Source organism: Nannobrachium achirus (assembly GCF_963921795.1).
Source record: "Nannobrachium achirus genome assembly, chromosome: 7".
Classification (NCBI taxonomy): domain Eukaryota; kingdom Metazoa; phylum Chordata; class Actinopteri; order Myctophiformes; family Myctophidae; genus Nannobrachium; species Nannobrachium achirus.
Window position 1 is genome coordinate 23,068,110 of NC_137816.1, and position 144,179 is coordinate 23,212,288.

The 144,179-nt window shown below is 42.8% G+C and overlaps 4 protein-coding genes across 4 annotated transcripts; 1 reads left to right on the plus strand and 3 right to left on the minus strand.

The window, feature by feature from the left end:
• The first annotated feature begins 37,920 nt into the window (after positions 1-37,920).
• Positions 37,921-81,355, plus strand: slc12a4 (solute carrier family 12 member 4). The gene is made up of 24 exons (XM_080729662.1): positions 37,921-38,135; positions 57,765-57,859; positions 58,324-58,455; positions 60,483-60,629; positions 61,803-61,857; positions 62,334-62,464; positions 63,534-63,772; positions 65,118-65,332; positions 65,993-66,157; positions 67,004-67,102; positions 67,203-67,260; positions 69,555-69,729; positions 70,664-70,782; positions 71,316-71,414; positions 71,831-71,950; positions 72,139-72,243; positions 74,483-74,651; positions 75,393-75,588; positions 76,130-76,299; positions 76,705-76,836; positions 77,785-77,892; positions 78,377-78,564; positions 79,591-79,724; positions 80,583-81,355. The coding sequence occupies exons 1-24, from the start codon at positions 37,997-37,999 to the stop codon at positions 80,672-80,674; spliced, it is 3,282 nt and encodes a 1,093-aa protein (XP_080585788.1). The 5' UTR covers positions 37,921-37,996; the 3' UTR covers positions 80,675-81,355.
• Positions 81,356-84,036: 2,681 nt separating this feature from the next.
• dpep2 (dipeptidase 2) lies at positions 84,037-92,922 on the minus strand (the record flags this gene model as incomplete). Its single annotated transcript, XM_080730119.1, has 10 exons — positions 84,037-84,252; positions 85,149-85,284; positions 85,849-85,924; positions 86,050-86,134; positions 86,943-87,119; positions 87,999-88,074; positions 89,585-89,735; positions 91,388-91,517; positions 92,308-92,434; positions 92,792-92,922. The coding sequence occupies 10 exons, from the start codon at positions 92,920-92,922 to the stop codon at positions 84,037-84,039; spliced, it is 1,305 nt and encodes a 434-aa protein (XP_080586245.1).
• Positions 92,923-102,951: 10,029 nt separating this feature from the next.
• On the minus strand, positions 102,952-106,167 carry LOC308288649 (exportin-1-like; the record flags this gene model as incomplete). The annotated part of the gene is made up of 1 exon (XM_080730120.1): positions 102,952-106,167. One exon carries the CDS (start codon positions 106,165-106,167, stop codon positions 102,952-102,954), a length of 3,216 nt encoding a protein of 1,071 aa, XP_080586246.1.
• A 17,071-nt stretch (positions 106,168-123,238) lies between these two features.
• On the minus strand, positions 123,239-124,126 carry rpp25a (ribonuclease P/MRP subunit p25, a; the record flags this gene model as incomplete). Its single annotated transcript, XM_080730121.1, has 1 exon — positions 123,239-124,126. One exon carries the CDS (start codon positions 124,124-124,126, stop codon positions 123,239-123,241), a length of 888 nt encoding a protein of 295 aa, XP_080586247.1.
• Positions 124,127-144,179: the final 20,053 nt, after the last annotated feature.

Genomic DNA, 144,179 nt, shown 5'->3' on the forward strand with positions numbered 1-144,179 from the left:
ACTAAGAAGTCTAACAATATCCCTCCGGTGACCATTTCTCCTACGGGCGCGGTGACTAAAGAGTAGCGTTGTGATGTGACCGTCGGGGACGTCCCCTTCGACGTGAACTTTAACAAAACAGTCCGATCCTTCAGGCGCGAATCGGACCTGAGCTCCAGTCAGAGCTAGGGTTCGTACTCAGGATACTCTGAGGACGAGAAGGAGGAGGACATGGCGGAGGAGGATGGCTCTCGCCCTGTCTTTACAGTGAAAGGTAAGGCCCCTGCGGCGCCAGCACTTCAACTGCCCCTCCACCCGCCAGTCAAGCGGGTGGAGCGGGTGGAGCGATGGCAGAGGACTTTGGTTTTCTGCAACGGAGATGTTGGATTCACTAAAGCGCTACAATCCTCATGGAAGTTACACAAGCACAATCTTTTCTGGGTTCTGTCAGACCCCAGTATAGAGTGGTGGGCACGACGTTTATTTTCTGTACCCCGCGTCGGGGAAATGAAAATGAGAATGTCGATGTATATGCCTCCTGTGTCCCAGATAGATCTGTTGAAAGAACAAAGTCTGTTTCTGTCCAACTCTATTGCACTAGCACAGATGACTCCATCTTGCATGACTCCTGTAAGAGTGTTGAAAGTCCTGTCAGGACTTTTTAATCAATCAGGGGTTTTATCAGCAACCAGTATTGTTAATGTCAAACATTTATATGGTTCCTCTTACACGCGAGGGGAATATCCCTCGCGTGAACAATGCAATGAATTTAACGATGAGTCACTAATTCTGTCGGCCTACTATGAGCCCTCGTCACGGGACAAGCATGAAGGCCATAGCGCAGGTATTAAACGTAAAAGTTCCTCCCCTGTCAGGGGAGAATGCTTTAGTTGCGGACATTGTAGAGGGGGATTGTGTTGGGGCAGGGGTCCGTGGTGTCACCCGGTTCCCCTCCCCCCAAACGAGGACATTTATTTTCCCCGCGTCGGGGAAATAAAAATGAGAATGTCAATGAATATGCCTCTTGTGTCCCAGATAAATCTGTTGAAAGAACAAAGTCTGTTTCTGTCCAACTCTATTGCGCAGACGGCTCCATCTTGCATGCCTCCTGTAAAATTGATGTAGTCCTGTCAGGACTCCTTTGTCAATCACAGGTTGTGTCAGCAACCAGTAATGTTATGTCAAACATTTAGATGGTTCCCCTTACACGCGAGGAGAATATCCCTCGCGTGGTCAATGCAATGAATTAACAATGAGTCACAAAATTCTGCCGGCCTACTAATGAGCCCTCGTCAAGGGTCAAACATAAAGGCCTTCCCCGCGTCGGGGAAATGAAGATGAGAATGAACCAGTAATGTTAATGTCAAACAATTATGTGGTTCCTCAAGCGCGCGAGTGGAATATCCCTCGCGTCGACAATATGACTCCTTTATGCATGCCTCCTGTAAGAATGATGGAGTCCCGTCAGGACTCCTTAATCAATCACAGGGTTTATCAGCAACCAGTAATGTTAACGTCAAACAATTATGTGGTTCCTCATGCGCGCGAGTGGGCTTTCCCTCGCGTGAGCGATGCTATGAATTTAACTTTGAGTCAGAAATTCTGTCGGCCTACTATGAGCCCGGGTCAAGGGACAAGCATAAAGGCCTTAGAGCAGGTATTAAACGTAAAAGTTCCTCTCCTGTCAGGGGAGAATGCTTTAGTTGTGGGCGAGTCTGTTTATCAGTCGAATCGCTTTGTTCTTCCTGTCTCTCTATCGAGCGAAGTGCGAACGCTTCCGGTGACACCGGATACGGATTCGCTCGCTCCCCGCTTCCGGTCCCGCCGCAAAATAGCTCCGCTAGTCAAGCGGTACAACCAGAAGGTGTTTTCCGCCATGCGGCCTATTGAACCCTTGCGCTCCGCATCCGGTCGTTCCGGATACGGATACGCAGGTCTCCCGCTTCCGGTCCAGTCGCCAAATAGCTCCGCCGTCACGGAAGCACAGTGGTGGGGTTTCTCTCTCTCAAAACACGCTAGCACGCTGCGCGTGCCAGTGGAAGTTATGAGTAAAAGTTCCTCTCCTGTCAGGGGAGAATGCTTTAGTTGTGGGCGAGTCTGTTTATCAGTCGAATCGCTTTGCTCCTCCTGTTGCTCTATCGAGCGAAAACCGAACGCTTCCGGTTTCACCGGATACGGATTCGCTAGCTCCCCGCTTCCGGTCCGGCCGCAAAAAAGCTCCGCTAGTCAAGCGGTACAATCAGAAGGTGTTCCCGCCTTGCGGCCTATTGAACCCCTGCGCTCCGCATCCGGGTGTTCCGGATACGGATACGCAGGTTCCCCACTTCCGGTCCGGCCGCCAAAAAGCTCCGCCGTCACGGAAGCACAGTGGTGGGGTTTCTCTCGCTCAAAACACGCTAGCACGCTGCGCGCGCCAGTGGAAGTTATGCAACCCGAGCCATTGGGTATTTCGAACGATAACCAGGGGTTACAGGTTACAGTTCGCAGACATACCCCCGCTTTCGAGCAGGGTTATTCATACCAGGGCGCGTGGTTTAAAAGCAAATCTTTTGAGAGAAGAGATCAGCTCCTTGCTAAGCAAGGGTGCTATAGTGGAGCTGGACAGGACCCAATCCCGCATGGGATTTTGGAGCCGTTATTTCCTGGTGCCCAAAAGGGGGGGGGGCTACGTCCCATCCTGGACCTAAAGGCACTAAACGTGTACCTGAAGAAATACGTTTTCAGGATGCTAACTGTACCCACCATGTTACGGTCGGTCAGGCAAGGGGATTTCCACTGTTCAGTGGTTCTGAAGGATGCTTATCAGCACGTCCAGTTTTATCCCCCACACAGGAAATTCCTACGGTTCGCCTTCGAGGGTCGCCTGTACGAGTATACAGTACTCCCTTTCGGTCTGTCACTGAGCCCGAGGGTTTTCGTGAAAGTGACCGAAGCAGCCATCGCCCCGCTGAGACAGCAGGGCGTCAGGTTGGCGACGTTCATCGACGATTGGATGATTTCAGCGAGCTCCGCCCACGAAGTGGAGCGTCACACACAAGTGGTTTTGGCTCACCTGAAGGCCTTAGGTTTCATAGTCAACCACGGCAAGAGCATGCTGACTCCAGCAAGTCGTCTTACATTCATTGGGGTCCTTCTGGACTCATCCGACATGTCGGCCCGTCTCTCAGAGGAGAGGGTGGACAGGTTTCGGGAATGTCTCGACTCCTTTTCAAGTGGGCCAGGAGGTCACTTACAGGAGTTGCATGGTACTGACGGGAATGATGGCTTCCGCAGTACATCTGTTGCGTTTGGGCAGGTTTCATATGAGACCTTTTCAAAGATGGATGTTATCCCTCGGGATCCCGCCCTCCTTGAAGTACAAGAAGGTTACGGTTTCCCCTTCCTGCGCGATCGCCCTGTCTCCGTGGCTGGTGGAGGGGTTCCTCACCAGCGGAGTCTCGATTGGCGAGGTGGTTTCCCGCAAGTCGATCACGACAGACGCCAGTCTCAGTGGATGGGGAGCCACTTTCGAGGGGCGCACAGCGCAGGGGCTTTGGCCTCTGGAGATGAGGGGTCGTCACATCAACTATTTGGAGTTGATGGCTATACTCCTGGCGCTCAAGCATTTCGAGCCTTGGATTTTGCATTGTCACGTCCTGGTCAGGACAGACAATACGACGGCCATGTTTTATGTCAACAAACAGGGGGGCCTGTCGTCGTTGCCACTGGACCGTCTGGCTCGAGAATTGACGGTTTGGTGCTTGTCGCGCCTCAAGTCGATCAGGGCCTTACACGTCCCAGGTCTCCTCAACAGCGGAGCAGATCTCCTGTCCAGGGGAGGTTCTCGCTACGAGGATTGGTCTCTCCACCCCAGGGTGGCGAGCCAGATTTTTCGCAAGTTCGGTCAGCCAGTGGCGGACCTGTTTGCGTCAGCGGAGAATACGAAGTGTCCGTTGTTCTTCGCGGTGAAGGGCAGTCCTCCCTTGGGGTTGGACGCCTTAGCGCACACGTGGCCGAGAGGTCTACTGTACGCGTTTCCCCCCTTCGACTTAATCCGACCCACTCTGGAGAGAGTCAGGAGGTTCGGTCTGGAGATGCTCCTGGTGGCTCCCTACAAGGGCACGTGGAGGTCGGCGATTGCCCCTCTCCTTTGCGAACCGGGTTGGCAGCTGCCTCAGTGCAGGGATCTGTTGAGTCAGGCCAGGGGGGAGATCTTCCACCAAGACCTGCAGGTCCTAGACCTGTGGGTTTGGCACGTGAAAGGTTAAACCTGCTGGCGGCTGGTTTTCTTCTGAAGTGGTTGCTACCATTCAGAGTGCTAAGGCGCCTTCTACGAGGGCGTCTTATGATGGAAGGTGGAATGCCTTTGAGGACTGGTGTGAGTCGCGTGTTCCACCGGTGGTGGCCCATGTGGCGTTAGCCCAGGAAATTCTGGAATTTGTGCAGGACCGCTTGAGAAGTGGTCTTGCATTTTCTACCCTTAGGGGGTATTTGGCGGCTATTAATGCCTGTCACCTGGGGGTGGCGGGCAAGGCACCTTCTAAAGTCCCGGAGGTCATCAAGTTCATGCAAGGAGTTGAACGTTTGAGGCCGGTGACTAGGTCTTTGTTCCCAGTTTGGGATCTGCAGGTGGTTCTAGGGGGCCTATGTCGGGCTCCCTTTGAGCCGCTTGTAGGGATGCCTTTGAAACTTTTGAGTTTCAAGACGGCTCTTTTGCTGGCTTTGGCCACGGCTAAAAGAGTTGGTGACCTGCAAGCTCTCTCGGTGTCTGCGGAGTGCATGCAGTTTATGAACAATGATCTCAAGGTGTTGCTCAAGCCTCATCTTAAGTTTGTTCCTAAGAACATGGTGGTTCCTAAGGAGCCTGTTGTTCTTCTGGCTTTTCATCCTCCTCCGTTTGTCTCGGTGGAGGATGAACGGCTGAATTGCCTTTGTCCTGTCAGGGCATTGAAGGCCTACTGTGACAGGACTGCTGGTTCTAGAGCTTCTTCTCAGCTCTTCGTGGAAATGGGCAATGTTCTTGTCAGAAAGCCGGTGTCTAGACCCACTCTTTCGAGGTGGATTGTGGATGCTATTAGGCTGGCTTACTCTAGTGCGGGTGTGGAAGTGCCGGCGGCACTTAAAGCCCATAGCACTAGAGGTGTGGCTACTTCGTGGGCACTGGCAAAGGGAGTCTCCGTTCAGGAGATTGGTGTTTCGGCGAATTGGTCTTCGCCTTCTACCTTTGCAGCCTACTATCACCTGGATATCGAATCCTCTTCGCTAGCGCATTCGGTTCTGGGTGCAGTTGCCTCCTCTACGTCATAGAGGAGTCGGATCTTCCCCTCCCACAGGTGGGCATGTAGCCACCTGGGGTATTTTGGGGGGGACCCTGTGTTTTCCTTATATAGTGTGTCTTACTTATAAGGCGGACTTGTCCTTTTCATTTAGTTGAATGAGGCGGACTTCGGTCTTTCAGGGTCTCTCCTTATTTTCTCATGCCTTCACACCCAGGTCCGGTGGGCCTGGGACCTTCTGGGTGATGGGTCACGCCCGTTTGGGCTGTGCTCACCCGTATGAGGGGTGTGTGGGGGTATGAGAGTAGGTTGTGGCTTAGAGGGGAGTTTAAGAATCCCAAGTGGGAGGTCATCCTGGAATATTGACAGTAAACGGTAGGTTCCGTACGGAACCATTGTTTACTTAGATATGGAAGGATGACCTCCCACGTAATGCCCCTCTGTTTCACTGAATGTGGCAGAGAGTGGTATTAAGAGGATGTTACTTCCGCCTCCGGGGGCTTATATAGCCTGGAGGCGGGTCACTCCGGTTTGAGTGACAGGCCCTTCCTACCTACGTTAGTACGGGAGCTGAAGTAGTTTCTCTGAATGATCGCCAGGGGGCGTCATTACCCAAGTGGGAGGTCATCCTTCCATATCTAAGTAAACAATGGTTCCGTACGGAACCTACCGATTTTACCCACCCCACGCCTGTTTGTGTCACATGCTGGCAACAGTGTTAACAGTGTTATGTCCTGCATACGAACCAGCCAAATTGTTGGTTAAAAGATTTGTACCCATTAAAGCAGTAGTTCTCATTTTTGTGTGAAGGACACACACACATTGATCATATGTACCGGTATTTGGCCGTGGACCCCCATCTGAAAATGTTGTGTGCCAGGGACCCCGAGAAGAGAGGATTTGAGTTAATAAATAAATCTAAAATAATCTTCCAAACATTTTCCAGAATTTTCAAAATAAATAAATAAATAGCAGATGTACAGTACAAGCTCACTGCGAAGTGACGCGCGTTAAGCTTGTACATCTGGAACCCCCACAAGGACCCCTGGCGGTCCTTGGACCCCACTTAAAGAACCACAGCATTAAAGGCTTATACTGTACATAACATTTGTCACCCCATTAAAGGTTGTCAGGTTGTATACAGATGCACGTGTGGTGCCCCAAAGGCAGGTCTTTACTACAGGAAAACATGTCTTGATATTCTTCTGTGGGCTTAGCTAAGTAAACAAAGTTTAATGTGATATGTTACAATGGAAGGAGGTAAAAGAAAAAGAAATACCCAACCCTAGATAAAAATCATTTGTTCCAGTCCCATTAAGTTGTTAAGGTATTTCATTGCAGCCATGTTTAAACATAATTGCTATTATTACAAATACTGTAGCTGGGCCAAAAGTCGTTTTTCTGTTATCACCGTATTTGCACGTGGGTGTTTTACATTTTCAACTCATAAAGTTTGAAGTGTGCATGGTCGTGAATGGGTATACTGGATGAACAGTTTACAAGTAAAGAACCAGATATTGGTTTGACCAAGTGTTATTTTCGTAGGATTTACATCTAAACAATACTGCCTCAACACAAAATGAAGAAGGCAGTGTTAACGTAGCACCATCTTCTAACCCTTATAGTGCAGAACAAAAAAACGTTTTGATTCTGAACCCTATTTTAAAGTAGGCCTATACCTGGCAGAATGTAACACAAAAACTATAATAATAATAACAACAACAACAACAACAATTATCATCATCATCAGAATAATTATAATCAGAATAATCATTTACATATTGTAATCTCAAAGCAAACTTCACTCATGGTATTCACGTAAGGGAACAGAATTCTGCTGGAAAAAACTGTGTGGGATGTGGGACTGATAGTACAATATGTTATTGTTGTTTAACATGGTATAGATATCATTCTCAGTGTTAAAAGTCAATGCCATGATGTTTTGATCTGATAACTAATGCACGAGACGAGAATCTGCCCCACTCCAGGGACAGAAAGATTGACCGGCGAAATGTCAAAGTGTCCCGGACACTGGATAATGAGAAACCAAAACATTCTACATCCTTGCTTCTGAGTTCACGAGACTCAGTCACAACACCATCTCATGATCCATTGTTATGCTTAATTGTCCAATCATAATGTGACTAATGTATTTTATGCTGTACACATTCAACTATATATGTGGAATCATTATGCTTTGTACTCAGAGAAACTATGGGTGAGAAAATGCTCTATACTGTACTTGTACAGTACTTTGAACTCTGACTAAACTTCAACACAAAAACGCATATTCTCCGGTGTGGTCTCATTCATTGTGTGGAGTATTTTATTATGATTGGGGAAAACTGTTTATCCATATGGAATATGATCCAAAATTCCATCAAATGGTCCATTCGATTGCCGGATTAGCTCCGAGGAGATATTGGTCTCTTCCGCTGCTAGAACCAGTTAACAACCAGCCGGGGATATTATCAGACGTTTCCCCTGACTCCCACGGAAAGGACTATCTCCCACACGTTTTTTCCTCCTGCGCGAGGAGAAATTACCTTGGGACGCCCCGAGCACAGGGAGGCAGAAAACACCTGCCGAAATCTAAACAACCTTTTTACAAACGGAACAATTGCACCATTTTTGAGCTTGAAGCCTCTCTCCAAAGCTTGGAGAATGAACTGATAACAGCCGTAACGGCTAAGATAGACGATGAGGAAATGAAACAGTTGTTTCTAGGTGCCCCACAATTGCACCATTTTTGCCCATATGGAGAAAGGAATTCGGATATGATGACTCTCTCCCACATGTTTTTTTTTCTCCTGCGCGCGGAGAAATTACCATGGGACTTGAGAAGTGTGTATAAAGCACACAGTGTAAGTTTTGATTTTATTCATGCCTTTTTGGACTGAAAATCACAGATGGGTCAAGTACTTAAAGATTTGTACCGGCTAAGTTAGAGAATTGCTACCTCTAGCCCAAGCTGCGTTTTTATTGTTTAATGTTTTGTAGTCTATTGTTTTTGTCGCTTTTTGTTACATGTTTTGAGGACATAGCAGCCGTTTGGCCACGGAGATTGCTTGTCTAAGGTTGGGTTTGTATCAGTACGAGACTTCAATATAGATTTCATTTTATGCTCTAGAACGGCTGTTTCAAGAAGTTCTGAGAAGAAATCTTTTTATTTGGGGCCAGAACATATTTTGTTCTGAAGGAATGTCTCTTCGGCCAGTACGATAACCCAATACGGCTGATTAGAGCCACTTAATCACATAAGAAATAGCGTGGTTATTTTAATTAGGAGATTTCACTTTATGCTCTAGAACCGAACGTTCTGACGGAAATCTTCATGCTTTACGCTTACACGTCTTTGTTTTCGTCTCAGTCTTATCTTATTTTATTTTATTTTATTTCCGTCTCAGGCGACTCTGAGATGTTGAATACAGGAGCTTTTTTATCTCAGCGCTCCTAAGAACATTTTTAAGAAACATGACCATTCAAGCTAAAAAAGCCCCCTGCTCCGAGAAGCAGTGTTTTTATCGTGTAAAACCTGGACCCACACGGATGAAAGGTTACAATCTGAACCCAGAACCTCTTTTTAACCCCGACCTCAAGTCATTCTGGAAGATCATCGGGGACTCCCAGTTATCAACACTGCCTAAAACTTTTCCTGGAACATGTCAATGGATATGTGCGGAGCTGTGGAGAAATCGGACATTATTTGCCACTGGATGTTCGAACCTCATCAGGAAGGAACAGAGGACGCAAGCAATGTTTTCAAGATGCTGAAGGGCTTGACAGAGCCCCCCCCCCCCCCCAGCCGAACCTGGCTGGCCTTTCACTCACAACGCGATGGGGCGCGTTGTGAGCTTGTCGATCTGCTACGTGACTTTCATGGATTACAATGTCCTGAAAAGAACAAACACTCTTGACCCTTGGGACGCCCCGAGATAATGGTACTATATATTTTGTTTACTTTTGACTAAGAACGACTTCTGGAAAGAAAAAAAAAAGAAAAATCAAGTTCTGACTGACAAACCTGTGTGTTAAATGTTTTTGATAATCTATCTCTGTCTAATCATCTCTAATCCAATTTTCCTCCCCTGGTTACATTTCGGTTTGTCTATTATGAAAGCAAGAAAATCAAACCAAGTATAAAGTGAGCGGTGCTACTTCTGTGTACAATATGGTACAATATGTGCTTGGCTTATGCTGCTTGCTTGCTGCTTGCCCGCGCTCGCTTGACCGATGCTTACATTTTGGTTTATTATTGTTTTATTTTGGAAAAAAACTATGAGGGGATTGCTGGAATTGTTTTTTATTTCATTTTTCTTATTTTTACCTTGAGAGGCCACGAGCCGATTCAGTTTCTGTGTGACCTTGCTCTCTCTTTCTCTCTCAAAAATGGGTTTCATTCGCTCTTGTTCTGTATAATCTACTGTTTACATTCTAATACAGGGCTTGATAACAATGTGCTGGGGTTATATTTGAATCTGTCTTATTTGAATCTGTCTTGGGTTTTTCTCCCTCTGTTGGTGTTCTAACTCACTTGCCTGGTTTGCAAAACTAGGAATTATTTACACATATGACTGTCTCTCTCTCTCTCTCTAAAAAGGGATCTCATTCACTCTTGTTATGACTACACTCGTACTGATAACAACCAACGCTTGGGTTTAGTTGAATGTTGCTATGTGATGCCCCTAACGTCTTAATAATTTTTTTTCCCATCAATGACAGGTGGGCTTTATTTTATTTTAGGGGACAGGACGGACTAATGACATGGCAGAACAGGTATAGTGGAACTAACTCCACTAACTCGCTACCAACTTAACTGACTGATTATCAGTGACTGACTGACTGACTGACTGTTTTATTTCAATTTTATTTTAACCAGTTTTCTCCTGTCCTCCTGTTTTGTCGTGAAAAACACTATTTCCTGTGTAACAACTGAACCTTGTTCTTTCAAACCACACCTTATGGACATGAACCAAAAACATTTACTTTTACCATTCTTAACACATAAACTGCAGTATGGGTTAAGGATGGAAGAGGCCTAGCCCTGCTTTACTCAACCTTTAATTTCTCATGTTGGTTTATTTTTGGTAATACTTTATCCTCTTTACTTGAGTAAAAGCAGGCTGAGACGGTTCCAAAAACAATTTAGATGGCTGGGCTCCATTCAAACCCGTTCAGTCAAATTCCACAATTATTACAACCCTACTGGGCTTATACGGGATTACACATTATGAAAAAAAAAAAATGACATTATGATTATGTTATGTATTTTTATTATTATTATTTTACTTCTTTAAAGTCTCTCTCTCTGGGACACTTTCAGTAGAGAGCCTTTCAGCAGGCCTCGCTAACTATTGTTTTGGGAAAACCTTATCTTGTTATGATACACTTCCCCCCTCACAGGCCTGGAAGCTCACTAACTCTGACAGTGAGCAGAATCACTGTCCATCCACAAGGTTTACTGTACCTCTGGACCATCTGTTTCTCATTTAACCATATTGCCTCCAAACATCAACAAAACAATTTTTGTCACACCCAATATTTTTGGCTGTGGCAAACGGGAGGGAATGTGTTTGGAGAATTAATATTTAGAATTAATATTTTTTCATTTAATTTTATTTCTTTCATATTTTCATTTTCTGAATTCATATTTCATTTTCTGATTTCATATTTTCATATTTCATTTTGTTTTCATTTCATCCCATTTAAATATATTTCACCTTATTGAAGTTGATTCCAATCCTCAACAGGGTTAATCTGTTTCCCCTAACAGAACAAACTGACACAACTTGTGTCCTCTTTTGGTGATGTATCTAAACATTTCAATTTAATTTCTATATATAAATACCTTATTGCCTTACATTATGGATTGATTTGTCCCTGTCTTTTCCCTTGTCTTACAGATAAAGATATTTTGAGATGATAATTGAGAATGAGTTGACAGACACATACTTCACTGCATGTCTGTCCAAAGTGGAAATGTCAAAAAGGATGATTGAAAAATCCATATGTATTTCGTGAGTATGAAACTGCATCACACACGTTTTCCCGCTGTAAAGTTTTCTTTAAGACCTTGACTCGGACAAAAGCCAGTAAGGAGGAATAGACAGTTGGCTTTAAGGCGGCTCCGGTTTGACACCTCACTATAAATGTCCCCAACCTGCAGGGACAATTAAGACCACTGATTACCTAAAGGTAACCTCGGAGGTGTACGAATTATGACCGCCAAACGGCTGATTTTCGGATGCTGTCTAAATACATTTTGAATGTTTTTGTCTTTAACCTAAATTATGGTAAAGAGTCAAGTTCGTCTTGTTTTGACTAAAATCGGCCCCAAATTGTAATAACCACCCGGGAGCGTGATGCTGATGTGTTTTTATCTTGCTTGACATGGATAATTTCCAATCAATCTTCGACACATTGAACCTTTGTAAAATACATATATATAATAATTAATAATTAAGACAATAAAAATCTTTTACCTCTACTTAAAAAACAAAAACAAAGTTCAATTATGATATTCTGATTTAAATACCTTTGGAAATATACAGTTCTTTTGACTCTACTCTTCAAAAACTATCGAAATGTTTTTGACTTAAATTGTTCAATTATTATGTTCTGTTTCTAATACCTTAAAAAAAAAGTTTAACCCATGTTTTCTTCCCTTGTTGTTTATGCTGCCTTGACATTTAACACTTCAAATGCTATCTCAGGAGGGAATTGATAGTACAATATGTTATTGTTGTTTAACATGGTATAGATATCATTCTCAGTGTTAAAAGTCAATGCCATGATGTTTTGATCTGATAACTAATGCACGAGACGAGAATCTGCCCCACTCCAGGGACAGAAAGATTGACCGGCGAAATGTCAAAGTGTCCCGGACACTGGATAATGAGAAACCAAAACATTCTACATCCTTGCTTCTGAGTTCACGAGACTCAGTCACAACACCATCTCATGATCCATTGTTATGCTTAATTGTCCAATCATAATGTGACTAATGTATTTTATGCTGTACACATTCAACTATATATGTGGAATCATTATGCTTTGTACTCAGAGAAACTATGGGTGAGAAAATGCTCTATACTGTACTTGTACAGTACTTTGAACTCTGACTAAACTTCAACACAAAAACGCATATTCTCCGGTGTGGTCTCATTCATTGTGTGGAGTATTTTATTATGATTGGGGAAAACTGTTTATCCATATGGAATATGATCCAAAATTCCATCAGGGACATTTCCTGTTGTTGGTGATGTTGTGATGGTGAGGCTGGATGAAGATAAGAGCCACGGAAACCCTTGTCTCCTTCCAGCTTTGATTCCATTCAATGTTCAAGTTAGTTGAACATATCTAGAACAGTGGGTTGCTCAATTCCAACGCATGATAAAGTTAAACAGGCTAGAATTAATTTGAATGAGTTAGTGATCATTCATGATCTCTCTAAATAGCATCTCTTAAAATGTCAAAACCCTGCACTCACTGCACTTCTAACATGACTTCTCACAACATCAGCACTTGACCTCTGAATATATCAGCAGCAACCATCCCAGCAGACAAAACAAGAGGGAGTAGAACAAACAAACTAAACGGCTGCATCGGAAACACGTGCTGTGTGCTACTACACAAACTTCCGAAGTGATTCAGCATTATGCCCAATAGGCCTATACAGATGTAGCCTTTGCAAAAGTTCCAGTTTGGATACTAGTGCAATGTGCATTATGGATGTACTTGTGTTTGTACAGCAATTGTTCATAACCTAGGTTTACAAAGTTAAACCTGGGTGAGCATTCTGATAACTTGCTAAAAGGGCATGAAGTGGCACATTGTACACTGGTGATGAATGAATGAATGAATCAATCAATCAATCAATCAATCAATCAATCAATCAATCAATCTTAAGCCCAGTCCACACCTATGCAGCTAGTGCAACTTGCAAGAAATTGCAGCGGTCTGGACTGACCAGAACACAGACCGGTGTGATTACGGTTGCAGTTGCGTAGGTGTGGACTGTGCTTAATATTGCCATCAACATGTTACATGTGCTCCCTTCGAACATTCAAACAATTACTTTGATCCATGTGTAGATTGAAAACACTTTACTTTAAAATGACTTGGAAAACCATACAATTACGGCCCAACTCTGGAGCCCTCTCACATACAGCATCACAGGGTTTCAACATTGGCATGATTTATTGCTGCACAATGATCTCTCTGTTTATATATACTGTAATCGAAACCGCAAGACTGACCCCTTGTTAATCAATTATGGACCATTAGTTTAATCATATTTTGCCATCAGACTTCCCCAGAGTCTGCCCTAGCCCCAACCCCAACCCCAACCTCGTTGTTTCTAAACTCACTAATACTCTGCCCATCATTGTGGTTAGCTGTAGTCTGGTAGGAAGGTAGGCCTCCCGCGCACCCGAGAGATATATTTTTCTAACCTACCTTTTTAGAATCCTTAAGGTGTCAAGTTAATGAATTTTGATGTTCCCAGATCCAATTATTGTCCCATATATGTTTTTTTTAACCATATGTTGTGTCCGTCCTGGATTTTTGGCTGTGAAAACGAATAACTTTAAATCAACATAGCTCCTGAACCATACATCCGACAGAAACCATTCACCCCATTTTATGTTCGTCTTTGCAAGATGAATTGATTGATATGAAGATTTGCCATGGTTCCATCATGTTTAGTGCATTAAAACCCAAATAAACACAAAAAAAGTTAAAATTCGCCTAAACTGGATCACAACAACTCCTCCCCCATGCACCCTATTGATATTTTTTTCTAACATTTGCATTTTTACAATCTTCAAGATGTGTAGTAAACAAATGTTGATGTTCCCCACTTGAAATATTGACACATGTATGTTTATTCTGGCATAGTGTTTGCTATAGTGAATCTTTGCAAATGCAAAAAAGAGAATGTAAAATCTACATAAGGTCATAACTATACATTATTCTGAGACAAATGTCCAATTTGTCTGTTTCATTTTGGCATGAGGCATTAAGGGAGATGGCTAGTGACATAATATGTACATTTATGGATCATCAATACTCAAATAAATGCTAAAATGCAGACAATTCAATTGGCGGATTTACATAAGGTCTTAACTATACATTTTTTCTGAGACAAATGTCCAATTTGTCTGTTTCATTTTTGCATGAGGCATTGAGGGAGATGGATAGTGACATAATATGTACATTTATGGATCATCAATACTCAAATAAATGCTAAAATGCAGACAATTCAATAGGCGGATTTACATAAGGTCTTAACTATACATTTTTTTCTGAGACAAATGTCCAATTTGTCTGTTTCGTTTTTGCATGAGGCATTGAGGGAGATGGATAGTGACATAATATGTACATTTATGGATCATCAATACTCAAATAAATCCTAAAATGCAGACAATTCAATAGGCGGAATTGGGACAGAGGACATTTACCAATACAAATGAAGGAGTTTTTTTTTTTTATTGTTAATATGAATGCTTTAGGTGCTTGCTACACACATCCCATCCACAATTCAAAATATAGTGCTAGGTTTTAATTTTGCCTACAGTCTTGGATATCTGCAAACATTTCAAATATACATGAAGTCTTAATTAATGATATGCATAGACAAATTACCCCATTTTGTTTTATTTTGGCATGACATGTCATGCCAAAATACCATGTCATGCCAAGATTTGATTCTAGACAACCTCAGGTTTCCAATGGAACCAACCTTGTCATGCTACATTGTCTGGCAGGGGGGGTAAATGCCTAATGATTCAAAGATAGACAACATTTTGGCAAGGGATAAACGGCCATCACCAATTTTCAAAAGGACCCTTGAGCTTTCGCCTCGATTCATGAGAATGGAAACACGTGAAAGCCTCCCCTGTACAGACATGCCACATTTAGGACAATCTCATGCAGTGTTGGGTAAGAACCATGCAGTTTTTTGTATTCAGTACAAATATGTAATTTACGCCTATTGTAAATCTGTTTATGAACACATACATTAACTACTGTACTTTCTTTATAGGGGCGGAATAGCTGAATGGTTGGGGAGCCTGCCTGGTTGTCCCAGGTTCGATTCCAGGCAAGGGTAGCAATGTTGATCTGTGTGGAGGAAAATAGGTATCTATCTATCTATCTATCTATATAGACCACTGCACTGCATCTCAACTCAATTAAAAGCACATTTAACATGACCACATTGACCAGGTCATCCATTTGCTGTACAGTAAAAAGAAAAACATAACAATGCAGTATAAATAGACATTAGCCTAGCATAAAATACCAATGAATCCCAAAATAAACTAAATCAAAACATTAGCATGTAAAGGAAAATCATAGACTGCCAGGGAGGTCTTTAATAAAGATAAAATATCAGTCGACTGGGCAGCTCTGTTGTGTAGGGGGAAGCTGTTACAGAGCCTTGGGGCCCCAGGCTGTCCTGCATAGATCACAGTAGTGCATCTGTTGACCACTGTACATCTATAGACATACATTGGTCTACAGATGCATTCAAGTGGTTTACAGATGCACTTGAGTAGTCTACAGATGCACTAATGTGATCAACAGATCACAACAGTGGCCCACAGTTTCACTAGAATGGTCTACAGATCACAACAGTGGTCTACAGATGCACTACAGTGGTCTATAGATGTAGTACAGTGGTCTATAGATGTAGTACAGTGGTCTATAGATGTAGTACAGTGGTCTATAGATGTAGTACAGTGGTCTATAGATGTAGTACAGTGGTCAAAAGATACACTACTGTGGTCTATGCAGGACAGCCTGGGGCCCCTCAGGCTCTGTAATAGCTTGCCCCTACACATCAGAGCTGCCCAGTAATCAGTCTTTATCTGTCTGATCTTTAGCTGAGACTGGCAGTCCATGATCTTCCTTTACTGATGCTAATGTTTTGCTTTTGTTTATTTTGATATTCTATGCTATTTATATTGCATTGTTATGTCTTTTCTATTATTGTTTTTAATTGCACAGCACTTTGGGTGACCTGGTCATGTTAAATGTGCTTTAGAAATGTGCTTTTAATTGTGTTGAGGTGAGATGCAGTGCAGTGGTCTATATAGATAGATAGATAGATAGATAGATAGATAGATAGATAGATAGATAGATAGATAGATACATATTTTCCTCCACACGCATCGACATTGCTACCCTTGCCTGGAATCGAACCCTCTAAAGACACTACAGTAGTTAATGTATGTGGTCTAAAACAGATATACATTTTTACATATTTTACTGGATTAAAAAACGTCATGGTTCTTACCCAACACTGCATGGAATTGTCCTAAATTTGGCATGTCAGTACAGGGAATGGTATTTTGGCATGACATGTCATAAAACCAGATAGAGTAATTTGTCTATGTGTAACAGAGGTGAATCGGACCTCCCCACCCTGGGTTCGAACCCGGGCCTCCCACGCGAAGTCCAATATCTTAACCATCGCTCCAAAGGGATATCCCTATGGAACAAGGGAGATACTAGATTTTTGAGGCTTCAAGGCTGGGGCTGTGACTCTCTCCGCCACACTCACCCCCCTTTAGACCTCCTCCTATGGGGAAGCCCGATCCGGGTCACGGCACCATTGTAACGGAGGTGAATCAGACCTCCCCACCCAGGCTTCGAACCCGGGCCTCCAACGCGAAAGTCCAATATCTTAACCATCGCTCCAAAGGGGTATCTCTATGGAACAAGGGAGATACTAGACCTTTGAGGCTTCAAGGCTGGGGCTGCGACTCTCTCCGCCATGTATGCATAATCATTTAATTAAGATGTCACGTATATTTGATATTGTTTGCAGATATCGATAAGACTGTAGGCAAACTTAAAACCTGGCACTATTTTGAATTGAGGATGGGATGTGTGTATCAAGCACCTAAAGCATTCATATTAACAATTTGAAGAAAGAAAATGCCTATGTCCTCTGGCCCAATTCCGCCTATTGAATTGTCTGCATTTTAGTTTGACTATTGATGATCCATCACTTGCCATCTCCCTCAATGCCTCATGCAAAAATGAAACGGAGAAATTGGACATTTGTCTCAGAAACAAATGTATAGTTAAGACCTTATGTAAATCCGCCTATTGAATTGTCTGCATTATAGCATTTATTTGAGTATTGATGATCCATAAATGTACATATTATGTCACTAGCCATCTCCCTTAATGCCGCATGCCAAAATGAAACAGACAAATTGGACATTTGTCTCAGAATAATGTATAGTTAAGACCTTATGTAGATTTTACATTCTCTTTTTTGCATTTGCAAAGATTCACTATAGCAAACACTATGCCAGAATAAACATACATGTGTCAATATTTCAAGTGGGGAACATCAACATTTGTTTACTACACATCTTGAAGATTGTAAAAATGCAAATGTTAGAAAAATATATCAATAGGGTGCATGGGGGAGGAGTTGTTGTGATCCAGTTTAGGCGAATTTTAACTTTTTTTGTGTTTATTTGGGTTTTAATGCACTAAACATGATGGAACCATGGCAAATCTTCATATCAATCAATTCATCTTGCAAAGACGAACATAAAATGTGGTGAATGGTTTCTGTCGGATGTATGGTTCAGGAGCTATGTTGATTTAAAGTTATTCGTTTTCACAGCCAAAAATCCAGGACGGACACAACATATGGTTAAAAAAAACATATATGGGACAATAATTGGATCTGGGAACATCAAAATTCATTAACTAGACACCTTAAGGATTCTAAAAAGGTAGGTTAGAAAAATATATCTCTCGGGTGCGCGGGAGTCATACCTTCCTACCAGACTACTGTAGGACCTGCCAATATTGTGGCTACCTGTTTTTCAGTTATTATAATTTGCCAACTCATGGGATAAACAAAATCGTTTTCAGGTCCCTGCTGTACAATACCAAGTTTTTTTTTTAAACCGAACTTGACTTAACCCTCCCACAAGGAATTATATCAGACAATTGCAATCTTTAGTGTAATGGTGTGAGGATGTGTGTCTGTGAATGCATGGATGTGTGTGTGTGTGTGTGTGTGTGTGTGTGTGTGTGTGTGTGTGTGTGTGTGTGTGTGTGTGTGTGTGTGTGCGTGCGTGCGTGCGTGCGTGCGTGTGTGTGCATGCGTGTGCATGCGGCCGTGCATGCGTGTGCGAGTGTGTTTGTGTGTTCATGCACGTGTCATCAGGAGGAGGGGGAAGGGGGGAGCTACGGGGACTGGTGTAGAAAAGAGTGGCAAGCGCCCATACCCTAGGTGGGGTAATCCTGGTATCTATACTGCCTCCCCCTGGCCAGCCGGGCCACCTGATGGAGGGGAAAGGAACTGCTATACGTCCTACCGGGGAAACTCCCCCCTGCCAGGTGATAAGAAGCAGCGTGATCACTCCTCATGTATTGAAGGAAGCATGAGCTCAGTTCGGGAATCTCCCCAGGTTGGCAGAGGGAGAGTAGTGCCCAGGATTACAGTTTAGGCAATTGGCACTGGGTGAAAAATGGTTTACAAAATCATGGGATACAAAAATTATAAAATAATGTATTGTATTCCATTACACTACATTTCAAAGACAAATATTGTATTTTTGACTCCACCAGATTCTACTCCTATCCATTGATCAATGCAAAGGGTTTGAATTGATTATTTCTTTAGGTATCTAATTCAAAACATTAAATGAACATTCAATAGTTCGACATTAAACAAAAGTTCACATAAAGGTATTTTGATTAACAGCCCCGGTTAAATGCCATTGACTATGAATGAATGAATGAACTTTATTTATATAGCACATCTTCACAGCACGAATGCACAGAGTGCTTTACAGATACACAATACTCAATAAAAGTAAGCTCTACAGTTGCAGAGATACAAAAATAAAATAAAAATAAGCTCTACAGTTGCAGAGAAGACACCAATAAATTAAAACACCCACAGTAACACGGAATACAAAAGAACAGTAAAAAAAACAGGGATGCCTATTAGTGACCAAAGGCCTGTCTGAACATTTTTTATTATTAATAATAAAAAATGCTCAATGGATATCACTGGTCATCATCTTGAATCCTTAAGAGGTGACCCCAAGCTACAAGAATCAGTTGAGAAAAAAACTTTTACAGGCGAATCCACGTTCAGCCAAAAATCACCATTTGGCTCCCGGACTATTAAGACGCTATGGATGAATCAACATGCTGCCCTGACACACTGCCAACAAGCTTCCTTAATGTTTGCCAACTGACGCACTACAAATAGTAAACAGCTCCGTCCTATGAGGTATTTTTACAATGGCCTTATAATTGCAGTTAATAAAGTACCCACTGAAAAAGGTAGCCTGGACACTTCTGTAATTAGCAACAAAAGACTTGTATCAATCAACTCTTTATAGGTAGAATAGCCTAATCAAAAATAATTGCTTATCAACAACTTAACTGTTTTTCAAATGCACCTAAACTGCTCTAATTAAGGATGTAAATGACATTTGCATGATCACTGATTCTGCCAAAATTGTGTTAGTGTTATTGGATCTCAGTACTGAGACACTGTTGACAATTCAATTCAACTGGACAGACTCTCTGGTATGGTCTTAGATTGGTTCAGGTCATCTGCAAGACAAGAATCAAGAAAGTGTATTTGTCACTATTTATACACGTACAAGCAGAAATAGCAACAACAGCATATGTGCAATGAGGCAAACCCTGTACACAGATACCTTATGGATATACAATATCAGTAATAGCACCATCGACAATAAATATTAGAGACAGTTTGGAGTAGGATAGAAGAGGCACTCCGCCCTCCTGGCGGGAGATCCTCTACTATTGCAGTGGCGAAACAGAAATGTTTATTGGCATCACAATGTCTAAATTGTGAGGAGAAATGACAAATGGGGAGGTGGGGTAAGAATAATGTGCTGCAGTAAATAATTATAATGAATCCCTCTCCTATGGATTAATGATGAATGGAAAGTTTGAGCCATTCTATTGTTAAAGCTATACTGTGTAAGTTGCTCAACTAGTGGTCTGTAGCAGTATAGCAAACTGCTACTGTAGCAGTATAGCAAACTTCTACCCCGAAATTCTACCCCCCTCAAGGCTCATAGAAAACATATAAAGAGAAGGCTTCAGAAGCTGAAAATAACTGAGTGGGTTCTAAAACTTTAGCGATTTAACGGTTAGGACAATTTTAAGATTTATTTTATAAAAAAAGTTACATGGTATAACTTTAAGGAAAGGTTTGGGATTCCATCTGGGTTCTTCTCTCTGGTGGTCCCGGTGGTTGAGGCAGCTCAGGAAGTAAACAGGAAATGCATCATCTTTAGTGTGTGCATTGGAGGAGAATAATGTGCCGGCTGTGAGGAAGTGTTTTCTGTCAACTGTGATGCCCACAGAAGCTTTATGGCTGCTGTGGGTCCAACTATGTGATGTGGTCACAGAATAGATCTGGCTTTAGGCCACTGGTACCCTGGCCCCTCGTCTGGATCAAAATAGAATGTGACCTCTTGATTACCCCTTTCATTCACAACAGTCAGATTTTTTTTTTATACGCAGCACGGTGCACAAGTTAATGGAGCCAGGTTATCAGCTCCAATCTCGTTTCCCATTCCACGCTATGGATGAAGCTTTGTAGATTAATCTGAGAGAGAACCAAACAACCTCTCGCAATCAAAGTTCAACTGTTTCCATTTTCCTCAACATTAATAACATTATACCACAATAACATATTTTGGGGCGCTAATATGTGTGACACAGCATATTTGGCACACAGATGTGGAAAAAACTAATGGGACATGTCTTATATCAAAGCTTAAAAACAATAGCTCGCCCAATGAATGAATGTACCAACAAACATTTTATGCATGTGACCCGCCTGCATGCAAGCCTCCTTTCAAGGGTGTCTTGCCTGGGAGAGTGCTGTGGAAAAGCTCATCCTTCTACGGCTCCCTCCCACTTCCAACAAAAACAAGAGAATATTTACTGTACCAAAGAAGGAGCATTGATGCCTGACTTCCTCTGTCCCACCCTCTCAGCTTGGGATGAAGAACTGCAGAGCAACCCTCTCCCCAATACTATATGCGTCGACTGTATTCCCTTTTCGACATACACCTATGAGCGGAATGCTCACATCATGCAAGACAATTCCCAGAGGCCCTTTACTTCAGGAAACATGTGCATACAGCGCCTACCCCTCCACACCAGCTAGTGTATTCCTCTACATAAAACATGTTATAGGCAAGGGTTTACTGCATTTTATTTACATTTATGGAGTAGATAATCCCTACAACGAAAGAATACAAATTTCTCATTTTGGAGGATGATAGATGCCAGTTTAATACAATATATGCTGATTTTGTTTTAATCTGTCACTATCGTCTCCAGATGTTCTAGAGTTGGGAATTAAACTCAGCAGGATGACTTCACTATTACTTCACTCAAGGCAAAATAGAAAAACAAGCAAGCGTGATGCAGCACTACAGGGGGTAGCTAGCTGGCTCAATAATATTCAAATAGACAGTGAAATAGGCCTGGTCATACTACGGCACAGTTGCCTCATCCTACTATTAGGCAATATGGGTTAGATACACAGCTAGTTTGCATTGCCCAGACAGGTTCAAAACAATACAATTATTTGAACCATTATTGTTTAGACTGATGCTAGGTTCTTGGTTTACCTGTGATCCTAGATTACTAGATTACATTGCCTCTCATTTCATGTCTACACAAAGGGCCTAAATTGTAAATTGTCTGTGTAAATTGTAACCACATTAACTGACCGTGTCCCTATTTTCAACAAATTTTCCAAAATGATTGTAAAATATGCAACAACTTCCAAGTGCTTTTCATACATATTTTTGCATTTTAAAAAGACTTACAGTTCACAATCATCACAACTGTCTATTTTTGTTAACTGTCGTATGACAAAATGTATAGAACTTATTGCATGCCAGGCCCGATAGTCCCGAGATTATTTTAATGTCTTTCCCTGCCAGGCCCGATAGTCCCGAGAATTTCCGCCATTTTGAAAAAAAATATATCTTTTTTTCAAAAAAAAAAAAAATTCAAAATTTTTTTTGGACCCCAAAAAATGTAGTAGGCATGATAGAAATCGCGAAATTGCATGTTTAACCCCCATAGCAACCCCATCTATCAAACATGGCAGCCATCTTTGTTTACATTTTAGGAAAACATAATGGCTTGTATCTCATGAATGCCTGAACGGATTTCCATTCGGATTTTTTTGTTTGAAAGCTGTGAGCAATGTGGACACAATGTGGTGCATTATCTAGGCATGGGTGTGCATGATCCGTGCACTATGAATTACATGGAAGTCTATGGAGACCAGAGGCACCATAGAGTACGAAGGTATTGTTAAATGGCGGGGAATGTGTTAAGTGGTTCACTCTCCAGCAAACAACAATGTATTTAATGTAAAGTTTTGCTTACACTGAAAGGGGTGTAAAAGTATGAATAAATCCGAAATGATAGTCATCACATCACTGCAAATCGTTGCTGTCTGGCAGAAACCTCTAGCCTCCATGTTTTAACCATGTAAATTAACACCCTACTTGATCATACTACATGCAGCGTCAAAAAATATCAAAAGTATACGGTAGATCTGCAAGCTCAAAATGCAGTGCAAAGCACACGTTTTGAGCACGTCCTAAAAAGTAACAGTTTTGGAGATATGTAGTTCCCACCCAAGAGAGATGAAATATTTGTCATATTACTTGTTCTGAACCCAAGGCATGTCTACACCGAATTCTTTCTAAAAGAGTTGTGAGAAGCCAAGTGGCAACATTGACTTACTGCTATCTCCCGAGAAGTAAGACCATCAGACAATTAAGTTAGGCTACAGGAGTGTAATAATCTAATAAGCATAATTAAAACCGTGGGTCTGGTATTTTCTCTATCAAAGAAACCAAACACGGATTAAAACCTAAACCTTTTACTGGAGTTAAGATTAAGTTCTTGCCAATACCAGGCATAATCCACAGGAGAATTCCTCGAAACCCGGTGATTAAAACCTGATTTATACATCGTACGACAATGTCACACACTAGAAATAGCAGACGTATAAGCTCACAACGCATTGCAGGCCAACATGTTGTGAACTTGAAGGACTGCCATTTTCATCACGCCTTATGTACAACACTGTTGCACATATGACAGAGCAAAAACATTACTTTTCCTCAGCAGCAACACTTCCATTATGATCCTCTTGTCAGGATTCATGTCTACAAATGGATTTTATGGCTTGGTCACATGTATTATTATTATCTGTCAATTTGATTCAGTATAGAACAAGCCCTCGCTCTGAAGACTCATCTTTAAAAAAAAAAGGTCCTCCTTTGCCCCAATCACATTATTGCTGCACAGAGCTGCCCATTAACGGACAGTCTATGCTGGGCTGGCTCTATTTTTATTGGCTAAATACATTTGATGAAAGTTTGTGTTTGACCTTTTTGCTGCTTTAAGGCACAACTGAGGCCCAGGGAGGCAGCCATAGAGAGAGCAGACACAGATAAGATGGGAAAGGTAGATGAAAACAGGCCCTTTCTTTATCGTGACAGATCATCCAGAGAAACAGAGAAAGACAGACAGCGACAGAAAGAGAAACAGGACAGATTGAAGTCAGAGTGGTAGATAGGAAATCACAGAGAGAAATAATTTTGCACTTTGCTGCCCTTCTTCAGTGACATATTTTTCCTAGTCTTCTATGGAATCTCCTCTATCTTCTTCAGACTACTTTGTTGAAGAAGCCAAAGTTTGGCAGCACGGTGGGCTCCACCCATGTAAATGTTGAATTATTCATTGAGTTGAGTTTATTGAGTTTGTTAGGATCCCCATTAGCTGATGCATAACATCAGTTAATATTCTATAATAACAGCATGTTGATATGAAAAATGAATAACGATCATGGTCAGTGATTTTTTTTTATATCTACAGTAGTCTCCAATCCCATGTGTCCTTGATAATGTGACAACCACGACATCAGATTTGACAAGAACACCAGGATACTGTACAGTACCAGTAAGACGCCCTGTAAGTGTCAGTCTCTGTTGTTTCAGCGCGACCTCGCCTTTACTGAAACAACAGAGACTGACACAATGTCCATATATGGGCATTCCCATATATATGACAACAGGGATCTCCATAATATGGGCATAAAAGGGACAAGAATTGAATTCATTTGCAAGTGTGACTTGTGTTGCGACAACCACACTGGTTATCATGAGACTGACACAATACTGTATGTCCATATATGGGCATTCCCAAATATGGGCTTAATATGGATGAGATCAGGGATCTTGGCCATATATGGAGCGTGACATGAGGCGTGGAGCGTGACATGAGGCGTGACACACGGACGGATGGACATGATCTGCAGGTTTTCATACTAAATGTGACCTACGGTCGCAACAAGTCACACTTTTAATCAGGCCAGATTGCAATTAAACAGAGAGTGCATTCACGTATGGTATTGGTACTGTAAGGTTAGGTTTAGGGTAAGGGTCTGGGGAGTGTGTGTTCTGTCAGGATCTAATGACAACCATAGCAGAGCAATAATGTGGACATCCTCTCGATGTCTGTGCCAGTCCAGGGTTGAGTTAAGATATTGCAGAAGAGGAGAGGCAGTAGCAGTAGCACTGATGCCTGGGGATCTTCTCCTCCATTTGGGAGTCCTAGTGGGAAGAGTCAACTCTGCCCTCCAAAGCAAACACAGGCGGTTTTACCAAAGGGGCAGAATGCCTGCCAGGCATACTGCATCCCACGCATATTGTATGCCTAGTAGCATACTGTATGCCAGGCATAACTGCTTCCCACACCCTGAATGTAATAAATCAGTGAGTTATTGGTCTTTTGTTATGAGGAGAAGGGCTCTTTTATTGATATCAATGTGAATGAAGCTTCTCGCTTGCTGCTTTTGCGTTGTAGTGCACTGTGTGTTTTTGAGCAGAACTCCTGGAAGGAGCTAAACTCCAACATCTGGCTTTGTCAAGGTACCCCCAAAATGTCCAGACTCTGAAGCGTCGCCTACATCTGACCGAGATATGGCCTACATAGTTTGTTGTACGCCCATTGGCCAAGCTTTGCCAAGTGATTGGACGCTTAATGAAATTAACTGATAGCACCGTTCACCGTTTTTTAGCTCAATGTACAATGGTCTGGTGTTTTCATGCCAGGTGTGTGTGTGTGTGTGTGTGTGTGTGTGTGTGTGTGTGTGTGTGTGTGTGTGTGTGTGTGTGTGTGTGTGTGTGTGTGTGTGTGTGTGTGTGTGTGTGTGTGTGCATGCATGCATGCGTGGAGGTCGGCTATTTTTGGTACTTGATAACACTAAACTAAGCATAATCAAGTGAATCCTGGAGATGTGGCGTATGGCATGGATTTCTACACAGAGAGAGCAATTATTTCAACATAAGATGCTGCATTCCAGTTCAGGAGAGTTTGGACAAGGCAATTAATTCTCTTGAATGCTGCCTTCAGGTATGGCATGGAAAGGGGGCATTTGCATTTCTTTCACCATAGTGACAACTGCATTCATGGTCTGGACTTTGGAGAAGGCACTTTTTACAGACGGGTAAAAGGACAGGGGCTCAAGCCCCCTTTGATGTCTATATATTCTCAAAGATTTGCACAAAAAATAGCAGATCTACAAGGCAATAGCGTGGCAAGAAGTGATGTGATATGAACTTGTATAGCTGCTATTGAAACTAGGGCTGCAAATCGATTAATCGTAATCAAATCGATTATTCAATTAGTTGCCAACTAATGAAAATAATTATGAAAATAATCGTTAGTTGCAGCCCTAATTGAAACTATACACACTATAAGATGCCAGGTCTACAATTGACCTGGCATCTGTCCACATAACAGCTATCTAAGTTACATAGCCTTTGCATAAGCCTGAAAGGTTGTCAAGGCTAGGGCTAAGTGCCCAAGTGCTACAGACTAATGGAGTCTGAAGAGGTGAGTCTTCAGACTACGGTGGAAGATTGGGAGTATGTCTGTAGTTCTAGCTGCAATGTCGAGTTCATTCCACAGTTTGAGAGCCAGAAGAGAGAAGAGTGTGGGTCAGGGATGTGTGCGTCCTGGATGATTTAGGTAAGGTTCTGCCAGCTTCCCTGTGTTCGCTGAGCTGAGCTGAGCTGAGGGAGTGAGTGAGTGGGAGGGAGGTAGGGGTTGTAGGGTTGGATCAGGCTTTGAAGATATAGGGGTGCCATACCTTTGGTTGCTTTGTAGGTCAAGTCAGTGTTTTGCAGTGTTTTTGAAGACCAAGCATGCTGTGGCATTCTGGATCGTTTGGAGGGGCTTAAGTGGACATGATAGTGGTAAGCCATTTCAGAGCTCCTACACTCTGGAATGGCTTACCACTGTCAGTAAAAAATGCAGAGTCGGTAGATGCTTTTAAAAGACTGTTAAAAACCCATTTATTTAGGAATCACTTTGTTGTGTAATATTGTTTATTTACATGTACTTATTGTTTATTCATATGCATTGTTTTATTTTTCTGTGATGTTTTTGTTTTATTTCATTGTGTCTACTCTACAGCACCTTGTAACTTTGTTTTGAAAGGCGCTTTACAAATAAAATTACCTTACCTCACCTTACATGCCGGGAGGCCAGCAAGGAGAGAGTAACTAGTCAAGTTTTGATATGACTAATGTCTGGATAAGGAGCTGGGCTGACTCCTGGGTGAGGAAGGTCCTTCGAATGATATAGAGTGTAAATCTATTCAGGATAGAGTGAACGCTGCAATGTATGCCTTGAATGAGTGCTGACTGTCCAGGACAACACCAAGGTTCTTGGCTGTTGGAATTAAAGGACAACTTTGTTTTTTTACAACAAAAGTTCATATTTTAGATAGTCATTAGAGAAAAGAAAAGATGAGTGTTAAAATGTTTTCATTTACTTCTTTCTATCGTTTTAGTGATTTTAACGATTTTGATTTGCATGCATGCAAGTGGCTAAATATGTATTTTAAGCCCATTCCCAAGTTGCACCCCAATCTTTCATGGGCAGATGTGACTTACGGGGGCTGGTGTAAATAGTAACAAAGACATTGTCAGCTTATTGTGTCTAAAAAGACATATTTAGCCACTTGTACGCATGCCCCCAACCACTGAAATCAAAATACTAAACTGGCTAAAACAATAGAAAGCAGTAAATGAAAACATTTTAACACTCATATTCTCTTTTCTCTAATTACAATCTAAAATATATACCCTTGTTGTAAAAAACTAAAGTTGTCCTTTAAGGACCCAAAGTTACCAGGGTGTTGTCTATAGAAATAGATTGTCTGAGTACATGGTTCACAGAAGCATGGAGGATTTTGGTGACCCCATGCCCTTTCCTCTGGTGCCACCCTGAGGCCACAATTTCAATTTGGAACAGGGAGGCATGATGGACTAAATTGAGAACACACCTATTGGCACATCTGGGCTCTCTTTCTCTCAACAGTCACACAACTTATACTTTACGTCCACATTTATGGATGTTACATGAATTTCACATGGTGTGGTGAGGTGTTTGGGACGCTGCCGCCGCCCCACAAGAGTCCAATTGTCCAATCCACCCCGTCACGATAGTCTACCTCATTGCATTTAACATTTAACTAATAAAATGGAAAGGGAGGGAAATATACAATTTATTTTCTATTCATTTTTAGAACTTCTGTAGACACAGTTAGTGTCTGAAAAATGTGGGAGTCAAAACATCTGTCCTGGAGACTACATTTAAAGTAACGGGTGTTACTGTAATATACCAAGTGTGAGAATACTTGAGGTGAAATCCAAGCACATCCTCCATGTGCGGAGATAGCTCAATAGCTCATTCAATAGCATAAGAAATGTCTTCTTTACACCTGTAAACCTGTGATGTGACAACAATACTTTAAAATGATCCTGGTTCTATTTTTGGACTACCTTATTCTCTTAGGCCCTTCACATCAAGACAACTCCCCCTACCACCCCCATCATCAGCATCCATATTAGAGGACATATAAAATTATTTCTTAGATTAGAAAAGATTCCATTTTCTATTAGAGGATTAGACCAGAAATTATATTCTACCTGGTAATCTCAACTATGCTTGTTTTTTGTTTAGTCATTATGCCAATTGATTCCTCCCCACACAGATTTCTGTTGTATTGTACAATGCTGTTGTATCCTACTGAATCACCTGACAGTGAGGAGCCCCCATCGGGAGGATGTAGAGCCTTCGTCCTACTCCTCCTGCCAACACTTCCTGCTGACAGGTGCTGCCCCAGCCTTATGTGCAGGGGTCATCGCCTTGCTGGTTTGTGGTGGACATTTCTGTAAAAAAAGAATTACAATTACACTTGACTTTATTGTGTTATTTTTAGTTGTTAGTTTTTTAAATTAAGTACAATGACTATCTACAGTATATGCACACTGCTAAATATGTGCTTTGTTTAGATGATAATCTATCTATAAATGCGAGAAGTCTCTGCGTGTCTGCGTGTGTGTCTGTAATCCACGTATCTCGAGAACCGTTCGTCCCACCGGCTTCAGATTCGGCACGCACGTTCTCCGCCGTGGCGTGGAGTGCAGTGCCGGGCCTCGACCCGACCCGACGCACGTTTTTTCCGAAACGGCGCAAAACGTTCGGAATCTCCTTATGCGGAGCTGATTGTTGACATCAGGCTGTTCCGGAGGAAATCATGTCATTGTGACATCACTTCATAAAAGGCTCTGACATCACGTACACCACATGACCCCACACTCCTATGACAACACGGGCATATTTACATTGTTCCCGAGTTGGCCAGGGCGCCGACTAGACGCTCGGCCGCCCATCTCCATATATGGGCATTCAAAAAAAGTTTTTGCCGTTCTCAGCTTAATCTGGCAGTGACAGAGCTTGACAAAGAAGCCCTAACTGCAGCCATAGTGTGGACATCTAAAGCCGCTTTTACATCAATTTACCAAAGCTGATCATTCAGTCACTAGAAAAGCCTGGCTGCATGGCATTCATTGTAGCCAGTCCAGACCTTCAGTGCCTTAGACAATCTGAAAGGACCCCAGGGCCACGTCAAGCTAATGATGCAGCCAAAGGTAATTGGATCGACTCAAGCCCCTCAGGCTGAGTATTAGAAAGTCCTCCTAATCAATGTCAGTGGCAGAGAGACAGAGGGTGCTTGGCTTTCACAACCAATTAGATTTAGCAAAGGCAGCTTTAAGGACCATTCATTCATTGAAAAAGAGAGACTCAAATCCCTTCTGTGGGCTGGTCACATTCTTTAAAGTTGTTCTTTTCTTATCAAATGTCAGATGGTAGACGGGACAGTGGTGGGAAAGGAAGGAATGCAATGTATTCTGAAAACAAGATAAGTATCAGTGTTCGACTTAACATATTACATCAGTGGCCATTAGAGGGACATACACACGCACGCACGCACGCACGCACGCACGCACGCACGCACGCACACACACACACACACACACACACACACACACACACACACACACACACACACACACACACACACACACACACACACACACACACACACACACACACACACACACACACAAAGAGAAGAGTAATGTTTATCATATAGCACAGTGATGTTTAAGTGATCATCAGACAATTGATGACAGTCTGATTGTAACTCGAATAAAACATGGACTTAAAATCAGCTCTGATAATTTAATTTCCTCACTTATTTCAGTTCTCTTCACTTGGCTCTATCTCCTATTCTTTACTGTGCTATGAAAAAGAAAGGCACGAGGAAAGGAAAACATAAGGAAATATAAGGAGTGGTAATCTGGACTACTGAATTAGAATTTGGCTTGTGGGTGGCTCACATGCTAGCCTACAGTAGGACACATCACACACCAAATAATCTGAATATTGGTAAAATAAAGAAAAACATATTATTTTACTTTCATTACTAATACTATTTGTTTATACTATACTATTTGTAACTAGAAAAATATTGTTCCTTCGAAACAATTGTGGGCTCGCTTCAAGCCAGAAAACAATGGCTATAAAAGTACAAAATGTCAAGATCGCAGGCAGTGCTCTCTTTGACGTTACTGACGTCAAAGATTGGTCCATTTTGTTCCAAAAATGTGTTGTGCAAAAGTTGACCCGCTGGTGGCGCTATAACAGGCCAATGTAAGAAGGGTGGTATCTGTTCCTTGATCTATTGGGAATGTGCTTGCAAGATTTCACGCACATTGCAGGCTGTGTTCATGATTTGAGGTGTTTTTGGCTTTGGCCACTTTATCGCTGCTTGCAGCTATATTCATTATTATTTTATTTGTTTTGTGTGTGTGCACTTCATAGGCATATTGATAAAGGTCCTTAGATTGTGTGTAGAATGTTTCATGCAAATTGCAAAACAAAATCCTAACGGGTTTAAGCGTTTCACAAACTGCTCAAAATGATATAGCGCCCCCCTTTGGCCAATTGGGGTAAGATTGGTTTTAGTGATATTTGGACTAACACTCTACATCTTTGCCAAATGCCATGAACATGTTACTTTGCATGTATGATTTAGACTTAGAGGCAGAAGAATAATTTGCATAAAACGGCAATATTCATTGAATTTATTTAAAAAAGCATGTTTCAATTTTAAAGAAATCCGATCTGACAGATCTTTAGATATCGGTCCAAAGTTCATGTAAGAAAAGTTTTGTGCACGTGGAGCGAAAATTCCAGAATAAAAGCGGGTTTACGCGTTTTACAAACTGCTAAAAATGGCGGAAAATCAAAGGGCGGAGCTTACTTAACAACGACACAGATGTCTTCCGCTCGAGTCAAAGCACGCGTGTAACAAGTTGCATGTCTTCAAATGAAACGAGTCATGACTTATGCCCGTTTGAAGTTTGAATTTTCAAACGCTTCGTATAGCGCCCCCCTTTGGCCGATTGGAATAAAATTGGTTTCAGTGATACTTTGACTAACCCTCCACATCTTTGCAAAATGCCATGAACGTGTAACTTTGCATGTATGATTTAGAGGCCGAAGAATAATTTGCATAAAACCGCAATATTGATTGAATTATTAAAAAAATATATTTCACTTTAAAAGAAATCCGACCAGACAGTCTGACCGTATTGGTCCAAAGTTCATGTGAAAAAAAATTTGTGCACTTGACGCGAAAATCCCAGGAGGAGATAGATTTTTACTGTTTTTCATATAATTCCGAATTGTGGGAGACCTAAAGGTCAGAGGTCAAAAGTTAGAGGGTAAAAGTTGTTCGGCATGAGGAGACGCATACGTCTATACAGGTTTCATGGCTGTATGTATAACACAGCATGAGCTATACCTGTTCAAAGATCGCACTTTCGAAGGCTTCCTACAGTGCCACCATTTGGCCGATTGCTTTAAAAAATAATAGCACACTTCGCCACTGTAACCCGAACACATTGATGTTTTTATTTTCATTTTCTCACTAAGTATGTAGGAGTAGAAAGGAACCGAAATCCCGTCTACTGTCTGATAGATAAATAAATAAATAATGACAATATCTAAAGTGTGCTCGCCTTATAGGCGAGCCCACAATTAGGAAATAAATGCCCCCTACTAAAGATGATGGCTTATTCATTCATTGGCTTATTATTTCTGAGTCTGACTGATGGCATGGTATCTCCTATGGCACTGAATGGATCATGTCATTAACAGCAAACAGTGAAAAGAAAGCTTCTAAAGACATGATAGACAAAGAACATTCTGTGAGTAATCTATATTTATGGTTATTGATTGTGAAATTTAGTTTTTCCAGGTTAAGACTAATATCTTCCTTGATGGACTTCCTTGAAGAGTTTATCTGCCTTTTTTTCTCCTTCCAAAGCTATGAAGAATTCCTCAATTTTCTTTACTGTTCAAAGGCTGCCACCTAGTGGGTATTCATGTTTAATACAAGTTTGAGAGGCATACAAAATGCAACTAGTAAAAATATTGGAAATTGGAAATACTCAAGTAAAGTACGAATACCTCGAAATGTTGGAGTACAGTAGCCTACTTATACAGAACAGTAGTCCTACATTATAGACCTACACCACTATGAGGCGTGATTAGGCACCTGTCAGTTGTGTGCTCCATTTCAGTGCTAGCCCTGAAACATGACGGTCGCTAATAACATGACGTACGACCACAGAGTTTGGGTCATGGGTCAGGATTTACCTGCGTTGAGGGAGGCGACTTCAAAAGCCCATACAAACTACACAAAGATTTAGATTTCACAAACAAAGTGCTTTATAAAGTCACAACCCTTTCTAAATCTTGGCCGGAAATTGTATAATTACCTGGAACCTCCGTGTTGTTTAATAAGAAGCCTTTTTATCCGATATTTTTTCTGTTTTCCCATGCATTTCCTGGTGTTGCGCATGTGGGCGTGGCCTTGCAAAAAAATGGGTCCGGAAATACATTGGCAAAATAGGAAATAAGCAGGTAGGCCTACAAACTACAAATACCTCAAAATTGTTCTTACTTATACAGTAAGTAGTGCTTTTACATCAATGCTTACAAGTGTGAATATGAAACTAGATGACAAGCTTACACCAACAGGCAACAGCAGCAGCAAAATGTATTATTGGGCGAGTTGGCAGAGTAGCCTACCAGAGAGATGGATGGAGAGGAGACAGCAATTCATGCCCATGGACATAAAATGAAGTTGTAGTGGGACGCACAGGTAAAAAACGTTTTCTGTACTCATAACAAAGTGCTAATAACATGCTGCTCAGACTCAGAGATGCACTGAGAAAGGTTTAGAAAGAAGTAAAGATTGTCCAGGCAGTTAGCCTGTGCAGTGGTTCTCAAATCTCAACCTGTGGGTCAGGACTGAGTCAGGACAGTGAACACCCATGATTGTTGAGGGGCCCATATGACAGTAAAATGTCAATTTAAGGACATTTAACACCTTTTAATACTAAAAAAGGTAATTTATAAAACATAGGCCTACTATAAAAACTGGTGAAACATTGACCAAATTGGCAAATAATATGAGAAAGTGGCAAACATTTTGAAAATATCCTATCTACAAGGTTGTAGATCTGCTATTTAATTTTTCTCACAATATCTATCTGTGGAACCGGGTCAAACAAAATGTAATGCCTCTATTCCAAGTGCTTGTCAGGGTGGGGGGTCCCCAGTTAAAATATGATTATATTTTGGGGGTCACAGCTTGAAAAGATTGAGAACCACTTGCCTATGGGACAATCTATATTTTGGGCTCATAATTTTGGTGTACTGAAATACATTTCTTGCAGTTTCACGTCTTGGTGGGAAAAAAAATAAGTAAATGAATGAAGTATTTTGTCAGGTAAAATCAATTTAACTGTAGTGTACAAAAAACAAATACATTCTCTCTTTGCAGCTATGTTATCACCTGTCACTACTTGTATTTAAAGCTCAGGCAATAAATATCAGTGAACAAAATAGTCAAGCCCATAAATCACAATGTAAACAAAGTCAGTTCAGACTGGGCTTTGAACTGACTTCCTACCGTCTGTTGCTTTCCTTGCAGGGATGTTTTGATTCATAGCTCTTCCCTTGCGGGACTCCCTCTTCCATTTCCCAGGTGTTTTGCTCCGGTGGGCAAGGTTTTGAGGTTAGGTTTAGGCATCATTCTATTAGGGTTAAATAGGTGGTGCCATAGTTTTGTACTTTTTCTGCTTCATATGTGTCTATGGAGTTAACATTACTCTAACAGACCCCCAGGTGTGGTTATAATATGCAAATATGTCTTCCCTTTGTATTTTTGGTTACTTCCTGAAAGCTGAAAGCCTCAGAGTCAAAAGGCCCAACTGAAATACACTGAAATAATGATGATAGATATAATAATCATAATATCATCCCCTCCCCTTTTTACCACACAACAACACTGTGGGTGTGGCTAACTTGAGCTGGGTCATCACCACCAGAGCAGTTTAATCAGAGAGTGGTGTCACCAAGGGGTCGGAAAATGAACTGGTCACGTGACCCATGTTTTTCAGCTCTAAAGTGACAAGCGGGCGATTTAAATAATATTGGTTTCAATAGAAGCGTCGCGAATATCGTAATTTTTAGGTAAATATACAACATGAGAACTGTTTTAAAGTATTTTACAGTAACAACTAAAGTCTCTGTAATATTTACTTTGTACTATTGCCAAAAAACGATGTAAAATAACATGGTTTAAGATTATTAAAGTCGGGCTGTTGCCCTGTCACTGGCTAATCAGTGTGTCTCATAATGTTGTTAACATGCACAATAGCACCTCCAAGTGGCAGGTTAAAGTAAGGCAACGAAAGGCTTTGAATTGAATTGAATTGAAAGGCATGTACTCTGTTATTGTGAGACGTCAATATAATTATATCTTTTGCAAATCAGAAAATAAGGTATCAGGAAATAACCTGTGATATGTTTTCTTTCATTTGTCTGAATCGATTATTTTTATAAAGGTCAAAGTCGTTAGAAAATGATGTTTTGAGCAGCTGCTCTCATTCATTTAGTAGACTTCCGCTTCTGAGATTTGTCACTATAGAGCTCCTCCTGAGCCGCCATTGGACTCGCCCCATGAAGTGAACGTAGGTGGCCTAACTCTCCATTCTACGGCTCTGATCACCACCTGACAACCTGAACAGGTGGGTGTGGCCACATAAAAACATAATTTGAACACCTATCTGTACACTTTTTTGAAAAAGATATTCCACCAAGTATAATCATAATTCCTGATGATTATGTTGTAGGGGGGAAAATATCTCGGCACCCCATCTTTAAGGTTAGGTTTAGGCATAGTGTTTGTGGGTGCGTGGCGTTGTTCCGACGGCTCATTACTCTGACGTTGCATTCGTCCGACATCCTAACCCTAACCGCACGCCAGATCAATGAGATGTCAGAGTGATCGGACTTTCGTAATGCTCCAAGTATTTGTGAGGTTAGGGTTAGGGTTAAGGTTAGGTTTATGCATAGTTTTACTGAGGTTAGGTTAGGGTTAGGGTTAAGTTTGGCATATAACCACGCCCACCTGGGCGAAACACCTGGGAAAGAGGGAGTCCCCTCCCCTTCCCTTTCCACCACAGAGTGCCACTATATCTACACAAAGTAGGGATGTCCTGGTCGGATCGGGAGATCGGAAATCAGGGAGATCGGGGCAGATTTCAAAAGATCGGAATCGGGAGAAAAAGATTGGGAAACATCTTGTCTTTATATATTTTAAAAATATATAAACTGATGAGCTTTATTTTTTATATGTTTTGATACAATTCTGCACTAAGTGAAAAAAGAAGCTTGGATAGAATGAATACTGTTATTTAAATTAAAAAAACAACCTTAAGGGACAACATAAAAGCATTTTTTTCTTTTCTTTTTCCTTAATGCATTGCCGAAAGATCGGATCAGGAAGGATCGGGATCGAATCGGGAGCAAAAATATGTGATCGGGATCGGGATCGGGAGCAAAAAAACGTTATCGGGAGATCCCTAACACAAAGGTGAATGAAACGCGCGCGCGTACACACACACGCACGCACGCACGCACGCACGCACACACACACACACACACACACACACACACACACACACAATCTTCCTATTGTCTGTATGGCAAATGTCTGTAAACAAGCTGAACCCTTGTGGGCCTCAGTTTCCAGGAAATGGCCCCTGCACTGTGGTTGACTTTTCCTCATGAGTGAATCACAGGGAGTGGGAGAGCTGAGTGCGTCAGGCCCTAGCTGCCCCACTGCTCACTGACCCCTGCCTACCATCCTCAGCACTGCATGGGGGCAGACAGCTGGGGAAAGGCCTTATATGGTCCATGGAATTGCTGTGTCAGATGCACTTCCAGGCCTGCACCGTAAACGCATTGAAGTTGAGGAAAGAATGGTATGAATGCATATTGTACCTCTGAATCTTTGTCTGTGGGCAGAAGGCGAGACAGTTTGATTTGTAACACAGGGCTATGGCCACAGAACAGCTCTTTGGCTTTGATTACTGCATTTTTCAAAAGGCGACTCCTAGAAAAAGGTTTTTATTCCCGTCATTTGTGGTTTGGCTGTGTGATGGTAGCCTGGTAAACCATCTCGATCATTGAAATTACACTTTCATCTGTCTTCTGCAGGGATGGTTTACCAGGCTATTGTGATAACATTTGTGATGACTGAGGTGAGAAGAGGCAGTGCTGTACTCGTGCATCTCAGTATGACGGCTCACTCAGTCTGTGACATGTGTAAACATACAATCAAAACTGTAACACAACATCTGCAAATCTGGTGCTTTTGATGCTTTTGTGTGACACTGTTGTATGATCAAGAAGGGCGTTAATTTACGAGGTTTCTGCCCGACAGCAAGCCTCTCCAGAAACGGCTGATGATCTCAGACGGCTCAAAATAAGACCTCTTTAATCACAGGCTAGCCGCTATACTAGAGGCTATCCTTTGATGTGTCCCTTTTAGGGTTTGTGAGTTACTGTTCTCCAGGAAAAGTAAACTTAGGTTACGCAAGGCCACTGTCAGACTTTTTTCCACATGGTTTTACCAGCTGCAGCTCCAGCTGAAGATTCTGTGTCCTTTATTTCGAGAAATGAACTGTTTCTTTTGTGCACAAAACTAGGTTACAGCTGGCTGGGGTCAGATGATATTTAAAATGCAAAATGGATTTGCCCATTGCAGTGTGGCGAGGCATGTTGTTCTAATATTAGATAGTTTAATTAGGTCAGGGCGGTAGTTTAGCGTCTGGAAAGAAACTGGTTATGCTGAGGAAAATGTGCCAAGACAAGCATGGACGCGACACGTTCGTTCTGGCTAAAGTCTATCAATGATTCTATGTAAGGTAGACTTCAAATACAGGGCTGTAATAATAAACAAGACAGGGTCTAAGAACGGCGTGGTTTCCATGTGGATTTCTGACACCATGTGGTCAGTCATGACTCATGTATGACATCACTACCAGTACTATGATGTCATATCATTCATCTTTGTGCAAAGTTTCATCTCTATCCAACCTACATGACTTCTGCAACCTGAGAATGTTTATTATATGAATACACCATAGTGATCATGCCAAGGTTTCCAATGCTGAGTTCCCCTAAGGTCAGCTGGAATTACATGAAACTGTGCTGCTGTTTGAAGGGGAGGTGGGCTGGCCTATATATACTGTTTCCACTCATTTTTCACCATCTCTCTCTTCTTTCTATTTATATGTCTGTCTGAGTGACTGTCTGTTTCTCTCTTTCCATCCTGTCTCTCTGTTAGTCTCTCTCTCTCTCTTTACCCCTTGATTATTTTCCAAACTGCCACGTCGCTGCAGTGTGCACGCGTGTGTGTGTGTTTTGTTAAAGGAGCCCGTTGACACACAGAGAACTGTCTGTCTGAACCTTGAACAGACAGGGTTCAGTGTATGAGCTGTCATTAGTCAACATGACACCATGAACACAAACACGCACAAACACAACACAAACACAAAAGATAATGGACTTCCCCATCCACACTGCACCATGTCTGCTTCCACATCAGGGAGGATGACACCAGCAGCTCCAGGGTCCGGCTGGGTAGGGGTGTCTTCTTACCCCCCACCACACACCCTTTTATTCACACAACAACAAACCCAGGAGGGCCGGGCCTGGTGGTACAGGGGCGGGTCGTATGGTAATATTCTCCAGAGGAAGTGAGCGCAGTGTGGTGGAATGTTAGATGCCATTAGTGGGGAACTGGAGGCTGAGGGAGGCTTGGCTAACGGTTAGCCCCGCTACGCATGAGCCCTGGACGGGGAGAACGGAGGGGAGGCTCAGCCTGGGACGGATGAAAAGTAAACATGCCTCACTTCACAGTGGTGCCGGTGGAGGACTGCGCTCAGACCAACTATGACAGCCTGGAGGGGATTAACTGGGTGGATTACAGAGACACAGGACAGGGAGGCTTCCCAGGACATCAAGACACTGTCAGCTCTGATGGTGAGTTTCACAACTTTCTGGCTTGTTTGTTAGTTTTTATACTCTCATCTCTGACTGCTCCACTTAATGAGAAGTGTTTGGAAGTTGCTCAGACGTTAGTGACCCGCGCACGACAGCGCAGGAGTTTGAACCCTCAGGCGAGGCAAAGCGTGGGAATGTTTTACATTGTCCTGAGATCTCCCCTGAACAGCTGGCTTTACGGTTACCATGGCAATTCTCCAGGGCCCGCGAGCAGTTCTTTCCCCACCCACAGCAGCCAGCCAGCCAGCCAGCCGGGTCGTATTTTTGACAGCTCACTCACAGGGAATGTTTCAGGAGCACCAACCTTTAATGCTGTTTTATCCAGACAATCGTTTTGATAAAACTACAGGAACGAAAACATTTTTGGTTTTCCCGTTTCATGCCACAGATGCCTGTGGTGGTGATAAAAAGAGACAACAATGTGCCATGCGGGGGGGCCCGGGTGATGGGGGGAAGCGGGTTGGGCGTTGGACCAACCCTGTTATAACAAGAAAAGGCCTCAAGTGTTCTTTCACACAAAAGATGGAGCAGCCTTTGTGCCAGCAGAGGATTTCCTTTCAAGACACGGTGGCTGAGCGGGCTGTCCCACCTCTTCTTTGTGCCTTGGCTTGTCTCTCTCTCTCTCTCTCTCTCTCTCTCTCTCTCTCTCTCTCTCTCTCTCTCTCTCTCTCTCTTGGGTCTGATACAATTTGCCTCAATAGGGCACAGACATTTTGAATTTTTCCTTATGAATTTGAAGATTATGAAACTGTAGATTGTAAACTTTCAAAATGGTGTGCCATACATTGAAATCTGAAAGAAGTTGAAGAAACTATACTTTATTTGAAACCTCAAATTAACAATCTGAGAAAAACCCTGGTTTTATCTCACAACTCTTACAGCAGTTACTAGTTTTAGATTTTTTTTAATTTATCCATATCGATAGCATGATCATGTACTGTAGTGTACATACAGTAGGCCTACTAGTCTCATATTCACTGTTGTCGATAGTCTGTACATACAGTATGTATATCCATTTATATATCCATCCAGTCTGAATGTCATCATGCAGACTTCTCCTGACAGAAGGAAGGGAGGACAGAGAGGGAAGGTGGAGAAGGGAGAAGCTGGTAGCCGCTGGGCAGGATTATGTGAGAGAGAGTGGCTCCAATTTGTGTGGGCTGAGGCGGGACCAGAACACGAGGGATTGTGTTCGTTAGAGAGTAACCTTTAATAAAATGAAGCACCCACGCTCCAGAACCGTTCCAGCAGGGTGCCCAGACCCTGGCTGGTCATCTATGTAGGACTGTCTGTCTGTCAGAGAGTTCAGTGAGTCTATCCACAGCGTTGTGGCATTATAATCTGCTTATAATAACAATGTATAGTTATATGCACTCGTAAACACTCAAAATGCTTAAATGCTCATAATGCTTTAACAACCATAACACATTATAAAGCATGAAATAATGATAATCCTTATCGAGCCATGTGGTACATAGGGGCAGGAGCCTATCTCTTGTTTCTGTAGCGTGATGCGGCTTGATGTACAAGTACACCCCTGGATATGATGTATCCAACCCCTTGATTGTTGAGTGTCAAGTAGGGAGGCATTGGCTCCATTTTTATAGTCTTTCTTTGGTATGACCTCTCCAATCTCAAGCTCAAGCTGGTCAAGGATCTATAGGATCAAGTATAAATGCATTATAATATGCTTTCAACTCATCGACTGTATTTGCAGTTCTGAGCACTCATAATGCTTTCTACTATAATCATAACACATACGTAAGTTTTGTAAAATGATTTATAAGGTCAGGTATCATAATACTTCATAACTGCTGGTCAGTCAGACTTTTGGCCAGGATTATAAGCAAGCAAGTAGCCGTGGGAACCAATGATTCCCGGGTCATGTGGCCGATAGGTCAGGATCCTATCTGCTGTTCCCTAGTGTGAGACAACTTGATCCCCTGGACATGACGCTATTATGTCACAGGAATATACTATCCAACCCTTTATTACTGAGGGCCAAGCAGGGGGACATTGTTGTACCAGTATACTGGACTCAGCCCTGGATTGAACACCGACTTCCTAGTCTTAGGACGGACACTCTAACCACAAGGCCACTGAGCCGGTTGGCCAGGGTCATACTGTATTATAATTCTGTTATAATACATTATAATAATTTCATAATGCATTAGAGTGTGGTTATAAGTCACTATGTAAGTCACTATAAGTGGATGATTATATCTATGTTATAAGAAGATTATAATGTTTTAAAAGATTGTTTAATATAAGGCATCATAGACATGCTGGACTTCATACTGTAGAACAGTGGTTCTCAAAGTGGGGTCTGGGGACCCCAAGGGGTCCTCAGCAAAATGTGTTAATACAGCATCACACTCATTTTAACCACTTTATATGTTGGCTATTCATAGCAGGTATACAGGCGCATAGCATGGCACAAAAAATATATAATAATAATAATAATCTTAACACAAATCTCTTCTGGGGGTCCTTGGCTACAACATTTTCAGATGGTGGTCCGTGGCCAATTACATATCAATTCGGGGGTCCTTGACATGAGAGGGTTTGAGAACCACTGTTGGAGAAAGTGTTTGTGAGAAGTGCACTGTAGAGGAGATGGGCCATGCTTCAGTGAGCTCAACAACACCAGCATTCCAGCCTCGGAGGAGGCCGGAATCTCGGGACACGGCGACCTAGTTGTCTCCTTGGATTTGTGGAATGCACGGAAGGCATCGCCTTAAAGAGGGGAGGAATTCTTAACCACTTAAACCCCAGCATCCTTATTGTGGGAAATATTTTCAGGAAAAGCTTTCCCCACAATAACAGAAAACGGAAAGGACCCTAGTACTGTATAGAGCCCTGAGGGACTCCGATCAACCATATGGGGTTCAAGTGGTTAAGTATAACAAACCACCAAGTAATGCTGTACCCCAATATAGTTCAGGATTGTGATGGTGTTTCAGTGGTATCTTAAATATAGTGTCACTGTTAGTCAAATAGAGCTGGTTTAGATCTGGGTTTATTGGCAGTGATGCTGCAAACACCATATGGCCTTAATTGACCTGGAAGGTTTCTTAAATCTGTTGTGTCTCTCTCTCTCTCTCTCTCTCTCTCTCTCTCTCTCTCTCTCTTTGTCTCGTTCTCAATCTCACTCTCTCTTTTCCTCTACCTCCTGCTGATCTTACTCTTTCTTTCCATCACGACTGGACTACACCAAGGCTTTTCACGCGAGGCTGTGCGTAGAATTTACTGCAAGCGCACAGCGCGCTTGGAAAGATCCAATATATATTGGCTACACCAGGCTCACGGATAGTGCGAGGGTCTCCCGCACAAATACTCCCTCCTTGGTGTGGCCAGGGGCTTTTCGCACACACACAGACAGCGTGCACGTGCATTTTCTGGTGTAGTCTCTCTCTATTTACTTCCCCCTCACTATTGCAATAGTTCATCCCCCCATCATTCTTGACTGGACAGATCTGTCACATCCCATTCATCACTCTTCACCTCTCTCACTCTCACAGAGAGAGAGAGAGAGAGAGAGAGAGAGAGACAGAGAGGATTATTTTTTTAATTTTGAAAATGCCTTTATTAACTCACTACAGGATACAACAATTCAGCAAAAATGCATGACTGTGCCTGACATTAATCAAAACATATCAATATTACACAAGCAACAAACCATTTAGAAGAGAGAGGACTCCATGCTCCCCACCACACACAAAACCCCTCCCCACAGCCCATGTTTAGTTGAACACCTCACTGTTCTGTAATAGGTGTGCTCAACCCTAAGGGCCGATTCATACTCCTCTTTTAGAGCCAAATCTATTTTAGTTCAGCTCAAGACCTGTACAATTTACAATTCTGCCATTTAGCCGACACTCTTATCCAGAATGACTTACAATAAGCAAGATAAACAAACACATACTGTGTAGTGTCTCAGTACTTTTTATGCATTTAGTCCTACTTTTACTGGAAGTTTTCATTTGGGCATAGTAATGTGAGATTGTATTGTATAATAAGTAATATAATAGTAACGTGTGTTCCTACTCTGACCTGAAATGTAGCTAGTATATTACAGTATATACAGTGTTCATTTATCCAATTTCAGAAAGCGATTTACGTGTTTTATGTGTGAAATCAAAGTAAATGGCACAAACCCTATTGTCAACAAATGACAGGGTAAATTGCAACATAAGTGGAGTGCAAAAAGAAAATATAGGATAACAGTATTTGCATACTTTTTAAACTCAGAGTACAAATGTAACCAAATGTGTACACTCACTGAGTGGACAAGCAGATACAAGTTGATGATTATACTGTGCCATAAACATCTCAGGACCTTTTCCAACATTTGGTTTGGAGTTACTGTATATTGGGTGGTGACACGTGGAGGGAAAGGGTGGGAATGCAGACACGCAAAGGAGAGAGTGTGTAATGGATGAGTTCATAGTGTGGGTGGTGGGTCTGGGTGTACTTTCTATGAAAGCATGTCTAAATGGAGTCTTTCCCAAGCAATGGGTTGTGAACTGATTTTTAATGGGCCACGAGCCCACGGCCACGACTCACAAGTTTACTGGGCCCAACATTTAATTTTTAATTATTTCAAAAGATTAAAGAAAGAAGGAAGAAACATGTCAAAAATAAGCAATTATCTAGATTTTTTTTTTAATTGCTTTCATGTTGTCAAAAAAATATCTTTTGTCCCCATAAATCAATTAAAACTAGGACCTTGCCTGGGGGTGTGCAGTCACACTATGAGGGATTGAATGTAAGAGTCTGATGGAGAACCCAGACGTATCAGTGATTTCAGTCATCTCCAAATTTGGGCATTGTTTCAGCTTGCGGATGTTACCATGGCAGAGACACATGCACAGTACAGGAGGCAGTAACAGTTATGTCAGAAATGTGGGCACTGTTTCAACTGTTTATGCCCATATATGCTGTTCCGTGTCCTATGCCCAAATATGGTGTTCCGTGTCCAGGCCAGTATGTCAGGGGTTTTCAAAGTCGGTGACGGGGCACCCTGGGGTGCCGCGACGGCAGTCCAGGGGTGCCGCGAGATCATTTGATAACATTTTAAATGTATTTAAAATAGGGCTGGGACTTTAACTGATTAATTGCGATTATTTAATTACAGAAAATTAAAAAATTTACGCATTTTAATCGCACTTAGTTTTTGCACCACAGAACCAGCGAGAGAGTGCCGTAATGTGAAACGACACAAATCTGTGAAAACGGCTCCCCCTATGGTAACAGTTTCTATAGGTCACAATTGTGTCAGTAGTACTCATCATTGTCTCCACCAGCCGAAGGCTGAGGGAGAGTATGTTTTCCCCTCCGTCCGTCCGTCCGTCCGTCCGTCCGTCCGTGCGCCCGTCCGTCCGTCCGTCCGTGCGTCCGTCCGTCCGTCCGTGCGTGCGTCCGTGCGTCCTCGTAGTTTGTGAGCAGCTAATCTCAGTCACCGTTGGCCCGATCGCTGCCAAACTGAGCACACACACTCCCTGGATGCCAATCTAGAACCTCTGCCCCACATTTTTCAAATCAGCCTCATGGTGGCGCTATAACAGGCCGATTTGTGTGGCCTGGTTGTTACCAGCTAATCTCCGGCGCCGTTGGCCCGATCGCTGCCAAACTGAGCACACACACTCCCTGGATGCTAATTCAGAACCTCTGCCCCACATTTTTTAAATCAGCCTCATGGTGGCGCTATAACAGGCCGATTTGTGTGGCCTGGTGGAGACCTGTGCTCGGAAGAGCACTGCTTCTAGTTAAAGGGATATTACACTTTCAAAGTAATTTTATCGTCTAATCAGGCTTTTATGAACACCCTGAACAGTTTTTAATTTGCTTGATTCAATATTTAGATATTTGATGTAAATGTTACCAGGCCCGACACGCCCAGGCCCTCTCCACATACACACCCATTGTAACTTCAAACTCCATTTTAACCATGATAGATTCATTAAAAACACCCGTTGTTTTTTCTGTTGACTCATACTACCCTCCTAATACGTGAGCAGGCCGTGTTTTTTCGATAGCTTTTTTCATTAATTTTTAATAATTATTTGGGAAAATATTTAATACAAAAATGGATTATTAAAAATAAATGAAAAAAGTTATCGAAAAAACACGGCCTGCTCACGTATTAGGAGGGTAGTTTGAGTCACCAGAAAAAATAATGGTTGTTTTTAATGAATTTATCACGGTTAAAATGGAGTTTGAAGTTACAATGGGTGTGTATGTGGAGAGGGCCTGGGCGTGTTGGGCCTGGTAACATTTACATCAAATATCTAAATATTGAATCAAGCAAATTAAAAACTGTTCAGGGTGTTCATAAAAGCCTGATTAGACGATAAAATGACTTTGAAAGTGTAATATCCCTTTAACCACTCAATTAGACCACTGCAAGGCTTCTGCAGCGTCTGCTCTCAGTGCTCGCTAGAATGTGTTTTGTTTTGTAACATGCACAGTGATTTCCGCGCTGTAGGAATATCCAATTGTCCGTCCGAATCATCTGTTACCTGCAATGAGGAGGAGCGATAAAGATGGTGTGTGTGTGTGTGGGGGGGGGGGGGGGGACCAGACTATTAGTAACCACGCTAGCTGTAGAAAGTTTAGAAACCGACTGAGTGTCACTGTCTCACTGACTTAATTTTTATTTCTATTCTACAGAGGCGCAGATAGAGAGAGAGAGAGAGAGAGAGAGAGAGAGAGAGAGAGAGAGAGAGAGAGAGATACAGTAGTACCGTATCAGTTGCATTACTAGGCCTAACAATAATTTATAATAACATAAAAACAATAACAATCGTCATAATAATAAAATAATAACAATAATAATACCTGGATTAAACACAGATCAATTATTGACAATATGTCAATTCTAGTTTTCAGTCAGTTCCAACCAAAATGGCTATTATCTTGTTTTCCTCACAACATAATCGTTAAATATGCTATAAATATAAAGGTGCTGGGAGTAAAAATTAGGAATATAATTATTGTAGGGGGGCCTCGGATGAAAAAAATATATATATTTATGGGGTGCCCCGAGCCAAAGATGTTTGGGAACCCTTGCAGTATGTGACGTCAGTACTATGACGTCAGATTACTGCACAGATGGCAGACATTCCGTAAATTAATAGTTAGATAACCTGAAATAGTGAAAATAGCAGATCTACAAGCTCACAACGTGTCGCATTTTGAGCTTGTTGCTATTTTCACTAGAATGACTTTTTCTATTGATTACTCAAGCCATGGAGACTTGAGTTTTTTGTATTTGTCGCATTCCTAAGACAAAAAAACTTGATTATAGTAAATGTATTCCCATTGATTCCGGATGGGGACCCTAATGCATGCCCCTGGATGGGGACCCAAATGCATGGCACTGGATGGGGAAACCGTCATGGTAAATTTACTATAATCAATTTTTTGTCTTAGGAATGCGACAAAAAGTCTCCATGGTGTGAGTAATAAATAGAAAAAAAGTCATTTTGGGGGTGAACTACTCCTTTAAGCGGTTAATTCAAGATGTGGGTAGGTTTAGGTCCCGAGGAGAACCCCAACGCGAGGAGAAATTTATCTTTTTTTTGGATCGGGAGCTAAAATAGTTTGTGAAGCACTGGTGTAATGGGTTCATAGTGTGGATGGGTGGGTCTGGGTGGACTCTATGACTGAGCCACAGCATTAGGTCTAATGGAAGCAGAAGGGTATGGATGGACTGTCACAGTGCTGAGTCTGTTCAGCCTGTGAACCCAGCTCTGTTCTGCACAGGGCAGCACTGGACTGAACACTGCGGCCATTGTGGACCAGAGTTGCACTCAGACTAGTTTTAGGAAGAAAAAAAAAGAAGCTTTCAGGGTACCTCAACGCCTAAACAGGGTTGTATTTGTTATCAGTCCACACGACAACACACCATAAAATACAATTCACCACCCACGTTACTTCTAAATCCATTTACAGACAGACGGCATGTCATTCTTAACGTGTGGGATTGTGTTATGCAAGCAACACAACGCAGATCTAATTTCCTCATTTGTAGAGGGCAAAGGTAACAGTGACATTACAGTGCTACCTAGCTTCAGCGATGGGTGAAAATACATAAATAGTATTTTTTTTTTGGGGGGGGGGGGGGGGGTAAGGTTACTAACAGAATGCCTCCAGGTGTGACGGGTGTTTCTAGGTTTTGCAGCAATAAATAAATACAATAAAAAATAAAAATCTTGCGGGAAGAATCTTTAGAAACTTTGCCTTTTATCTGCTAGAAAGCCACCTGTTATTGTGGAAAAGTACAAACCCGTGACACATGTGGGACTTCTGTCTGCTCAGTTTGGCCCTTAAGTTGAAACCTCTATCATTATGTCATCAACATCACCTTGTAATATAACCATTTAAATGGTTATATTACACGGTCAACATACCCCTGAGCAAGGCACTTATAGCTGGTTCCACACCAATAAAAAGCATCTGCATCTGTGTGTGAATGTCATACAGGGTTTCCCAACCAGCAGATCGGGTCGCGAGTAAATATCGGTAAAAAAAAAAGAAGAAAAGTCTAAGAAAGAAATCTGAGATCACTCATTTGGGTCCCGGGGAGCTAAAACATTTGGGGACCACTGATGCACTGAAAAGAGAATGTGGCCAGCATGCGTGCTTCACAAACATTGCCAGGTTAAGTAAACAATGGCAGCTATAATATAACCATAGCAATGTGTCTGCTGGTCTGGTATGAAAGCCTGCTGGGGTGTTGTCCTTGTATTGAATGGCAACAGCCAGGGCTCAGAGAAGAGAGAAACCATTATGAAAGGGCTGTAACTGTATATGAACGGCAGAATGCCGCTGCTTGTGTTTTCCTGGCTGATCCTGGGGAGAGCGTGGTGGCGTCCATTCCTGTCATTCTGTCTGACATGACATGACATGACACTGTGTGTGATAGAGCTCGCCCTCTGGACAGATCAGCACCGTGGCAGGGCACAAATGTGGAACTGCTGACAGAAGTTAAGACAGATTGCACAGCCGTACCGCACGCCCGACACTCACTCACGCACATGTGAGCACGCACGCACACGCACACACACACACACACACGCGCACGCGCACACGCACACGCACACGCACACGCACACGCACACACACACACACAGTGCTGATTGTGAGTGTCCTGGCCTGGGAACCGGTACATCTCTTTAGAGACAGCTGAGTGGCTAAACTGAACCCTGAGACGAGTGACAGAAAAAGACAGACGAAAAAACACAGCCCCTGAATTCACCGTTCAAAAATGTCTAAAAACTAATTATTATATAGCTTATTATTATTATATTTTCACAAATGTTCGACAACTTTCAAAAATGTTAAATGTTAATCTTAAGTGGTTAACATATTTTATTGCATGACTCACCCGTGCTCTATTTCTGTATACATATTTCTTTTATTTCGGCTTTCCATTGATTTCATTGCAGTACTGTATGACGTCTGACGGGATAATCAAGAGAACCTAAACATTTTATTGAGAGAGAAAACTACATTGCTGTGCTGTTGAAGGATTGTTGTGGCTCACAAGCAAGATAACTCTGTCTCAAGGTCAACATTTTTTGCGTAACTATTTAGTCAGTGAAAAGGCTGTTATCAAAGTGTAGTGTACTATGTTTTTAACTTTTTATATATACTAACGCTCTATAAATAATTACAGCAACTGCAGACATTCAAGTAAAGTCTAGGGTGTTTCTGCAGCCTGTGAATTTCCTGGGTGTGCTCTCAATATTGTAGTCCCACAGGGCTCTTACAGTAACCTGTTTGTGAGTGATATGATATCCAATCCTTACACCGACCAGTAGAGCTGCTGAGGAACAAACTAGCTTATAGCTTTTTGTTCACAGCTTTGTGACATAGTAACCATGTACTGTACTTCAAAGTAATAATGTGCACATGCAATATTTGGACAAAAACAGCACTATATAGTGAATTATAAGAAATGTGCAAAAATGTGCCCACTCAGCTAGACCCTGGGAGCACATCACATACAGTGACAGCAACATGCTCCCTTCAACTCTGGCTCAGTTCATTTCACATTTACATTTTAGGCTTTTGGCTTATAACCTCATGAGAGAGATACTTGCAATTATTTAGGGGGTAGGGATTCAGTGCCCTTCTATTCTATATTTTAACCACAATATATAATATGTCATCGTATATCAAATACAGAAAATAACAAATCAACACAATGCTTTGTGCAGAATGGGGATGTTAGTTAAAGTGGTTAAAGTTCTAGTATTTCAGTGCAGTATCAGGTTCTGTAGGCTGAAGCCAGTGTCTGGTTATATTACCAGGTACAGATCACTAATGTATTCTCTTTACACACATCTCTGACTTGAACGAATGCATTTAAATAGCTGTGGCTCCAACGACGATGGCAGATTGTTCAGTTCATTGTCTAATATTTGTAATGTATGGATCACATTCTGATTATTAGCAATTAATTGACAGTTGATTAATTGTTAGTTAACAACATCTGTTAACATGTATTTGTACTTTGTCTTTGTCTGTAATGTGGACTGCACCAGGGATCTTACTGTTACTGAACACTAACTGTGCCCAAGTGCACCCCTCCTCCTGTTTGCAAGCCATTGCATCATCCAGCATAAATGCCTTAAAAAGTTATCTTTAAAAGAAACGTTTATCCACTGTGTCAAAAACTGGTTCCCTTGCATCAAGGCCTTCAAAGCGGGGGCTGACTGTCCTCTTGGTATTGTTCACATTCTTCAGCATTTTGCTGACAGTGCTGCAGGGTATTAGAATTGGGTTCTGTTGAAAGACACCGGATTCTGCAAAGAAAAGGCAATTAAAGTGGGTGAAGTTTTTAGAAAATGGAGAGGAGAAATTGAACTCGTAGGAATAGGAACATGCTAATGGGAGAAGATCGAGGAGAGTAACGTTGAGATAAAATATAATAATATAATATTCTGACAAAGTTGAAACTGCCAAGACATTCATTCTTTTTTTCTAATGATTAAAAAAAGTATAATGGCCTATTATTGCTGGGCATGGCAAATTAGCACTTTCAAATAAATAGGGCATTCAGAATGATTCCAGCCACAGGCTAAATTCAGGACACAGTATGAAACTAAACATTGAAAGCCACTTTTTTCCATTGGTGAACAATACATGTAACCCCCTGAGCCGAATAATCACTCCTTAACAATACTGGTGAACTCATCAGGAGGTGCACATTTACCTACACGACCAGTATGACCGCAAAGAAACTGGTCAATAGGAGTCCTGTGTAGTTCTGCCTTGCATAATGCAGCACACAAACACATAATCCTTCTCCATTTTGTGTAATTTCCCCTGTATTAGGTGTGCTCCATTTAGCCCCCCCATTTAGTTAATTTGAGAATTTTCTCAATAGCAGCGCGCACCTCTCCGCTTCCACCATTGCCCCCTAAAGGTAGGCAGTCAATTTCAGTCGTTGTCCTTTCCCTGTCATTAGCAGACATCAAAGAAAAGCAGCATGGAGCATCCCACTGGCCACTGTTCCCCATGAGCCATGGCCATTACAGCTAATGATGGCCCAATGCTGCTTTTCACCACAGGAACAGGAAGAAGTGAGAAGATATTCTGAACCAATCTGAACAATTTGCTTCACAGACCTTTTCTCAAGTCTCAGCTACAGAGCTGCATTTTAATTCAGGAAATTAAACATTGGAAAAAAAGAAAAAACCTTTACCCTATACTAATTCAATTGTTCAACCCTTAATGAGTAAGCGTAAGTGATTATAACAGCACCAGAGCTCTATTGATCCTAAGCAGTCTGACTGATGCTGAAAAACACCCATCAAATCTATCTTTGTAAATCTGGGAAAGTGTTGAAATAACCCTAACCCTAAGTTAATACAGGTCCCTGGATAGTGCCCTCAAGTCAAGTAGTAAGTACGCTCCAAATATGTATGAGTACGAGTACATGCACTGTGAAAAAACAGTGGTGTTAAGTAACTACCGTAAGTACATTTACTCAAGTACTGTATTTAAGTACAATTGTAGGTATTTTTACTGTACTGGGGTATTTCTAACTTTACTTCTACTCGAACCACTACATCTCAGAGGCATTATTGTACTTTTACTCTAGCCAGGCTACTTTTACTCCACTACAATTATTTACAGTTACAATTATTTACAGTTACTATCAAAACCTCCACCGGCTGTCAGTCAGTCTCTCCGTCCGTCCGTCCGTCCGTCCGTCCGTCCGTCCGTCCGTCCGTCAGTCCGTCACGTCACACTTTTCCCTTACTCATATCTCTGCCACCGTTGCCCCGATCCATGCCAAACTTTGCACACACACTCCTTGGCTTCCAAACCACAACCCCCACCCCTCATTTCTCACATGGCCCTCTTCTAGCGCCACCATGAGGCCGATTCTTGCAACACACACTTTTGTACACTACTCCTACAGATTTTGCCCTAAAATCTCTACAGTCATGTCATCAACATGGATCTGTCCCATTTTGCATATTCCCTCCTCAGTCCTCATTGCCTACCATTGCCTTCCAAAGTTTGTGTATGCGACCTGACAGTCGCTTATCTCCCGATTTAGGGAGTCTTATTGGTTTGAACACTTAATTAATTACTAGTTACTAGTTAGTTTTTTGATTATGATTATTATTACAAAACATGCATTATGCACTTCAGCTCTGTATACATTTGAAAATAGCCGATCTACAGTACAAGTCACATTATGAACATGTAGATCTGCTATTTTCAAAAGATATTTATACATTTGAAAACGGGAAAATGGGACACTCTGCATAATTAGTATACTTTCTACTTTTGGTACTTTATTCAAGTACAATTTGAGTTCTGGACATTTAATTGATATTAAGTAAAAACAAATGTTACCTTTTCCACCATGGATCTAATCTAATCTTGAATCTTTGTTTTCTCCCAAAACTTCTGAATTAGAAGGCAAATCCTCCTAGGATTTTACAAGGTCAATATTGTATTGTATTCCTGACCAGTTCTTAAATGGATATTATCTATACAAAAATAAGAAAGTGACTTTGAAAACTTAATTCCATCAGAGCATCAACTCAGCAGCTGTTTAGAATCTCTAAAACACTATTGATAATTTGATCCACATTATGTAACGTGTTTTGGATTCAGTCAATAGGGTTTTGCTATTGGTGGACTTCATGTGAACATTATCTAATAACTGTAATAAGTGTCATAAGAAGGCATGTCATGGGTTTTTCCTCTGTAGCAAAGATTTTCAAATGAACCATTAAAATATCTGTGCTGTTAGCAGTGCAGTAAAATCAAGCATAATATCCAAGAGTATGTATCATACACATTATACACTATATTCCTGGCTGAAAGATTCACAGCACACATACTGTTTACTCACCTTTAGCATGGTTGCATGTGCTCCCACCACCAGTGATGAGTTGTAGAATGGACTGAATTAGTACATTGATTGGAGTTGGTACACCTTAGTCAAGAAAATAATACAGATGGTGCAAATACAGATGCACAGCAGCACTGTGTGTGTGTGTGTGTGTGTGTGTGTGTGTGTGTGTGTGTGTGTGTGTGTGTGTGTGTGTGTGTGTGTGTGTGTGTGTGTGTGTGTGTGTGTGTGTGTGTGTGTGTGTGTGTGTGTGTGTGTGTGTGTGTGTGTGTGAGAGAGATGTGTGTGTGTGTGGCCATTGATGCCAGCAAACCACACGAGGTAGAGCGAATTAAGCTGCATGATTTCTCTGCTTCTCCATGTTAATTCATAAATGTTCATTAAAGAGGAAGTTTAGTAAAGAGGTTTTAAGGAGCTAATGGAGGGAGATATTGTTTTCCATGCTTAAGCGGCTTTAGCGCATGCTGACACACTGGCGTTTGGCACCGGCGGAAGAAGTACTCACACTATTTACTTAATTAAAAATATCAATATCACAATGCATAAATACTCTGATACTAGTAAAAGTCTGATATTGAAATTTTACTTGATTAAGAGTAAAAAGTATTGGCATCAAAATATACTTACAGTACCAAAAACAAAAGTACTCATTACACAGAATATCCCATTTCAGTTTTCAAATAGGCCTAAGTGTATAAACATCCTTTGAAAATAGCAGATCTATGTACAAGCTCACAACACGTTGCAACGTTTTCAAATAATTGTTGTGGAGTAAAAGTGCCATATTTTCTTCTGAGATGTAGTGGAGTAAGTAAAAGTATAGACAATTGTGCTCAAGTAAAGCACTTTCCACCACTAGCGTTTGGCTAATGCATGTAAAATTGTGTTGTAAGGTGGAATTATCAACAACTCGACAGGCTAATGCTGTGTGCAGAATTAAAATAAATAAATATATATATTTACACACTATACTACAGTATATACTTGTGTATCTATCATACAATATACACATTATACACTATAGGCTTACATATTCATGGCTGAAAGATTCCCATATATTCCCATATTTATTTGACAAGCCATCCATGTAGTGTCTTGTAAAATGTAGACAAAGGAAGGTTCTGACAGCTGGTTATAGTGACATTATAACATTGAAAGGATGTTCCACAAAGTATTTTGTCCAGAAATAGCTGTGCTGCGTAGGTCTTTTCAAGAAGGTTAGCACCTGAGGGTAAAACCAAAACGAGGAAAAGATAATCTACCCTGGCTGATCTTAATTGCACGATTGTATCATTTACCCCGAGGGGACGTCTGACTGTGAGCAAGCTTTCCATCTATCTATCACGAACCTCAAAGACATTTAGGTGAGTTAGACGTTTTTCTTTGTGAAAAGTCTTACAAAGCAGAAGGGTTTCAGGTCATTTAATCCAAGCTAATCTACAGACATGACAAGGCAACAACAACACCTGTACTGATCTAATTGTAAACACACAACAAATTATAGTTTTTGAAGCACAGACACAAATTATCTATCCATTAGACCATTACAGTCCATGGGTTTGACATTTTTGGTGATTTCCAAGTTTTGAAATCACCAAAATACCCCACAGGATTCATTATTCTTCAGTAAAGATCTGAGAACCCAGAGAAAGCGTAGTTGTATCAATTGGGGGTCCTGTGGCCTCATGCATATCAAACTGGGGGTCCTTGAAATGATAAAGGTTGAGAAACACTGGCTTTACATCAGAGGCGTCACAAGGGGGGGAAAAGTGGGACTGAGTTACTAGAGCCCAAGGTGGAGGGGCCTTAATTATTTTATACTTTAGCTATTGAAAAATAGCAGATATACAAGTTCACAGTGCTGCACAGAGTGCCGCGTTGCGAGCTTGTAGATCTGTTATTTTTGAAAAGCCGTGAAAACGTGTGCAAATCTTTGAATATATGTATTTTTTAAGCAAACATTTGTAACTCAAATTTTGCTTCTGTGGGGTCCCTGGAACTAAATATTTTGAGATGGTCCGTGGCCAAATACATATCATTTTGGGGATCCTTCACATGAAAAAGTTTGAGCACCACTGACATAGAAACATAGGTTTTTAAAAAAAAAACCTTAGAAGGATTTGAAATATTCAAAGACTTGCACAAATTTCACGATTTTTCAAAAATAGCAGATCTACAAGCTCGCAGGGCGACACTCTGTGCCATGATGTGAGCTTGTATATCTGCTATGTTTTAATAGTTAAAGTACCCAGGGCCCAGAATTTGGCAGAAAGAGCGAATACACTTCCCGGCACCGGCATCTGCCGCGGAATTGCCGCGACAGGCACAGAACAGGACAGGACCGTCGGCACATAGTTTTACTGAGGTTAAGGTTAGGGTTAGGGTTAGGTAACGGCCGGCACCTAACACGGCAGCGTCGCGGCACCCGCCGGTGCCGGGAATTGTACTCGCTGTCCCTGGAATTTGGTGCGACACCCCTGCTTTACATTATACTATAGGTTTGTGGAAAACAAAAGCACATGAACTTGTTCTGCTCCTTGTCTCCTGACGTCACTGGATGCCTGCAGGAATGTTCAACTTCACACATAACCAACCTTGCCTCTAACATTGTTGACTGTGTCTTTGATCCAATCTGTGTGAGTTCTGGCAGAGAGTCACCGCTGGCCTGTCGGGACACGTTGTTAAAGTCCTGTTGCTGTTCTCTGCTCACACAGGGGTCTGTGTGCCCATTTAAGCTGTAATCTCTTTAATTAGATGTCCAGTGTGAGGTCACTCACACCAGCCCTCCGTCACGTTAATAAGGACCTGGCATTGAGGTGGCTTTTATTGAGTTACTGGGATGGGGATGACAAACCAGTCCGATTTTTGCTTTCTGGAAGATGAACTGTACACACACACACACACAGGCAGAAGGGGAGGGGGCTCCGCAAGAGGCTAGCCATCTATGACTGTGTGTGTGTGTGTGTGTGTGTGTGTGTGCGTGCGTGCCTGCCTGCCTGCCTGCCTGCCTGCCTGCCTGCCTGTCTGTCTGTCTGTCTGTCTGTCTGTCTGGAGCTAATGTCACAAACCACTGGACCAATCGACATTGATAATTGTGTGGCCTACACTTGCAGTGGCAGTGTAGGCAATACTTAACTTACTTGAAGTCAATGGGGCAACTGATTTCATAGATGACTGATGTGATGTCACAGGCTTCTCACATGAAGTCTGAGATCTACATTGCAGCCACGTTTTTTTATGTGGATGTGGATCCCAAGATCTTTCAATTATGCACAAACATGTTGCTAAAACATTTGTTTGGCTGGGTTAGGGTTAGGGTTAGTAGATTTTTGAAGAAGCCATTTTGGGGCTAACCCGGGAGCCTTGCCCTCTTCGGCTTTGGATTGCCCCTAAGGGGGTCAAGCTGAGCTGTGGATTCATTGGAACTGATGGCTACCGGCACACATTTCTGGCTAAGGTGTAATGTGGTATACTACTATCTGTGAGTCTGTGGCTGAACATGCTCTGCCGTCTACCCCCTCACCAGCTCATCGTAGAGGACTTTCTGTATCCAGATAGTCCAGTTCAACTCCATCTATGGAGCTGGCCTTCCTTCCTTACCAGCTTATTATATGCCAACGTTTGTACAACAACAACAACAACAACAACAACAATGAGGTCAAAGCACAGCTGGAGGTTTCAAAGTAGAATTCCCATCTAACATTGAAAGGCACTAATGGCAAACTGCCACTAGAGGGCAGTATGTGCCTTTGGTTTTGCGCTCATCTCTTCCCTGTCTAAATGCAGTGACATCACCGTTTATGCTGATATGTATTTACTGTAACACTGGCAAAGTCACCGCAACACGAACCTTGTCCTTATCTTAGCTCCATCATTTCACATTTACATGAAAGATTTGTACAAGCCTGTCTTGGATCACTAAACCTCTTAGGTTATTAATCTTTGTCTCTTTTTGCAATGCTAATGTGAGTCAATGGAGTATACTATGAAGCCATTGCTCTTAAAATAGCTTCAAGTCATTTAAAATGGTTCCATTTCGTATTTGTACTACCACTGTGTAACTGCAGGTCCTGTATGAAGTACTGTAAATGGAATGAATGAATGAATGAATAGGCCTACAGTAAATGTTTAATGTCAAGGTCATTGATTTGCTATGATACACATGTAACCGAATTGACCGAGCTATGGCCGAGTCAAACTCTGTTGTCCTTACAACCAAACATTTCTTTTTGCTCTCAAAACGTGGTCTGACCAGGTCTTACCGCTATGCGGTGAGTCTTTTTGAGTCAAGAAGCAAAATAGCAGATACCGCATTGCGCCCTTAATTAACATATGAACATCAGTGGTGGCATTATCACTTAATTAACGCATACGACCTAGGAATAAGACACTCAAAATAGGGCCCTCAGACTAAATTAACTCTGGTAATTTAACTTTGTGACTGTGTGCCAGTCTCCCTGGGTGACTGGCTGCTCTGGATGGTCATTGACTATTGCCCCGAGCCAGAGCACACTGTTACTGCCCACTGCCCCCACACACACACTTCACAGCTATGATCACACACAACAGCAGCACCAATGGCAGTGAGACCAGGGTACCAGGTGAGTGCAGTAGACTAGTGGGGAAAATGGAACCAGACGGCTCTCTAAAGACAAATGGAGAAGAGAATGGAGATTAGTACAGTATGGGTTGTTAAGTTTCATGCTCATTTAGTAGTCTCTGTCTGTTGTGGATTTAATTCAGTCTCTGAGCAGGAAAAAGCATTGTTACACTTGAAATGTGCTAATTGAAAGGAGGTCCTCTCTGGATTTCTAGGTAATGAATTGTATGCCTGTGTGTGTGTGTGTGTGTGTGTGTGTGTGTGTGTGTGTGTGTGTGTGTGTGTGTGTGTGTGTGTGTGTGTGTGTGTGTGTGTGTGTGTGTGTGTGTGTGTGTGTGTGTGTGTGTGTGTGTGTGTGTGTGTGTGTGTGTGTGTGTGTGTGTGTGTGTGTGTGTGAAGGGGGTAGAAAGAGAGAGCTAAAGGTGTTGTTTAATAAGACTGATGTCTGATTATCTCTCTCATTTGTCACCTGGGCTTTGAATTAGTTTGGTTGGCTCTGTTTTAGATATGATGACTTCCATTACAACAAATTTGTCTTTGTTGCAATAAATGGTTAAATCTAATTTGACGTGAATATTCCTGACTAAACTGCAGTTAGAGTTATGTGCTCTATCTACAGAATGAGTGTTGTGTTGTGTTGACAAATGCTATTTTGGGCTTCAGATTTTGCTGTGAACTGCTGGTCTATACAACACCTGCAAGTGTGAAGCTTAAATCATTGTTAAAGAATCTGCAGTAAAATTATTATACAGGCACCACTCAGCTGATTTGTGCATGTGAGTCAGTTACTGTATCAACCAGGTTTTAACTGCAAGTTTACTTTGCATTTTATCAATGCTTAAAAAAAATCAATGCTTAAAAAATGAAACTTACCTCAAATTTTGCAATTATAACTTTATTAATTTTCTTTTACATTTGTTATGATTTATTTCAGATAGGTCAGTGTAGAGACATTAATGGAGAAATCTGATCTAATTGGCTTTCTTACCTTGTTTTGTTGTTAATTTGTCTCCAAAAAACTCCAAATGTTATTTTATCGAAATTAGCATTATTGTGCATTTTGGCCGACCCGACCACAGCCCACAAAACTGGAGCAGTGGGCCTTATGCAAATCCACTTATTTCCATCTTTTAAAATATTCTTTTTGCTGTTTATAAACACAGTGATACACTAACATGCATAAATAACTTGAGGGGTCTGTTATTGTTGACGGTCTGCCGTAAAACGGTTCACTCTCGTTCAAAATCGCGTCTCGCAAGACTTCCGTTTCCATACGATAGAGAAATCTTTTGATAAAAAAAAAACATCTGGACCAGTTTTTTGGAGACAAAATAACAAAACTAAATGTAAAGCCTTTTAAACCTGAATTCTCCTTTAAACCAAGGGCAGAGAGAGACATGGGAGACAGGACAGGGGTCAGATTCAAACCAAGGTCCTCATGCTCACTCTGTGTACTAACTGGCTGAGCTATGCATGCACCACTGCTATTTTTATCCTTATTTATAATGTTGTTGTTCAGTTACAGAATTTATTATAAAAATGATTATTCTCTCTCTCTCTCTCTCTCTCTCTCTCTCTCTCTCTCTCTCTCTCTCTCTCTCTCTCTCTCTCTCTCTCGTAGGTCAAGGGAACCACAAGGAGGACAGTCCGTTCCTCAACAGTGCAGACTCTGCCAAGAACAATGACTTCTATGACAGGAACCTGGCTCTGTTTGAGGTCTGTTGAAGTGCAACAGTATCTCAAATTTTATAAGTAAACATTATTGTCAGTGTCAGTCTAGTTGAGAATGACAAAACAAAGAAATTGAGAATTGAATTATGAAACAGTTTCAAAACTCAACAGAGCAACAGAGAAAAGTGTAGACACCTGGATAAGCTGGGTGCACATTACACCCTTTTGATTGTTACAGAAAAGGTACTGTAATCATAACATATTGTTACTGTAAAGTAAAAGAGGTTGGTTGAGGTGGGTTTGTTGCATTTGGTCCCCAACATCCTCAGAAGGCTTTTTGATCTAACAATGATCAAACAAATAACCAAATAAAACAAACAAGCTACATTCAGGGCAAATTGCAATTAATACAACCTAAAATACAACACCATGGTAATTGACACTTGCATGAGTTTAATCAGTCGAATTAGTGGTCACTAATAGTGATTTTCGGTACCTCCTTCTCACAGGAAGAGCTGGACATCCGTCCCAAGGTGTCGTCTCTGCTCAGCCGCCTGGTCAACTACACCAACATCACCCAGGGAGCCAAAGAGCATGAGGAGGAGGACAGGGCACAGGCCTCGGGCAGGAAGGCCCCCAAGGTGAGGGGCCAGGGGTCTACTTTACATTTACATTTGAAAATAGCAGATCAGCAAGCTCACAATGTGTCACATTGCGACATATTGTGAGCTTGTATATTTGCTATTTAAAAACTATTGAAGGAAAAAAATGTTTTTGAATATTTTTGAAACATTTTAACAACATAAATGTATGGCGGTCCCTGGAACCACATATTTTCTGATGGGGGTCTGTGGACAAATATGTTAATCTGTGGTCCTTGATATGAAAAGATTTGGGAACCACTGTTTTAAACAATATATTAGAAAGTAAGCCCAATAAGCAACTATACTAATTGCTTATTATAAGCAGACATGGCAACCCAGGTACATACAGAGCCCAGAACGCCAACTACTGACACTTTAATGCAAGGACAACAGGAAACCAAAATGGTGTTTTTCAGGCCAGCTTTTTCAGCCTCCGCTTCTTTCAGGATATGAACAGGAAGCCGGTGGCGGGGCCAGAAATAACGTGAATACTCTGTTTAACTCCTTCCTGTCTCTGCACACTTACCAACTTTCTCTCTAACCTAAGGTGCTTTTATGTGGCTCTGTATAATATGTTCACACTATGTTTAATATTTTGTGAAATATTTAACTTTCATTGTATCAATTTATTATGTTTTATTGTGTCAGTAGAACATGGATTGGGCTGAAACCTTGGACAAATTAGGAATCATACATCATAGATATGATAAGATAGTCTAGATTCTGTAGATGATGATTGACATCACAGTTTGGCGGCTGGCCACATGGAGACAGAAATCCACACTGGAGCCACACCATTCCAATGTACTGTAGATTTGAAATTGAATTGAATTAATTCACAGTCTACAAAAGTGCCTCAGAAGTTATAGAATTAGTACTGTCTTTCTGATTGATTGTTTGAAGGTTTGTATGCGCCAATTAAACAACTGATTGTGCGACCGACTGACCCCAAAAAAAACATCATTAATCAATGCATATGATCAATAAGCTTGTTTCCTGAAATGTCACGTTCAATATTCACTCCATGTTCCCACCCCTCTCTTGTGCATGTGCTGGACCTACAGTACCAATGCATTGCCACTCTTTTGCACCTAACCTCATGCACATACTGTACCTTTGATTGATTGAATATTTTATTAGTCACATTGAACAACATCACATGTACAGTAGTCACAATTAAGTTGCAGCACGGCACAGGTACAGTTAGAACATCCTGCCCAACAGAAACATCCCCAATAAGGCCTTTTACAGTCTTGTTTACGTCGGAGGTCCTTGGCACTCAAATTACAAACATAGCAACAATAACACAATAACATTTGTTGCATTTACAAAATGAAAATACATTATATTGATTGATTGATTGAAGACTTTATTAGAAGTTTGCATAGGAAAAGGTACGGTTTCATGACGGTACAGTTCACTGGTACAAGGTCTACCAAAAGGAGATCCTAGAAAAGACTAAGCTTATTTCCATAGGAAACCATTGAAGTATCTCATATAACATTGAATGACAGACGGATAGAACACAGTACTATGCAGTAGATATAGTCAGGAAAAAAAGGGGACAAAAATATATAATATAAAGTGGGGGTGGGTGGTAAAAAAAAGGGGGGGGGGGTCTCACTTCTCGCCTGTCTTATGGGAGAAGTGATGACTACCTTACCTTCACCTCTGGTCACCTGAAAGTTAAATTTTCAGGGCCGCTTTGAAGGAGGCCAGCAATTTACATGTTTTAAGGGAAATCGTCAAGGAATTCCACACTTGCGTGGCAGTGTTGTAAAAGGAGAATTTTCCGGTTGTTGTGTACGCTCCCTCTAGTGTTGTAGCTGTGGGTGTCGCTGCTTATCTTGCGATATGCACAGTATAATATACTGTATATTGTAGATTATGTTTGACACTAGATTGTTCTCCTTGTTCTCCCTCTCATTGACATTTTTTCCTTTCTTTTCCTGGAAAACAACAACATGATAAAATCATGATCGTCATGATAAATTCACCCTCTCTCAATTCATTCTCTCTCCCAGTCTCCCAACATGGGCACTCTGATGGGAGTGTACTTGCCCTGCCTGCAGAATATCTTTGGCGTCATCCTCTTCCTGCGTCTGACGTGGATCGTGGGGACGGCCGGTGTTGTGCAGTCCTTCCTCATCGTGCTCATGTGCTGCTCATGTGTAAGTGCAGTCATTCTCAAATGTCATTCATTTTAACGACTCTCCCAGTTTACTACGGATCAGGACAGCAGTCCTCAAACTATGTGTCGCGGGAAGATGTGGGATTGCTCTTTAGCAGCGGAATTTGCTTATTTTTTCGATAAAGAGACCTTTAGCAGGTACCTGAAGATGACGGCCATTTAGACTGAAACGTTATAATAAAATACGTGTTTGCTGTAATTGAAGACAGTGTGCGGAATCTCCATTATTTCATTTTTTTAATAAAGAAATAGAAAATAAAACAACAGTGGGGAAAAAGCCAAATTATTTACATATCTCGTAGCAAAATGCAAGGAATCGATTGACATAATTATGACCCAATTTCGTGCCACCAAAACTGTGGGAGGAGTAGCACAGGAAAAAGAAGAGGAGCAGAAAGAAAGAAAGAAAGGTGGATGGATGGATGGAATAAAGTCAGACAAGTACTATAGTCTGGACGGAGCTGTAGGGCTGAAGGCCCAGGACCCCCCCCCCCCCCCCCCCCCACACACACACACACACCCACCCATGCATAATTTCACATAGAGTTCAAATGGTGAAGCATCACTATGAATTTGGGTCACCAGCACGTCTGCATTTACAACAAGTCGATAAATCCTGCGAACTACTGAATCAGCTGATACACGGTTACATAACAGAAAGAATATTCTGTCCCGTAAGCTTAAAGCTCGATAGTGTCACTCTTTGCAAATAAGACGTTTTCAGCAAAAGACACCATGGTAAGACAAAGTATAAAGTAAGTTTCAGGGTTTCACTATGGCAGATGTTTTGGAAAGGATATGTTTGCCATGACCACTCTGTGCTAATATGCTTAGATGATTTTTATTTATATTAGGATAAATGTGCGCATGTTAAAAATGAAATGGAAGTGTGGAGGAGGCTTCTCTTCCGCTTTAACTATGCTCATCGTTCTTCTTATGTTACCCCAGACTGTATGACGGGAGCGTTTGCAAATCGTTTGCAAGTCTGGCCACGCGAGACTACTCTGTGTGTGCTGTGACCACACTCCACCCTTTCTTTACAATCAATTTTACATCCCTTTGTGTGTGTGTGTGTGTGTGCGTGTGCGTGTGTGTGTATGTGTGCGTGCGTGCGTGCGTGCGTGCGTGCGTGCGTGCGTGTGTGTGTGTGTAGACAATGCTCACGGCCATATCTATGAGTGCCATTGCGACAAATGGTGTTGTGCCAGGTAATTATACTGACGATCCAGACAGTACGCCTATTATTCTCTCTCTCTCTCTCTCTCTCTCTCTCTCTCTCTCTCTCTCTCTCTCTCTCTCTCTCTTCTTGTGAAAAGTAAATGTGAACTGGATACATGCCAAGGTAGAGCAAAAGTGATGATTGAAAAGCACTGACCATTACTTACACTCTGCTGCAAGTAGAACAAATGTAATTGGACAAACAATTCCCCTAGGGGGCAGCAGCAATTCACCAATAAAAGTGGGAGGACCTTTAACACCATCTCCATGTGCACACCAATAATAATTGCTTTTCAGAGTTTTTTTTCCTAATGAATTTAGTGAATATTTTAGTTTTTCTCCTCTTCCCTGGCCCTCATACACATGTAAAGTGTATTTGAGTACTTATAATAATAATATATACAATTATTATATAATAATTGTAATATTATTAATAATGATAATAATACCTTGTGATTTTTTGCAGCTGGTGGAGCATATTTCATGATCTCGCGCTCCCTGGGCCCAGAGTTTGGAGGAGCTGTGGGCTTGTGTTTCTATTTGGGCACCACCTTTGCTGCTGCCATGTACATACTGGGAGCCATCGAAATCTTCCTGGTTAGTCTCTCTCCTTTTTTTTATTTTTTTAAATCAAAATATCTGTTTGTATAATGTTTTTTTCTTCTTCATGTGAACCAAATTGAGTTTACCTGGTAATAAGTGTGCTACTTAGTCAAATCTACTTATGAAACTACATGATTGATTGAGCATGATATTACACAGACTTGCGGCACGGAAATGATGTAGTCCTGCCTCAGACATGTCACTCAGCATGCATTTAAACACTATTTTTATTAAGCAGATATACAGGCATTATGAATAACATCCAGAGAGACATCCACTGATCTGAAACTACACAGGAATATGTATGACTATGAACTGAATACTGTATGTCTGAATGTCCTTGAGCTTCATGGGATTACAGCCTCATGCTGAGGAGCTGTTTGTTCAGTCTCTTCTTAAAGGCACCAATACTACTTGATGCAATGTGTCCAACAACAGCAGGGGGAAGGTTGTCCTATGTTGTTACTGCAGAGTGGAGAAAGCTCCTGTCAAGGCATTTGGTGTTAGATTCGGGGAATGTCAAGGCATAATTATGGCTTGGTGGTATCCTCTGTGTGGTTCGACCTGGGACGTGAGCTGGGGGTAGCAGTGCTTTGAGATCCTCGGGACCAGTGGTACCCAAAAGAGAAATTAGAAGTTCGTCCGGGACCCCAACTAGTGACGTTGTGGGCTTGGAGATCAGCTATTTTCATTAAATATTTGTTCTCTAATTTATGACATTTCTTTGATTTTTCTTTTATTTATTCATGAAATTAATGAAAAAAACATTTAATTTGTTTTTAATTCATGTAAAAATTAGCTTTTTTGGGAATGTCTTTTTTTTAACGTTTTTTTTTTTAAATAATAATAATAAAAAACAAAATATATGGATAAAGAGAAATGGGTCCGCAACCCACAAATGGATCCCGACCCAGTGTTTGTGAACCAGTGCTCTGGACAGCTTGGAGTGTGCATCTTGTATAAAGAACAATTGTTGTTGCTTCTGCTCTACGATGACTCCGCTTGCTGATGGCATTTTGTCGTCATTCACACATTTTGCCCTGCCCTGTCTCTTCTCTCTCAGAAATACCTAGTCCCCCAGGCGGCCATCTTCCAAGCGGACCCCCACGGAGGTGACAGTGCCATGCTGAACAACATGAGAGTGTATGGCTCCATCTGCCTCAGCCTGATGGCCGTGGTGGTGTTTGTTGGCGTCAAGTATGTCAACAAGCTGGCCTCGCTCTTCTTGGCCTGCGTCATCATCTCCATCGTCTCCATCTACGCCGGAGCCATTAAGTCAATCACTCACCCACCAGAGTTCACGTAAGTTCATTTGGTTTGAGCTATTTCTAAATGGAAGAGCCTGTGTTCCAGTAAAGTTTGAGTATTTGGCAGACCACAAATAAATGTACTAAAATACAGTACATGACTGAGAAATGGGATCTTTTAACCTTATAAATAAAAGCTCTGAGTCAGAGTTATTTTGAAAAGTAAAAGACGCGAAGCCAAATATCAGGAGAGAAAACGGAGTACAATAATACGTTGGTTTATTCAGAGAATGCATTCTGCCAGATACAGAGAAAAGCAACAGTTTTCATTCAGGAATTAGACACTCCCCTCAAAGGAGGGAGAGAGAGACATCGTACTTATCTTTCTGTACCAGGCACCTGGGTAGCACAAAGTTGCAATAATTTGATCTCATCTCAAGTTGATGAACTCAGTATGTTTAAGGTCATATTGACACAGTTTCAGGTTTACGCTATTGGAAACTCAAATAATATAATGACAATTTAATGACAAGACAAATGTAAACACTTTAAACATACAAATGATTAAAATAGAAGCACGCTATAGAAACCTCTTTATCAATGACTATTAGTACTCACGTCACTCATCCTTTTTTTTCCCTTTCCTATATTCATCCGGTACTAACTGTGTGACCTTTTATGCCACCCTTTGATTGTTTATGTGCTGTACGAAAGAGGCAGAGCATTACAGTTTCTTTTTTTTACGATGTGGCTCTGCAGGAGTCTAGCCTTCTGTAAGAGGAATGTGTGTATAATGCATATTTAATGTGTCTGTGTTTCAGAACTAAATTCGCAAAAGATCACTGGACTGATCAGTGCCAGATTTCTTGCACACACTGTCAGTATACTGTAGGTCACAGAACGTACCTCCACTAATTCCACATTGGAGACATGTTATTATTACCCTGTGGATCCCAAGATCCTCATGATATTTTGAATTTTCACTTGAGGATAATAAGCTCCTTGAGATGCAGCATCTTGTTTTCGATTACATGCACATTTTCGAAAATGCGGCTAAATGAAAAGCTATTGTACTTGTCTAAGACAAAACCCTGAACCTAACTCTTCCTTACATTACATCCAGTATTGTACCATTATTGTATGTATTTCATTGTATATTTGTATTATACTGCCCACCACCACAGAGGTTGTGGGTTCAAATCCGCCGTGGAGCATCCAGCTTGTCAAACATCTACATGAATACAAATAGCCCGTATTCATGGGAGGCAAGCCTGTCGGGGAGGGTGGAAATTGTCACTGAAATGGGGAGGAAAGCAAAAAGAAATAAGTTAGTGGCGAATAAAAGCTTTCTGGATTCTTTGAATGACAAACATTCAGATTGAACCCTTCTCCTCGTTCAGGATCTGCATGCTGGGCAACAGGACGCTGGTGAGGGATCTTTTTGACGTGTGTGCCAAGACGGTGGTGGTGGGGAACGACACGGAGCCCAGCCAGCTGTGGAGGAAGTTCTGCTCTCCGGGGAACATGAGCAGCTCTCAGTGTGACGAATACTTCATCCAGAACAACGTGACGGAGATACCGGGCATCCCCGGGCTGGCCAGTGGGATTATCAGAGGTAGATCTAACCTCCTTAAAACCCCATAGGTTGACTGCTAGTCCCTCAGGGCTCTATGCCAATGTCTTTTCTGTTTTCTGTTATTGGGAAGGCTTTCGCTGAAAATAGCCAATCGACAAGCTCTCTGCAATGCTGGGGTTTAAGTGGTTAACGTCAATGGAACGTCCATGTCAATGGAAGTTATACACCTCCGACATTTGTTGAACATTCTGTGCATTAACCACATGGCGTCCCTATTTTGGGCATGTCATTATAGGTGAAAATATTAAAAACAAATATATGTACAGTATATATATAATTTTTTTAAATGGCAAAAATAGCAGATCTATGAGTGTGTAGCCTACTGTAGATCAGTTATTTTTGCTACGGTTACAGTTAAGGCATTTAGCACGCAGTCTTATCCATAATGACTAAGGGTCGATGCATACTCCACTTTTAGAGCCAAATTTATTTCGGTTTGGTTCGGTTCAGGGAATCACAAAATCTCGGCAGCACCGAACAGCCGAATTAATGACAGCTGTCATGTGTATATTATGTGTTGCGTGTAACTTTTGCTCTTGCTCTGTCCTGTTTGTCTATTTACTGTATACAGTATGACTTATTAATGATCACCACGCTTCGTTCTAACACTATTCCATGTCATTGGGCTGCTGTGTGAAGACAACATGTGGGGAGACTACATGCAGAAGGGGGAGATCCTGGAGAAGGCTGGTCTGGCGTCAGTGGACGTCCACGGAGCCATGGAGAGCTTCGGCATGTACGTGTCGGCGGACATCGCCACCTCCTTCACCCTTCTGGTGGGCATCTTCTTCCCCTCCGCTACAGGTAGGACGCTACTTTTTTAATAATGTTCACGTAAATATGTGCATGATTTGATTTATTCATGTATTTATACTCAGATTATTTTGGTTAAATTACCCCAGTAATATATATTTCTAATTGCGACCGTAGGGAGCATTACTTAGTATGGAAACCTGCGGCAGACAATCTGTCATGCTTGATTACCCCCCACACACACACAGGTGTGTGTGACCCTGTGGCTAGTCTCTCAAAAACAGACTAACTGAGCTTGAGTTACAACTGAGTTGAAAAGGACAAAGGGACGTTTTCTCTGATGATGGCCATCCAGAGATTGCCCTGTGGCTGTGATGCTTGTCTAACCTGCAGCAGAAGAATCTGTCATCCAACAGATGGCGCCAGAACAGCACATGAAGAACTCCAGTCACTAGCTAGTGTCTGTGTACAGTGTGTGTGTGTGTGTGTGTGTGTGTGTGTGTGTGTGTGTGTGTGTGTGTGTGTGTGTGTGTGTGTGTGTGTGTGTGTGTGTGTGTGTGTGTGTGTGTGCGTGACTTGAAAAGGTAAGTCAAAATAGGAAAAATAGCTGGTACTCCCTATGGTCGCTACTCGACCTCAGGGAATGTTAACGTAGGCAAAGATCTGAGCTATCTGCGTGCGAAATTTGGAGTCTGTAGAACCAACCATGTGCTGTCAGGGCTCTTTCGTGCGATTCAGGCCAATTCAGCCTCGGCTTCAATTAGTAGTCAGGATAATTAGATGGCACTGTGTGTGTGTGTGTGTGTGTGTGTGTGTGTGTGTGTTTGTGTGTGTGCATGTGGACGCATGCTCAGTATCTGAACATCGTCTCACGCACAATCATCATGTTCTCTGCAGGCATCATGGCAGGTTCCAACAGATCGGGTGATCTCCGAGATGCTCAGAAGTCTATCCCCGTGGGGACCATCCTGGCTATCACCACAACGTCCCTTGTTTGTATCCTTCCTTTAAGGACTGTACGTTTGATACTGTACCAATAAAATGAATTCCCCCATCAAAGCAGACATGACACAGCTCCTTAACATCTGGCGTTCAGATTTCAGCTCTGTGGTTCTGTTCGGGGCCTGTATCGAAGGAGTGGTGCTGAGAGACAAGTAAGCAAATCACCTGCAAGAGGCCCCTAGTGGCAGCATAACGTTGCCGTCAGGTGGAAACCTTGTATGTCCAAAACTTTTTTTTTTAATTATTAAACGTTAAAATTAAATATTTAAAAGTAGTGAAAATACAAGCTCGATGTGACACGCTGTGAGCTTGTAGATCTGCTATATATTGTGGAAAAAACGTAAAAGGTTTAAATATGAGGTTTCTACTAAAACAGCATCGATAAGCAAGTTGACTACTCTAAACCCATTTTTTCGGCATATTTAAGAAAATCATCCAAAACAGCCAAGAATAGCTATCTACAAGCTCGCTTGTTCACTTGTAGATTGGCTATTTTTACCATGTGACATTTGTACGACAAAATATAAAATATAGGGCTAAAGGAGCACTACACCCATGTTCAACCGTATATCCTTGTACGTAATTGGTCCTCACTAATGCTCATTACAAGATGGCACAATTTCTGTCTACTCGCTTTGTGTCTGAGAGATGGTGTGGCCATAAACCTGCCTACCAATGGTTAACTACTGGCCCATTCCCTATAATCACTACGTTTTGATGCTGCCAATGCAGCATGTTTAAATTGTCGATTTCACTGGATAAAAGGACAGAAAAGTACACTTAAATATCTTTCACAATACTAACCTATTCATTCTGACATTAGCTTGATTTATTTTATTTTATTGCACATGGTCTCAATCAAATTCACTGTGTGTATTGTTATTATTATAACATTTCCACTGCCCCAAGCTAGCCACAAAAAATCTATAATTACTTGCCTGGAGTGCTGAAAGCAGGCCAGTGGGCAGTTGGCAATGTCTTAGCCCTGGGGGCTGATATGATGGAATGACACATTTCAGTCATTCAGCTGTCGCTCAGAACCCCAGCGACGCACCATGAGAGTAAAACTAAAATAAACTAGGCAGTAGGCACTCCTATATCGTTGCTGTCGGGCAGAAACCTCCATACTTTAACTTTTGGTGTTTTTTCGTAGATTAATGCCCTACTTTATCATACTACAGCGTCACACAAAAGCATCAAAAGTAGCAGATCCGCAAGCTCGAAAACACGGCGAAAAGCAACACGTGTTGAGCTTGTAGATCTGCTACTTTGGATGCTTTTATGTGACATTGTAGTATGATCTGATTCCTGAAAAGTAACAGCTTTGGACAGGTGAGGTTCCCACCCGACAGCGACGATATCATACTTTTAGAAACCAATAGTGAAAACATAAGTGCAAGGGTCAACATACTCTAAATATTTATTTGTGCTATCTCAACATACAATATGTTGAGAAGTGACAGGAAAAGAAGGAATGGCATTTTTTTCTCACCTATTTTAGGCATGTCAAATAATAATAATAAAAAGAGATGTCATATTCTCCAAATTCTCAAAACAAATATGCAAGCTCATAACGCATCGCATTAATGCATTGTGAGCTTGTAGAATTGATTTGGTCATATGACTTATTATATAAGCTTAACATGACAGATGTAGCAGCTCATACCTACAGTATGTAGCTGCTGTATAATACCTACAGTACTTGTCAATGTGATAATTTTTAGTTAGGGTTAGGTTGATATTCCCATCCCATTGCGTACAGCACTATGAGTCGCATTATGAAAAGTGCAATGCAAAATATGGTGTTATGCAAACTAAGTTTATTGTCTCCACCAGACGAAGGCTGAGGGAGAGTATGTTTTCCCCTCCGTCCGTCCGTCCGTCCGTCCGTCCGTCCGTGCGTCCGTCCGTCCGTGCGTCCGTCCGTCCGTCCGTGCGTCCTCGCAGTTTGTGAGCAGCTAATCTCAGTCACCGTTGGCCCGATCGCTGCCAAACTGAGCACACACACTCCCTGGATGCCAATCTAGAACCTCTGCCCCACATTTTTCAAATCAGCCTCATGGTGGCGCTATAACAGGCCGATTTGTGTGGCCTGGTTGTTACCAGCTAATCTCCGGCGCCGTTGGCCCGATCGCTGCCAAACTGAGCACACACACTCCCTGGATGCTAATTCAGAACCTCTGCCCCACATTTTTTAAATCAGCCTCATGGTGGCGCTATAACAGGCCGATGTGTGTGGCCTGGTGGAGACCTGTGCTCGGAAGAGCACTGCTTCTAGTTATTACATTGTAACTGGCAAAATACAATACCAACCAAGACAGGCTTTGCAGGGCTTGAGCAAAGAGACTGACTCTGTACAGTTCAGTGGATGCACTGCATACGCACAGACGGACAGATGGTCAAATGAACTGACAGTAGGACATGTTGTCTGGTGTGTGCCCTGCAGGTTCGGGGACGCGGTCAGTAAAAACCTGGTGGTGGGGACTCTTTCGTGGCCCTCCCCGTGGGTCATCGTCATTGGCTCCTTCTTCTCCACCGTGGGGGCTGGGCTACAGTCCCTGACTGGGGCCCCGCGTCTCCTACAGGCCATCGCTAAGGACAACATCATCCCCTTCCTCCGGGTAAGGACAACAGTCCAGTCCAGGCACCGAGGCACATAAGCATAGCGCAGGGCTCTTCAACAGGGTGTCCGGGACCCCTAGGGGTCCTCAGAGTTACTACAGGGGGTCCTCCAAATCTTTGAGTGATAGAATTTGTTTTTCTCCTTTTTTATATTAACCACTTGAACCATAGCATCCTGAGAACTTTAGCCAAAAATAGCAGATCTACAAGCTCACAACGCGCGAGGCGTTGTGAGCTTGTAGATCGGCTATTTTCGGCAAAGATGTTTGGTGTAGAGGGGAAAAAGAGCAGAATAAGTACAGAGTGAAAGGTCAAGTTCATTAAGTATTGACGGTTCAAGTGGTTAAATATCTGAAAACACAAATTGACACGAATCCAAAATACACTGATGATCGTGCTGTCAAACAATGAAACTATATCGAATCTATGAACAGGGTGGGGGTCCCTGCTTCATCTCTCTCTCAACTAAGGGGTCCTTGGACTGAAAACGCTGAAGACCCCTGGCATAGCGGGTTCGAGTCCCGTTCCCGAAGATCTTTACTGCATGTCTCTCCCCGTCCCCATCTCGCTCCCCTGTTTCCTTTCTATCTCCACTATCAAACTATAACTATAAAGGCATAAAAAGACCCAAAAATATATTAAAATAATAATGTTTTTCCACAAACAAAGATTAAAAAAAAAATCTTGTTGACTGGGAATTAGACGTGGTGAAGTGGCAGGAATGTCACCCTGGTCATGCTGGTTTATCAGTTCCATAACATCTACTCTAGTTTGAATATTCAAAGTCATTGTCGAATCCTAAGAACTATTTTGTTTCGTTCTCTTTGTTCTATTTATATTTTCTCACCTGCATATGACGCTAATTAAAAAGGATTTGCATCCCCTTGCAAAGCCTATCCCCTTAGTGCTGTGTTTATTCATGTACTTTTCTAGGTGTTTGGTCATGGTAAGGCCAATGGAGAGCCCACATGGGCTTTGCTGTTGACTGGGCTCATAGCCGAGCTGGGAATCCTCATAGCCTCACTGGACATGGTGGCACCCATCCTCTCTATGTAGGTTCACGCATGCACACATATACGCAGGCACGCACCTACTGTAGGCTACATTCTATACAACAGTTGTTCACAAACTGGTGACAAGTCCAGGTGTGCCTTTAGGTTTTATGACAACTACACATTATTATTGCAATACATGCAGCATACAACTCTAACAAGAAGTTATGAATGATGTTTTAATTGAATATATCAGTACTTTGTGCACTCATTTCTCAATACAGAGGCAGATTCTATACCCTAAACAATATATGTTTTACCACTTTCAACCTGGCATGCCTATTTTGGGCTTGTCATTGCAAAAAAATATTTTTTCTCCAACAAGTTTTCAAAAATAGCGGAAATAGCAGACCTAAAACTCACAACACGTTGCATAACGTCACATTGCAAGCTTGTAGATTGTAGCCATTTTCACTCTGAATACAGATTGGACTGCCCCATTGATGTGCCTAAGTTAACAAAAAAACCTACAAATGCACAAACATCATGATATCATTGACACGTTACAAATAGGTGTTGTGTGTATTCTGCAGGTTCTTCCTGATGTGTTATCTGTTTGTGAACCTGGCATGTGCTGTGCAGACTCTGCTACGCACACCCAACTGGAGGCCCAGGTTCAGATACTACCACTGGTGAGCGTGATGGAAAGAGTAGTGATATTGATGTGTTTTTAGGGTGTGCTGGACTAACCTATGTTTGAGGAATGACTAATATTTTTCAAAAGGTACTGTATAACAAAAAAATGCAAGTAAAGACATGGCTGTTGTCAGCAGTCAAACAATTAATTGTCAATGTGTTATCATGAATATACAGTGTACTACTTTGGATTGGTTCAGGACAAGCTAGATCATTGCTATGAAAGGTTTCTCACCCCTTTTCTAAAAGGTGACAGTGACTTGGCCAGCCTCAGTTCCTCAGACAGGACATTTTAAAGCCATGGGGGCTCCAGACATCTTTAGCTTCAGGCTGTGGAACTGTCTAGAAGGGTTTGCCTGAGGAGCATTATAACCTGACACTGACAGCTGTGTTTTGTCTCTCCTTCCCACAGGGCCTTGTCTTTCCTGGGCATGAGTATGTGCCTGGCTCTGATGTTCATCTCCTCCTGGTACTATGCCATAGTGGCCATGTGCATCGCTGGCATGATCTACAAGTACATTGAATACCAGGGGTACGTGTCTGGCCCTTTCTCCCATCCTGCATGGTTCAGCATTCTACCGCAGCACTTCTCACTTTCATGTGTCATTCTGCAATGTATGCTGGGAGCAAAATGGCGAGCTGGTATTTGAATATATTCACACCTCTCCACTTTCTTTCTTGTCTCACCCCCCCCCCCCCCCCCTCTCTCTCTCCATCCAGAGCAGAAAAGGAGTGGGGAGACGGGATACGAGGTTTGTCCCTGAGTGGTGCCCGTTATGCCTTGCTGAGACTTGAGGTTGGACCACCACACACTAAAAACTGGAGGTAACAGATACAGTACTTCACCAGTATAATATCATAACATCATCAGAGTCCTATATGAACCCTTTATTCTCTTGAATGAAAGAGACAATAGAATCACCTGAAGCCTGAAATAAACTACAAACTGGAGTATAGAAAACATTGTGCATGTCACTTTGTGTACCCTTTTGCTCTCACCATTTAAAGGACAACTCCGCCCTAAATCACTTCTAGGCTCATTTTCCTATTTATATTGATCCAAAAAGACTGTCCATCGGGTCTATTAGGCAGTAGCCTCGGAAACCCAGACTTCTTTAGGCGATCGGAAGAAAAAGAAGCCTGGGCGATCGCGTTATGATCACTGTTGTAGGAAGTGTAGAATTTCCCTAACCAATCAGAGTGCAGAGAGCGTCGCACCAAATGTGTTGACGTCATGACGCACCAGCGTTCTCTGCGCTGAGCAGAGGAACAGAGGGGGGTGGGGGGAGGAGAACACATGCTATTGGCTGGAGACTTGCGGAGAGACTCACCGCGCCCGCCCATCTGCCTACACTAAACTCTCCGCATTAGGTTAGAGTGATTAGGCAGAAATGCCCCTGTTGTCCAGTTTCCCCAGGAGAACCCAGCAGCTCTCATAGCATAGAGTGTAGCCTATAAGCCTATCAATTTTACGCTATTTATTGCGGTCAAAAGTGATTTACTTTTTCATGAATGTGTTACTAGTTGTCATTACAAACACATCCATGCCTTGATTGTGCCACACAAGTACCACAATCTCATAAATCATGTTTTGGGGTGAGCATTCGCCACCATTGCCAATCAAAATGACTGTACTGGCCAATCACAGAGTTTCTTTTCCGGGACTTGGAAAAACATATAGAAGCTTAACATCTGTTTAGCAGAGTGTGATGGCTTTTGTGGTACAGCGATGGCATGGATGTGTTTGTAATGACAACTAGTAACACATTCATGAAAAATAACAACACTTTTAACCACAACAAATAGTGTAAAAGCGATAGGCTTATGGTCTCCACTCTATGCTATGAGAGCTGCTGGGTTCTGCTGGGGGAACTGGACAACAGGGGCATTTCTACCTAATAGACCCCATGGACATTCTTTTTGGATCAATATAAGTAGGAAAATGAGCCTAGAAGTGATTTTGGGCGGAGTTGTCCTTTAATGCAATGTGGGACCATCCCAGGTCACACACAAAGAAACCAGTAGTAAAGTGTGTAAGGGACGGAGCCAAAGTGTTCCGTGGATCATGCAGTCCAGTGATTGCATAAGCTGCAAGTCCGCTCATATCTCTGCATTGACATCAACTGACAAACTGCTTTCTCTGCAGGACTTGCAAGCACAGATGTGCAAAGAGCAGAGCTATAAATCAGATAAGACACACTCAGGAAACCACTAATGTCAACTCTACAATCCACATCAAATCTAGCTTTCCTGTTTTTAAAGATTTGCTGGCCAACATTTTTTGCAAAAGGTCAGTGGCAGGCCTGCATGTTTCTGATGCGTCATCAGTCAACCCACCCACGGTCATAGGACAAGGATCAAATTCTTACTTGGATTTTGATAATCCTGTTGTATTTTTGTGATCTTTGGAGACAAACAGATACACAATTGTTTTTCATTCAAGTTTGTGCTCTCAGACTGGAGTGGTATACTTTTGCAGATGGAAAACAATATGTGTTTTAAATGTATTGTTTAAGGGTTAGGGTTAAGCCATCATAATCAAAATGCAGTTGTGATCCACTCTAGTGCTTACACATATTGCATTCAAAGACAAATTATTACTTGATAAAAATATATGATATGTTATCAGTCAGTGCAACATAAGAAATTAGAAAGTAGATATCACAGTGAGAATAAAACTATTAAACAGACTTGCAATAAGTAAGCAGGGAGGATTTGTGGCATTTTCAACTGACAACCCAAATCAGACTTGTTCATTAGAATGGTTATTATCTTGTCTGAACTGCAAAAAACAACAAAAACAAACAAACAAACAAAAGAAGTGGGTGGTTTGAAATTCACTTTTCAAAGCTGTGCTTCAGTCTGGACACTGTCCGATTTATAATTCTTCATACAATGTTATCACTTGCTAAAAATACAAACTCGCAACACGCTACATTGCGAGGTGTTGCAGAGTACAGTATATAGTTAAATCATCACTCACACCTGTGTCATTGTGAACCATACTGCACGTTTCCACCACTTCCACACACTAACAGGTGTTGTTTCCTCCTGTCTGTTCCAGACCTCAGCTGCTGGTGCTGCTGAAGTTGGACGAGGACCTCCATGTTAAATACCCCCGGCTGCTCACCTTCGCCTCACAGCTGAAGGCAGGGAAGGGGCTCACCATCGTGGGCTCCGTCATCCAGGGCAACTTCCTGGACAGCTATGGGGAGACACAAGCTGCCGAACAGGTCATTAGATAATAGTTTATTGTAGAACCATGCTATACACTGCAGGGACGTGCTGGCCATTGGGAAAAGCGGGACAACTCCCGAACGGCTGGTTCATTCCCGGCCGGTCCAGGCCGGCCATTAGGAGAAAAACACGAATAAAATGTCGGCCTTTGTTCCATTTTGGGGGCTGGGCGGCCAACAAAGTAAATCGTCACTGTCGGGTAGAAACCTCGTATCTCCAAGTTTCAAAGCCCTGCTTCATTATACAAGGCTGTTGCACAAAAGTAGTGAAAACAGCAGATCTACAAGCACAGGCTGTTTTCACTAGTTTAAATCATTTTTTAAATGATGAATACAAAACAAACGGTTTTGGACATACAAGCTTTCCACCCGACAATGACAAAATATAACTCGTGTAATTGGCCCACTGGCTTGTCACTTGTCATGATCTGAAATGGCAAATCTTTGAGTAGCAGCAGCGCTATAGAGAGAGATCTCTCGCGCAATGAGGGCCTCTCCAACTCTTTTTCCCGGGCTGAATCAGGGGCCCAGCACGTCCCTGATACACTGTATATTACCCAAAAGAATAAAAGCAGAACAAAGTTTAATTGTTGTGCATTATCTCTTTTTATATAATTTTTATCCCACGATTTTGTAACACATTTTCACCCAGTGCCAATTGCCTATGTAATCCTGGGCTCTGCAAATCATGATTCTATTTCTCATTTTCCCACATTTCCTGCACGGTCTGGCTGCCAGGCCATAAAGAACATGATGGAGATAGAGCGGGTCAAGGGTTTCTGCCAGGTGGTGGTGGCCTCTAAAGTACGGGAGGGCGTGACCCACCTCATCCAGTCCTGTGGCCTGGGGGGCATGAAGCACAACACCGTGGTGATGGGCTGGCCGTACGGCTGGAGGCAGAGCGAGGACCCTCGCGCATGGAAGACTTTTATCAGTAAGTCATTCATCATGCTGCTGCTCTCCATAGCATATTGTTGCTGTTTGGCAACCTTGTATCTCCATTCTTTGTTATTCTTCAGAAATTAATCTATCCTAGTATTTTATACTTTGTGAGTGTGTAGATCTGTTTTTTATTTTTTTTTACAATTTGTGACGTACTATTTTTAGATAAATTACCTATGAGTCTGACATGCCCAAAATATGGACCCCAGGTTGAAAGTGGTCAAGTCTGTCTCTGGGATTTACAAATATTTATCCAATTAAACGTAATAACAAGAGCTTGTGACTAAATAACAATGTATCCATTGGAACACAGGTTTTTCTTGTCTTTTTTCTTTTTCCTGAAAAGTAATGGTTTTGGACATACAAGGTTTCTGCCCTATGATATGAGAGTGGGGGAAGACACGGTCCACTGGTTTCATAATACTACTGCTACAGCAGATTCAAAAGCAAAGGTCAAATGTAGAGTACGTGGCTGTACAGACCAAAAATAAGTGACTGTGACTTCCTCTCTGTGTGTGTGCATCCCCTCCCAGACACGGTGCGATGCACCACAGCCGCCCACCTGGCTCTCATGGTGCCCAAGAACGTGTCCTTCTACCCCAGCAACCACGAGCGCTTCATAGACGGCAACATCGATGTGTGGTGGATCGTTCACGATGGAGGCATGCTGATGCTGCTGCCCTTCCTGCTCAAACAACACAAAGTAAGAGGAGGTGCTTAACCTGCGGGTTTATGGGAGTAAAGATTATTTAGTTGTGTTTCCTCACACATTTTCTCTGCAATGAGCATGAACAGAGAATACAAATATAAAGGAAACAAAGAAAAGAAAAGTAGAATAGCCACAATTGTATGACTATTGTGTTGGTCCTGCAGTAACACACATTGAGTATTCTACTGTCAGCCTGTATGTCAAATGTGTTCTAGGACCAACATATGAACTTCTGACATCTTTTCTTCCTTAATTTAAATGTGTGAGGGACCAAAGCAAAATAATGTTTACAGACGTACGCTTATCGAGAGCCCCAAACTGACCTTTTAGATGGGAATTATCATAATTTGTTTAACTGAAGAATATACAGTCATTGACACTTTAGGGATTGGTTTTCAGGTTTGGAGGAAATGTAAGATGCGCATCTTCACCGTGGCCCAGATGGACGACAACAGCATCCAGATGAAGAAGGATCTGGCCACCTTCCTCTACCAGCTCAGGATAGAGGCTGAGGTAGAGGTGGTGGAGATGGTGAGAATAGCCCTTTAGATTTACAACCTCAAACACTATGAGATTCACTGTAATTGTACAGTATATGCCATTACACTGTATAGGAATTTGTCTTCATTAAAAGGTGCAGAATTCACACTCAAACATCACAATTATTGCTCACTACAGCAGTGCCGTAACACTTGACACACTACTGTACAATCAATAAATATGTTGATAAATCAAAACAACATTGTAATTATTGTGCTTGACAAAGCGCAAAAGGTGTTTTGCATAACTTTAACTGGTTTGCTTGCATTAAATACACTAACAACAAGTATTTACCTTTGCATCAGTAAAAGAAAAACATGTCCATATAGCTTAGTTAAATTCTACAACACATTACAAATTCATTCAACATGGATGTTCTAAGAAATAAGTCTAAAGGCCCATTCCCACTGGGCCAGATAAAAAAAATCTCTTTCTCCAGATATTTTTCCATTCAAAGTGGATGGTAGATTCAGATAAAAAAAATATCTACCACAGATATTTGCCACAAATACTTTTATCTGTGGCAAATATTGTTTTTATCTGTATCTACCATCCACTTTGAATGGAAAAATATCTGGAGAAAGAGATTTTTTTATCTGTTATCTGGCCCAGTGGGAATGGGCCTATAGTGACACATTATTGTATCACCACCACCATAGTGGTCTCTAGCCACTTGTAAATCAGTTGTTGGTGTGTTGGGTGGAAACCTTGTATGTCCAAAACCATAACCTATTTAATTATTACTTTGAAGACCTCCTATTTTCGCAACTTCAGCATGACACTATTTTATGATGAAGTATAGGGCATTAATAACAAAGAACATAAAAAAATATTGAAATATAGACAGCAACGTTATGCTCAAAGTCCAATACCAAGTACTTTGTAGAAATAGTTACTCCTCAGACATGTAACACTTGGCTTCTTGTGGACTCTTCCCAGCATGACAGTGACATTTCGGCTTACACCTACGAGAGGACCCTGATGATGGAGCAGCGCTCCCAGATGCTCAGACAGATGAGGCTGTCCAGTGCAGAACGAGACAGAGAGGTGACTCATCAATATTGCAGTTTACTTCTGGGCTGAAAGTGACTCCCACATTGAACCAAATGGGTCTCAAACCTTTAAAACATTAACATATTCTCTTCATGTTTACATGACATTCTAAGTGTATTTATAATGGTTAAGTTGTTAAATAAACATAATGCTGTGCATAAAGATGAGTGAACATATCGATTTGGAGCAAATTGTAGAGTGTAGATAGCACACAAGGATATGGGAATATGGCGGGAAAGCAGTGAAGAAAATAGGAGCGAGTATGTAGCTACCCCAACATTCATAGCTTCCCATCCAAACCACTCTGGCCTGCCTGTCGTGATTTGTCACAGCTCACAATGTGACAGCGGCCTGGATGGTTCTCTGGGTGTATGAGATATGAGCTCATTTTCTTGTTCATGACAGCATTGCATTCAATGTCACTCTGGAGAAAAGAACACGGTTTCCAGCGTGGTCCTGTATGCTGTGTTCCCTGCAGGCCCAGCTGGTGAAGGACAGGCACTCGTTGGTGCGTATGGGCAGTCTGTACTCGGATGAAGAGGAGGAGGTGGTGGAGCCTCCTCCAGAGAAGGTCCAGATGACCTGGACCAAGGAGAAGTGTGAGGCCGAGAGGAGAAACAAGGCCCACGCGCCAGAGAACTTCAGAGAACTCATCAGCCTCAAACCGTGAGTCTGGTTTCCTCCTCTGTATTTTTTAATCACTAGGTGATTTAATTGTATGTTATATGAAGTGACTTAAATGACTGGATTGTGAAGTGTGAAGTAATCGATTTGACAATGAATCCTCTTTAGAGGGGATTGATTTCTTAGGTGTATTGATGAACAGGATTCAAACATAATTTAACTTTTGGAATGTTACTTGTTTTTACTTGTCAGAATCCATCCGTGTTTAAAAGTTTGTTGGATTGAGTGTATATACAGTAAGTCCCTTCATTATTGCAGGGTATTTTACTTAGATTTTCTGGTAAAGGTTTGTTCAGCATGACAACTCTTTATGATGAAACTGAGGTTTTCTGGTTATGTATTTATGAATTATAGTACCACACTGACACTTTGGTGATGCCCAGTTGAACATAATGCTGTTGGCCACTTAGCTACTCCATTGAAGTAGTTTGGAATTAAAGTTCTTGCCTTTGAGGGAAAGCATATCGTCACTGTCGGGCAGAAACCTTGTATCTCCAAGTTTCATATTTGTACAGTAAAGCCCTAATTCATCATACAAGAGTGTTGCACAAAAGTAGTGAAAAAATCAGATCTACAAGCACACAACGCCTAGCGATCATTTCCTCGTAGATCAGATATTTTCACTACTCCTGTAAGTGCTTTATTATTTTTGAGTGGTGCACACCACTCCAAGGCTTGACTAACTAACTATGTAACTAGTATGCAGCATGAGCTGCAATAGCGCTGGGTGACCAGTGGCAGGCCAGGCCTGGGTGACCAAGTGGCGCTATTGAGGAGCCCACACACACACACGCACGCACGCATGCACGCACGCACGCACGCACGCACGCACACACACACACACACACACACACACACACACACACACACACACACACGTTCATGAAATGAACTGCTCAAATGCACCACTCATTTCAAACTCACTGGGTTTTATTTTTATACCGTTGACTACTTTCACTGAACACGCGTCTTTCTTTTCTCTGATCTTCCCATCTGGCGGCCCCTCAGAGACCAGTCCAACGTGCGGAGGATGCACACAGCCGTGAAGCTGAATGAGGTGATAGTCAACAAGTCCCACGACGCCCGCTTAGTTCTGCTCAACATGCCCGGACCCCCGCGGAACACAGACGGAGATGAGAACTGTATCCTTTGCCACATTTACAGCAAGTATAAACAAATGCAAATGTTTCTTTAATTGATAGGGCTTAGAATTGCAAATTCATGTTAATGTACCGTGCTGTGTGTGTCTGTCTGTGTTGGTTTGCTTCCAACCAGACATTACACTGCTGATTTCATTAATGAGCAATCAGGGATCAGCATAGTGAAACTAGCCAGGGAAGGCCAAGTGGAAGGCACTGTATAAAAACCTTTCATGGTATGTTTGTTCTTTTAAGCTACAGCAGGGGTCTTCAACGTTTTCAGGCCGAGGACCCCTTAGTTGAGAGAGAGATGAAGCAGGGACCCCCACAACCTTTTGATAGATTCCATATAGTTTCATTGTTTGACAGCAACGATCATCAGTGTGTTTTGGGTTCATGTCAATTTGTGTTTCCAGATATTTAACCACTTGAAACAGCTTGTCCTTTCACTCTGTACTTGGTCTGCTCTTTTATCCCTCTACAAAACCTCTTTGCGAAAAATAGCTGATCTGCAAGCTCGAGCTTGTAGATCTGCTATTTTTTGGCTAAAGTTCTCAGAATATGGACTCCAGGGTTCAAGTGGTTGAAATAAAAAAGGAGAAAAAAGGTTTCTATCACACAAAGATTTCGTGGCCCCCCTGTAGTAACTCTGAGGACCCCCTAGGGGTCCCGGACCCCCTGTTGAAGACCCCTGAGCTACAGTAACATACTAGGGCTGCAACAAATTCATTATTTCATTATAAACCATTCTATCAATTACTCTATCAATGAATCAAATCATCATTATTATTTTTATAACAAACTGAACCAATCCTACGAGCTGCCGTTTGCGCTGTGGTTCTTCCGTAACTTTTGGCTCAGATATGGAGTTCTTGGAGGTGTTGACCGAAGGCCTGGAGCGAGTGCTGCTGGTCAGAGGGGGAGGCCGGGAGGTCATCACTATATACTCCTGACCAACTACACACCACTATAAGTGGGTCAATACTCGGCCTCAACTAGACACAGTATGCCACTGGACAGAAAGGGGCAGTGTTCCAGACAGTTGTGGACATGGGGCCAGGATACATTTTTAAGTTTATTCCTTTTTCTTTTGTAGCATGCTGGTGAACAGTAGGGGACATCTGTGACCACACATTTGCCATTCTATGCCTTTTTCCCCCGACCTGAAAAGATGACTTCAAAACCCATTCATTTCATTGTGTGAACCGTCAAACACAATTTCACTTGTCAGTATTTTCATTGCGGTTCGAAGAAAAGACTGTTATCTGTTATCTAGTCGCGAGGAGTAATCTTGGCTAGGGCACATGTATAGTTACCGCAAAGGTTTTCACAAGTGGTGCCAAATTTAGAACCTCAAACAGCTCTTGATAGCAGCACGTTTGTATTTATTTTATTATTTATTTTGTCAGCTTTCCCCAAATGAGAGAGGATGGAAGCACGGGACTGTAGATAATGAACAAAAGGAATAAAATATGCTCTGTAGGTGGCACAAATTTCATAAAGGTCTGTAAATGTGGATGCCAGAAGTTATCAGCTGGATTTTCTTTTCTTTTAATGTCAATAACTTATGGTTGTTTTGTATTGGGCAGAGTTTTATTGTCGATAGGAAAGAGATTTGTATATGAATTATGTGAATTGTTACCTTTGTACAATAGTTATTTTTTGACCGGCTGGAGAAGTACTTTCCAGGTCACCATAGAATATAGGAAACAATATGTTTTATATGATTCAATAAAAGACGTAAGGTTATCAAAATCACCCGAGTTTAATCTTTCCAAACTATCTTTCTTTTTTAAATGAATTAACTGGGAATGAGACATAGTAAATTATGTTACAAGTAGTTTTTTATTTAGGTCAAATAAAGGCTTAAAATGCTTAAAACTTAATGCTCAATGTATACAGTAGTTAAAAGTGATATTAAACTTTGTAAATCGAGGGCGCCTACTGGTCCATGCGCATACCACTTAGGCATTGCCACATAGGCATGGATGCCTGGCGGCGTCGCCGGTTCGATTCCCGACCCGGACGACCTTTGCCGCATGTCACTCCCCACCTCTCCCCCCGTTTCCTGTCAGTCTACTGTCCTAGCAAATCTTTAAAAAAATTCTTTAAATGTAAATCGAAAGATATGTATGTTTTAAACTCTCCTTCTGTGTGTCATGTAGTTTATACAAATACAATCCAAAATATACATCCCTTCAATATACCACTATATTTAACCACTTAAGCCATCTTTTATACTTTGCTGTATGACAGTGTTGCATGAATATAGTTACAAACTCAAACTCGGTATAGTTTGTCCTATACCTCTAGTGTCTTTATCCCATTATAACAAGTTTTCCTAGATACCCATGTACCTCTCTAAGTGCCAGCAACATACAACTATGGTATTACTGGGCAGCTCCTACAGTAGGTGAGTATGCAGCATACTGTTTCAGTCTGCATACAAAGCAGAGTGGTGCTGAGAATGAGCATGGATGCTGCGAAAAAAAGATGCTAAAAATGAACATTACAGTCAACTTGAAAGAAAACGGCTGTCTCAGCAGCTATGCTGACACATTCATTTCCTGCATGGCCAATGGCACAGAATATTCAATACTTACAAACTTAATTTAATATCTTTAGCATAAGATTGACCATGGAAAATTGGAAACTGTGACCAGCGAGCTGAAGAGGCTGTCCAATGCTGGCCACTCACAAGCCCTGAGGAGAACAAGAAACGATAAGTAAATAAAGAAATAACAAGAAATAGATTGCACCATCATATACGGATGATGCATCCATCATTCATTTATGGTGACTTCCTCAGTTTTGTGTTGCCTTTGATTCGCTGTCACCATGGGCCCCAAGGTAAGTTATTGTGCTGCATTATTTCACAAGCTAATGTATTAAGGACAAATATTGTCATGTTCTTGTTTTTGCTAAGACTTTTAATATAACCAATTTTTCCTCACATTAACCAGCTACTTAAGCCATAGGGCTTACGTGGTTAATATGTTGTGGTGTCATCATGATGGCCGAAAGACAGTATGGTATTTACTCTGTGTGTGTATATACTATATACACACATATATTCTACTGAAACAGCACTCCTCGCAGTCACAGAGACACTCTACTGCCTCCATCTATATTTAATCATCAATCCGGACCAATTTCATTGCCATTTGATGCTATGCAGTCACATTAAGAACAGGAACACATGGTTATCCTTCTACTTCAACTTGACTGGTCGATTTCTTGGACAGGTTCGCTCTCATCACCCCGTAACCTAAGGGTCAGTCCTATATTTTTTCCTGTACACCTGAAGCCTTGGCCATATCGTCTCTGTTTGCAAGTTTGTCATGTAACTGCTACACAACATTTTTTTCCCCCACCTTCCCACCCTCTGACACACAGGCTGAAGAACACACCTCTGCATGCCTGGCTTGACATCTGACAGTGGATGTCTTCACTCAAGCTCAACAATAGGTGACTCCAGGGGGCACGGCGCAGTGGTTAGTGCTGTCGCCTCACAGCTAGAAGGTCCTGGGTTTGATTCCCGCAGGGGACGCTGTGGGCGCCGGGGAACGCTGTGGGCGCTGGGGGCGTGTTCCCTCCTCAAAATCATTAGCACCCACACCCTAGGTGGGGTTGGCAAAAGGGCCTTTCTGTGTGGAGTTTGCATGTTCTCCCTGTGTCCCCTAGGGTAGATACCCTCACAAAAACATGCAGTAATCCTGGTTTCTATGATGCCAGCCGGGGTGCCGGATGGAGGGGAAAGGAACTGGTTGGAATAACGTGTTTGTTCCACGCACTACGTCCGCAACCTATTCAAAACAATGGACCTTCTGCAGGATATGATCCATCCCTATGCCACTTCCCGCATACATCAATCAGCTAACATTGATCCCATTGCTACGACACTCTGGGCAATGCTCCGAGCGACCTAGACTCTTCTCCCTCCTGGCATGGATATTGTGGAATAACCTCACTCCTACCCCCTACCTATTACACAGTAACCAACTGATAAAATATTTCTCAGATGATGTTCCATCGATGAGACTAATTCCAGATGGAGACAAACGGTGATTGAGTACTATGAATCCATTTGGGTGGGGATCTTCCAAATGACATGTTACTGGTGTTCGCTAAATCTATAAATTTTTGGTAGAGGTGGTCACATGGCATTAAACCCAATGGGGCTTCCATGCCATTCCCAATGTGCTATAGCGATGAGAGGCAAGCCACAAAAATACTAATAGTAAAAGATCTATTGTTGTGTACTCAGAATACTAATCCATTACAAACTAACAGTACGTTCAACAAGCACTCCAAATCACACAAGTGCAAACAGGTTGGCAGTCAGCAGCAGAACCAAGGCCCATATGAGCGGACTCATGGGACCAGGAGATCCAGTAGTGGAGACTGAGGAGGTGGCATTCTGCTGTCCTGGCCTGTGGGGACGTCTGAGGAGCATCCTGCAGGGGTTCTGAACCTCCTCCAGGGGTATCTGTACTTCACTAGGCAGGCTCCCAGTCAGACCATCACGCACCTGTATGGTGAAACATATGACTGGAGTGAGGTTCATTTGTACAGAGGCAGAAATATATAAACAAATAACAGCTTAAAGATGAGAAAATGTTCCTGATGATTACATCAGTGATTATTTCTAATACCATACCGGTACCTGTATCTATCTATCTATACATAACTATACAGTATATAAAGATGCAACAAGAGTGGCTTTTATTTCTGTAGAAAGAGAAAGGCTGTAGTTTCCATTAGTTTGGATTGGAATCCCCATCAATAATGTCATGAATCACATTTCTCAAAAGGACACAGCGCGAGTTGACAGAATGGCGCCATCTTATAATGAGCAATAGTGAGGTCCAATTAGGCTTTTATGATAAGGTTGAAAATGGGTTCACTGTACCTTCAATAGGTACCAAGGTTCAAGGATATTTTATTTTGTCTCTGGGAGATTTGTCTTGGAGACAAGGACCAGCTGCACAGTGCACACAATACAGTACAATACTATACAATAAAATACAATACAGTACAGTACATAAAGACACACGGTTTCAGCCTACCCTAGGAACATAATAAATCACCATAATATATCAATGTCCTAAGATCAGACAAATGATTTTAGTTTGAAATAAGATACTACGTAGATTCCTAGGATGGTGATATGTTTTTCAAAGCTTCATTCTGCTGCAGGGAGCTGTGCTACAGTATCATTGTTTACAACCCAGCTCATGACCTGTGTTCCATGGCTCCCACCCCCCTTTCCTCCTGTCTCTAACCACTGCAATATCTAATAAAGCAGAATGGCTTCAAGAACCTTTTAAAAGATTAATGATACATTAAATTACTGTTAAAATATGGCGCTGTACATCCAGCAACATAAAATAATTTCACATAAAATACGTCAGTGCTCCGGCTCACCCTCTCCACCTCCTCGAACACTCGCAGGAAGTTGACTCGAAGGACACCAGCCAACTCGACCTCTGACCAGTTCCTTCGGAGGAGTTCTTGGATCAGGGTGGGATACTTGGACACATCCTCCAGCCCCAGAGGGAAGCTGCACAGTACCACAGGTCAGTAGGGCTGCCACCATCATCACATCTTACATGACCATTAATTGTCACACAAATAATTGCGATTAACGATTTAATTGTGTTTTAGGCATTGAAGATTGGAACATATACATACAAATTACGTTGCTGTTTGGCTTTTAGGCTTTGAGGAAAAAGGTTGCACAGGACAGATTTGGAAAAAAGTACTTAAATATAAAGAAATTACTGAAACCTACAGTATGTACATATTTTTTACTTTTTTCATAAATGTGTTTTACTTAAGAATACGTATCACACAAATGTAATGACAATAACCGATATACAAGCTGTGAGCTTGTAGGCATTGAAACATTGAGAGCTTGAAACATTTTGAAAATAATAAAGACAAATATACTGCTCAAAGTATCAGATTGAACGTGGTTAAGTGGGTCTGTGGGTTTTATCCAATGGCAAGTTACAAGTATTACGTAACAACAGCTGGTGACTAAACAACTACATTGGTTCCATCGGGACGCAGGTTATTTGACCCTTTTGCTGAAAAGTAATGGTTTTGGCAGTTATATACTTACTTGGCAGCGCCTTCATAGTCTCCTCCAATTCCTATTGACTCAGCTCCAATCATCTTCCTAATGTGGTCAAAATGGTCTGAAAGACACAATGGGTTAACATAGAAAACCTGTAAGGTCATTAGAAATAATAACATACATAAACCTGACGTACTATGATAATTATACAGTTACACAATGACAGCTGTTAGCTGTTAGCCTCACCAGCCACAACAGAGACATTTGCTTGGCCCTTGCAAGCAACAAATCCACTGTACAAATTCACCATGATCAGTCCCCGGTTCTTTTTCTGAAACACATTGAAGACAGGAGAATCAATGTGTGTGTGTGTGTGTGCGTATGTGCGCGCACGCATTTACGAGAGGGTAAACAGGAAGAGGGATGTAGATATGTAACAAAACAAGAAAAGGACAAGATTAAAAGTCAGCAATGCAAGAGCGATAATCACTGGAAGTTGAGGATGGATGTGTGTGTGTGTGTGTGTGTGTGTGTGTGTGTGTGTGTGTGTGTGTGTGTGTGTGTGTGTGTGTGTGTGTGTGTGTGTGTGTGTGTGTGTGTGTGGGGGGGGGGGGGGGAAGTTCAATGAATTACAGTTTCTTTTTTAGTTGTGGTCCTCTCACTTATCCACAGCAACTTACAATAATTGGAACTGAAGAATAATCTTAATCTATTTCTTGATGTCCAGTAACCGATTAAAAGAAGGCCAAATCCCCAGCACCCTGATAAAACTAGACTGAATTGTTGCGGGGATGATTGATCCCTGCAAATCTTCTGAGCACTAACATACTGTTCCTCTTTCATGACATCGTTGCAATGTTTCCTTTTAAGTACAGATATTAGGCTCTACCTTTGCACAATATGTATTAAAACAAGTATTGAATCCAGGCCAGCCCCACATGATCCATGATCCACCGCGTTGTTGGTGTGTTGAAATAGTGAAGCGAATATGATAGTCTTAAACACTCACCACTTACAAGCCATCATTCTCTCTATTATTGCACCTCTCTGTCGATTTTAGCTTCCATTCTAATAATGAATCATAAAATTCAAGCGCTGAATTGATCAATGATTTAATTCAACCCAAACTTTCTTCTCACCAGTTCATGCAGTAGCCAGTCAGGAACATTGCGGCTGTGGTTGCAGATGGAGTAGGCAGAGGAGTGGCTGAAGATGACCGGAGCCTTGGAGAGCCTCAGCACAGCACTGGCTGTGTCCCAGGAGCTGTGAGAAAGGTCCACGATCATCCCCAGTCTGTTCATCTCCTCCACCACCGCCTACAACACACAGTCACACACAGTTACTTACACTGTCAGAGTACGGAAGAAAGACATTTCACTCACATTGAGGAAGGACATCATATCATTTACAGACTTGGACAAACATACAAGTATATGTACAATGGGTACTCTGAATAATGGCACAAATGGTATTGCATAACACTTTCATTGTTCAGACCCCCTTGCCATTGCACGGGTTGAACACATCTTTGAACTTGGCCTTCATTGTAATCTCAACCACACACCTGTAAAGGCCTGTGACTGAATCTTGCGCACTTGTGATGCTATTGCTTTGACAACCTCTGTCCATTTTACACCACTCACTGACTGACAAGGAGAAAACAATACCAGCCCGGCTGCCGTGGCTGGTAAAGCTGTGTAGTCATGTTTGAGTGCTAGGAAGTTGGCTCCTGTGTCCTCCTACAACAGACCTACAGTACACGTACAACTGTTTGTGTATCTTGCCACGACAAAAGTCGCCCCAAGATCCACAGACAAACCTACAGCAAACAAAAAGATGTTTAGTCACGTTTGAGTTCCAGGAGGTGGCTCCTGTGTGTGTGTGTGTGTGTGTGTGTGTGTGTGTGTGTGTGTGTGTGTGTGTGTGTGTGTGTGTGTGTGTGTGTGTGTGTGTGTGTGTGTGTGTGTGTGTGTGTGTGTGTGTGTGTGTGTGTGTGTGTGTGTGTGTGCGCGTGCGTGTGTGTGTGTGTCTTGGGACCACAAAAGTAATACAACATCTAACTTTTATTGCTGACATATCTGACTTGTTTCCTTGTTTCTTTCTTTCCCGATTCACATAAAAACATATTCCTGTGAAATATTACCACACAGCAGAACAAAATGAATCCAAAAGCATCGCTAAAAGATTGAACTTACCTTACCAAAGTGTGTTAGGCTCAGGCTGTTGTTCTGTCTTTGATAGAACTTATACAAAGTTGAGGAGGATTCAGCCCTGTCATTACAAGGAACAAATACAAAACTCTTAAAAATACATTACGAATTTACGATATTACTTTACTAATATTTACGAACTCAGGTCTCCCTTGTAAATGATGTTTAAAAGACCCTACATGTAAAATTACTGTATTTTGTGTATTTAAAATCTGACTATATCCAGAAAATTGGCATAGGATGTCTAATAGGTAATGAGAAGGGTGCTTTCTCATTTCACTCCCTGTGATAGTGTGAGCTGGTGACCGTTATGTTGTTAGGGCTGCTCACTTGATATAATTTTGTGAAGTACAGTGTACCGTACATCAGATATCTGACCTCCCTCCCTTGATCAATTCATATGCATTTCTGATAAAGAGTGTGTGTCCGTGCGTGAGAGTGTGTTCATGCGTGTGTCATTTCTAGAAAATCCTGGATGTAAGCAACACTGCATCATTGCTTTGTTTCTCCGTACAAACAAGTGTTCATTGCTCATTTCAAGGATAAGGATAATTTTACAATTATTACCTTTCTTATATAAATTTGGTTTTAACAGAAGACCCACCAGCCGGTAGACCACGTCGTCACGCTCATGTCACTATGACTGAGTCATAACCATATAAGGAGTTCCCAATGCAGCTATGCCCACATATGTCGTCATGGCATCAGGTGTGAATAAATCATATATGGGCACAAAAGGGGGAAAGCCCATATTATGTGCACATACCATATACTGATGATACTGATCAAAAGGGCCAAGTTGCGGCTGGAAACTCTAGTATTCATTTTAAATATAAACCTTCCAACCATCAGTCATACTGTTGTCGACTTTACCAACTAAGTCTAACCTAGTAATTTCCCAACACAGCAGCTCTGGGGAAAATAATAATAAAATCAATGATAACATAGTAGTGTGTGTACCTGTGTATGAGCGTGCACACACTACGTCTGTAACTTTATTTGCATCTACGGTATATACCGGTACATAGAGGTGTCAGGCAGATTCAACAAAACCGTATTTGCCTAAACACATTTGGTCCTTTCGCCTGGCACTTTCGCATGGAGGAGAATCTTTTCACCGCCGTTGAAGAGCCATTTCGCCATATAGCCTAAGCTACCCTCAATTCTGCTGTCAGACTGTCCATGTTTGCATATTTATCCCTTTGTCATTTAAATATTATAGTGACTGTGACAGTGGTGTTACCTGTCAAACGGTGACCATTACACCCGACTTAACATTTTAAGGACAACTAAGGCAAAATGGATAAAAAAGACCGAACCTAGAACATTTAGGCGAAATGGCTCTTCAACGGTGGTGAAAAGACTCTCCTCCATGGCGAAAGTGCCGGGCAAAAGGACCAAATCTATTAAGTCTTAGGTGAAAGTGCTGGTGACTGCAACATAGATAGGTGTGTTGAACAATTTGTTCTGGACATTTTGTGGTCCTTGGCTTACACCCATAGAAAACTATTTTGTTATGAGATTAAAATAAAGCACAGTTTACAAAAAGTATAAAAATCTACCCCCCTTACCAGGGTGTATTGCAGTTATGACTGAGGGCCATGGAGCGAACCCCCAGCTGGTAAAACATACGCAGGGTTGGCAGACTGCTGTCGATGGAGTGGCCTCCCTCAATACTCATCAGACATGCTATCTTATGTTTCATCTCAGCGTCTTTCAGTCCTGCAATGACACACACACACACACACACACACACACACACACACACACACACACACACACACACACACACACACACACACACACACACACACACGTATCATCATCATCATGAGCGGAAGTACCACACATACTGTAACAAGAGCTATTGTGTCTGAAATTCCTTGCCAAGGCACTTATCTCCCAAAGACCTCAGTGCTAAGCTTTTATGCCTGCTGTATACTGAAACAAATGAGAAGTTGCTCGAACACGAACTGCAGTCGAACGTGGCGTTGCATACAAATGTTTACCCTCCCACGCGAGTGGGGCGCATAGAAGGAAATGATAGACAGTGAATCGGAACATCACACTTTTGTGCTACTAGTAACATAGCCAATCATGTGATTGTTTTAGATCGGAATGTTTGAATGTTTGTAAACAAACGGGTATTTCTGGATAGAATGTCTATGGACGTTTTCTACTGTATATAAAGTAAAGTGTTCAGAAGGGTGACTAGTTTGCCAACTGTGGAACAAAATAATATATTCATGTCTAATAGTCAATAACAAAATCATAAGTGTCCTGTTCCTCCAGAAATAAGGTTAATTGCGACCGTAGGTCGCACTTACTACAGAAAGCTCCACCAGGTGTCCGTGCGTCCGTCAGTCAGTCCGTCACACGTCAGACGTCACACTTTTGCCCTGCTCATATCTCCGCAACCGTTGCCCCGATCCATGCCAGATTTTGCACACACACTCCTTACCTGCCAAACTACAACCTCCAAGGACCCCCGGAGTTCCAGGGACCCCCAGGTCCCTGGGGGACCCCCAGGTGTAAAAAAAAATACCAAATGTGCAAAAATGACCAAATGACCACCCCCACGGGGCTGCTCACGGGGAATTCCCGGGGACCACCCACTCCTGCTACTCCAGAACGGATGCAAAAGTGGTGGCGCCCCCAGTGGAGGACCCCCTCCACTGCAGCTCACATAAAATGCCCTAACTCGGCCTAGGAGCGTCCGGGAGAGCCGGGGCCGGTACCTATTCGTCCGCCAAGGCAACGCGAAGACCCCACCCCTCATCACCTTCTCACATGGCCCTCTTCTAGCGAGACCTACGGTCGCTTATCTCCCGATTAGGGAGTCTTACTGGTGAATAATACTGTGCCAATGTGACGCTGCCTGCATTACCTACCCGGAAATAAAGTTTAGGTTGTGTTGATGTCATTATGATTCGCACATTATACTAGAATATTTTGTTATCATTGGACATTGACCAAAATACACCCCCCCCTCCCCCCACACATTCTCTAATTTTGTAGACATCTCGTAAATCAAGCAATGTGTCTATGTGTTAAGCTTCATTGATAAATTACATATTATACAAAGTTACAATAGGTTACATAATTATTTTACATACTGTACATCTTTCTTTTTTCTCCTGTGAATTGGGTTCATACTTTGATGCCACAAATAGCTGTTCTACAAGCTCACAACGTGTCATGATGCAGCAAATTGTGAGCTTGTAGATTATTTTTAGTTATTTTTTCATTCATAAAATTATATATATATATATATGTTTGTTTCCAAAATAGGAATGCCAGGTTGAAAGTCGTTGACCAGATTTGCCAAAGGTTTTAATCTACTGGAGTCAAGGTAAAAAGCTGGTCTACTTTACCCCGGGCAGATGTGACCAGCTCTAGGGCTGGGTACTCTGTGCACATGCGTCTGACAACATCTATTTGTTCCAGGGTAAGCCTCACTGCATCCTTCTCCTGGGCCCCACACAGCACATAGACTGCAAACACCTGACAATGGCACAGAACAATCACGTAGGAGAGTGGGGAACATGACAGCATGTTGGTAACAGCAATAATAGAATGGAGATGGACAGTTAACTGATGTGACTTTGACCTTGCATTATTCACAGTTCTATGGAGGACAGACAGAACATTTGTAAACGAAAGAGCCATTACCATTTGAGTGCATGTTTTAGTATGGCCAGCCCTATAATGGACATTATACCCACCAAGAATAGTAATTCACTCTGGATGATTTTCTAAATTTAGTTGGTTAGATGATCTGTACACTCACTGTTAACACATAAATGTGTGTTCCACTTTAGCTAGTTAGCCCAATATAATTAAATGTATGACGAATAGCAAAAGATTGCCGAGCTGCAAGCTCACAATGTGTTGTGTTATTTCCGTGGTTAGGGTGTGTGATTATTTGTTTTAGGGGCACTGGTCATTTACCTGTGCCAGTGTATTGCTAACATACAAGTAAAAAAAAAAAAGAAAAAAAGAATGTTGTGCATCTGTGCCTGTTTCCACAAACACTGCTATCTACTGTATTAATTTGTTAATGTTCAATTATACACATGTTCCTACCAAATCTCTACCCCACCCCCCTCCCTTCTATACCTTCATTGGTGCCTATAATTAACTTGTACTGGGTGCGGTGCCACTATATGAAATTCTGAAGGGTTCAAACAAACAAACATAAAAAAATCCATTCTGGGACTACTGTACTTTCTGAGCCAATCTGCCCCTCATGGGGCATAGTCTTCAGTCAAGAGTGAAGGATAAATGACAGTACCTGAGCCTGAACATGGCCTGCTTGGAGACGGCTGATATCTGTGGCCACTTTGCTGACATTATGAAGGTCAATTTGACTCAGACGATTGTTATGAAGGATCCTCAACTGCAGGGCAAGGTCATTATGACTGACAGGTGGAAAGACAGACAGATGGACAGGGCAGAGCATTTACAAGCAATGAAAAAATATTTTATAAATATAATATACATCTATAAGCAAGCACTGTGTGAGTTGCTTAATTTGTGTGGGTGTAAGATCAGTAACTAGGATACTGTGACTTATAACTAGGCCAACGGCCAGTACTTGTTCTGCAAGGAGAATTTGGACATACGTCTAATTCCGGCAGACTAAGTATAATGATATAATTTGTGGTAACTTGGACTTAATTCTAATACTGGTAATAGTACTGGAAAATACATGGCCTAATATGTTTAAAATTACATGCAAATTCACAAGTTTAATAGAGTAGAGATATATGGTTTACCCATCAATAAGGGGAAATTTGGACATTAAGTCTCGCACTCTGTCTCTGACAGAATATCCAGATATGGTGCCACTCAGGAAGCAGCAAAGCATCAACAGGATCATGGTGAAGCCACAACAACCACAAGTCATGGTGAAGACACTTTATATAGAAAGTGATGGCGTCAGTTCATCTGAATCAGAGGAGGAAAAGTCATTCAGTTTAATAGCTACACCTTTTTAATACATTTCATATAAAATAGCTAAAATGTACATTTCATATAAAGAGGCAATATGCATCTCATGTCGTCTAAGCAAAAAGCCATTAGGCCTATATTTGGAACAGTTTATAACAAAATGAATGCCCTCTTGCTCTTGACACCAAATCAATGATTGAAACAATTCCAGTAGCACTATATGAACGGAAAATGACTCCCAAGTTAACAGCAGTGGTGGGAAAAGTCCTATATTTTTTTTTTACTCAAATAAAAGTATCCATACTGCAATGTAGAAATACTCTGTTTTACTCTGTAAAAGTATGAAAGTGTTGACATCAAAATGTACTAAAGTACCAAAAGTAAAAGTACAAAATGTTTGAAAATAGCAGATCTACAAAGCTATTGTAGATGCAGTGACACATTGTGAGTGTGTAGATCAGCTATTTTCAAAATAGCCTAGATAGGCCTATACAATAGAGCTAAGGTATACGTTTATAATATTATAATTTACTGTAGGCCTAGGTCTATGTCTGCAAAGTAACTAGTAACTAAAGTTTTCAATTAATTGTAGTAAATATTATTATTATATTTGGATCCGAGATGTAGTGAAGTAGAAGTAAAAGTAGACTACATTGGAAATACTCCAGTAATAAAAGTAGCCTTACCTCAATTAGTACGTGCTTAAGTACAAATAGGCTACTTAATTTACACCACTGATTGAAACAATTCCAGTGACACTAGGCTATTATGATCAGAAAATGACTCCCAAGTGTAGGCTTACATTACATAGAAACTTCCCTCAGCCCTGCCAAACTAGGCTATGGCTGGAGCAGCAACAGATACAGATGGTCATAAATGCAAGAATGCAACTTCGTGAGGTAGAGATCGACTGTTTCATGATACATTAATTATAGTTTAGGCTATAGGAAAACAAATTAATTCGTATAGGCTAATAGGAAAACAAACGCTATAAGATGGCTAAGGCTATTCATTATTTGGCATGACATCTTATCACTAGCATGTTGAAAATAACCGAGTGGTGAGAAAATAATATTTCACCAAACAATTATTTAAAGAAAACAGAAAATGCACCCTCTCGCAATGGTCGTACGCACCAATTAGTTCCACTTCGACAGCAAGTTGTGTTGTCAGCGTCGCAGTATTGATAGCTCACAAAGTCACAGCCTATGAGCCTACACTACAGTATGGTATTGTAAAAGGACCATTTGAAGCGCCCGGCGTGCTGCCTGCAAGCTGCAACTATACCCAGATGCGTCAATTGGGTATGGCAAGCTATGGCAGCTGCCATACCTTGGCTACAGGGGGAAATAATAAAATGTACTTCTCATCGTGCCTGTTGCTAAGGTATGGCAACATGACTGGTGTCACCAGTCATGTTGCCATACCTTAGCTTTTGCTGAACTGACGCCACTGACTATACCCATCACCCAACCCAAGAGGACGCTGCAGGCCTACAGCCCCACCTGCAGGGGTTTAGAAGTTCAACTGTCAGTCTTCTTGAGTCTACTCTCTATCCAACTAACTCACACATTGATTGATTGAAGACTTTATTAGATGTTTGCATAGGAAAAGGTACAGTTTCATGACACAGCAACAAGTCCCGGGATGTTGAGGCACACGACGCTGCACAGCTGCACTTGCCTTCAGGTGAGCTTCTTGGTAAAGTTCATGGAATATAAATGTTGTTAAACTAAGTTTTAATTAACCCAATTTCCTCGACCCTGTTTACTTTTCAATGGACTAAACAGGCTACAGCTGCTGCCTTATTGCTGAACAAAGGTCAAAGAATCTTACAAAACAAAACAATTGACAATTTCAACAACAACTAGGCTACAACATCACACATAACAGACAACCTCTTAGGCCTACGTGATTTGGATAACATTTTGTATGTTAAAGGGATAGGCTATTTCACTTCCAAAACAACTTGGTCATTTTATCTTCTAATCAGGCTTTTGGGAGTTGATCGATTCAGTATTTACATAGTTGATATTCTTTTTCAGACATGCCCCCTTTATAGGCCTATAGAAACCTATTTTAGCCACGATAGATTCAATTGAAACACAGGTCTGTCCTTTTTTCTGGTGACTCCTGACGTCCTTCTAATACATGAGCAGGCCGTGTGTTTTCGGTAACTTTTTTTTTTTTTTTTTTTTTTTTTATCGTTTTTAGGGGAAATGAAATAAATGTAATACAATAAAAGATTATTAGGAGGGTGTCAGGAGTCACCAGAAAAAAGGCAGGGTGTTTTAATTTAATCTATCATGGTTAAAATGGAGTTCCAATGGGTTTGTATAGGATTGATTGATTGATTGAAGAATTTATTAGAAGTTTGCAATAGAAAAAAGTACAGTTTCATGACTGTACAAATCACTGGTACAAGGTCAACTAAAAGGAGATCCTAGAAAGCCGAGGCTTATTTCCACAGGAACCACACTTTAAGTATCTCATATAACATTGAAAGACAGGAAGGCGAGTGTCTGATAAAATTAATATCAAATTCTGAAAGATCTGACTGATACTTGCCACTCAGGCTGATGAGAGCATGATCGCTGCATTTCTGGCTGACATCTCAAAGAGGATATCTTCTCACCACCTGAAGCTTGCAGCGCAGATAAGATGGAGCTTCTTTTATTCCCAGGTAAGTCCTGCCACCTGCAAGATCTCACTATTTCCATCTACAACTGTTCCAACTGCCAAGAGCCTGTTTGCTGTCCTGGAGTACTGGACAGTCAGCTGTCCTTCAAGGCAGCGGTCACTCGTTCCTGTACCTGAACTTTACACTCAGCTGACTGATGTTACTCACCCACGAGTCTGCCCAGCTCCTTATCCAGGCCTCAGTCACACTGGGGGTCAGGGGTCACTGGGCACGACCTGTGCTGTGCGTTGTTCCGGAAGTTGTGGCGGAAGTGCTGCATTATTTGAAGTTACGTCATGCGGTTCAGGTCTGTTAGTGTTTACATCCCCCAGCCAAACAAACAAAAATAGATTGTAGCTCTTAACTCGCTCATAATAGGTGTAACATTGTCCCAATCCATGTTTTTGTTTGGATAATGTTTATTGCGAGCACAACCGACGGATCGGGAGACGTAGAACAGTTTTTTTTCCACAGCGGGGAATACGTTTGCAGGAACAACCGCACTGTGAAAAAAAGTAGACTTCCAGGAAAATGCAGCCCCACCTCCTAGAACACTCTCTGCCTCATATCGGGCCCAGGCTTTTCTCTTTGCAGATGAATAAGCCTGGCTACGTGAGGTTAGGCCTCAGTCATCCCAAAGCCTCCCTCCTTAAGTCCTTTGCACACAGGACAGTTGCGTTTTTTTTCGTTTGCGGCATGAATAAAACGCATTGGATTTGGTGTGCAAGGCTGTGCGGAATCGGCGCTGCGGATCCCAGAAGGAGTCATAAAAGGAGTGCTGAGTTTTTTACCGCATGAGACAAGACGCACGAATCGAACTGGGTTCGATCGAGAAAAAAACGCACGGCGGCAGCCACTCGTCACACGGCTAATTCGGAGCCGGTGTGCATGAGGTCATAGAGAATCATTGTTTCCTTTTCAAAAAATTATATTGTCCGTTTTATCCGTGCGGTTAAACGCGCCTGTGTGCAAAGGGCTTTATTGTACTCTCGGCATGCGTACTGAAGCTCCTCAATATGATGAGTGCCACAAGTTACACAACACATGTGGTCTTCTGTCTCCGCCCTTTTCTCCCCCATTATGAATTCCAGATGCGGCCCCAACCAAGCACAAAACAATGATATTGGCCCACAAGGCAACCACCGGCATGGCAACCAGCTTTAAGGCATTACAACCATTCCCGCTCAGTATAGGCTAACAGGAATGCTGTTAGTCGGGGACCCACAGGCCCAAGAGCTCAACGAATAGGGTTTAACCTGTGATGTTCTGCCGCACTTTTTATTTCTGTTTTATCTATTAGTTTGGTCATTAAGGTCCACAGAATAACAGGCCTGCACTGCCGGAAACAAGGTCCGCTGGCCTTCGCGCCGCTTGCAATGTCGTGGACAATAACTGTGACATATAACCATTGTATTGCTAAAAATAAGGAGGCTACTCTGTTTCCTTAACGAGACGGCAGAAGATCACTACGGTAGGAGACCCGGGTTTGCCTTATCAGCGTTTGCCTTATCGGTGTTTCACTTAGAGGGATTTCCCCACTACATACAGTATGTAAAAATATCTTGGTCACTTATTCTCATGTTTTTATTTCGTATATTTGTCTTGACCACAAATTTTACTGCTACTGTAGGTTCATCATTTACATGATGGTAGGTTAGTATATTTGAGGCACTACACTACACTATTCTCTCTGCACGCTATGCGATTATTTACCTTGTTGTGTATTACTCTGCTTAGCCAGCAAAAACGAAGTTTTGATTGACTATTTTATCAAAAACAACTTATTTAAGCAGTCCGTACTTTTATACAGATTAAGATTCAATGAATTGATATTTTAATATTATATCCATAAAAAAGTACAAAACTATTTTTGAAAAATACAAAACTAATATGTTTGAGCTAAAACGTCACTTACGCCCTTTGTGCCCCAACATTTTATAGCTTTTTGCTTAATGTTTAGGGATTAAGTGACATTCAGAAAACAATAATCCTGGACCAGCCAGGGACAGTAACGTGCCAGTAACTACTCCGATCCGCACCAAACCTGCCAGAAACTCTAATCAGGGGTCTGCCATCAGAGTAGCCACACCAGGGGCCATGTGTGGCCCCCTGGGACAATATCAGGGGCCTGGAGTGCTACATGGTGCTCTGTTGCTCCAATCTGCGCCAAACTTGGCATAAACACTGTTCAGGGGTCTACCATGACAATAGTCCCTGGGGTGCCAAAGGTGCACCGTTGCTCCAACACTGTTCAGGGGTCTAACGTGGTCCCTGGGGATCAAAAAGGCCTCTGGTGTGACTATTGTCATGGCAGACTCCTTAATAGTATTTGTGCCATCGGTGCGTATTGGGGCAACGGTGTGGCTGTAGCACCCAGGGACCCCTGGTTTTGAATAATGCACTTGGACTTGCACTTACGGCTTTTGCGCTCCAAGTTTAACTGAAGGTTTTCACTTATGCCTTTTTGGTTTTTAGGCTTTATTTCAAAGTAAAAATTATTATTAAGAACTTTAGAACTTTTTTCACCATCTGATAGGCTCATGGAGACCTTTAAAATCACATAAAAAGTCAATATCACCAAAAATGTGTCACTTGGGCCCTTTGCGCTCCAAGCCCTCGATAATTATGTTGATGGTGCTCTGTTTTTACTTGCGCCAGCAGAGCGCATAGGGCACTGGTTTCCAAACAGTGGGTCGGGACCCACTTGTGGGACGTGGATACATTTGGTTTTTAATTATTTCATTTCAACCTTTTCAAAAAACATTCCCCATTTTTTATTTTTTATTTTTGGAGCTGTGTGAAGCACAGGCTCCCTATACGTGGCTGTGTGGGTCTGTGTGTGTGTGTGTGTGTCTGTCTGTCTGTCTGTGTGTGTGTATGTAGCCTGAACTTCCTAAACTTCGGCACGCCACTAGTCCCACAGTTTTGCCACCACACACTCGCGCCATATGTCAAATCGACCGGCTTACTCGGGAATCGTGGGCTATTACTTTTCTAAGAGAAAGGTTCTATAGTTTAATTGATATTAATTTATTAGTGAATTAATTTTCCCCATTGACTTATAATGGGAATTGCAAAAACTCACATTCAATTATTTGTCTCTCGCAAACCATAGGGGCTAGAGTTTCAAGACTTGGAGAGGAGGTTCATAATGATTTCAAGGATGAAATAAAAAATAATTGTGTCATTTGGCCGCATGGTGGCGCCATAACACCCCACTTTACGTTTTGGCCTGTAACTCTTGAACCGTAGGTCGGAAAATTAAAAATATTTTTTCCCTGGATTCCTTGGGTCATGACGCATCTCCCCATATAGGCCACGCCCATTTGCGCCATGATAGATTTTCCGCCATCTTGAATTTTCTCCAAAACACACTTTTTGCTCCTTCTCCTACATATTTTCTTCAAATGTCACAAAAATCGGTACACATGATCCACACACACACACACACACACACACACACACACACACACACACACACACACACACACACACACACAGCTCCACTTCACACGGGTGTGATTTTTTTATTTTCGTTTTGTTTTGTCTTCATGATTAAATGCAATGCGATTCCCGTTACGTCCCACTCTGGTTATGTAATACCAGTTGAGGTACTTAGTGAGGTACATAGTGCTTGAATCAGAATCAGAATCAGAATCAAAACAGTTTTGTCACATCACAGGTTTACAGAAGTAAAGTGGTTGAAATTAGTTTTTGTGCATCGTCTTGTGCATTGTGCATCTTGGAGGCCAGTCTATGATGTCAGTGCTATGACGCTGCTTACTGCTGTCATCATGATGAGATCGCGATGAGTCATCCGTGCCCAAACAAGGAGCAACTATGACGTAATGATTACTCCATATATGGGCATGGTTGTAGCCTGATCCAAGACTCAAAAGTTTAAAGTTAAATATAAAAAAAACATGTGGAACAAAATACATGGAGATAATGTACTTCATTGCCCTACTAGCAGTGCGCACAATAGATTTAGCGCTGATCAGTCCAATGGTATGCAAGATTACATTACTGTATGTAAAGACATGCACACACAAGAACAAACAGACCTGCTTCTAGGCGGCTCTGCCCCTCCTACAGAGCCATGGCGTAAAAAAAAAAGTTGCAGGATTTGAAAAATATTCAGGGATGTCAAACCTTACTTGAATTCCTTGACCTAGTGGCATTGTACACCAGACATTTTAATGTTTTTGTAGCGGTGTGCGATTAGCCATGGACTAGCCTCGGAAACCCAGGCATTTTATTTTGGCGATAGTAGCCATGGACAGACACACACATGGGCGTGACAACATAATCTCCTCCTTCCATTGGCCTAGTGGAGATAAAAATATAGAATATAAAAGGAAAACAGAACAGGGTCTAAAACCTTGTGCGTCTTGTAGAGACTGAACCAAACCACAACACAAGCCGGGATACACACATTTGGGGAGGGAGGAATTAAATAATGAAAAACAGGTATTATAATTCAAAAATAAATTATTCCCACATCGGGATCCCACTCGTTTTTAAGACTCTTCTTTCTTCTTTTAATTTATATCAGCGATAACACCCAAGACATAAAACATAAAACACATTTCGGACGCGTCTAAACAACATGAACAGCTTGTGAGCAATCGCCTTGGCCGAGGCTGTGCGCAGCGGAATGGCTTCGGGGAACCTTGTTGCATAATCAACAATTACTAAAATATATTTGTGTCCCCGTGCTGACTTTGGCAGTGGCCCCACAATGTCCATCCCAATACGTGAAAACGGAGTGGGGATTATCAGTAGGAGTATCATGGGGTTACAGTGCAGTGGGTGCGGGGCAAAAAATCTTCACAGCTTTTTTTTAAGCCCGGACAGTAAAATCGCACTGTGATGCGGTCATACGTTTTCTGTACACCTAAATGCAGTGACGATTTGAGAATCCACGCTTCTCCAAATCAAAGGGTCCCCCCGCCGCCCGACCCGCCTGACCGCACGTGCGGGAGGAGTACATGCGCGCGCGGGCAGTACTAATAAACAATAATAGGCATGTCCTTAGGCTCCCTGTTTGGGAGAAAGTGCGCTCTCTCACATTCATCGATTCGTATTGTATCGCCTCTCTCTGCATACCGCAGAATAGCAGCGCACTTGGCCAGAGAGAGGGGGAGAGAGAAAGGGAGCGCAAGAACCATAATGAGAGAGAGAGAGTGAGTGTGTGCGTGCATAACGCTCACTGTGACTCACCACGTCTTCATAGACGTCTTCATAGATATAACGATGCAAAAACAAATATTTTTTATTTGATTTACAAAGGGCCTTCCAGGCGGCGGGCCCTGGTGCTTAAGCACAGGTTAGTCCAATGGTTAGTCCGGGCCTGCCTAAATGTGCTCCCAACTGGTGTGTATGGGCAATATATAACACACCTGGAATAAAGGCCTTTGGTACTAGTAGTTGTTCTATCACGCCACCCAGACTACTTTTTACATCCCAATACAATAATCCGTTCTTAACCACAAAGAAAGGGGTAACAAGGGCACTCAACCCGGTGCACAATTGTCCATCGATGGCTCCAACGTGTTGGCGTGCAGCTTTTAGGTTTTGATTGCTCCATTTGGGTGGCAAACTTGCCCTTGTGGGGTGTGGCGGAGAATCCGGAGCTGGGGACACTCCGCTAACGTCTCCCCTCCAGTGCCGTCCGTCGGAGAGAACCCCGCTCTGGCTCCTGCCATCATCTCTCTCGGCTCCTCCTTGGGGCCTCTGGGTTCCTCTTCTAGTGAGCTCTCGCCCCTCGGGTCCTCACTTACAGGTCCGAACGCAGGGCAGATTCTCAGGGGGGTCGTCTAGCGGACACTTGTGGTCGTCTTCTCCGAGGCCTGGATGGCGCGGCGGTGCTCAGGTTCCAGTGCCTCTCGAATAGGACATAATCTGTGCCAATCAGCAGGGGACCACTCCGGCTGCTATGCACATGTCTCCTTTTGTCATCTGGACTCGAATGTGCGTCACCGGGTATTTTCGTAGGTCGCCATACACACAGGTCGCTGGTGATGTGTCCGGCCAGGTCGATGTGTACGAGGGTCACTACGCTTCCCTCAGACGCGTTGGCAGAGGGCATGGAGACGTCTTTGTCACGGTTGGGGCAAGCCCAGGAGATCTGGTCTTGCTTCCCACATACGTAACATCTTCTTACTGGTGGCATTGGTTGTGGCACTCGATCGGGGCTGGCACTTCTTGGCGGTGGTGAGGACAGGGGAGACTCTGGCGGGGAGGCTGTAATCTTGGCTGGCGAGGATGGCGGCCTTGAGGTGGCGAAAGTATCTTGCTTCAGCGAGTGGCAGGTCCCAGCAGATGCGCTGCGCCTCCCCGGAGAGGAAGGGAGCAATGATGGAGCCACAGTCAGACACCGGCCAGCGCTCTCAGGCAGCGGTGCGCTTGAATAATTCTAAATAAGCCTCTATGTCGTCAATATGGTAAGTACATCCCCAGGAGGTCTTTATCGGCTTGCATTTTCTCTACAAATGTTTGGACTGCTTGTTGTAATTCAGCTTGGCTCTGTAGTAGAGCTTTGAGCACAGGTGCATGCTCCATTGTGTTTAGGTGAGGTTCAGTTACCCATATTCTCCACCATATGTAGAAACTGAACAAACCATAACACAAGCCGGGATGCAAGTTAGCCGTAAATAACCTATTTATTGAGGGGAAATGTACATTTTGGGGAGGGGGGAATCAAATAATGAAAAACTGGTATTATAATTCAAACATAAATTATTCCCACATCGGGTTCCCACTAATTTTTAAGCCTCTTCTCTTTCTTTTTTTAGGGTCGGGGATCGGAACAGATTTTTACTGTGAGAGGCGTCTTAGTAAGGATCGCATTTCTCTTTCTAGGTTCCAGGTAAGTTTAGTTAGGATTTTCTCTCCTCTTTCCAGGGTTCCAGTGAGTATTGCTCCGCACTGCGTTTAGGCGATGTTCCCACTATATTGCAAAATCAACATTCAATTAAGGATCCATATTGCACCAAATATGTGGGGATTTTAGTGGCATCTCTATCAGCCTGTCTCAGCGCCTCGGTGTTCCAACACTGAATGAGGGAGAGCGAGCAGTTGGTTTTTGGTTTTTAGTTTGTTGGTTGGGCATTGCCACACTGGTGCCGATGTGTCGGTCTGATGGAGCCGGTAAATTGGCCAGTACCTCAATCACCTACCCTAGTCTTCTCCTTGGTGGGCCTCGCTCTCCTCTCGTAGGTGCGTTTCTCTGATGCGCTGAACCTACCCGGCAGGCGGCAGGTGGTGCTTGGCCGAGATGCCAATGTCTTATTTAGGTTGAGCTCAGTCCCATTGGTCCTCTTTGATCTCATAAGGGTTGAGGATGCCGGGGACAGACATCTGGATCTTGTGTTTTTCCTCCTGGGCTTGATGGAGAGATGCCTCTTGCTCCTCTAGGAACAGGTCTGTGGTGTCCTCACCAGCAAACTCCTTGATCTGTACTAGGAAGTCCCTGAGGTGCTCCTTGAAGGCAGGAATGTCCTGATTTAAGCTGAAAAGCCCAGTCACAAACACCTTCACCTGGGCATCCTGTAGATGAGGGAAGGCTGTCTTGAGCAGGTTAGCTACATATTCCTGGATGAAACCCTGATTGTTGGTTGGATTGGCTGGATTCAGGCCTATGGTGATTTTACCTGACTCAACCAAGTTGAACATATAGGCCAGGATGGTTGCATGCATGGTCAGACCAGCAGTGTGTGACGTGTCGGTGACCACAGAGAAGATGTGTTGCAGGATGTCACAGAAGTACGTCTGATAGAAGCTCTGTGCTGCTGCCTCCTCCTGGGCCACGTTTTGCATCAGTTTGTGCAGAATTACCAGACCGGTGTCAGCCACATCCCTCATAGTGTGTTTGAATGCCCAGATTATAGAGTCCAGGACCAGTTTGAACTGGGCTGGGGGGATGGCCAGAAATGCAGGGAAACAGTTGACGTTGGCCTCTTTGATCAAGTGGAAGAAATGAGTTCTGTGCTCTGGGTATTCCTCGAAGTTCTTGTTGATCATGTTAAGTGTGCACTCAAACACAGCGTCAAAGATCTGCGGGATCTTGCCAGTGATGTTTCCTCCCAGCTTATTAATGATGGTAGCCATGGTGCTGAGGACCTCGGGCTCACGGGCAGCGGGGACGTTCCGTTCGTAATCAATGAGGACAGCGTCTAACAATGGAGGGACAAAGTTCTCCCCAACCATCTGTGGATCATTTGAGCGTTTAATCCAGCAGGAGACCAGCTTCAGTGTCTCTCGTTTGACAGTCCTCATACTCCTGATCAGGGGCTGTTTTGTCACTTTCTCATCATTGGTCTGGATAGCAGTGGAGATGTTCTCACTGAGGCACTTGTAGACGTTCAACATGTCCAGGTAAATCCTGCCCAGTTGGATGACGAAGGGGTGCCCTACAGCCATACAGGCCCTAACATTGGTCTTAATGATGCTCCCCAGCTTCTTCACAGTCTCTGGGTCCTTCAGGATGTCCACATTCGTGGTGGCTTGTTGGATGATGTTGTCCCACCCCTGATTGGGCATCAGCATGTATTTCTTTATCAGGAGTTCCTGTATGGATTTGTCTGTTTGGGCAGTGATCATGTAACCTACAGCCTCGTAGAAGGTGTGTATCTGCTGGGGTTGAAGGTCACAGATGATCATGTTGATGTCGTTAAGGATCTCATCAACGAAGGGCCTCACCTCTCCCGCCTGAACCTCAGCAAAGTGACGCCGGCACTTCTTGGCAATCTTGATGAAGGTGTCACACGCCATGTCCTGAACGCCATCATGGGTCTCATGCATGAACTCAAAGAGCTTGTTGATGACAGTTTTGAGGAACTTCCAGTGGGCTTTGAGGAAGCGTGGGTACTGACCAACAATGTACATGATGTTGGATGCAATGATAGCCTTGTTATCTTTTCCCCTCTTCTGCTCACATAGACCCAGCAGATCCTTGATAACTGTGACCAGGAACCTCTGCTCATCCTCTTCGCGCATAGCCCCGCTGATGGAGCCGATGGCCCAGCAGAGCATGTTCAGATTCTTCCAGGACCACTCTGTACCGTTCACCTGTTTGTGGAGTTTCTCTGTCATAATGCGCTCCGTGTTATCGAAGTCCAAATGGGTCAAATACACCAGCGTTTCCCTCATGTTCTTGTAGAGGTTGATGGAGTCTGTGTCCTTCATAAACTCTCGGACCACCTCCCCCTGGTCGTTCTCCACCACCAACACCTCTTCAGGCTTGGCCATCCGACTCACCATCAACAGGCGCACCTTGGACAGGACACGCGTATAGAGTTGTCTGCGACAGGTAATGTCAATGTGCACAACATGCTGGTTTCCAGATAGCAGACCAGTGGAAGTGGAGAAAGGGGTAGGGGAAGGGGTCTGTTTGTAGAGCTCATTTGCCAGGTGGTTCCAATATTCCAGACAGATCTTAAAAATCTCAGTCTCCTCTACCTCTGACACTAGCTGCATTAAGTGGAGAGCCTCCATCAGAGTCTCTCTGAGGTTGCTTTTCTGCTCAATGAGCTGACTGTGCTCCTTGAGAAAGGTGCAGAGGAACAGACTGAGATTCTGAATGAAGTTCTGCTCGTCGTTTTTCCCATTGGCGTATGCCAGACGGATGTCTGTGTTCAGGGGCAGCATCGTTTTGAGCTGACACATAGTCAGGGTGAAGAGGGTGATGAACTCCTCCTCATACTGTTTGACGCTCAGACCCGATATTTCCGTCAGGCAGTTAAGCGTCACATTTCGAAACATTGGCACGGCCAAGAACTTGTGCACCAGTGTGCTGATCAGTTTTGTTTCAAAGATGTAGCTCGGTGGAATCCAGTTGAGAAACCGTAGCAGGGTCTCCAGAGTAGCATGGACTTGATGTGCGTTCTGGGAATTCTCCAGTACAAACTGGCAGAGCTGGAATATCTGTGAGAATTCGCTGCGCATGCTGTCTTTGAGGTGCTTGGCCTTAACCTGGGTCATCTGCCCAGTGGAGAAGTCAAAGACCTCCTCGCTGAGCAGTTTGAGGATGATCATGTTGTTCTGACAGAGACTCTCGCTTGTACGACTCGCCCCCACAATGTCACTGATGAACGTGGGCCAGTGTTTGGGCCACTCCTGCTTCAGGATCTGGACAAGGATCATGTTCAGTTTCCCGATGTAAACCTTTTCTTTCTCCATGTTTGAGGCATCTGATGATGTCTTGATAATGAGACATACAACATACTTTTTAATTTCATCACATTGATTCCGTGGCAGAATTTTCCACCTTGTTTTAATAACAGTTTCCAGAATCTGAAGAGCATAGTATTTGGTGTTCATGTTCTTGGAGAACTCCAGTATCTTGGCTACTGTCGTCCAGGCTTCTGGGTGCTCTTTAAAGTGTGTCAGCACCTCTTGTGCCATTCTTTGCTGTCGTCCTACCTCCTGATATACACAGTTCACCACATTATCCAGCAGGTTGATGTCCAGTTCCTGGTTGAAGTCCAGCAGCTTTTGAGCTGCATGGTCTGGCAACATTATCAATAACCTTCAAGTAAATTGGAATAGTAATTGAGTTGCTTCAGCTGCTCTCCTCTCCAAAGGGGAACTAACTCGTCACCTGTTTGAACGTGCTTATATGCCTCTATAACACTCATGACATCACTTTGTCTCCACCGCATAATAGCGAATGTTACCCGCATTTTGCCTAATCCTGGAAAAGACGCACTGTGATTGGCCAGGCAACGCAAGGCTCCTCCCCTATGCGGGGCTTCCCCTCCCCTACTAATACAGACCGAATGCCCCTTCGCAGGACCGGCTTCACTAGCTTAGCAGACTACTCTTCCGTCTCTATCCATGCACCGAATGTGGCTCAAAGGGACTGTAGTGGGTTGGACTGCTGCATGCAAGTCTTTCAGCCAATCACATGCTGGCAGGGTGGGGTTTGGCAGAATGCGGCTCTGCCTGGCGGCCACAGGTATTCATGTGACATCACGATGGATGATGTAATCATCCTATCATGGCTTTCCCATTCCAGTCAGTCGTGCTCAGCTCTACTGATACTGAATTTATTTTGTTTTCTACTGCAGATAATTGTATTTTTATAAGGTCGCAGACCTGATGTGATGTACATATTGTCCGGAACCTAGTCATAATTTTGCTTTACTTTCTCATTGGCTGGCCCCATAGGCAATAAGCCCCGATGTCCTCAACAACACATTCCATATTTGGGCGTAGCTGCATTGGGAACTCCTTATATGATTATGGCTGAGTCATAGTGACATGAGTGTGACGACGCAGTCTGCCCGCCCGGTCCTCCCTTAATTCATTTTAATATACGATAAGATGACGTTCACGATGAGATGCACTGCTATAAGCTTGAAGGCAGGGGAGGGGCGGTTTCTATTTTAATACTGAAATGCACTGATATTAAAAAGAAAACTAACTTTTTAACTAACTAAACAGTGATGTATTACATTACCAGGGACTGCCCATAAGTCCGACATCTCATTAGTACATTGGTTAGGGTTAGGGTTAGGGTTATCATTCACCAGGTTATCATTCACCAGTGTCGGACTAATGGGACGGCGGAACAATGAGAAGTCGGAAACAATGACACCGTATTACCACCATAACAACAAATCCATACCGCCCCAGCCCTAGATTCACCCTTAATGTTCCATGCTATGTTTTCGTGCAATGGATTATATACTGAAGGGTAGAAAAATGATAGGATAATGCTAAAAACTAAACTAATCTGAAAATGCGGAGTGAGTGCTCACTTCGCATGGTATCAAACAAGACACGCGTGCATATCTCCTTGTATGGGCCGTTCTGTCCGTGATGTCATTAATCTCCATACATAAAGGAGCGGTTAGCACCGCTCAAAAATCACCTGGGTGGACCTTTTTTGAAAACGTTTTCTACAGATAATACTCACTATTCACTTCTATGGAGTTGCTCACCCAGCGCATATCCCTTTTTGAGCGGTGCAAACCTTTCCTACATTTCACTTTGTGTGTATTAGCCACTTTGTGTGTACTTGTATGGTGCTCATACGCATAAAGTAACTGACGTCACTGACAGAACAGCTCATACAAGGAGATGTGTACATGTGTCGTGTTTGCACCGTTCACTTCGTTCACTTCTTCTGTGTTTGGGGACGATGGCGCAATGGACATGGTGGCCGTTTGAGGTACTGCAGTTGGGGCTTCTAATCACGAACGCACATCTAGGCTTCTTTGTATTGACGCGTGTTCATACCGGAAGTGCTCGTTCATGAATTGGAGCCCCAGCGCGTCCATGAACACAAACTATGACGCAAAATGCGTCACTATGTCACGTTTCAGAGGAGTCTCACACGCGGAAGTACGCTTCATGTGCTGGGTGAGCAACTCAATGCAAGTGGACGGGCAGGGATATCTGGTGTCCTCTCTATTCTTATTATAACTCTATGGTCCTACCACGCTTTGCATCATAGAGCTATTTCTCGCATGCTCAGTAGTGTCACCTTTGTGCGCAACCCTGTGCGCAACCCCTTCCGCAAGCTTGTGAGTCGAGCCCATTGTTGGAAACTGTAATCCAGAGTCGGCCACCAGGAGACTTTAGCTTCACATGTTCCTCTCGGTTCTGGGGGCTTGGTGCAGTACCACTTTATCAGAGTACCTGGAAGCAGTCTATGGTGTCAGTACTATGAACATGTCCATATGTGGGTATATCAAGACTCACACATGCACGCATAATCAGTATATCCATCTTTTTATCATACAGTACATACTGTACATACTGTACATGCCGGCCACATTTAGAGATTTAGAGATGACTGACTTCATAACTACTGACGGGGAAAATCTTGCCGTTTCTACATCCCATTATTTCGACTACCAGCGTTGGCAGGTTAGCTACTCACCAGTGTCAGGGTTACTGAGGTTAGGGTTTGGGTTAAGTCGGCAGGTTTCACCAGATACTGACGTCATAGACTCCAATACTGACGTCATAGTATTGACATAAAAGATGACTGATGTCATAGTTTGGGAGATGGAGGATTGGCAGTGTAGGATTGACACACACACACAAACACACCGCCTGTGCCTATTTCACTCTGGTCCTGTTAGTGTTCACTCCAGTCCATTCCTGACTTTGTACTCATGTACATCTGAGCTGTGCTGCTTGAAGAGCAGGCCCCAGAGGGTCACAGATGACCCAAAGGCCAGGCCCACTCGAAACCAGTTAGGGTTGTTAATGTCTGGCTTGGACGCTGTGAACGCAGACCTAGTTCCAGCTCTGCCCACCCACACAGCTCGAGATAACACGTTTTTGAACATCATTTTACATGCACGGTGTGCCTTCATTCACTCACTCACTATCTTTGTAGCAGTGATCGATTAGTTGCCATCCCTGGCAGTGACATGCCTTTTTGAAGATTCTGTGACATCATATTGACATCCAAATATGGAGTTCCACACGGCGTAATGTTTGCTCAGGCTACGTATACCTGAAGACGATACTCTGAGTCTTTTCCAAAATGTTTACTGTACATGCGGAATCTTCTCAAGAAATGCATTTGTCCACATGAAACCACTGAGAATGGGACAAAACCACCAGTGCTTAATTTGTGGGGGAACAAGTTCCCTCACCTCTTTGATTGGATCCGGTACCTATTTGATTGGAGCGGGACTTTCCCTGTCAATATAAATAGTGCTGTTGTCTGTTTGGTCATTTATGTTTTCATCCATCCAAATAGAGACCTTTTTGTCTGGAGCATTTTTCTTTACTTTATACTTTATACATACATATTATGTATGTATGTATGTATCAACTTTTTGTTCTGATGTGGTGCTTAGGTGACACATAGACAAGCTATATACACACATACTGTACATGGTGTCATAGAATTTTGTTAACAATAAAAATATGTATTCTTAATATGCCAGTTATTCAGATTATTCCAAATTAATAGATTGACTAACAGTTTTCTGATGGGCCACATGTGCCAAATGTCGCTGCTAATGTTATACTGGGTGTGTACATTTAGGTAAAAAAGATATAGAAATATGCGTATTTGGTTGTACACATGGAGACGCGAATTCAGCGTTTTAAGTTTTATTCACTCTGGGAGCCGCTTAAAAAAAATTGCGTATTCGGGCACCCAAAACGACGTCCGAAAGGTCTAAATGAGTAAAAAAGTCACTGACTTCCATTGCAAAAATATTTATAACAGGACTAGTCCAAAGTTATGGGGAGAATAATTTCATGTGGAAACAACATGAATGGGTGTTTCCAGCGGGTCCACTAAACACTATATAATTGTAAATTATAAATGGTGCATTTATATAGCGCCTTTATCCAAGGTGCTTTGCTTTACATAGATTGTGCATTACATAATAAACTAGAAGCAGTGCTCTTCCGAGCACAGGTCTCCACCAGGCCAGGCGTCCTACCAGGCCAGGCGTCCTGGTGGTGCTATAATAGGCCAATGTTAAAAGGGTGGCATGTGTTCTTCGCCAATCTTAGACCTTTCATGGCAGTCGGACGCTGCATGCATGATTTGAGGCGTTGTGTTCCAAAAATGTGTTTTGCTAAAGTATACCTGCTGGTGGCGCTATAACAGGCCAATGTGAAAAGGGTAGCATTTGTTCCTTGACGTAGTGGGAATGTGTGGCAAATGTCACGGTAATCGCAAGCTGCGTTGAGAATTTGACGCATTTTGTTCAAAAACGGAGCAATCCTGCAAACTTTGGAAGGCAATATTAGCCAATTAGGATGGAATATGAAATATCAGATGGATCGGACTTGATCACATGACTAGAGATACTGTGTACTGATTTGCATGATTGTTGGAGAAAATCTGATGGAGTAATGGCAAAGAATGTGTTTTACATAAGTTGTCCTCCTGGTGGCGCTATAAAAGGCAAATGTGAAAAATGCAGGGCAAATATTTATCCTTAGCCTCTAGGGATTGTGCATACAAAGTTTTCCACTTATCGGTGGAGTTAAAGGTAAAAACACAAATTGCCCTGTTATAGCGCCACCATGAGGCTGATTTGAGAAATTTCAAGTGGCATTTCTTCCTCGGCCTAGTGGGAACATGCGCGCCCAATTTCACCAAGATTGCACGTTGTGTTCATGATTTGAGGCATTTTGTTCAAAATGGAGAAATCCTGCAAACTTTGGAAGCCAATTGTAGTCAATCAGGATATGGAAAATCGGACAGATCAATGTCGATCACATGACTGTAGAGATACTGTCTACCGATTTGTAGGATTTGTGGACAAAATCTCTAAGAGTAGAGTACAGAAATGTGTTTTGCAAACATCGGCCTCATGGTGGCGCTAGAACAGGGCCATTTGAAAAATGGGTGGGGCAGAGGTTCTGAATTGGCATCCAGGGAGTGTGTGTGCTCATTTTGGCAGCGACCGGCCCAAACGGCGCCGGAGATTAGCTGGTAACAAACTGGATGGACGCACGGACAGGCGCACGCACGCACGGATGCACGTACGTACGGACGGACAGGGGCGAAAACATACTCTCCCCCATGCCTTCGGCTGGTGGAGACAATTATAAATCAATATAAAGAACATGAGTGTGCTTGCCAACAAAGCCCACTAATGAATAATTGGTACATAATGATGTACCACGGCACACAGTGAACAAATTAAATAGCAAAGTGGTTCTCTGGCTCGTAATCACAGGAACCTCTTTAGATGCGATACTCTAGCATGGTCCTCAGACCATCATCATCATCACTGAGTCAATTGACCTTTTTACACTGTAATGAAAAGATTCTATATTATTGCAACCAAAGAGCCTCAACGGTCATCTGTCATTGTGCGAGCCTTTTCTGTTGTTTATGGATTCTAATAATCTTCTAATAATAACATATAGTTAGTAGTACTTTGTCTCAGTCCTATAATCTATCTATAAATGCGAGAAGTCTCTGCGTGTCTGTCTGCGTGTATGTAATCCGCGTATCTCGAGAACCGTTCGTCCCACCGGCTTCAGATTCGGCACGCGCGTTCCCTGCCGCGGCACGGAGTGCAGTGCCGGGTCTCGACCCGACCCGACGCGCGGTTTTCCCGAACCGGCGCGAAACGTTCGGAATCTCCTTATGCGGGGTTGATTGTTGACATCAGGCTGTTCCGGAGGAAATCGGCGAAAGCTCTGACTCATTGTGACATCACTTCATAAAAGGCTCTGACATCACGTACGCCACATGAGTCAACAAAAAATCTCTGTGAGTGTGTATGTATGTATGTAATCCGCGTATCTCGAGAACCGTTCGTCCCACGGGCACGCGCGTTCTCCATATATGGGCATAAAATGGATTGCAGACAGACAGATACAGATATCTCCATATATGGACATAAATGGACAGAGGCAAACAGATGGTCAAAGATCTCCATATATGGGCATAAAATGGACGCAGACAGACAGATACAGATATCTCCATATATGGGCAGACCCGACCCGACGCGCGGTTTTCCCGAACCGGCGCGAAACGTTCGGAATCTCCTTATGCGGGGTTGATTGTTGACATCAGGCTGTTCCGGAGGAAATCGGCGAAAGCTCTGACTCATTGTGACATCACTTCATAAAAGGCTCTGACATCACGTACGCCACATGAGTCAACAAAAAATCTCTGTGAGTGTGTATGTATGTATGTAATCCGCGTATCTCGAGAACCGTTCGTCCCACGGGCACGCGCGTTCTCCATATATGGGCATAAAATGAATGCCCCCATATATGGGCATAAAATGGATTGCAAACAGACAGATACAGATATCTCCATATATGGACATAAATGGACAGAGGCAAACAGATGGTCAAAGATCTCCATATATGGGCATAAAATGGACGCAGACAGACAGATACAGATATCTCCATATATGGGCATAAATGGACACAGGCAAACAGATGTTCAAAACGGGTCCTATGACAACAGGTATAATGAGGTTTGCATTAAAGGGGGAACCGGCACTGTGTCTGCAACACAGTTGGAGGCACAGACAGATACTCCATATATGGGCATAAAATGGACGCAGATAGACAGATATCTCCATATATGGGCATAAAATGGACCCAGAACTATAACTGCAGTGATCTCCATATATGGACATAAAATGGACGCCGACAGACAGATACAGATATCTCCATATATGGGCATAAATGGACACAGGCAGACAGATGGTCAAAACGGGTCCTATGAAAACAGGTATAATGGGGTTTGCATTAAAGGGCGGGGCATTCATTCCCTATTTACATTGTTCCGAGTTGGCCAGGTCGCCGACTAGACGCTGGGCCGCCCGAAGGGTGGCCCAGCTTCTAGTAATAAATAATAGCCTATCTCGGATTTATATAGCGCTTTTCTAAGTACCCAAAGACGCTTTACATGGGGGGCAAGAGAAAACTAAGAACTGTTGAGTCCGTTCTCCTATACAGTTGTGAATGCTGGACCCTGAAGCCTGCTCTACAGAAGTCCCTGGCTACTGTGTTACACCAGAATGCAGTACTATTTGCAGGACTAAAGATGAACCAGGATGAACTTGTTACCTACGCGCATCTGTATGGAGTGAGAAGATGGCAGCCGGGAGAATGAGGCTGGTTGGTGTCATTCCAGCAGAGGAGGACAGTACTGCCGAGCTAGGCAGATGTATGGATAATGGAGATGACTGGAGACACCGATGGAAGGCCTCATCTGAGGATGAACTAGAGATTGTCTGCCTCTATCTCTCTATCCATGGGTTCCAAAGTTTGAACCCTGGCCAACACTTATGGTACATAACTGATGAAGTCAAGTAGAAGACGGCTCAAGGTAGGAACCTTGTTTTTGTTTTCTTTGCTGCTGATGCTGGTGTTGTACGATGTGTGTATAGTGTATACTAATGTGATTCTTGTACTGTTGCTCTCATTTTGGGACCCAATGACAGGGTAGCAATGAAACATGTTCAGTGGCTGTTTCTGGCTCTGGAAATGAATGCTGATTTGAATCTACAGTTTGTAGGTTGAGTTGCGTCTGCCATTGAAATGTAGTGAATTGTAACATATGTATGTCTTGGTCACTTCAATTAATCTATGTGGTTCAGCAATGGAGTAATGCGCCGTAAGAACAATGACATGGCACCGGTACCCCCTTTGTGACCAACGTGTTGTGATACAACACACAAAGTGATGGACAGAGCGTTCAACGGACACGGACATCCTTAAAGGTGTAGTTCACCCACAAAAGGTCTTATTTTCTATCAATTACACACCCCACGAAGCCTTGAATCGATAGAGATTTTGTTGTTTTTGTCAAATTCCTAAGCCAATAATCTGATGACGGGCAGAGTCTCAGGAACCGGACGAGACTCAAAGGAAACTCAAAGATTCTCCCACTGAGTCTTCTAATGACCAATGAGCCGCTCATCAAATTATTGTCTCTGGAATGCAAAAAAAAACTAAAGAAATCTCCATGAATTCAAGGCTTCATGGGGTGTGTGTAATTGGTAAAGAATAAGGAACGTTTTAGGTGAACTACACCTTTAAAACCTCGCCACTAGCAGGGTTAAAGATGTCCTGGTTGCAGTCTAAAGTGGCAACAGTAAACATGTCTCATTGTATTTATAGCTAGCTATTTTGAGCGGTGCTAACTGCTCCTACGTCTGGCTTTGTGTGTAGGTCCCTACAGTATGTCCCTATGTTCCTATGTCCCTATGTCCCTGTCTGTATGAGCATGTGACTAACGTCACACGAGACTAACGCCATAGAAAGTACGCAGAGACCGACATCACCACAGCTGATGTCACGGACAGAACGGCCCATACAAGGAGATACGCATGTTTGTCTTGTTTGATACCATGCAATACCGTGCGATTTCTTACTGTGGCTGATTTGTTGCTTCTATATACCCCATTCACATCATTTGTTCAAAGGACGACTGTTAACTTTCTCTGCCATGAGAGCTTTCTAAATCAACTAGATTTAAGTTGATTAATTGGATTTTCTCTAAGAGACTTGACTCTGGCTTTTCCTGTCTCCCCTCCAAAGGAGCAGATAAAGGCCAACTAACCTCTCCATCACAGAAGTGTTGGGATGTTTTAACTAATTATAGTCTGCCACACCAATGTTTGGGTCTGATGTCTTAATTGTGTAACGTCCATCTCCTGGTAGAGATAACTTTGCCAGAGCTGAAATAGTTTCTTGTCTGGAAAAAGATAAACAAGGACATCTTTAACTATGTCCATTCCTGCTATTTTGTTGAAGTTGTAAAAGCATTTACTGTACACATACAATGAAACGGGGAATGGATTTTTGTAGGATTGCAACTGTGAGTCTGCTTCCGACGGGAGGCGGCAGGGTAGCATACATGTTTGTTTACATTACTGTGCCACTCCCCCTGCTGTGTGTGCGTGTGCACGTGCGTACAAAAGTACATGGATTTTCGGCACAATGCGACCACTAATACAAACACTTCTATTATTCCACAAGACCTTTTTTTGTCCTTTTCTGACTAATAAAGCGAGTGATTCAAAACAAACATTGGCAAGCATCTAGCTGGAAAGGCTGCATATCTTCCGTAGAACCGAAACTAGTATCAATTAATGACAATAACCCATTAAACAAACAAAATAAATAAAATTTGATTAAATATATAAAAATCTACAAATAAACTTAACAAACAATATATCCAGTCATAAGATCATGAATTGATTTTTATTTGGCGATGGTGATGTTGTTTTTCAGAATGCCTCAGACTTGGTTGTCCAGAGGCTGAAATGCATAAATGCAGCCAATCAATTTTCCTTCTTGAAGTACCTGATAATAACTACGTTGATTGTGATATTGATTATGCCTGTAGTTATTTACAGTTCCAATAGCCTGTAAAGGCATTGGTTCCTAATCCTTTTGGCAGAGCTGAAAATAATCCATAATAGGGGTTTACTTGCACTCTAATCAAATCCCAGTTTGGACTTTTAAAGGTATTGCCATAGCAAAAGCAGTTCATTATGTTTGTTTTCTTTGTTATGATTATGGAAAGATTTTTCCATCATTTATATTTCTACATTTTATTGTTTGATTGCGTTAATGTTTATATTTCACATAGCTTTTATTATTATTATAATAATATATCTACAGTACGTAAGGTGGTGAGTCACTTTCCTTTCCTGACTGTGCCATGGGTTGGCTCCCACAGTGTCAGTTTGCTCGCCAATGGTTCCGGGTGCCTGACGCAGTGCCCTGCCAGCCTCATCCTTCTTTGACCTTGTCTGTGACCCGTGGGAGTAGAGTAGAGCTAGGATGGGGTCCGTCCATGTGACACCTAGTGCCATTCGTACCATTCTTGTGTATACTCCATCAAGGGCTTTTTGTTTACTTCGATTGAATGCTTTATTAGTCTGAAATGTGAACAGCACATGGTACAGTAAGTACTGTAGAGACAGGGGCGATATGATATGTTTGGCCAATATCGATATCCAATATAATTAATTGCTGTTATGGCCGATAACCGATATAAACCAAAGTCGATATGATCTCATTCTGTATAAAATATATATACTGTATGTATACAGTATATTCATTATTTCTTCTTTATTCCAAAACAAGGGATGCACTGTTATTGAAATGTTGACCCATAATCCCATATCCCAATTTGTTGACCCTTTTGAAAGCTTCCCCAGATTATTATTCTGGTATTATTTATTTCAACATCATTTTTATAAAATAAAACATAGTCTAAAACCGATACATTATTTTGATATCGGTTCAATACCGTTATTGCATTTTAAGGCCAACATCGGTCAATACCAATATGAAAAATGAATTGCCCATCCCTAGCTAAAAGGATAACACCAAAAAGTCCTGCAGGGGACTTGTTTTCATTGTGGTCCGTTGTGGTCCTTTCCTGTTGTGAGAGTCCATGTCTCGGCCCCATACAGCAGTACTGACTCCACTGTAGCCACAAACAGCCGCCTCTTGAGGTCTTCTCCCATGTCAGATTTCAACACTCTCCTCATCCCATGCAGAGCATTCCAGGCAATTGCCCGCCGGACTGTCAGATCCTTGTTTTGATAAGCGCTCTATAAATTAAGTTTGTTATTATTTTGGTTCCCTTGACACATCAATGTAACATCACATGTGATATCACAGGTGACATCACCTATGTAAAAGTCCATATATGGGTATTCCCCAGAATCCCTTTTATGCCCATATATGAAGATCCCTGATGTCATCGATATATATCACTGGCCAGATGGCCAAGACATGGCCCATATCTGTGTGGCTGGTTCAGATAGGGATCTCCATGTATGGGCTTAAAATATATTGTATGTTGTGATGTCATGGGAACCACTCTAACAGAATCCCTTTTATGCCCACATATGGAGATCCCTGATGTCATCATTATTAATCCCATATCTAACAGGACTTCATTAGGGAATGCCCATATATGGAGGAGGACAGCCCATATCTATGCGGCTGGTTCAGACAGGGATCTCCATGTATGGGCATAAAAGGGATGTACTACATGGATCTCCATATATGTATCGGTAACTGGTCCGATATACATCACTGGCCAGATGGCCAAGAATTGGTGCGACCTCTCCCTAAAGCATGTTGTCCTGAGGCGACTTACTAGTCATTATTATTATAAAGATTGCAATGGGAATACGTTCATACTGTAATCAGTCATTTCACAATTGGAATAAGTCTTAGCTCCTAAGCATCTAGCATCTAAACCTGCCTATATTGGTGGAAATTGTATTATTACTAATACATATATTTTTCCCCTTAATTTTCAAACCCTAACTGTGAATGCTGGCCTGGGAATACTTGGATTTGTGCCATGCTTTCATCCGTGGAATTATTTCTACTATACTAATTAATACACTACTGTACTCCTTAAATTCTGACCGTGAAGGGGAATGGATGATATACAAGGGAGACAGCATACTGTATCTTGAAGGTGTTGCTTGCACAAACAGGCAATCAAGGAAAACAGTGTTGCATATGATGCTACTATATTGTCATTTGCAATGCTGTGTTATAATTCTAGAATGCAGCTTTAGACATTATTGGATAGAATTTCTCTTTGACATTGATAGCCTATTCTGGGAACATTTGTGTAACTTTATTGTGCAAAAACTGCGGTCTGTAGGGCCTAAAATGTCTTGAAGAGCCACGAGCCTAATTAGTAACATTATCACACTACAGCACAGCCTACTGTGTGTGTTTATTTCACTACTGTTTTCAGTTTACTTTACTGACCAGGAGGTGGCAGTAATAGAAAGAATAAAGTCTTCTGGGCTTTTTCAATTCATCTTTGTGAGCCTATACTACATTATGGCAGTGGTTCTCAAACTTTTTTGGCTGCAGTAGCCTACCCCCTTATACTGATTACTGAAGCAGAGTACCCCCTTCCCCTGCCCTGATTACAGCATTTTGCTTGCTTAGAAAAAGTGACATCAAAAGTCCAGTTCCCATACTAACATGTTCAAATTAAAACAACATAATGGCAAATAAACTAAATGAGCAGGTTCACACAAGATCTGTCTTATCATTGGCCATAACACTAAATACTAGGGGTGTAACGATATAGTAACTGTATCGAAATATCGTTTTTAACTTAAAAAATCTAAGTATATCGAAATGAAAACAGCTAAAATCGAATCGTATCGTTTTATTTTGTATCGTATCGAATCGGCAGTGCAAAGAATCGATTGTATCGATACTACCTACTTGTGCATTGTATTTTTAAGAAGAAAAAAATAAAAGGAGGGGTTTAATTACTTTTCCTTTCCATATAGCTACACTGGTCTATTGATAAATGTGTGTAATCTCTGGGTTCACGTCTTTTGTCAAGGTGCAGGTTTGTCAATATACAATGTCTCCATGTATTTGGCAGATAATCACTGTGTTTACTTATTTATATCCATAATAATACATGTTCCCTTAAAAACCTGCACTATCCACACCTTTCACACAGATTTAGTTTCTTTGCTAAATAGTTACTATATCGATTTTAAATAATTACATCGAATCGTATCATATCACCATGAATGAACCAATATCATCCATACATAGTCAACCATGTATCGTGATATGTATCGAATCGCTATTAAAATGTATCGTTACACCTCTACTAAATACATATTCCCATTTTCTAGTTTTTTGATGAATGATGAATATATTATGGGAATATATAATGGGAATATATATATATATATATATATATATATATATATATATATATATATATATATATATATATAGTAGTTTAAGACCTGCATGTTATAAATGGAAATTTCGTCTCCAAGCACAGTTCAACGTACATAAGCCACCCCAAATGAAACAAAAACAGTTGGTGTAGTCAATTTACCAGACAATGAGGAAATGTTACGTTGTTTAATTCATAGGTGGTCATGGTCGTTTGTTTATACAATGTAGGCCTACCCTCATTTCCTATCTGTCATGAAAACCCCTTTTAGAGAAAGCTGAGGCGGTTTCACACTCTCAACCTCTCATTTCTTTCACCCTTGATTCTGGCAGCTCCATATATTCTGCCTTCATTATCTGCACTTACAGCTTTGACTCCACCACTGCAATTACATCCTCAGCTGCACTGATTAATGCAACATGGAGGCATTCCACAAAAAAAAAAAAAAATGGTTTGAAAAGACATTTCCAGACACTTACCGAGGAGTAGCGGTGGTGCAGCTTGTTTAATGTAGATAGGCCCCGGCCTGTCATATTGCAATAAGACGTTTTCAATGGCTGTTTGAGAGTTCTCTTAACCTCCAGTGTCGGACTGGGACTGAGACAATAGTGTGAGGACAGTGATTAATTTAATCTATTTCTCCTGACTTTAGATGGGTGTCTGCCAGCTGTCAGTTTTTGGGGGAACATACATTTCTCTATGGTTGGAACATATTCCCTGGATGACCATTCATTAGTATGTCTCTGCCGCTCTCTACTTAACCTTCCATTCTCTCTCTGGCAATCGTATAATCAATCACTGTCCCATTACTTGACAAGGCAGATGGAGAGTGTGTGTACGAGTGAGGAAAAACCTTTTGGCCCGTCTCGCCGAGTTGCAAGAGGAATGGCGACTTCAGAGGGCTACCGCAGGCAGAGAACATAGGCCCAGTAAATATTCAATTTAAAGGATTCGCAGATAAGGCGTGTTGAAAAATGGAGGCGGCACCCATTCTTCTAGATAAGCGAAGACGGAGCCATCTGGAGGCTGGGAGATAGCGAACTCCCACGCCATCCCGAGACCTCGCTCTCATCTGCAGCAGAAGCAGTGAAGGCGGGAGGGAGGAAAAAATAGAGTGTGTGCACTCGCTTTGAGTGCACACAATGAGTTCAAAATGAATTAATTCACACTTGGTGCATGAGGTTAGCCTGTTGCCACTCGCAGTAGATAAGCGTGATTGGCCTTTCTTAGCATAATGTTCTTATAGTTAATTTCGTACCCAATCAATCACTATAATGCTTGATTTGCATCATCATGCAGAATAGTGCAATCATTGTTTTTCCTTTTTTCATGTTGATTACGGTAGTTGCAAACAGCGCTGATTAATTGCTTTCTATGTCTGCCGTAAACAAACAACATTTACATTTATCACGGAAACAAAAGTCTGTTGTTTGTGACAGGAACTTTATATGGCCTCAGCGTACATATAACTTCCTGGTGTGAAGTAGTCCCTTCTGACAAATCCATGAAGTTATTCTTCACCATCACTTCATCATTGTTGTACTGTTAACCACATAAACTCTATACTGTGTTGCCTGTATAGTCCCCTAGGAGTATCCTTTTCCCCTCTACAGTACACCAAATATCTTCACCCCAGTATAGGGAAAATAATAATACTGGGACACAGTGCCTTCCTGCTTGGCACTCAGCATCAAGGGCTGGATTGGGGGTTAAGTCCCTGCAACATACTAGCATCATCCAGGGGTTGTACTTGTACATCAAGCTGCCTCACGCTACAGAAAGAGGAGATAGGCTCCTGCCCTATGCGGGCCACATGGCTCGGCAAGGCTTAATTACTTACAGTACATAGTAGGGATGCTAAAGTCCATGTGGTTAATACAGTTGGTAACACAAACAAGACATAGCTTCACATAGATTCTGCTGGTGTCTGGCAGTCCTTCTTGGAAAAACAGGTTTTCCTCATATTGCATGGGCCTATAGTCAGACTAGGTAAATGTATGCATAGGGTGCTGTGCAGACAGAAGAGGGATATTATATTTCAGGCCCTGGCAATTTATCTCTGCCAAATCCACCTTGATTACTTCTTAGAAAACAAATGTTATTGGGAAAAACAGACTCGGCTTGCGAATAACCTTGGCCACACTCTCATAAAGCATCTTGTTGTCTTCTCCGCTGTGCCATTTCGCTCCAGCCACATTGGATTTGGCTCTGGGGGTAATGCTTTTGTCACAGTGTTTTATCTGTGCTCTCACTCAGGTGCGCTATCCTGTTAGTTCTAATTACCCCCTTCTGCATTTTACTCTTTGCCCAGAATTCTTAATGCTTGATAGCTTATTCAGGTCGATTTGAGATTTACTTGTGGCGGCGCTATCTGTGTGACCCGCATCATTGACTGACTCTCCTGCGGGCTCTTGGGTGAAAGCTGTTAACTCCGTGATAACAACGACCTGAAGTGATAACCTTCCGGCAGTCTTGAGGACATGCAGTTTGTTCCATATGGGGTTTATTGCAGTCGCAGCATTTCTTATTCAACCTTGAGTCCTCTCTGCTTTGCTCTGATTCTCTTAATGGGATCGAGAAGAAGGTTAATCGCTGTGTCGGCCATAGACATTTGGAAATGCTGTGGCAGCCCCTGCATGACACATTCAGACTTGTATGATGCAAAAGATGAACAAAAAAATCTGTCACACAAAAACTATAGGGATGGTGTTTTCTTTCCTTTTATTTAAATCGTTACAGAGCTGTTTCTGCATTTCTGAGGCGCCTTTGATTAATTTACTTTATTAGGCTGAGTAGTGCCTTGGCAGATTTTCATTAAGATCAGGAGAAAAAAGGCTCCACACACAATTCCACTTGTGAAAGGTTATTATACCCAGAAGACATGGTTGATTAAGTGGAAAAAGTCCTTAGGCCCACTGGGATTAAATAATTCTCTGGCGAATGGTTTCTATTAGTGTGATTTTTGTTTAGAAGAACGTTCAAACAAAGGTATGTAGAAACCTTTAATCCATGGAATTCAATATGGACGCTGCTCAGATGTGCTTTTCCACTATGTTATGCCTGGAGTTGATTTTAATGCATTTACCACTGATGTTTACAATTTATGGTTCAGCTGTTCAGCTTCTCCTTAAATTTCTGCCACTGAAAGGGTACCTAAAAGGTGTGAAAATGCAGGCAGGCGATGCATAAAAATAGGTATCGGTAGAATGTCCACAACTGCTCCAATTTTGTCGTCAGTCAAGCTGAAGTATAGCGTTAGCTTGTCTATTGCGCTCATCTTAGGCCTGGCTGTCAAGCATATTAGCTCTTTTGAGAAAGGGCAGAATATGCCACAAAAGATACGATGTGGTTCACAATAGATATGGGTGGGTGAGCCTATAGGCAGAAAGGGGAAGGAATGTAGCATTGGTGTGGCACGTTGCCTTGGATTCATATTTTGCAGGGGTACAATGGTGTTCAGCTCTGTCAAACCTAGTTTTAATCCTTTTCTCCAGTGTGTTGTGATGTTGTGTTGCTATCTTAATGATAATCTGTGCCTGTATTTCTGCCCTAGGCACTTCTGTCAGACTGACTTGGTTTAGGAGCTGTGTCTTATCACCAGCTATGTCGTTAAATCAGCTCTTTTTTTCCTTTCTTTCTTTTTTTTTTTGCGCAGCAGACAAATTTCACTGCCGGTTATCAAAAGATCAGCATACTGTGATTTTCTTTTCAATCAGAGCTCTGCAAAGTCGGCTGTGACAACGTCTAAGTAAGAAAGACAAAGTGCAAAACAAATCTTCCATGGCAAATAATTTATTTTACTTTCTATTCTTTGATATTTAATAAAACAGACAAAATTGGTATGCTTTGCATTCATCATTTCACGGATGGCTTTGGGCAATTTACTTTATAGTAATTTAAGTTCTTGGCTCTGCCTTGTGCATTTCTAAAGGTCACATATGATGAGAGAATATGGAGGCATGGAGATGACAGTTGTATGATTTTGACAGATGAGTTAGTCCACAGGCTACAGATAGTTAACTCTGACGCAGGAAGCCACAACCTGGAACCTGTGCAGCTCATGGCTTACTGTATTCTTTTGTTGTTGTTGGTGGTGTGAAATGGGATGCGAATCTGTTAAAAAAGATTTTATAGCGTAAACACACCTCATCCCAATGTTGTGGGCTCAAGAGGCTGCGTGTGACGTGCCGAGAGGCACATCCCATAAATGCTGTTTATCTACAGAGGCGAGCTCTATAGCTTCCCCCGGCCAAACTGACCTCTGGAGGTTGGAGAGACTGCTACTAGGTTCCTCTCAGAAAGCATTGTTCCGTCTGAGTGAGTGCTCTGATTGTCTCAGCACTGTGCTTGAGTGGAGGGCAGCGTGGAATTAACTCCTCTGATTCATTCCTCTCTGCCGCTTGACACCGTTTCAGCCAGTCAGCGTGTCGGGAGGACCGAGCCTCCCTCCCCCAAACACACTCTCTTGCTGTCAGGGAAAACGGTGTACGGCAGCGGACCGGAGGGTCTCTTGCACGCCGCTTGGAGGGCTTCCGCGCCCTCTCTCTCTTCCCACAATGCACTGAGGGTCTCCGGAGGCTGGTAGCCCGGTTCGCTGGGGTCTAGGGGGTCTTTGGAAAGGAGAATGCTGATGGAGGGCACTGTCCGGTGCACTGTCATCTCTGACGACCCGCCTTCATGACTCTCCCACACTTCCTTCACCCCCTTGTACCGCAGCTTGGTCAGTTGGTGCAGACAGCCCACTTTGCGTTTCATAATCTCGGCACAGGTGATGGTCTTGGTGACGGCACGACCTGACCCGGAGAAGATGACCTGCCGCAGCCCACCGCCGTCGCCCACGCTCCCCTTGCCATCGCCTTTCTCCCCCTGCATGCGTGCCATGGCGAAGCCCATCAGGTTGCGGATCTTGCTTCCCTCTTTAACTCGCATCTCCAGCACCCCGGAGGCCAAGCCCGGGAAAGGGCAGGGTGAGTCCTCCTCCGTCCGGCAGACCTTCTTGAATCCCCCTTGCCCTAGTTTTAGTGCAGGCGGTGGCGGAGGAGGAGGAGGAGGAGGAGGAGGTAGAGGAAGAGGAAGAGGACTAGGTAGCTGGACAGGCGTTGCGAGGCTGGACACAGCGGACATGTTGACTGCTGACGATGGCACCATGCTGCAGTAAGCTTGACCCTGATAGGCAGGGCAGGTCCCCGAAGTTACTCCAATCTCCGTATGGATCTGTCTGCTCAGCTCCAGCCCAGGGTAAGGCCCGACAGCCTCTCTGGCCAGGTACGGGACCTGGCCGCTGACCACTCCACACCCCGTGAACATGTCTCCTCTCCTGAACGAATGCTCGTCTGCTACAAGTTCAGTCCACTCTCACACTTCCCACAAGGAAAACCGCTCGGCATCATTTTCAGTGCCACTTCTCTGACACCCCCCTCCCCCCCTCTCTCCCTCCAGTCAACAGCTGTAAAGTTTCAAGACTTCATACAAGACATATTACCCGGCTCCCCGAGAGCACTATCAATAGTCTTTAATGCTGCCTCTCAGAAGGGGGCTGCAGAAATAAGATAAACGGCTGGCTGGTGAATTAAGAGTAGTGTCGAGACCATTGAAGATGTTCTCAATTTCACAACACAAAGGACTATTTAGAAAGTGTTTGGCAGACCGATGCGGGGGGAAAAAAGCAATCAGCCTAAATTGTCCTCTTCTCTCTTGTTGTCCTGAATTCATGCACTGCTTTTATCCTAATAGCTGTAAAACAACATAGAGCACTTTTCCAAATCTTCTCCAACCAAACTTTTGAAAAGAAAAAGCTAAGTACCGTGTAAACAACACTCCACCTTGTGTGCTTAGCGTTCAAGTCCAGCGTGACTCATGTTGGCGCGGCGATCCGTGACATCCTTGAACTCTCGCCTGACCTCATGGGGCTGTTTCCAGGTGTTGGACCTCTGGATGAGGGTCGTCCAGCTTTTTTGGGATGATGTCTTTCGCTTCGGCTCCTCTCTGGCCTCCTGTGTTGGCGTGGGGGGGGGACGGGGGGAGCGGTAGCCGGCAGCGTGGGTGTTGCTGAGGTTTGGAACCCGGCGGCGGGGCGGGGGGGGGGGGACGTCCCTCCCTGGAGCGCTCCTCAGTGTGGTCTCCAGTGATGCTGTTGGAAGTGTGCTCTGTTCCCCCACAAAGAGACGTAAGGGACAGGAGCTGCCTCACAAATGCTCACAGGAGGAGTGTCTGTGTAGTTGAGGGGGAGCATGAGGGAAAGGGGAGACAGCCCTCTTAAAGGCGCAGGTCTTTTCATCTCTCAGACGCGTGCTCTGCCCGGCACAACTGAAGATTTCCTTCTGTGTGGGAGAGAGAGGGGAAGGTAGGGTGGAGGTGCACATGTCCCTTTAAGAGCCCGAGCGCAGATCCCCGGCAACTTTGTCAATCTCTTTAGAGGACGTTCCAGTGCATGTGTTCAACGTACATGACTGATTAAACCTGAGTTCTGAAATAGAGACTCAGTCAACCTTTAAAAATGCATTTTCAGCTGTGAAACAATGAATTAAATTAGCTCTGTTATAATTGAAAACATCCTTCAAAGAGCCACTGAAAGTCAGTGCCATTAAATTGCACTGTACTTAGCCTTTATCCTATTAGATGTTTTATTTTTTTCTGACCATTTACAATTTACATAATGCCCTGCTAATAGCTTCATCGCCGAGGCAATCAAGTAGCACGCGCGCAGAGAATGTCTGTCTCTCATGCTCCAATTGTTATATTGTTACATGGGTCGGAGCCAACCTTGTCATCAAGGACACAGGGACGGGGACGCACAGAGCCGTGTCTTCCACGTTCGACGTGCCATTGAAATGGCACGGCTGTCTTCATTAGTTGTGGGGGGTGGGGGGCCGGGGGTGTCGACCGTGCAGGTGCAGTGGGTCTAGGTGCTGCTGACAGCCTGGGTAATAAGCCTCATAATGGGCCTTCCATCACCAGAGGAGGGCGCTGGCCCTCTCGTTCCCACACCGTGGCACGCCCAGACAGCTGTGGCGGCGGCGCGTTCAGGCCCGGGTTTCTGGGCCGACAGGTGGATTTGTTTTGGTGTGTGACTGACAGATGGGAGAATAGGTAAAGACAGCGCACTGAGGCTGAACCTACGAGGCCAGGAGAGAAGGCAGACAACTCCCTAACTGCTGCTCTCCTCTGGCTGTGCTCCCCCTTGGTGCTCAGTTGTACAGAGTACAGAGTTAAAAAACTGAAAAAAATAAAAAGCATAGCCAAGCCCTGTTCTGAATGTGAAGCTAATTCACTGTGGCATGTGTATTATATTGGATCCCCATGGTAATCAAGGAAAAAATAAGGAAAGCTTGTTTTTTTTTCCTCTCTCCTTTTTCACCCCCACCCGTCACAGTGGGAACTCAGAGATGGAAAGTGCCTTTTATTATGCTAGCTTGCCTGGGGATCAATGCAACTCGATTAGGAGCCTTTGGTTGAGGGTAAACGTGTCAATACATATTGACACGCATCTTCACACATCCCCGTCTCTTGGTCACACGTTTATTTAATTTATATTAAGAGTGAGGGTAGAGGTTTTTATCTCCACAAAACCATTCTACAGTAGCGAGAGACACAGCAACAAATGTCTCATTACTTTCTTTGACACAGCACTTTTTCTTTTCTTTTTTGCTAGAGAGAGAGAGAGAGAGAGAGAGAGAGGAGGAGGAGGAGGGGGGGGGGGGGGTCTGGGGCCCTCACCACCGAAGTGATCATTCTGTTGTTTGGGAGAAATTACCCTCATCAGTCATACGGAGATGCACAGCTGCCTAAGGGGGATCTGGTGATGTTACTGCATAATAAACTGTGTGCCTGTGCACTGTGTGTGTGTGTGTGTGTGTGTGTGTGTGTGTGTGTGTGTGTGTGTGTGTGTGTGTGTGTGTGTGTGTGTGTGTGTGTGTGTGTGTGTGTGTGTCATACGGACAGAGAGAGCGAGATAGAGGGCAGGGGTAAAAATGAATCAGATATAAATGCAGAGGCATTAAAAATGTATGATGAATGTGGCTAAAATAATCTCCGCTCTTTACATAATAATCTTGGAACATCGTTTGTTTAACCTTAAAAAGCTGTCCTCTTATCTGGGGAGAGATTGAGCAGTAGAGTGGTCATGCTCTTGTTTTCAAACATCCGTCTGTAGACGTTGCCTCCATCTCAAATACTGAGCTATTCTCCAGGATTTTCCTGTTTCATTACTATTCCATTGCTATTATAATAGCTATATCATCGCTGACTGTCGGGAAAAACCTTGTATGTCCATATAACGCCCTACAGTATGTTATACTTGTCGTATGACAGTGTAGTGCTAAAGTAGCAAAAAAAGCCAATCTACAAGCTCAGCAAAATTAGACTTAAAGTGGTTAAATATAATAGTTTTTTATAGATATTTAACCAAGGAAAAGTATTAACAAGGAGTATTAACAAGAGAACTTGACTAAATAGATCCATTGGAACCCAGGTTCTTTTATCCATGTCCTGAAAAGTAACAGTTTACTTTGGACATAATACAGCACTGAACGAGGTTCAATTTGCAGTTGTTTTAGCTTTTGTTTGTTTTTCCACTTTCACTGCCCGCAGTGGTGCTAAAGCTGTATTGTATGTGCATGTGACATTAAAACACCTTGAACGTAGAGGAGAGTAAGGAAAGCCACCAGGGCTGTTCAGACAGGGCTGCATGTTGACCTACAGACATAGGGTTGGAGTGGAATGGCTGTATTTAATGGTGGGTTTGAGGCTTGGTCACCAACCCTGTCACGCACGGACGCACATGCGCATGCACACGCACACGCACATGCACACACACGCACACACGCACACACCTCTCTCTCTCTCCACACAGGGGGGCCCCACCTGCTCTGCTGCCTCTTCGACTCACTTTTACCCCTCACTTGGTCTGACCTTGACTCGGGGAGAGTTGACAGGCTGGACATTCTCTGCTCCAACATTCCATTCTGTCCAACCTCCCTCTCACTTTTGTTTTCACTTCTGCCCACCAGCGTTTAACCACAGAGAGCCATTTATTCTGAAAGACCATGACAAATTGTACTGAGTGCGCATCTCTCTCTCTCTCTCTCTCTCTCTGTCTCTGTCTCTGTGCCATGCACCTCTGATTGCTCAGCCAGTCGCTGTTATGAATTATAAGGCATGTGGTCCCTTTCGTTGTTTGTTGCGGCGCATGCAGAGAGCGGCGAGTCGGTTCGGAGAGCAGCTCGCAGGGCTGTAGGTTCCCGGCTGTGGCAGCCGGTCGAACGCCTTACGTTAACCGCGAGAGTTTCACGGTCATCAACCAATGGCGGCCCCGAGGCTGTCATTTGGCTCCATGTGGAGCTCGCCCCGCGGCTTGGCAGTTCTGCCCCACAAACTCCCAGACGGGCCCGGCGGGGGAGGGAACAACACACGACACGTGCAAGCCATATATACAGTACACAGTGAAAGTCCTCAGTGTTCATTTAGCTCTGAGAGGGAACACATGGTAACCAAAAGGACCCGTAAAGGTTCCATTTGTGGTTGTACTTGTTCACCCTCAGATTTACAGATGCATGGATAGATTAACACTGAGGACTTTACTGTGTTACACACACTCTCTCTCTCTCACACACACACACACACACACACACACACACACACACACACACACACACACACACACACACACACACTTACAAAGTAGATCAACACTGGCATGGACTGGTGCGTGTGTGCGCACAATAGTACGTGCACTCATAAATGTACATGCTCAGCATAAGGCAGGCCATTGGAGCAATTACAGAAACATGGCAGAACACGATGGAGCAGGCCCGAACATCGGAAGGGAAATAGACTGAGCAGAGTGGGAGAAAAAAAAAAGAAATTTGATGACGCCATTAATAACGTTCGAGGCGCTCTGAGCGAGGTGGGGGGTGCATGGGGGTGTGCGGTGGGGCTGGGGGTGCATTGGGTGTGCGGTAGGGGGGGGGGGGGGGGTCGGATGACCCTGTCTATGATTTCCCTGTGACAGCACTTTGAGGGGCAAATGGTTTTGTTTGTATTTGATTTTTTTCTTCCTGTGGGGGTGGGTTGGGAGGGTGTTGTTGAGGCGGTGGGGGGGTTAAACGGCTGTGTTTCCGTGTCAAAGGCAACAATAAATAGAAAGAGCAGGAGGCTGTAATGACGTGATGTTTTGCTGTCACTCATGAGTCCATTATGTTTGCAAACGGCGGGTCAGTCTGTAATTTGCTGTCTCTGACTTGTTCCTTCGCTTTCTTTTGCTCCCTCATTTTCCTCTTCTGCCCCCCTTCGCCCTCTTCCTCTCCCTCTCTCTCTCTCTCCCTCTCTCTCTCTCCTCCTATCTGTTTTCTTTGAAAAGCTGCTCGCACTCACCACATCTCTCTTCCAGCCGCTGCTAGGTTCGCCCTCGGCACTGCAATGCAGATGTGTCTCACACAGTGGCAGGAAACGTTCAGTGGAGCGGACAGTCAAAGGAAGGAACATGAGGGAGAAAGGAGAGAAGGGCATGAAAGAGAAAGTAAAGGAACATGAGGGTTGAAAAGAGAAAACGGAGCATGAAAGAGAGCGAAAAGCACAAAGATGGGAGAGTTGGGGGGACAGAAATGTGCAGCCGCCGTAGAGAGCAAAGAAAAAAAGTTTCTCCACATGCATGCAAAAGCATCTGGTGGAAAAACAGACAAGGCAACTCCTGATTTATGAGCCATGTCAATGAAAGTGATTGCTTCTACATTGTGAAGCAAACAGGCCAAGGGGTACAAAGAGGTTTTATTTGGCAGAGATGCAATGAGCACATAATCTTTTTAAAATACCACCTGAAAAGAAATGTGGAGATGACATTTTGAGATTGACATTTCAAAGGCCCTGGGAGGGAGTCGGCGCAGTTGTTCGGTGCTCCGAGGTACATTTTTTTTTTGCACTCTGTGTGATTAACTGCAGTGTGTCTAGCTTTAATTGGCAGCTTCGGTTGATAATAGCAGCTGCATGCGGTGCCGCTGTTTTGTCCAGCCCCAGGCAAAAAGTTAATGGATTTTATTGGGGAGTTTTTGATCAATTAAATCAAGGGGAATTAATTGTCCATGTTGAGACAAATGGGGAACAAAAGTACCAAACAAACAAACAGACAGACAGACAAATGGATTATGAGCATGTTACTGCGGCAACGGCTCTGCATTTCCGTCTGCGGAGCATCATCGCCGATGGAGTGTTTTCGACAGAGTGCACTGCTGTTGAGTAACATGCCATTTGGTTGACACTTTTATCCAAAGTGCCTTATAGTAACTACTATGAGGGCATACGGTCTTAAACATGGTGGACCCAGTGGGCAATAAAGACCCCTAATCACAGTTTAAGTGCCATTTTGTGCCAATACTCTCAGCCTTGATGTTACCGGAATTACCCCAGAGCTGTGGTCGTGGATTGATGCAGTACTGCTAAAAGGATGCTGCGCATAATGTCTGGAAGATTCACACTTTCAGCCATCATAACCGACAATGAACGAGTGAACGACAAGTAGTAATTTGAGATGGACAGGATATCGTGTTGAATTATGCTGATTGTGTTCTCCTATAGAATGTGTCCTATTACTCTACCATCAGGGTATAGATTTTACTTACACATTTTCAAAAACCTCTGAATTCTCAGATTCAAAGAAATGTTGGTAACGTTTCACCCTGCTTTTTATAATATAACCTATTCATCATTTTTCAACCACCTTGTCTTGCATGGACGTGAACATTTGACATTTAACTTGGACTTTGACGACACCACATAATTTAGTGTTCTGGAAGAATGGCTGTGTGTCTGTGTCCCCCCCCAAAGCCTCTCTCATAAACACCCCTCTTCTCAGGCAGGGTTTCCAGATGGCCATCTAGAGTCCACGGCTCTAAACTTCCTAGCGAGCACATTCGCCCTGGGTCACTGCTCCCTCCGACACGCTAGAGCAGGAAAAGCACTAATCCTACAATCCACATGCCTCCTTGGAAGTGCTCTTTCTAAATGTCTGTTTTTCTTCTTCTTTTTGTTCAGATTTTCTGGTATTCACATTCATATGGAGGGTGTGTGAGTGTACTGCACATATTACGCCAGAGGCAGCCGCCGTGATTGACACGTGCCGTGGCACTGAAGGCAACGCAGCGTTGGCTAAAGTGACCTCTTTCACGTACTTTGGCACTCCCCGGCTGCAAACAGAGCCCAGCGATGAGGTGCAAGAGATCCGCTCGGAGGTCCATACCAGATTTGGTCCTGTGCTTAATTGCGCCGAAGAGCAATCACTCTCTGCCCCGCAAATCCGCTGCAAAGCTGCGCTTCACAATGGAGACGTAATTGCAGGAGTTTAATTGCCTGCCAATGCTGTGCTCCCACAGCCTGCTCACATTGAAGAGCCCAATAATTAGAAACAGGGAAAAAAATTAGGTGGCAATTTTGTCTTGGCAATTATCATAATGCAAAAGAAGTGCCATTAGTATTGTTAGCCCCACAGCACATAATCTTTTGACACTGTCATTGGCCCTCTATAGCTGCTGGGTGCAAAAACTCTTGATTTCCCCCTGGCCCCTGATCTCCCTCAATCACTACTTTAGTCATCAGCTTTCTGGGGAAGTCAGCATGCTTGGAGTCAAACTAGCAGACTGAATACATCTCTGCTTAGGGTGCTGGGAGGATTAAGAGAAGCCACAGTATTAGCCGTGTTTCCTTTAAAGGTATATAAATTGGGTGTTAATCCTCTTTGGAGCCAAGCATGAAATTGCGTGTGATATAACGGTAATGTTATGCGACGGACCAATTTTGTAATACAGCAACATTCCATTTTATTGTTACTCTATTTTCATTGTTGCCTCATAAGTTAGGAACTTGTTTCTACGAGTGCTGTTAGTGTTAGTGTTATGTCTGTAAAGCTAAGCAGCCACATTTGACAAGCTCTAGTTTGAAGAGGAAATTTAAAGGTAAAATTGGATGGTACAAAAGTCGGAGTACATTACCTTTCAGCAACTAAAACATATAGCAACAGCAAAATAGCTTCCCTTGCCTATACTGGAACTCATTCTTGCAACTTCGACACAACCGTTTTCCTTGAACCCTGCAGTTCATGGTTACCTATAAACTTACAAAAGCATACTGTACTCGTGGGCACATTATCTTAACTGTGACCATGATAGCCAAGATGTTGAGAGGAATTTACACTGACACCCCACATGGGAGAGGTTTACTGGGAATATAATTAGAAATGTGCAATTCTGGGAAATTGCAAGTGTGGCTGCATGCTTATATACTGTATTGTGATGTCACATGAAGCTTGACCAATCCTCAAATCCATTATATTGTCCAATCAGAAAAGTGACAGAACATGTCCATTGAACTCAATTGACTTTTGGGGTTACAGAAAAGGTTACAGAAGAAAAGGGTTACTCTAGATGAATTAATAAAGCAGAACAAGAACTATCGTCTGGTTGCCCTGTAGGCAACCACACTAATGGCCCAATACTCTGTTTGAGGTTGTATTTTATGTTTGTTGCATTGTCAAAAATAAAAAAAGATAAGAACACAGTGTTTTGTTGCTGTTTTGTATTGTCACCATAGCCCTTGAAACAAAACCCCCAAGCCTGTTTTTCTTTTTTGTTTGCATCACATTCACATGGGATAAACAAAATCAGTATTTGCCAGACCCATGAAATGGGTAGGCCTACATAAGCAAATGTCGGTCTGTCCGGGTTTTCTATATAAAGGGTATATATGATGATGACATGATGATGACATGCCTACAAAAGGTATGATGTCATAAATGATGATGACAGACAGGGGGTCTGGCACAACCAGGTTGACCTGGTCTATTTTATACTGTAATAGACTAACATAAACCCCTCGGATATGATTGAAGATGTCAAAGCTCTGCTTCACATTCACTTCCCTGCAGCCATGTCTTGAATGACACAGCTTGTGTCAATATTTGGGAGAAAATATTGATTGGAAAGTGGCTGGACACTAGCTATAGGCTAGTATAATAGAAAGAGAATGTGACGTCACACCATTGAAAGTAATAGCTGAATACCTTTCAATATGATCACAAGTTACTGGGTGTGCTGTTCGTTCGTTGTGCAGTTGAACAAATGCCTACACATCACTAATAGAGTGTTCCAGGGATAATATAGTTTTGTAGGCAGAAGTTATTATCTTCCTGGACTTCTCAACAAAAAGCCTACGGGATTTGATGTAGCGAATACATTTTATCATGATTAGGCTACATTTTGTTCACAAAGAAAATGTTCACAATTTAACACATGTTTTGATTTCTGAAGCTGAAGCATAAATGCAATTACCAGAAGAAAAACATTTGTTGCAAAGAGAACTACACCATGACTCACTGTCACCATCATGAATGCTTGTGTGTTCAACATGATGATGTGTAATGGACCTGACAACCCCTGTAGTCTGCTTTAGCCAGTCAGAGAGGTAAAAGCTTGTTGCGACCATAGGTCGCAGTTTACTATCAGAACCGTCACATCTTGCCTGTGTCTGTCCTGACGGCAGGACGGACGGGTAACATCTTTTTTGTTGATTGACTCTCACACTCTGACATCAGCTCTATCATCACTGTGATGTCAGGGGAACCAAATCCCTTTTATTGCCATATATGGAGATCCCTGTGATGCCAGGGGAACCAAATCCCTTTGGCCAGATGGCCAAGACATGGTGCAACCTCGCCCTTTAGGGTGAGGTCGCTTTTCGCCCTTAGGTGTCTTACAGGTGGTAATCACTGATTGTAAATATAATATAACAAAATGTAAATCTGTTAATGACATTTCTTATTTTAGACATCTAAACAAACAAAAACAAACATTTTGAGTTAAGCAGGAGTACAAAAATGTGATCTTGTTCCTCAATTTCAGGACAACAAACGTAGTTGAACTGTTTCACAGCAGCCATTTTGGCACAGGTGTTATCAATGATACTAACACACATGCACACACGCACGCACGTATGCGCGCGCGCGCGCACACACACACACACACACACACACACACACACACACACACACACACACACACACACACACACACTAAACATTAGGCGTATATATATATATTTGAACAACATTGTGTTGTATTATGTTGCTATTGGTAAAGTAACATTCAGCACCATGGATAGCAGTCTGACATGCAGTAACGTAAACAGTCAGTCAGTCAATCAAATCAACAAGTTAACTAAAGCACTGGTTCTCAGCCTTTTCAGGGTGCGACCCACAAAATAATCATATTTTAACTGGGGACCCCCCCCCCCCCCCACACACACTCTGACGAGCACTAGGAGTTGAGGCATTACATTTTGTATAACAGGGTTCTATTGTGAAAATATTTTCACAAGTTCTGCCTCTAATATTTGAAAATGTGGCCAATGTTTAACTTGTCATTTTAGACGTATTAAAAAGTCCTTACATTTTCACTTAATAAATGTGCATAAACCCCTCTATACACTTAAACTGTATGTTGGTTTGTTTACTGTTGAGTGAGAAAACAATGTTGCACATTACAGTAAGTTAATCATCTGGGGACCCCCCAAAATAATTTGGGGACCCCCTGGGGGTCCCGACCCACATGTTGAGAACCACTGAACTAAAGAACCAACTGGACACATACTGTAGGAATGTTTACGTACTGTAACTATAGGGAATTTATCTGGCCAATTCCCATGGGATATCACAGAATTCGACATGTGTCACAATTACAGCATTACAAATTACCAGTGTTAGATAAATTACATTATTACAAATGACCAGTATTATACAAATTACAGTATTACAAATGAACAGGATCTGTCTCAGCATACTACAGATATGCATGTTGTTTTAAATGAGATAAAAAGTGATTTAGTTTTGTGTGTGTGAAACCGACTGTTTCTTGTCATGTTCTCAGAGAGCCAGTAGCCCCACATGCAGCTCCACATGGTGGGTGAGCCAGATGGCGACAATGCGTGGTGCTATAGCATGCTTTAAATGTAACTTATACTTTATGAATAAAATGTAATTTTGTCCAATCTGTATGGTAGAGTATGGCGTCCGGTGTGTGTCCCCCTTTAGACACGGGATTTTGACCTGATGTATCCTCAGAGCAAGCAGGTCAGCTCTATAAGCTCAATGGTAAAATGTCAGCACTAGCACGGCCCCCAAAATAATCATATTTTAACTGGGGACCCCCCCACCCTGACGAACACTAAGAGTTGTAAGACTTTAGGCATTATGTTTTTTATAACACGGTTCAATTGTGAAAATAGACGATCAGAGCCGCACGGTGCAAGTTGCAAAGGACCAAGAAATCTTTTGTGCCCCATGCCATCACCCTCCTAAATAAGAAGATGATAGGTGAATATGTGAAGGTAGATAGGTGAATGAACTTTTAGAATTTTGGAATTGGACAATTTCCAGGTGGATTTGTTTTATTGCTGGTCTTGCGTTGTAGTCTGTATGTGTCTGTGTTTTTAGTAGGCACTTTATGCACATTACAACAAATTTTTGTGTAAACAGACAATAAACTGACTTGAACTTGAACTAGATTGGCTATTTTCACAATTTCCTCTAATATTTGACAATATGGCCAAAAAAAGTCCTTAAATTGTCACTTTATGTTGGTTTGTTTACTGTTGAGTGAGAAAATAATGTCTCATATTAAGCTAATCATCTGGGGACCCCACAACATCATTTGGGGACCCCCACAGGTTAAGAACCACTGGCCTATATCATCGCTGTCAGGCAGAAACCTTTCATCTCTATATTTTGAACAAATACATTAATTCCCTACTTCTTCGTACAATAGTGTCGTGCATGTAACGTATAGTGAAATTAGCTAAAGGCTCGCAACTATTTTCCAATGAAAAGTATTAACTCACGGCTAAATAATAGCATTTGTGTGAAGTTGTATACACAGATTCTAAAAAAGTTACAGTTTTGGACAAGGTTTCCCGTTTCCGCCCGACAGCGACGATATACTGTAAATGATTCCTAAGCTGTTTGGAAAGCAACATTCAGTAATGAGTAGCGTGCATTGTGAACACTGAGGGCTTTTAAATTGAAATGTGAACAGAACAGACTGCACCTACTGTAGATCCCAAACACAACGCGGTCATGAAGGACTTTCCCCCTTCTAAGCTCCCTACCGTGTCTCACTCTTTTATGAGTCAGTTTAGCAGCAGTGTATTATCTCCTCGTGCCAAACAAGAGGTGCTAATACGTGCCTGAGTAATTGAAGAGAAAATGACTTTGGGATTCGGGAAGTCCTTCACCATTAAGGTTGAACAACTCTCAGCGGCTCTCGAGCAATCAAGCAGTGGGATTTACAAAAAGATTTTAATTTGGATGCATTATCCAAGCTCCTCGCAGACTGAAAGGCCTGGCAAATGCTTAGACAAAAGATATGCGCTGATAAGTTTGAAGGTCAACAAGCTGCTATGGTGGAGATATCACCGCTTGGTCCGCAGTACTAAAACACAAAACACACATGCACATGCACATGCACATGCACAAGCACATGCACATGCACATGCACATGCACATGCACATGCACAGCATTGAAACGCATACAGCATTGAAACACACACACACACACACACACACACACACACACGCACACGCGCACACACACACACACACACACACACACACACACACACACACACACACACACACACACACACACACACACACACACACACACATTGACACACACACACACACACACACACACACACACACACACACACACACACACACACACACACACAGACACACAGACACGCACACATTGACACCCGCATCGGCTCACAGGCGCATACACAAACGATCCAAACACACACACACACACACACACACACACACACACACACACACACACACACACACACACACACACATAAACGCCAATGACAGAGCGGTGATAAAGAGACAGGGGAATGAAGGGGAGATCAACAACACCACCTAACAGCCAACTCCATGCACAATTAGCTTCCTTAAGCCCTCATCAAACTTGTGATCGGTTTAATGCTTTTGTTTGTCACAGCACACATGTAGTGCTGCTTACCTTTTCCTACGTGCCCCAAAGGGGAACAGCGTTGCTATCTTGTGGAAAACTCATATGTCCAGAAGTGTTACTTTTCAGAATTGCAAATAAAAAAATTGCTAAAATAAATGTCAGATCTACAAGCTCAAAATGTGCCGTTTACAGCATGTTTTCAGCTTGTAGCTCTGCTATTTTGGCTACTTTTTATTACACTGTAGTATGACAAATATTTAAATATTTAAAATATGGACATAAGCGGTTTGTGCCCGACAGCAATAAACAAGGAGGACCTGAGTCGGATTATGAAAGGGAGAGAATGAGGGATTAATAGGCAACAGTGTTTGAAAAGGCTAGTGCAGCCCCCCCCCCCCCCCCCTTTGTCATTGCTATGCATATCGTCTGGAAGAAACCTTGTATCTCCATTATTTGTCTCCGCCAGGCCGACCCAGTCCGTCCGTCCGCCCGCCTGTCCGTGCGTGCGTTCGTTCGTGCGTGCGTGTGTTCATCCGCCCATCTGTTACCAGCTAATCTCCGGCGCCGTTGGCCCGGTCTCAGACAAACTGTGCACCTCTGCCCCACATTTTTCACATGGGCCTGTTCTAGCGCCACCATAAGGTGGACCTTTGCAAAACTTCTTTTTTGACAGTACTAAAGAAAAAGAAATCACGCAAATCTGTGCGATTTTCCATGCATATTCCATCCTGATTGGCTAAGATTGGCTTCCAAAGTTTGCAGTATTGGTCCTGTTTTGAACAAAATGCCTCAAATCATGAACACAGTATCTCTATAGTAATGTGATCAAGACGGATCTGTCCGATATTTCATATTCCATCTTAATTGGCTAACATTGGCTTCCAAAGTTTGGGATTGGTCCGTCTTGAACAAAATGCCTCAAATGATGAATATAGCTTGTGATTTCCGAGAAATTCTTCATACTCATTCCTAATAGATCAAGGAACAAATGCCACCCTTTTCACATTGGCCTGTTATAGCACCACCAGCAGGTCGACTTTTGCTAAACTAATTTTTGGCACAAAATGCCTCAAATCTTGCATGCAGCGTCCGATCGTTGCGAAAGTCAGAAGAAGACATGGCACCCTTTTCACATTGGCTTATTGTAGCGCCACCATGCCCAATTCATGCCCAATTTGAACTTTGCATTATGACAGTTTTGCGGAAAATGGCTATATTTTGAAAGATTTTAAAATTTGCCTAGAATGATCACCAGGTTGAAAGTGGTTAAGTCTGCCTGTAGGTTGTATCAATATTCAACCAATGGAACATGGGTCTCTAAGAGCTTTTGACTAAATAATAACTCCATTGGGTCTATTGCAACACAGGTTCTTCTTCTTATTTCTCCATTTCCTGAAAAGTAACGGATTTGGACATACAAGGTTTTCCGCCTTGGCGGCGACGATATGCTAGGTGAGAATATTCGCGGCGCTTCCATCCCTCGCACTCTTCACCACAATATTGAATGGCCGTGCCTCGCTTGGAAGAGCATTCTGCTGATGGAATCAAAACCCTTTTCACAGATTCAAATGAGGTGCACTCAGCTGTGATTGGTATTGGAAAAGCATTTGTCGGAACAGAGGCTCACAGAAGGCTCCTTAAATACAAGGCAATCATGGTGTGTCGAACGCACAGTGGAGGCGGAGAGGTGTGCCTGGACTGCAGAGCGGGGTACAGGACAAAGGATTATGATGGTAATAAGCAGTAAACCAAAACAAAGTCATCCCCTGTATCCCTTGTTTGCATCCTTACTCTCTCTCCCACTCTCTCTCTCCCACTCTCTCTCTCTCTCTCTCTCTCTCTCTCTCTCTCTCTCTCTCTCTCTCTCTCTCTCACACACTATATCTCTCACACTCTAGCTGCTTTCATTCTCTTCATTGCTGCTTTCAGTCTCTCTCTCACTCCTTCCACTCCATCTTCGTCTCAACAATCTTGCTCTTAGTCATTCCTTTCTCTCCCATTCACCATCTTTCTCTCTTTCTTTATCTCTCTCTCTCTCTCTCTCTCTCTCTCTCTCTCCCTGCATTGCACGCAGCAGCCTATTGACAGGCCCCCCCCTCTTTCTTTTACCCTCTCTTCTCCTTCTTCTCCCATCGCTGCCAGAGCTACAATTTAAAAACTCATTTCTCATTATTTGCGGTGAATCCTTACGCACACAATTTCTAATCTGTCAAAGGCAGTGATGGGAGCGCTGGCAGCAGCAAGCCGCAGAGCCTCTCTTCATGCATATGTGCCCCCTGATCTACACCTCTACGCAATGTCAACTCTGCACACCCGGCCGGCCCCTGTTTTATTAGAGGCGTCAGCATATCTGCATGCCGTCAACTGTGAACCTCGGAGCAACGTTTTCTTGGTTGAAAAAAAAGAAAAGTCCCCCTACTTGTTCCTGCGCCTTTGCCGGCGAGGCTGCGCAGACCCAAGACATTTTCACATCCCAGTGATAATGTGCAAGTGCAGATCTGACTTCTCTCTCTCTCTCTCTCTCTCTCTCTCTCTCTCTCTCTCTCTCTCTCTCTCTCTCTCTCTCTCTCTCTCTCTCTCTCTCTTTCTTTTCTTTTGCCTTGCATTGTTTCTCCCCAGACACCATTTCCTTCTGACAGAGCTGAAAATACTGGCTGCAGGCAGGAGTGGGGGAGTGTGCGTGCGCGTGTGTGTGTGTGTGTGTGGGGTGTGGGGGGGGGGGGGGGGGGAGCTCTGGTGATGGTGACAGTGGTTTTGGTTGTAAGAGGAAGAGAAGAAGGGGAAGAAGAATAAAGCTAGTATGGGGGGGAGAGGGGGGGGGGTGGTACCAACCCTGTAATTTTGCCCCGGTTTAATAAGAGCTTGTCAGGGGCTTTGCTATATCCAAACGTAACTCCCTACAACACCCACCCCCCCACCCCCCCACCCCTTACCCGACAATTAGACGTGATGCAGAGAAAGCGGTGCGTGCGTGTGTACGTGTCGTGCACGTGTCGAATGGATGGAGACAATAGACTGATGTGAGGGAAAGTAATAGACGAGGAGAGAGGCTGATGAGGACGAGAGATACAGAATGTCAGAGAGAGAGAGAGAGAGAGAGAGAGAGAGAGAGAGAGAGAGAGAGAGAGAGAGAGAGAGAGAGACAATAACAGGAAGAGAGCGCGAGCAGCAGGGACGTGCAGAGAATGTTAGAGAGGCAGGGGCTGACATTTCTAAAAGGGCCTTTGGTTGAAAACATTGAAAATAGCAGACCCGTGGCGCTGCAATGCGTTGTGAGCTTGGAGGTCGTCTATTTTCGATGCTTGATTTCTACACATTTCTTGATTTCCACTTAACTCTCCTACTGCCAGATTATTTATTTATTTATTGGGTCTGGCGCCATCAAAAAGCGGCTTACCTTTGCGACGTTATAGTAGATAGACAGACAGACATTTATTTATTTATTTTTATTTTTTTTGGTTGTGCAATAGTGCACTTTGGTCTGCCAGGCAGCAGAGGGCGGCGTCATGCGAGAATGAATGTGAATTGTCCTGCTATGTGTTGCCGTACATTCAGAGCAGTCACTGGCTACAGAGCCTCCGGGCCAGAGGAAATCAACAAGGAAGTGAATTGTTCTCCGTTGATCTAACGCATAATGGATTTTTTACACCATCACAGCGGAAAATGTGTTTACAGTAAACGGCCGCGCGACCCCTCATCAGCTTACAGTCATCAGACGAACGAACCGAACGAGCGCCGTATTGGCATCGAGGTTCTGTAAAAAATGGGGCGAGCGTTATCGTTCAAAGCGTGGGGAGAGTTAAGATGCTGCATTCAAGTTCAGGAGAGTTTGGACAAGGCTGCCTTCAGGTATGGCATGGAAAGGGGGGCATTTGCATTTCTTTCACCATAGTTAAAAACTGCATTCATGGTCAGGAGAGGGCACTTTTTACAGACGGATAAAAGGGCAGGGGCTCAAGCCCTCTTTCATATCTGTGTGTGCACGTGCCTGGCGAGCACGACTAACACGGGGAGATAGAAATGGAGCGGGAGAGAGAGGCCGGGCCGAAGAAACAGTCATTATTATGGCTGTGAGAGCAGGGGGCTGGCGGCAGTGGGGAGAGGAGAGCAGAACGGAGCGGAGAAGATTGCACTGTGGAATTGTCCAAGTGTGGCAGTAGTGGGTCTCAGTCACTTCATCAGTGCCACTGTGGCGCTTTTTCCCCCTCCCATCTATCTAACGGGAGACCATTCCTCCAACCTCTGTCCTAGCAGGAAAAACACACTCGCTCACCGTGGAAGGGCTCCACACAATCACCGCACCACTCGTCTTCTCCGCCCCCTCCTTGCCGCACCCGTTCCCATATCTCCTCGCTCTGTATCTCCACACTCTTATTTTCCCCCTCTCTTTGTTGTCTGTCTTTCGTTCTGTCGCCTTGTGATGATGATATTCCACCACGGGTGGAATATCATCATCACACCTTTCTGCACTTTTCTACCCCACTTCACGCTTTCTCTGGTCCCTGAAGTCTCCATTTTGTCTTTTCTCTCCGTCTAGTAGCTGTACTGTATCACTCGTCATCTCTCTATTACCGTACTTTTCGTTTACTGCACACCAAAAGTGCACAGAACGCTAAAGTGTCTCCACACATTTCCTCCACCTCCCCTGACTCACGCACGCACTCGCGCACGCACGCACACTTCAACTAAATTGTATTTTCTCTGTCCTGTCTCTTTCTTCTCTCTCTCTGTCCATTTCCCCATCTCTTTGTTGGCAGTATAGAGAGTAACTTATAAATGTCACCACAGTTTTCTCTCCCAATCTCCACATTTAACATGTCCAGCCTCCTACATTCTTGTTTTTATTCTCTCTATCTCTCCATATCTGTCTATTACTGTGTTTTTTGTTGTCAAAATGTCACCACACAGTACAGAGTACACATATAAATGTCACGTATCACAGTGTGTCTAGCAGGAAAAAGATGAGAGAAGTGTAATTACACAACTGTGGCCCAGTTACTATCATACGTGCTCAATAGTCAAGTCCTCTGTTGCTTTTAAGCACATGAGTGCAGTTTTTACTATGGTGAAAGAAATGCAAATGCCCTCTTTCCATGCCATACCTGAAGGCAGCATTCAAGAGAATTGCCTTGTCCAAACTCTCCTGAACTTGAACGCAGCATCTTATGTTGAAAGAATTGCTCTCTCTGTGTAGAAATCCATGCCTTTACGCCACATATCCAGTATTGACTTGATTAAGCTTAGTTCAGTGTGGTATCAAGCACCGAAAATAGCCGACCTCCAAGCTCACAACGTTGTGAGCTTGGAGGTCTGCTATTTTCGATATTTTCACCAAAAAGCCCTTTTCGAAATTTCAGCCCCTGCCTCTCTGACATTCTCTGCACGTCCCTGGTCACTGTTAAGTAAGTATAGGCCACGGCACTCGTGTCAGTGGCTTGTCTTTCCATTTATGAAAATAACTTTTTAATAAAGTTACAAAGTCATTATGCTGCAGCATGGTCCTTGCTAATCATTTGATGGATCATTATCGGTTTGGAGATGGTTCCCTTTTTTTTGCTCATTAGCAACGCTGTATTATCAATTAAGGCTGCGGGATTAAACATACTGAAACAGTAGTACTCATACAATGACCCAAGAACAACGGTTGTGTCTTACCAAAAAAAAAAGATCTCAAGTACAGTAAACCAGGAACTTAACTAGTTCCTCTCCACCGCCCACACCAGCACAACCAAACAACCACTGACAGGCCCGCCATTCTCAGCTTGAGCGGATAATTGATCAGGCTGAAATTACCAATGGATTTCTGCAGAGGCTGCGCATGAAAATCATTTGTGCTTGGGGTCATGTATTGGGAATCATAGAGGTATGTAATACAATGAAACGCTCCCAAAGCACAGTGTTAATAATACACTCACTTCACTCCGCTACACCATTGATTTCCATTCCTCAAAAGGACTGCAGAGGCTTTCAGAGGGAGAAGAGCACACACAATGTTTTGAAGTGGTGAAACATACGCTGACGCTGTGTGCGTGTGTGCGTGTGTGTGTGTGTGTGTGTGTGTGTGTGTGTGTGTGTGTGTGTGTATGTGTGTGTGTGTGTGTGTGTGTGTGTGTGTGTGTGTGTGTGTGTGTGTGTGTGCGTGTGTGTGTGTGTGGAGGGTAAGTTATTATGGACAGAACAAATTCAATGTTTTTCTTTTTAATTACAAAGTGAATGCTTAGATCATTTGGAAGATGGAAATGCAACGAGAGATGCTGTGTGTGTGTGTGTGTGTGTGTGTGTGTGTGTGTGTGTGTGTGTGTGTGTGTGTGTGTGTGTGTGTGTGTGTGCACGCCTGTGTGTACACAGTATAAGTAAGTGTAAAATGTGTCCCTTTATGTTTGTGTTTGTACGTTGAGAGTGTGTTTTTTTTGTTGTAATGCCTTTGCTGTTTACACTCTTGTTTATCCAGCCAAGTTTTGCTGAGCTCCGCTTTAGCAATGCCCTGATTAACATTCACACACTCTCACTCACACACACACACACACACACACACACACACACACACACACACACACACACACACACACACACACACACCGCGACCACAGCTTTTTCACATTTGCACGCCTGGACGAGTGTGTGCATGTCTGCTCTTTTAACCTTAATTTATCTGGGTAATGGTTTTGCGTAGCGTATAAGCTTCACATGCCCACACCTGGGTACTGTGCAGTACTTGATGTGTGCACTGTACACGTGTAGTCATGCACTGCACAGTGGTGGCTCAACCCCCAGTACTTCAGTCAAAGTATAATTACTTAGTATCAAAAGTACACATTACAAAGCACATTTCCTTTTATTACCAGTGCCCTTGATTAAACAATGATTTAATCGCTGAGTGCCACGGTATTTTATAGATATTTCCATATTTTGGAGGCTCGGGTAAAAGTAATCCGAGTAAATGTAATCTGAGTATTTTCTGAATTTTCTTGCGATAGTATTTTCTTTCACTCAGAACAGAAAGATGACAATCGCAGCCATCAATGCTTTTGTAACGGCCGGTGGAGAAGGGCTCGTATCAAACATGAACGTGATCTGGAGTTAGATTATGAGATAAATCCACTTTTGTGAATTTCATAACATTGGCCTCTATGGGGTAACCGGACTTCCTGATCACGTGATCTCTTGTTGCATTTTGGGAATTGTAGTGTTCCTCTTCAGCCACGGATGCCTCATACAGTAAGCTCCCGTTTAAAACCATTATCACGACACTCGGAGACATCAATGTGGATTGATAATACATTACATTGTTTACATTAAAAGATAGATACTTTATTTCAAAAATAATTTCAAACATTTTCCAGGCA

Excerpts from the sequence above, each read along its gene's own strand:
- slc12a4 (XM_080729662.1), top strand. The coding sequence starts at position 37,997 with ATGCCTCACTTCACAGTGGTGCCGGTGGAGGACTGCGCTCAGACCAAC. Across the intron at positions 38,136-57,764 it reads AGACACTGTCAGCTCTGATG|GTCAAGGGAACCACAAGGAG; the intron begins GTGAGTTTCACA and ends TCTCTCTCGTAG. Across the intron at positions 71,951-72,138 it reads AAGTACATTGAATACCAGGG|AGCAGAAAAGGAGTGGGGAG; the intron begins GTACGTGTCTGG and ends CTCTCCATCCAG.